This window comes from Hordeum vulgare, chromosome 4H (genome assembly GCF_904849725.1).
Source record: "Hordeum vulgare subsp. vulgare chromosome 4H, MorexV3_pseudomolecules_assembly, whole genome shotgun sequence".
NCBI lineage: Eukaryota > Viridiplantae > Streptophyta > Magnoliopsida > Poales > Poaceae > Hordeum > Hordeum vulgare.
Genome location: NC_058521.1, coordinates 224,070,863 through 224,215,041, shown reverse-complemented (window position 1 = coordinate 224,215,041; position 144,179 = coordinate 224,070,863).

Below are 144,179 nucleotides of genomic sequence, written 5' to 3'. Positions count from 1 at the left end.
GATATCGTGACTAATAAACGGAAGATACCAGATCTTGAGATCTCCACCATGCTTGCCAATTACACTTTCAAAGGTGGAACTCCTAAGAAACTTGGTGATCCCGGAGTGCCCACTATACCTTCCTCTATTAAAGGAAACTACGTAAGAACTGCCTTATGTGACCTTGGAGCCAGTGTTAGTGTTATGCCGCTCTCTCTTTATCGTAGACTTGAGTTGGATAAGTTGACACCGAGTGAAATTTCTCGGCAAATGGCCGACAAATCAACTGCTTTCCCTATCGGCGTTTGCGAGGATGTGCCTGTTGTGGTTGCTAATACCACTATCTTAACAGACTTTGTTATCTTGGATATTCCCAAGGACGATGCCATGGCTATCATCCTCGGAAGACCCTTTTTAAACACTGCAGGGGCTGTTATAGATTGCAACAAAGCCAATGTCACTTTCCATGTCAACGGTAACGAGCACACAGTGCACTTTCCGAAGAAACGATACCCAGTACATTGCATCAATGCTATCGAAAAGACTTCATTGATTCTCATTGGGAGCTTTGAATGCCCTATTCCTCGTGTCAAGATGAAGTATGATTTTCTTGTTGAGGAGATCCATATCCCCATTGAGGTGACTTAGTGGCTATTCAAAAATTCTCCGTTCTCTCTTGCGATTCGAGAAGGTTTTGTCATAAGGACTTGATCAACCCCATTGACGAATTTCTTTCGATGACCATGAAACGGATGAATCAGAGAGTCACATACCTCTGTTTTGAGTTTTCCTTTTCTGTTACTTAGAAGAAAAATGATAGAGTTAGTTAGCTTTTCCGGTTTTCTGTTTTAGCGTCCTGGAGAAAAATACCTCGAAAACAAAAGTTCTCCGATGGTCCTGAAAATTTAGTATGATTTTTCTGGAATTTTTGAAAATTTCTGAGCGTGAGAGCTGGTCAGGGGGCCAGACCAGTGGGCCACAAGCCCCCCCACCGCCACCTACCCCCTGGTGGCAGGGTGCAAGCTTGTGGAGCCCACAGGCATTCACTCCACTCATTCCAGCTCCCAACCTCTTCTTCCACCTCCAGAAAAAAATTGTTTCGCAGCTCAAACCCGTGTTCTTGTTCATTTGGCTGTGATTTTCGATCTCCTTGCTCAAAGCACCATTCTCCGAACTGTTTTGGGGAAATTACTCCTTGGTAAGTGAGTCCTCCATTGGTCCAATTAGTTTTTGCTCCAGTGCTTTATCCTTCGCGAATTCTTGCTGCCTTGGTGACCCTGTTCTTGAGCTATAAAAGTTGATTTTAGCTGGTCCCAAGTAGTTTTAGCGCGTGATATGGTCTCTAGGCACTAGTAGGAGTAGTTGCTACAAGTTGGGTTGATCCTTGTTCACTTTTCTTTCGAAGGCTCTAAAAATTTCAGAATTTTTCAGAGCTAGAAAAAGGAAAAGATGAGGAGGTTCTTGAGAGGCTCTTCAAGCCGTAACCACAAGGAGGATGAGAAGAACGACCCCAAGTACATAATCCCTCGAGTCACAGAAGTTTGAGCGTGCGAGTGGCCAAGTGATGAATTTTTGCGCGCCGCCAGACTTTACGAAGACTTCTATTACTTGGTGGAGAACGCAGGTCTTACTGCGTTCGTTGAAGATAAGTGCCCACAATATCTCCTCCTCACCAATATTTTCGTTCAAAGTTTCAACTTTTATCCGAGGAAGAATCCTCCCATGGTTGAGTTCATGATTTATGATATCCCCCAGTGCATGACGCTGCAGGACTTTTGCAATGAATGCAAATTACCTTATGTTGGGGATATCCGTGACCCTCGTCCACAGGACTTGGAGGATTTCATTAGTTCTATTGCTGTTGGAGAGGAGAGAGGAGTGTCTCGCGCTAGAATTGCTAGCATACATTTTCCTGTGCTTCGGTACTTCTCACTATTTGTGGGAAAATGTTTGATTGGCCGTGGGGAGGCTGGATCACTTAGTTCTCCAGACCTTGCGGTTCTGCGCGAAGGCCTTTATAACGATAAGACTTATAGCTTGGGCGCTATAGTAGCTCAACGGTTCAACCTGAACCGTTCTAAGGGTGTTGTCTATGGAGATATCTATGCTACCCGTCTTGCCAGCCACTTTGAGATACCCATTAGACTGGGAGAGGAAGGAGAGATGCTCCTCTCTGAGAGATATCTGGATTATGATAGCATGGTTCGCCATGATTTTCTGGATAGAGATGCTAGTAGACGGATGATTTATAACCTGGTGTTTAGTCAGGGTACTCGAGAGACTATTACTTTGCCTGCTCCTTCTTTGTTTGATCTTCATGCAGGTAGGTACACTATTATGCCCGCGGACATCTACGCATATTGGGGCTTGGCCCAACCACAGGCGCCCGTGCCCGAGCCGCTATTCGAGTACCAGACGCCAGTTTATCAGTGGGAGCCAGAGGAGCTCACAAAGCAGTGGCATACATAGTCTGCTCCGGAGTATCCTGGAGCTGGTTATTTCCCACCTTGGGAGTAGACCAAGCTAGGCCAAAAGCCTAAGCTTGGGGGAGTACGTGTTCTCACCGACTTTACATTCATGCTTATGCTTTCATTTTGTTAGCCGGTGTTTACACTTTGCCACTGTATTATCCATGCTAGTTTGTTTTTGTTTTCTTGTTTTCTTGTTTTATGTCCTTTTGAGAAAACCCAAAAATATTTTTCTTTCTTCTTTTGCTTGTTGGGAGCTTTCCCGTGTAAATAGTTTTATTTTTCTTTGTGTCAAGGTAGAAGATATTGGTTACAATGCTTAGTGGTTCTTACATGCTTACCTGTTTAGCTTTCAAAGAGCCATATTATCTTGTCTTCTCCTTTGTGTTTGCCTGCAAATTCAGCTTAGTCCAATGCGCTTATTATCGTTTTCATCGTTCGATCGTGCAAATGAAAGGCAACAATGATGATATATGATGAAGTGACTGAGATTGAAAAGCTGGTATGAACTTTATCTATTTTGTTTTTGTAAATATGACTAGCTTGTCAACCCACATTTAGCTTTGTTGTGAGAGAACCATGTTTGCAATGACAACTTAGAGATCATAGTTTCTGATGCCATGCTTATTTAGCTGAGATCTTATAATGGTTTGTCTTGATTGCCAACATAGATTTTGAGATGACTATGATGTAGTATGATAGGATGGTATTCTCCTTTGAATGTTTCAAGTGGCTTGACTTGGCGCATGTTCATGCATGTAGTTGAAACAAAATCAACATATCCTCTATGATGTTCGTGTTCATGGTGATTTATATCCTGTTCATGCTTGCATTCAATGTTAGTCAAACTCATTGCATCTTGATGACTGTTGTCGCTCTCTAGTTGGTCGCTTCCTAGTCTTTTGCTAGCCTTCACTTGTACTAAGCGGAATACTTCTTGTGCATGCACTTCCGTAAACCCAAAAGTTTTTCCATGAGAGTCCACCATACCTACCTATTTGCGGTATCCACCTGCCGTTCCAAGTAAATTTGCATGTGCCATTCTCTAAACCTTCAAGAAATAAATCTGTTTTGCATGCCTGAACCGCTCATGTGGTGACAGAGTGCTATTGGTATCTTCCATGCTAGGAGTGTTATCCTCGACATGTTTTTATTCACAGTCCTTCACGAGAAAGGGGCCGGTATTTGGGATGCCCAGTTCCATGCTTAAATCGAAAACATAACTGTAAAACAAGACTCCCCTCGGATTGATGTTAGTATGGACGGTACCCGAGGATTCGGCTAGCCGTGGAGTGTGATTGATTGGTGGTGGGGGATTTAAAACTTTACTTTTCTGTTTGGGAACGTCCTATAGCATGAGTAGCATGGAAGATATTGAGAACTCTTGGTCATTGCGTTGACAATGAAAGCATGCCACCCAAAATTATTATCTCTGTTTTCAAAGCTTGAGCTCTGGCACCTATGCAAATCAATGCTTCCCTCTGCGAAGGGCATGTCTATTTATTTTCCTATCGAGTCATCCTCCTCTTATATAAGCACCAATTAGAGAGCACCTCTGTCATTTTTATGCTTCGCTTTTGATTGATATTGAGTATGACTATGACTGGATCTTCGTTGCTATGAATTACAATGTTTAGTCAGCCCTTGATCTTTGAAAGTGCTCTGCATTTATGTTTTGCGGTCTCAGAAAGAGCTAGCGAGATACCACCTATTCATATTGCTTCATGCTTGTTTTGATTGAAGTTTTGGTATTTGAAACTCATTATTTTTTGCTCGTTAGCTAATTATGCCATTGATATTAGTTTACTGTGAGACCTTTGTGTCATTTGCTTATGTGGTTAACCTGTGATCTTGCTGAAATTCTGGTTATGAGTTAGACATAGTTGCAACAACAAGATCAAACAGAGTTTGTCAAAGTTTTTCTTTTTCTCTCAGTTTGTCAACTGAGTTGCTTGACGACAAGCAAGTTTTCAAGCATGGGGGAGTTGATACGTCTCCAACGTATCTACTTTTCCAAACTCTTTTGCCCTTGTTTTGGACTATAATTTGCATGATTTGAATGGAACTAACCTGGACTGACGCTGTTTTCAGCAGAATTGCCTTGGTATTTTTGTGCAGAAATCAAAGTTCTCCAAACGTCCTGAAAATTTACGGGGAGCAGTTTTGGAAAATATCAAAAATACCTGCGCCAGAATCCACCTGAGGGGGTGGGCCAGTGGGCCACAAGCCCGTGCTCCGCCACCACCCCCTGGTGGCGATGGGCAGGCTTGTGGGGCCCACATGCACCTGCCGCCCCCAATTCCAGCTCTATAAGTTGTCTTTCGTCCGAGATAAAATAAAAAGAGAAGTTTTCTTCCCGTTTTCGATACGGAGGCGCCGCCACCACCTGTTCTTCATCTGGAGGGCAGATCTGGAGTCCGTCTTGGGCTCCGGAGAGGGGAAATCGTCGCCATCGTCATCATCAACCTTCTTCCTTCTCCAATTCCATGAAGCTCTTCGTCGTTCGTGAGTAATCTATTCGTTGGCTCGCTGGACGGTGATGAGTAGGATGAGATCTATCATGTAATCGAGTTAGTTTTGATGGGGATTGATCCCTAGTATCCACTATGTTCTGAGATTTGATGTTGCTACTACTTTGCCATGCTTAATGCTTGTCACTAGGGCCCAAGTGCCATGATTTTAGATCTGAAATTATTATGTTGTCACCAATATATGTGTGTTCTAGATCTGATCTTGCAAGTTGTAGTTACCTACTATGTGTTATGATCCGGCAACCCCGGAGTGACAATAACCGGAACCACTCCCGATGATGACCATAGTTTGAGGAGTTCATGTGTTCACCAAGTGCTAATGCGTTGGTCCGGTTCTTTATTAAAAGGAGAACCTTAATATCCCATAGTTTCCTTTTGGAACCGGCTGCCACGGGAGGGATGGACAATAGATGTCATGCAAGTTCTTTTCCCTAAGCACGTATGACGACACACGGAATGCATGCCTACATCACATTGACGAACGGGAGCTAGCAACATATCTCTCTGTGTTATAGCTGTTGCATGATGAATATCATCCAAACAAATCACTGACCCAATGCCTACGAGTTTGTCCTACTGTTACTACTGCCGCTACTTGTCTTGCTGTGTTGCTACTACTGTTGCTACTGTCGTTACTTGTCTTGCTCTGCTGCTACTACTGTTGCTACTGCCGTTACTTGTCTTGCTCTGCTGCTACTGTTGCTACTACTGTCGCTTGCTATTGTTGCTACTTGCTACTGCTGTCACTACTGCTGTTCCTTGCCACTGCTATTGCTCGTTACACTGCCGATACCCGCTACTTCGCTGTTACTACTTCGCTGTCACTATTGTGCTTGCAGATACTAATCTTTCAGGTGTGGTTGAATCTGACACATTCAGCTGCTAATACTTGGGAGTATACTCTCACCTCCTAAGGCTTACGTACAAATTTGGGTCGAATACTCTACCCTCGAAAACTGCTGCGAACCCACGCGCTGGTGGGCCATCAACAACATTCTTCCAGTTTCATTGCCGGGGAGTGCTAGCAGCATTCTTCTGGTGCCGTTGCAGGAGAAGGTTAGTTGTTATAAGCATTCGTCTAGCTAACACTAGAGATTGCAGGATCAACACTTTTCTGGAGCCACTGCCAGGGAAGCACAACTGACGTCAGTAAGTTGAGAAGGAACGTTTTTGTGACCTTTACTGCCTTTGTGAGCTTGCTCTTGATCTTGAACTTGGTCTTGATCATGAGCTTGGTTTTGATCTTGAGCATGCTCCTGATCTTGAGCTTGCTTGGAGGTGTGAGCTTGATCAAGGACATCACTTAGTGAAGCACCATCATGTAGTTGATCTTCTCCTTGATCTTGATCACAAGGTTGAGGGCCTTCACTTTGTTCTTTGGAAGCGTGTGGGTCTTGCATCGGTGATGGTTCCACTTGAGTGGAACATTGTCCTTCTCCTTCTGCCACAAGGGGTTCCTCAACCGGTAGGAAGTTCCCCACACCCATTCTTCTTATGGCTTGGGGAGGAATTTCACCACCGACATCACAAATACCACTTTGCTCCACTTGGGAGCCATTATTCTCATCAAAGTCCATGTTACACATTTCCTCAATGAGTCCATTGGACTTTTTGAGGACACGGTAAGCACGATAGTTTGTAGCATAACCAACAAATATGCCCTCTTGAGTTCTAGGTTCAAATTTTGACAAATGGGCACCTTTATTAAGAATGAAACACTTACAAGCGAACACCCAGAAGTACTTGAGGTTGGGCTTGTTACCGATAAGAATTTGACAAGGAGTCTTGTTCAAGCATTTGCGGAGGTAGAGCCGATTAGATGCATGACATGTGGTGTTGATGGCTTTGGCCCAAAAGTTATAGAAAGATTTAAACTCCCCCATCTTGGTTCTTGTCGCGTCCATCAACGTCCGGTTCTTCCTTTCCACTACACCATTTTGTTGAGGGGTATATGGTGCGGAGTATTGATGCTTGGTTCCCTCATCACTCAAAAATTCATTTAGGTGTAATTCTTGAACTTGGTGCCTTTGTCACTTATAATCATCAATATCTTTGCCTCATGTTGACGTTGAACTTCATTGGAAAAGTTGATGACGGTTTTTTGGGTCTCACTCTTCCTCTTGAAGAAGTACACCCAAGTATATCTTGAGTAATCATCCACTATTACCAAGAAATACTTTCTTCTCCCAAGACTATCGAAACATGGAGGATGTCGTGGTTTTGTCACGACAGATGTTCTAGTGAAAGGACTTAGTTGTGTGGCCATCGTCGATGCATGGCGACTCGAAGAGGTAACTGCGAACGGGAGACGATTTTACCCAGGTTCGCCTCCTCCAATGGAGGTAAAAGCCTATGTCCTTCTTTGGTGACTATATTGATGGAGATCTCGATTACAAGGATGCGGAATAGCTAACCTAGCTCTAACGAGTTTCTTGCTTTATGGTTCTGGATTGAGGGATCCCCTTTATATATAGGTGGATGCAGCGAGTTTACAACAAAGTCTGGGTCAATAAACACATGTGACCTATTACAATTCAACTTTATCTTGTTTCCCAAGTTTGGGAAAGCTTATGGAGTCTTCCACCTCATGGGCCTTGAGTCGCCATCTTTAGGTACTGAGCCACGGTGACTCACTTGGTAAGTCTTCCTATTGTCTTTTAGGCATTTCTACGACTTCATTGAGCATATGCTTCTTGAGTTGCATGTAGTCTAACCCGGCCGAAACGGCGGGTTATACCGTGGGGTCACATCCCCAACATTAGGACCTAGGTTGATTTGAACTTGTTCATGTCAAGCTTCCTTGGTCAAGTTATTACAAGCCGACACTCTTTCGCCCTTTTTCCCATGAAATAGAACTTGAATCCAGGTTAAAACTATGCCGGGCTATTTCTTCTTCTTTGAGACTTAGCATCTTTCCAGCCTATACTCGTACAACGTCATCATGCTGACCGCTCTTGTCCAAGTCATCATAGCGAATCTTTTCAAAAAACAACACTAAATTTGGTCTAGCACGAAAATCTAGGCGTAAACCAGCCACTAATTTCATGTGACAGTTCCATTTTGATTTCCCCCTTTCCTTATTAATAGGCGGGGTGAACCCGTGCACCATCTTCTCCTTTCTTCTTGTTCTCCATGTTTTCCCCATTGCTGCGCACACCAGAACTCCGAGGACGACGACCGGACCTTTCCAACCATGCCGCTTGTGTACTGTATCTTCCCCATCTTTGTCGGGGTGTACAGTGTCGCCACCTTTCTCCTTCAACAGAACCGGGTACACATTATTCCTTATGAGGTCCTATAGATTCGTCAGTAGGTTCTATAGATGTTTATACTGTGTTCATTAAGCCACCAAAGAAATGCTCCATAGATCCACAAGTTTCTCACCCTTTGTGCATACATAAGTTTGCTACGGCCCCGCCTGGCACCTTCAACGCCTAGATTTAATATGCGACTTTTTTGGAAAATTTTGTGGAAATGTCTTGAACTTCGGTCCTGCCGTGAGTGTTGAATGCGTATTTTCATTTTCCCTGCTTTATTTAGATCCATCGCAAGAGGTTTCACTTGCAACCTGTTTGTGGATATTTTCTACGAAGTCTTTTGTAGAAGTGTAACATGCCTTTAAAAACTCCTTGCTTGTTATTGCCGGCTTAAACACCTCGCTGCCAAATTTGTTGGCTTAAGACACCGTTCTGCAGTAGATAGGTTTATGCACCTCGTGAATAATGACCGTAGTCAGTGGCTTGTTTATCCTTCTATTTATTTTCTTTTTTCTCTTTATTTTATCCTCATAGCTGTTGCATATCACCTAATGGCTCCCAAGAACTCCAACGCTTGTAACTAGGCTAGGTCCCAAGAGTCCAAACTTACTTTGGAAAACCCTCTGAGTCAAGGATTTCTACCGGCTTGAAAGGAGATATGCTAGCGAGCTCCTCAGGATGAGCCCTACCCACAACCTCGTCAAGGAGAGGTTGTTCTTTTCACTGATCATCTATACAGAGGTTTTCGACCACCCTGCTCAAAATTCTTAGGGACCTTCTACACTTCTTCAACCTCAGGCCTCAGGATATTGGTCCCAATTCTATGACCAACATATGTAAATTTCAAGTTTTGCGCGAAGTATATCTCCATGTTGAGTCGCTATTGACTTTATTCAGGGAGTTCTTCTATGCCAACTGCCAGACTGAAGTTAGGAACGGTCCTTCTTGTGAACTTGGTAGAATCTCCTTCCATAAAAGGAAAAATAGTCTATTCCCTGAGTCAAAATTGGCGAGTCAACCGAAGGGATGGTATAAAACCTAGTTCTATAACGAAAATACTGCCCGTGCAGATGAAAATCCATTGCCAGGTTACAGATTAGAGAGGATCAGCAAAAACGTAGAACTCCCAGGCTGGCCAACAGATGAAGAGAGGGACACAATGGCCCCGGTTCAAACAAAATTGCGAGCCTTGGTTGATCATGGCCTAACTGGGATATACCTAATTTGTTGCTAGCTAAAGTGGCGCGTCCAACCTGTCAGCGTGAGTGCCGGCTTGATGTGCGACTACTCGGGCGACTCATCTGATGCCCAACGCTTCTCCCAACAAGATTTATCTAACGGTTCTCTTAATGAAGATACGAAGAAGTTTTTCTCTGACTCAAAGGAGAGGTGCAGCGTTACTAGTTTAGGTCCATTCTATCTGCTAAATCCTCCACCACCGGTACTAAACTCTTCTTAAGATACACTGTATTCCTTTGTTGATGTTAATTTGACCTGCCATCCTTATCATGTTTTTTGTTTACAGGAGGATTCTAACTTTTATAAAGTCACACCTCAGATACCTGTTTCTTCCACGAGCCAAGGAAACGATCCTGCTCTGGATGACCTGACTGCTGGCTCATCACTAGGAGAACTATCAGAGGTAGAACTTGGCTCACTTGGCCGTTTGTTTGTTGAACATGCTGGCACGCCTTCTTCCTAGGGCGACTCTAAAACTAGCCAAGCTGGCGATGTTGAGGTAATTCCAATATCTTCTAGTTCCTTTGTTGCAAGAAGGACAAGGCAAGCCGTCCGGAAGGTTAAAATGTGCAACCAAGACGCTCATTTAGTTCCAATTTTTCTTTTGAAGAAAACACAACTCGTTGGTCAGTCAAAACGCAAGACCCGAAGTGACCATGGCGAGTTAGACCCTGGCTTGCCTCATTCACCGCCGGATCCTAAGCGACGTGTTGAGGACCATACGATCTTTGTCTTAAGGCTAATTTCTTTAAGCAATCTTTTAATGCTTCAAATTCATTTACGAGGAATCTCCTCCATCTTCGGGCGCCTCATCCGCAATGCTACTCCCCAATTTTAATATTAATCGTGGGTAAGTTCTTGATCATGACTTGATTGTATATGTTTGCCTTCCTTGGCATAATATTTGATTTCTGGTCTGTGTAGGGCTAAAGTTGCTTTGTCTAGTCGTGCTGTCGGGTCATGTGCTGAAAACCAAGACTCTTTGAACGCCCAATTGGAAAAAGCAGCTGCCGAGGCCGACCTTTCTAGAAGGAACATTCTAGATGCTACAATCGAAACAATGACAGTCGTTGAGACGCCTAAATCAAATGAAACAGTTTTACTAGACACGTGAGTAGAGATTACACACATTTTAGTTGATCCTCCTAGTCATCCACCAAGTCCGGCTCGTCACTCAAATCCGGAGACTCATGTGAATGATCCTATTCCATCAGCTGATGAGGACGCTCCGGATCTTATTTTTGTAAAGCAACAACTTCAAGCTCCTGTTGCTCCCACTTCTCTTTTAAGGTTGTGGACAAGGAAGGAAAAACACAATTGGAGCAATCGAATGTGTCTCTGTTTAGTGTTGAAGAAATCCGTCAACAATACTTGACCCGGCTGTGTGAAAGCCGGGAAATTGAAGCCAATATGATTTGCGCTCTCAAGGAAAAATATGAGTTAAACACTCTTGCTTACCTACTTTATCTTTATATAATGTCCCTAGCCCCCAAGGGTCGGTTTTTTATGAACATGATAAGCCAACTCTTTTCAAACTAGTCTCAATGTGAACTTGCGTCTGTATCCCCCAAGGACAGAGTTGTTATGACGATAATGACTTGGTACTTCTCTTAGAATGAAGATTTTTTGATGAAGATTAGGAGTGTAGCCCCCAAGGACCGGCTCATTCTGTGCAATGAGGCGAGTCTTCCTCTTTTTTTGTCATATCCTTTTTTGAAAAGAACTACTATGCATTAGCCCCGAAGTGCCGAGTCTATTGTGTGCAATATGCTGGGGACTTCAAAACTATTTCCTTATCATTCGCAATAAGCCATTATTTTAATGCATGTCATAATCACCGTTTCTGACAACTTTGTGCATTTGTGAGAGGTATGTAGGAGATGGTGAATCCATGGCTGCAGACCCGCAGAAACGTCTGAAGGAAGAGATGAAGCTAAGGACTAAGGCCAAATCGACGACGACTTATTTTCAAAATTCCGCTTGTGAGGCATAGGACCATCTTGAGCAAGCCATGAAAAAATTTAAAATAAAAAAAACCGCCCTCTTGAACCGTGCTGAAAAGGCCGAGGGGAGACTTGGTCATTTGAAAGAAAATTATTCCATTTTGATAAAGCACCTTAATGAGATGCTAACTACCATCTTTGGTAAGATCTTGCCACTTTTATTCCTTTGAGCTTCTCAGATTGATATGAAGAAAAAGGGGCGACTCAAAGTTTTCTATTTGTCTTGTGTGTAGGCCAAACAAATCAATCCCTGGTGCAGTTGCCTATTATAAAACTAAATGCAATATTCACTTATGTGGAAGAACTATTTACCTGGTCTGTTTATTCCATTATGGGTGTCAAGAACTTAAAATATCCACCCAGACCCTCAAGGATATGCTAACGAAACTCTCCACCATGCCACAATGGGTCTCTCAGATGCGGAAGTTGGCACCTCATGGTCAGGCTAATTTGGCTCTTGCTCGTGCGAAATCATATTTACCTGAACTAGATTTGGCGGCTCTAAAGGATGGTTTTCCAGAATACAAGTTGGATGGCTCAGAATTCACTCGTGAAGATTTTGCTCGTGTGATGAAGGAGACCCGACTAGTGGCATCTCTTCTTGGAGAGCAAGTTGACACATACCAATATTACGCTGCGTATACTGTTGGTAATGAACGCATCCCAATGCCCAAAGATGAGTCCTCCCAGCTAGCCCCACCTTGTTACAAGAGAAAAACTGCACGAAAGGTTTATGCTTCTTCCTTGACTCAAGGGACTTCAAATGTTGAGTCACTAAGCTCAATCCAATGGCTTCACAAAGGCCAGCAGGACATTGATGATGATGAGCCGGAAGAAACGAACGCTGAATCAGCCGACGACAAAGATTGAATATGGGTCCACAGTAACCCGCCCAACAAAGAACTAGTCCCCAAGCATATTTTAGTTCAAAGACTTTGAATATTTAACAACCCTTGATGTGAGTTTGTAATAGGGGTAGTAGAAATTCTAAGATGTTTTGCCGTGCCGTTGTACATGTTGGTTCGTAGTTTAGGTTGCTATCGTAAAGTATGGTATGATATTCTATCATCCTGATCCTATTACCAAAATTCTTGTCTTTGCTTGGCTCCGAATATTTGGGAAAATTTTGAAATAAGTGAGAACATGTTGTCAAAAATACTCACTGTAGAGTCCATTGAATTCTTCACAATGTCGTCTGTGAAGCCATATGGTTTAAACTGGTCATGATATGATCAGAGTTTTATAACCTGATCATTCATGATGAGCCGACAAATGATGCTGGTATCTGCAAGATTAAGACATATTGCCTTGTAGAGACTCAGGTATAAGTAATAGGCCGACTCAATGAGACAAGGTAAAAGAAAGTAAGACTTTAAGTCGGCAAACAAACTCAGTTTGCGAGGCCTGCCTTTTGAAATGAAATTCCTCACAATATTGTTGTATAAAATGTGCAATTTTGAACTGGTCATGGCATGACTAGAGTTGTCATAACCCAGTCGTTTATGATGACCCAACTAAAAACAGTACTTCTCCCAGAAAAATTTGTTGGGGAATGTTGCATGGGAAACAAAAAAATTCCTACGCACACGAAGACCTATCATGGTGATGACCATCTACGAGAGGGAGATTGGATCTACATACCCTTGTAGATCGCTAAGCGGGAAGCGTTAAGAAACGTAGTTGATGTAGTGGAACGTCTTCGCGATCCAAATTGCTGCCGTCCCACGATCCATCCCGATCTAGCGCCGAACGTACGTCAGCTCCGCATTCAACACGATCTCCACCTTCTTTATCCAGCAAGAGAGACGAAGAGATAGCTGAATTATCCGGTAGCACAATGGCGTGGCGGTGATGATGGTGGAGCTACTCCGGCAGGGCTCCGCCGTGCCGTACCGAACTAGCTACGGGGTGTCATGAAGTAGTGGAGGGAGAGAGAGCTGCACAAAGGCTTGGGGTGCAAAAAGCCTCTCAAACCTCCACTATATGTAGGAGGAACAAGAGGGAGGGTGGCTTGCCTCCTTCTCTAAGTAGGAGGAGTCGACCGAGCCAAGAGGGAGGAGTCCTCCTCCAATTCGGTTTGGTGGAGGACACCTTCCCATCTTGTCCACCTCCTTCCTTCTCCTTTTTTTTTTCTTTTCCTTCTTATTTTTTGCTTTGGCCGAAATATGCTTATTGGGTTGGCCTCACCAGACCACTAAGGGATGGTGCACCATCCATGGGCCTATGAGTTCCTCTCCCGGGTGGGTGGCCCCTCCTCGTAAAACCGCGGAACCCATTCGTCACTCATGGTACTTTACCGGTAATGCCCGAAATCTTTCCGGAAGCCAAATGCAACAATCCTATATATCAATCTTCGTTTCCGGACCATTCCGGAGACCCTCGTGACGTCCGGGATCTCATCTGCGACTCCGAACAACATTCGGTTTCCAAAATCAATAATTCAACTATACCGAAAACGTCGCCGAACCTTATGTGTGCAGACCCACCGGGTTCGAGAACTATGTAGACATGACCGAGACACTTCTCCGGTCAATATCCAATAGAGTGACCTGGACGTCCATATTGGATCCTACATATACTACGAAGATCTTATCGGTTGAACCTCTATGTCAAGGATTCACACAATCCCGTATATCATTCCCTCTGTCCTTCGGTATGTTACTTGCCCGAGATTTGATCGTCAGTATCGACATACCTATTTCAATCTCATTACCGGCAAGTGTGTTTACTCGTTCTGTAATACAAGATCCCGTGGCTAACTCTTTAGTCACATTTCTTGCAAGGCTTGTTTGTGATGTTGTATTACCGAGTGGGCCCCAAGATACCTCTCCGTCACACGGAGTGACAAATCCCAGTCTTGATCCATGCTAACTCAATGGACACCTACGTTTGATACACACAAGGTATTCCTCTGGTGTCAGTGAGTTACATGAGCTCATGGTCATAGGAATGTATACTTGACATGTAGAAAACAATAGCAACAAAATGACATGATCATATGCTACGTTTATAGTTTGGGTCTTGTCCATCACATCATTCTCCTAATGATGTGATCCCGTCATCAAGTGACAACACTTGTCCATGGCTAGGAAACCTTAACCAACTTTGATCAACGAGCTAGTCAACTAGAGGCTCACTAGGGACATTGTTTTGTCTATACATCCACACATGTATTTATGTTTCCATTCAATACAATTATAGCATGGATAATAAACGATTATCTTGAAAGAGGAAATATAATAGTAACTATTTTATTATTGCCTCTAGGGCATATTTCCTACAGTCTCCCACTTGCACCAGAGTCAATGATCTAGCTTCACATCCATATGTGATTTACAATGTAATGAATCTAACACCCATACAGTTCTGGTGTTGATCATGCTTTGCTCGTGGAAGAGGCTTAGCTAGCGGATCTGCAACATTCAGATCCGTGTGCACTTTGCAAATATTTATGTCCTCTTGTTTTATGTAATCGCGGATGGCATTGAAGCGTCGCTTTATGTGTGTGGTCCTCTTGTGAAACCATGGTTCCTTGGCTAGAGCAATGGCCTGAGTGTTTTAACAGAAGATATTGATTGGGTCCAGTGCACTTGGCACTATTCCAAGATTTGACATGAACTGCTTTATCTATACACCCTCCTTACCCGCCTCCGAGGCAGCTATGTACTCCGCTTTGCATGTAGAATCAGCTACGACGTTTTGCTTGGAACTGCACCAGCTTACCGCACCCTCATTAAGAATAAATACGTATCCGGTTTGAGACTTAGAGTCATCTGGATTAGTGTCAAAGCTTGCATTGACGTAACCCTTTATGACGAGCTCTTCGTCACCTCCATAAACAAGAAACATTTCCTTAGTCCTTTTCAGGTACTTCAGAATATTCTTGACCGCCACCCAGTGCTCCACTCCTGGATCACTCTGAAACCTGCCAGCCATATTTATGGCTAGGCTTGTTGGAAATATGCCCTAGAGGCAATAATAAATTGGTTATTATTATATTTCCTTGTTCGTGATAATTATCTATTGTTCATGCTTTAATTGTATTAACCAGAAACCGTAATACATGTGTGAATACATAGACCACAACATGTCCCTAGTGAGCCTCTAGTTGGCTAGCTCATAGATGGTCACGATTTCCTGATCATGGACAATGGATGTCACTAATAACGGGATCACATCATGAGGTGAATGATGTGATGGACAAGACGCAATCCTAAGCATAGCACAAGACCGTGTAGTTCGTCTGCTAGAGCTTCCCTAATGTCAAGTATCATTTCCTTAGGCCATGAGATTGTGCAACTCCCGGATACCGTAGGAGTGATTTGGGTGTATCAAACGTCACAACGTAACTGGGTGATTATAAAGGTGCACTACAAGTATCTCCAAAAGTGTCTCTTGGGTTGTTATGAATCGAGAGTGGGATTTGTCGCTCTATGTGACGGAGAGGTATCTCTGGGCCCATTCGGTAATGCATCATCATAATGAGCTCAATGTGACTAAGGAGTTAGCCACGGGATGATGTGTTACAAAACGAGTAAAGAGACTTGCCGGTAACGAGATTGAACAAGGTATAGGGATACCGACGATCGAATCTCGGGCAAGTATCATACCGGTAGACAAAGGGAATTGCATACGGGATTGAGAATCATCGACATCGTGGTTCATCTGATGAGATCATCATGGAACATGTGGGAGCCAACATGGATATCCATACCCCACTGTTGGTTATTAGCCGGAGAGGTGTCTCGGTCATGTCTGCATGTTTCCCGGACCCGTAGGGTCTACACACTTAAGGTTCGGCGACGATAGAGTTGTTATGGGAATCGTATATGTGGTCACCGAAAGTTTTTCGGAGTCCCGAATGAGATCCCGGATGTCACGAGGAGTTCAAGAATGGTCTGGCGGTAAAGATTTATATATGGGAAGTCCTATTTTGGCCACCGGAAAATGTTCGAGATTTTTCGGTATTGTACGGGGAAGGTTCTAGAAGGTTACAGAGAGGGGCCCACCTGCATGGGTGACCCACATGAACGTGGGTAGTGGGAGAAAGGCCCCACACCACTGGTCAAGGCGCATCAAGATCCCCCCTTAGAAGGAATAAGATCATATCCCGAAGGGATAAGATCAAGATCCCTAAAAAGGGGGATAACAATCGGTGGGGAAGGGAAAGATGGGATTTCTTCCCTCCCACCTTAGCCAACGCCCCAATGGACTTGGAGGGCAAGAAACCACCCCCTCCACCGCTATATATAGTGGGGAGGTGCATGGGAGCTGAACCTGAGCCCCTGGCGCAGCCCTCCCCCTCCTACACCTCCTCCTCCTCCGTGGTGCTTGGCGAAGCCCTGCCAGAGAACTACATAGCTCAACCGCCACCACGCCATCGTGCTGTCGGATTTCTCCCTCAAATTCTCCTCCATCCTTGCTGGATCAAGAAGGAGGAGACGTCCCCGGGCTGTAAGTGTGTTGAATGCGGAGACACCGTACGTTCGGTGTTTGGATCGGGTCTAGTGCGATTTGAATCACCAAGAGTACGACTCCGTCGACCGCATTCATAGTAACGCTTCCGCATTGCGATCTTCAACGGTATGAAGATGCTCTATCGTTTGCTCGTTATTGGTGTCTCCTAGATAGATCCTTGTATGATGTAGGATTTTTTTGTTTTGAAATTACTACTGTTGGTGCACTAAAGTCTGGGGTCCCTAGTGCCCCAGACTTGTGCACGGGCGCAAAGAACCCCTCACGGCAGAGCATGGCGGGTCCCAGACAAGATGCACCCCCGAGATTACAAATGCCCACGCAAGCTTGCCTTGTCGGGAAGAGAACCAAGGCCACACCAATTTAGTGGCCATGATGAACTCACCAAGTACAAGACCTCGACAAGCCTCCCTTGCCGGGACGACAACCGAAGCCCCCGACAAGCTCCCTTGCCGAGACGAGGACCTGAGGCCCCGGCAAGCCTCCCCTTGCCGGGATGACATGGCCATGCATTGGAGGGCGACCGCCCTCGCTACAGTGCCGCCGCCCCCAAGTTCCAGCGCATTCCGCATGCGCCAGCGCAGTGCCGAGGTGTCGAAACACCTGGACACGTGTCTTCACAAGCACATTGCTGTCAAGGACAAGACGTGCATTTAATGCACTTGACAGTGGTAGATGGATAAGCACATCCCTAGGTTCACTGTAACTTCTCGTAAACCTACCACCGAGCACTGTAGGTGACCCCTTTGCCTATAAAAGGAGGCCCTTACCTCATTCACAAGGGGTTAGACTCTTTGGACATTGGCTAGAAGACGGCTATCATCAGTCACTGTAACGAACAACAAAACGCTTAATACGACCAGACAAGCAGGACGTAGGGTTTTACGCGTAAGTGGCCCGAACCTGGGTAAAAAGGCTTGACGGGCGTTGATAATTAGCTCTGCTCTCGACGTTGTCTTTCCCCGCCCTACGATCACAAGGGTTTCATGTTGATTCCCATAGGTGTCGACCTAGCATCGCCGACAACTACGTTCCCCAACAAGGTTGACATCCGGTCTTGTGCACAACATTGCATACATGATAGACCCTATGGTTGAAGCATAGGGGACGACACTCATCTTTTCTCTATCTTCTGCAGTTACTGGACATTGAGTCTTACTCAACTTCATACATTTTAACACAGGCAAGACCCCCTTCTTGGATTGTTCCATTTTGAACTTCTTCAAAACTTTATCAAGGTATGTGCTTTGTGAAAGTTCTATCAGCCGCCTTGACCTATCTCTATAGATCTTTATGCCCAATATGTAAGCATCTTCTCCTAGGTCCATTGAAAAACTTTTATTCAAGTAATCCTTTACGCTTTCCAAAAAATCTACATTGTTTCCAATCAGCAATATGTCATCCACATATAATATTAGAAACGCTATAGAGCTCCCACTCACTTTCTTGTAAATACAAGCTTCTCCAAAAACTTGTATAAACCCAAACGCCTTGATCACCTCATCAAAGCGCTCATTCCAACTCTGAGATGCTTGCACCAGTCCATAAATGGATTGCTAGAGCTTGCACACTTTGTAAGCATTCCCTGGATCGACAAAACCTTCGGGTTGCATCATATACAACTCTTCCTTAAGAAAACCGTTAAGGAACGCCGTTATTTAGCAAAGGATTTTTCACAAGTTCCAGGAGTTGACTATGATCATCACAAGTTCCAGGAGTTGACTATGATGACTCAGGAGCAGTACGTGCTCTTGTCGGCCTGCGAGGTCCATAGCAACTTGATCTGCAGCTTCATAATCACCATCATTAGCGTCCTCTTCAACTGGTGTTCTCTCAACAGGAATTTCTTTCTGCCCCGCGCCACCATCTTGTTGAAGTAGACGTTCCACAACCTCATCAAGTTCTATCTTCCTCCCACTCAATTCTTTCGAGAGAAACTCTTTCTCAAGAAAAGCTCCATTCTTAGCGACAAACACTTTCCCTCGGATCTGAGATAGAAGGTATACCCAACTGTCTCTTTTGGGTAACCTATGAAGATGCACTTTTCCACTTTGGGTTCTAGCTTTTTAGGCTGAAGCTTTTTGACATAAGCATCACATCCCCAAACTTTAAGAAACGACAACTTTGGCTTCTTGCCATACCACAACTCATATGGTGTCGTCTCAACAGATTTTGATGGTGCTCTATTTAAAGTGAATGCAACTGTCTCCAATGCATAGCCCCAAAATGATAACGACAAATCGGTAAGAGACATCATAGAACACACCATATGTAATAAAGTACGATTACGATGTTCGGGCACACCATTGTGTTGTGGTGTGCCATGTGGTGTCAACTATGAAATAATTCCACATTGTCTTAAGTGAGCACCAAACTCGTAACTCATATATTCACCTCCTCGATCAGATCGTAGGAACTTGATCTTCTTGTTACAATGATTTTCAACTTCACTCTGAAATTGCTTGAACTTTTCAAACGTTTCAGACTTGTGCTTCATTAAGTAGATATAACCATACCTACTCAAATCGTCGGTGAAGGTGAGAAAATAATGATATTCGCCCCGTGCCTCTATGCTCATCGGTCCACACACATGAGTATGTATGATCTCCAACAAGTCACTTGCACGCTCCATTGTCCCAGAGAACGGGGTCTTAGTCATCTTGCCCATGAGACATGGTTCGCATGTGTCAAGTGATTAAAAATCAAGTGACTCCAAAAGTCCATCAGCATGGAGTTTCTTCATGCTCTTTACACTGATATGACCTAAGCGGCAGTGCCACAAGAAAGTGACGCTATCATTATTAACTCTACATCTTTTGCTCTCAATGTTATGGACATGAGTGTCATCACAATCGAGATTCAATAAGAAAAAAAACCTCACATTGGGTGCATGAACATAAAAGATATTACTCATATAAATAGAACAACCATTATTCTGTGACTTAAATGAGTAACTGTCTCGCAATAAACAAGATCCAGATATAATGTTCATGCTCAACGGAGGCACTAAATAACAGTTATTTAAGTTCATCACTAATCCCGATGGTAACTGAAGTGAGAGCGTGCCGACGGCGATCGCAGCAACCTTGGAACCATTTCCCACGCGCATCATCACTTCATCCTTCGCCAACCTTTGTTTATTCTGCAGTTCCTGTTTCGAGTTGCAAATGTGAGCAACAGAACTATTATCAAATACCCAGGCACTACAACGAGAGCTGGTGAGATACACATCAATAACATGTATATCAAATATACCTTCTTTGGCGTTGGCCGCCTTCTTATCGGCCAGATACTTGGGGCAGTTTCGCTTCGAGTGACGAGTTCCCTCGCAATAATAACACTTAGTTTCCGGCTTAGGTCCAGCCTTCGGTTTCTTGGTTGGAGGGGCAACAAATTTGCGACTCTTCTTGGAGTTACCCTTCTTTCCTTTTCCGTTTTTCTTGAAACTGGTGGTATTATTGACCATCAACACTTGATGCTCTTTCTGGATTTCTGACACTGCTACTTTCAGCATCGCAAACAGCTCGGCGAGTGACTTATTCATCCCTTGCATGTTATAGTTCAACATGAAGCTCTTATAGTTAGGTGACAATGATTGAATAACTCTATCACTGATAGCGTCTTGCGGGAGTTCAATCCCCAGCTCAGCTAGATGGTGAGAGTACCGAGACATTCTGAGTATGTATTCATTGATAGACCCGTTCTCCTCCATTTTGCAAGCATAGAACTTATCGGAGGTATCATAACTCTAGATACGGGCATTCTTCTTGAAGATAAACTTCAACTCCTGGAACATATCATATGATCCATGACGTTCAAAACGTATTTGAAGTCTCGGTTCTAAGCCATACAAAATTGCACATTGAACCAATGAGTAGCCATCCTTACGGGACTGCCAAGCGTTCAAAACATCTTGGGTCGCCGTAGCAGGTGGTGCATCACCTAGCACAGCATCAAGGACATATTTCTTTTGGCCAGCCATGAGGATAAGCCTCAGATTACGAGCCTAGTTAACAAAGTTGCTTCCAATATCTTTCGGCTTAGCTTTCTCTAGGAACGTATTAAAATTCAGGGTTGCTACTGCGTGATCCATTGATCTACAACATAAAATTTTGCAAAGATTACTTAGACTATGTTCAAGACAATTGAGTTTAGATAATCATATTACTAATAAACTACCACACAAATAGAGATCCCTCTAGTCATTCGAGTGTCAAATGATTCAAATTCACTAACTCAAGTCCGATCATCACGTGAGTTGAGGTTAGTTTCAGTGGCGAACATCTCCATGTTGATCATATCAACTATATGATTCATGCTCGACCTTTCGGTCTCTTGTGTTTTGAGGTCATGTCTGTACATGCTAGGCTCGTCAAGTTTAACCCGAGTGTTCCACGTGTGCAACTGTTTTGCACCCGTTGTATGTGAATGCTGAGTCTATCACACCCGATCGTCACGTGGTGTCTCGAAACGATGAACTGTCACAATGGTGCACTGTCGGGAGAACAAAATTTTATCTTGAAATTTAAGTGAGGGATTACCTTATAATGCTACCGTCGTCCTAAGCAAAATAAGGCGCATAAAAGGATTAACATCACATGCAAATGAAAAGTGACATGATATGGCCATGAACTTGTGCTTCTTGATCTCCATCGCCAAAGCACCGGCATGATCTCCATTGTCACCGGTGCCACACCATGATCTCCATCATTGTGCTGCCATCGAGGTTGTCACTCTATCTATGATGTTACTACTAAAGCTACTTCCTAGCGATATAGCAAGACGATCTGCAAGCGCAAAATAAATTTAAAGACAACCCTATTGCTCCTGTCGGTTGCCGTAGCATCGACATGCAAGTCAATATTTTTCTATTACAACATGATCATCTCATACATCCAATATATCATATCATGTCATTGGCCATATCACATCACAAGCATACCCTGCAAAAACAAGTTAGACGTCCTCTAATTTGTTGTTGCATGTTTTACGTGGCTGCTATGGGTATCTAGTATGATCACATCTTAGTTACGCAAAGACACAACGGTGATATGCAAATTGCTATTTAACCTTCTACAAGGACTACCTCGGTCAAATCCCATTCAACTAAAGTTGAAGAAACAGATGATAACCCACATGTATAGGGGATCGCAACAGTTTTTGAGGGTAGAGTATTCAACCCAAATTTGTTGATTCGACACAAGGGGAAGCCAAAGAATATTCTCGAGTATTAGCAGTTGAGTTGTCAATTCAACCACACCTGAAAGACTTAGTATCTGCAGCAAGGTATGAGTAGCAAAGTAGTGTGCTAGCAACTGTAGCAATGGTAACAGTAGCAGCTGTGCCAGCAGTAGCGGTAATAGTAGCAGAAGTGACAACAGTGACATCAGTAACGACAAAGTAACATAGCAAGGACCAGTAGGAAAAGACTCGTAGGCATTGGATCGGTGATGGATAATTATGCTGGATGACATTCATCATGAAACAGTTATAACATGGGGAGATATGTAACTAGCTCCATTTCCTCAATGTAATATATGCATGCATTCGTATATAGTCATATGTGCTTATGAAAAGAACTTGCATGACATCTATTGTCCATCCCTCCCATGGCAGCGGGGTCCTAATGGAAACTACGGGATATTAAGGTTCTCCTTTTAATAGAGAACCGGAACAAAGCATTAGCACATAGTGAATACATGAACTCCTCATACTATGGTCATCTCACGGAGTGGTTCCGGCTATTGTCACTCCGGGGTTGCCGGGTCATAACACATAGTAGGTGACTACAACTTGCAAGATAGGATCAAGAACACACATATATTGATGAGAACATAATAGGTTCAGATCTGAAATCATGGCACTCGGGCCCTAGTGACAAGCATTAAGCATGGCAAAGTAATAGCAGCATCAATCTTAGAACATAGTGGATACTACGGATCAATCCCCATCTAAACTAACTCGATTACATGATAGATCTCATCCAACCCATCACCGTCTAGCAAGCCTATGATGAGATTGCTCACGAGCGGTGAAGAGCATCATGGAATTGGCGATGAAGGAAGGTTGGTGATGACGACGGCGACTATCCCCCCTCTTCGGAGCCCAGAACGGACTCTAGTTCTGCCCTCGAGAGGAAGAACAAGTGGTGGCGGCGCCTCCGTATCGTAAAACGCGATGAACTCTCCTCCTTGATTTTTTTCCGGACAAAAGGGACTAAATAGAGCTGGAGTTGAAGGAGGCGGAGCCCCGAGGTCCCCACAAGCTTGCTAGGCGCGACCAGGGGGGGCGCCTCCTCGGCTTGTGGGATCCTCTCTCCACGCCTCCGGTTGATTCTTGCGCCAGTATTTTTTATATATCCCACAAAAAATCCTTGTAAATTTCTAGGTCATTCCGAGAACTTTTATTTCTGCGCAAAAACAACACCATGGCAATTCTGCTGAAAATAGTGTTAGTCCGGGTTAGTTCCATTCAAATCATGCAAATTAGAGTCCAAAACAAGGGCAAAAGAGTTTGGAAAAGTAGATACGATGGAGACAACTCAACTCCCCAAGCTTAAAGCCTTGCTTGTCCTCAAGCAATCCAGTTGACAAACTGAAAGAGACAAAAGAAAAACTTTTATGAACTCTGTTTGATCTTGTTGTTGCAATTATGTCTAACTCATATTCTGATTTTCAGCAAGATGATAAGCTAACCACATAAGCAATGGCATTTAGGTCTCAAGAGGAACTCATATCAATGGCATAATCAACTAGCGACCAATAATAATAAGTTTCACACGTCAACACTTCAATCAAAACAATCATGAAGCAATATGAACAGATGGTATCTTGCTAGCTCTTTCTGAGACCGCAAAGCATAAATGGAGAGCACCTTCAAAGACCAAGGGCTCACTGAACATTGTAATTCATGGCAAAGAAGATCCAGTCACAGTCATACTCAATATAAATTAATAGCAAAGCATAAAAATGACGGTGGTGCTCTCTAATTGGTGCTTTTATAAGAAGAGGATGACTCAACAGAAACATAAATAGATAGGCCCTTCGCAGAGGGAAGCATTGATTTGCAGAGGTGCCAGAGCTCAAGCTTTGAAGACAGAGATAAATAATTTTGGGTGGCATGCTTTCATTGTCAATGCAATGACCAAGAGTTTTCACCATCTTCCATGCTACACATACTATAGGCGGTTCCCAAACAGAAAAGTAAAGTTTTGACTCCCCCACCACCGATCAATCACACTCCACGACTAGCCGAATACTTGGGTGCCGTCCATACCAACATCGATCCAGGGGGAGTTTTGTTTGCAATTATCTTTTCAATTTGAGCATGGAACTGGGCATTCCAATTACCGGCCCCTTTCTCGTGAGTGATAGTGAATAACCACATATCGAGGATAATACGCCTAGCATGGAAGATACTGATCGCCCCTTGTCACCACATGAGCAGTTTGGGCATGCAAAACATATTATTACTTGAAGGTTTAGAGAGTGGTACATGCAAATTTACTTGGAAGGGAACGTAGATACCGCATATATGTAGGTATGGTGGACTCATATGGAACAACTTTGGGTTTATGGAAGTGGATGCACCAGCAGTATTCCCGCTTAGTACAAGTGAAAGCTAGCAAAAGACTGGGAAGCGACCAACTAGAGAGCGACAACAGTCATAAATATGCATTGAAATTAACCAACATTGAGTGCAAGCATGAATAGGGCATAAATCACCATGAAGATGAATATCATAGATGCTATGTTGATTTTGTTTCAACTACATGCGTGAACATGTGCCAAATCAAGCCACTTGAATCTTTCAAAGGAGGATACCATCCTATTATACTACATCATAATCATCTTGAAATTCATGTTGGCATCCAAGACAAACCATTATAAGCTCCTAGCTAATTAAGCATGGCATCAAAAACTATGATCTCTAAGTTGTCATTGCAAACATGTTTCTCTCATAATAAAGCTGAATTAGAAATGATGAGCTAGTCATATTTACAAAAACAAAATAGATCGAGTTCACACCAGCTTTTCCAGGCTCAGTCACTTCATCATATATCGTCATTATTGCCTTTCACTTGCACGACCGAATTATGTGAACAATAATAAGAGTGCTCGTGCGTTGGACTAAGCTGGAATCTGCAAGCAAACACAAAGGAGAAGACAAAGTAATATGGCTCTTTGACAGATAAACAGATATGCATGCGCGGGCCACTAAACATTGTAACCATGGTCTTCTACCTTGACCCAAAGAAAAAGAAAACTATTTACACGAGAAAGCTCCCAACAAGCAAAAGAAGAACAGGAAATATTTTTGGGTTTTCTCAATCTAAACAAACACACGAGAAGAAAGCGAGAAAAAGAAATAAACTAGCATGGATGATACGGTGGCAAAGTGTGAACACCGACTAAGAAAGTGAAAGCATGAGCAAGAATATAAAGTCGGTGAGAAACACGTACTCCCCCAAGCTTAGGCTTTTGGCCTAAGTTGGTCTACTCCCAAGGAGGGAAATAACCGTCTCCGGGGTACTCTGGAGTGTACTGAGGGTGCCACTGCTGTGTGAGCTCCTCTGGTTCCCACTGATAAACTGGCGTGTGGTACTCGTCTGGTAGCTCGGGCACGGGCGCCTGTGGTGGCGCTACGCCCCAATATGCGTAGATGTCCGAGGGCATAATAATGTACCTGCCTAAATGAAGATTGAACAAAGAAGGAGCAGGCAAAGTAATAGTCTGATGAGTACCCTGACTAAATACCAGGTTGTAAATCATCCTCTTATTTATATCTTTATCAAGAAAGTCATGGCGAACCATGCTATCATAATCTAGATATCTCTCAGGAAGAAGAATGTCTTCTTCCTCATGTAGTCTAATAGGTATCTCAAAATGTCTAGCAAGACGGGTAGCATAGATACCTCCATAAACAACGCCTTTAGAAACGGTTCGTGTTCAACCGTTGAACCACTATAGCGCCCAAGCTATAAGTTTCATCATTATAAAGGGCTTCGCGCAAAACCGCAAGATCTGGGGAGCTAAGGGCCCCAGCTTTCCCACGACAAATCAAACATTTTCCCATGAATAATGAGAAGTAACGAAGCACATGAAAATGTATGCTAGCAGCTCTAGCGCAAGACACTCCTCTCTCCTCTCCTACAACAATAGTATCAATGAAAGCCTCCAAGTCCCGTGGACGAGGCTCATGAATATCCCCAACATAAGGTAATTTGCAAACATTGCAAAAATCCTGAAGTGACATGCGCTGGGGGATATCATATAGCTTGAACTCAACCATAGGGGGACTCTTCCTTGGATAGAAGTTAAAGCTTTGCACGAAAATATTAGTGAGGAGGAGGTATTGTGGACACTTATTTTCAACAAATGCGGTAAGGCCTGTGTTCTCCACCAAGTAATAAAAATCCTCATAAAGACCGGCGACACGTAAGAGCACATCGCTTGGACACTCGCACGCTCGAACTTCTGCAACTCGGGGGACCGGATACTTGGGTTTCTTCTTCTCATTTTCATCATCCTTGGGGTCATAGCAACTACTCCTACAAGTGCCTAGAGGCCATATCATGCATCAAAACTACTTGGGACCAGCTAAAATTAGCATGCAAAGCTCAAGAACAGGGTCACCAAAGCAGCAATAATACGCAACGAATAAAGCACTAGAGCAAAAACTAATTGGACCAATGGAGGAGTCACATACCAAGGAACAATTCCCCCAAAACAGTTTGGTGAATGGGGCTTTGCACAAGGAGATCGAAAATCGCAGCAAGAAGAGCAAGAACACGGGTTTGAGGTGTAGAATGATTTTTTCTGGAGGTAGGAGAAGGAGATGGGAGCTGGAATAAGTGGAAGGGGGACACGTGGGCCCCACAAGCCTGGTAGGCGCGGCGAGGGGGGTGCCCACGCCTCCTGGGCTTGTGGCCCACTCGTGCATCCCCCTGACTAGCTCTCCGTCTTAGAATTTTTGAAAAATTCCAGAAAAAATCATACTTGATTTTCAGGGCATTTGAAGAACTTTTATTTTCGGGACACTTTTCTACGGGACGCAAAAAGCAGAAAACAGGAAAAACTAAAGCTAAATCTATCATTTTTCTTCTAAGCAACCGAAGCTAAAGGTTTGGAACACAGGGTTGTGACTCCTAGATTCATCCATCTCATGGTCATCAAAAGAAATCTGTCAATGAGGTTGATCATGTCTCCTTGACAAATTTTTTGGAATCGCATAAAAAATGGAGAATTTTCGAATAGTCACTAGGTTACCTCAATGGGGATGTGCATATCCCCAACAAGCAAATCATACTTCATCTTAACGGTAGGTATAGGGCATTCGAAGCTCCCAATAAGAATCGATGAATTTTTTTCAATAGCATTGATGCAATGTACTCGATATTGTTTCTTCGGAAAGTGCACCGTATGCTCATTACCATTGACATGGAAAGTGACATTGCCTTTGTTGCAATCAATAACAGCCCCTGCAGTGTTTAAAAAGGGTCTTCCAAGGATGACCGCCATGGCATCATCCTCGGGAATATCCAAAATAACAAAGTCTGTTAAGATAGTAACGTTAGCAACCACAACAGGCACATCCTCGCAAATGCCGATAGGGAAAGCAGTTGATTTGTCGGCCATTTGCAGAGAGATTTCAGTGGGTGTCAACTTGTCCAATTCAAGTCTACGATAAAGAGAGATAGGCATAACACTAACACCGGCTCCAAGGTCGCATAAAGCAGTTCTAACGTAGTTTCCTTTAATGGAGCAAGGTATAGTGGGCACTCCGGGATCACCTAGTTTCTTAGGAGTTCCACCCTTGAAGGTATAATTGGCAAGCAAGGTGGAAATCTCAACCTCAGGTATCCTCCTCTTATTAGTCACAATATCCTTCATGTACTTAGCATAAGGAGAAATTTTGAGCATATCTATCAAACGCATTTGCAGAAAGACAGGTCTAATCATTTCAACAAAGCGCTCAAAATCCTCATCATCCTTTTTCTTGGATGGTTTGGGAGGAAAGGGCATGGGTTTCTGAACCCATGGTTCCCTTTCTTTACCATGCTTCCTAGCAATGAAATCGTTCTTACCATATCTCCTATTCTTAGGTTGTGGGTTATCAAGATCAACTGGTTCAATCTCCACATCCTTATCATTGCTAGGTTGAGCATCATCATGAACACCACTATCGATATTATCACTAGGCTCATGTTCATCACCAGATTGTGTTTCGGCATCAGAAACAGAGATATATTTTGGATTCTCACGTGTAACAACAGCAGGTTTGCTAGCATGCAAGTTCGTATCATCTTTCTTTTTCTTCCTATTACTAGGATGACTAGGTGTCTTAGTGCTAACTCCTTGAGAGTCTTGTTCAATTCTCTTAGGATGGCCCTCAGGATACAAAGGTTCCTGAGTCAGTCTACCACCTCTAGTGACGACTCTAACATAATTGTCATTCAACTCATTGAGCAAGTCATTTTGAGCCTTAAGTACTTGTTCTACGTGAGTAGTAACCATAGAGGCATGTTTACTCAAGAGCTTAAGATCATTGACATTTCTATCCACACAAGCACTTAAATGACTAAGCATGCGAGCATTCTGTTCCAATTGTCTGCTAATATAATCATTGAAACTCTGTTGTTTGGCAACAAAGTTATCAAATTCATCTAGGCATAAACTAGCAGGTTTATCAAAAGGAATATCACTCTCATTGAATCTACGAAGAGAATTTACCTCTACTACCTGTGTCGGGTTATCAAGACCATGGATCTCTTCGATAGGTGGTAGATTTTTGACATCTCCAGATTTAATGCCTTTCTCTTTCATAGATTTCTTAGCTTCTTGCATATCTTCAGGACTGAGGAATAGAATACCTCTTTTCTTTGGAGTTTGCTTCGGAGGTGGTTCGGGAATAGTCCTAGCATTCTCATTGCACAAGATATTATTCAATAGAATCTCAGCTTGTTCCACAGCTCGTTCCCTGAAAACACAACCGGCACAACTATCTAGGTGGTCCCTAGAAGCGTCGGTTAGTCCATTATAGAAGATATCAAGTATTTCATTCTTCTCAAGAGGGTGATCAGGCAAAGCATTCAACAGCTGGACAAGCCTCCCCCAAGCTTGTGGGAGACTCTCTTCTTCAACTTGCACAAAGTTATATATTTCCTGCAAGGCAGCTAGTTTCTTATTGGCAGGAAAATATTTCTCAAAGAAGTAGTAGATCATATCCTGGGGACTACACACACAACCAGGAGCAAGAGAAGTGAACCAAGTCTTAGCATCATCCTTTAGCGAGAAAGGAAACAACTTAAGGTTATAGTAGTGGCAGATCTTTTCCTCACTCGTGAATAGGGTGGCTATATCGTGCAACTTAGTAAGATGTGCTACAACTGTTTCAGACTCATAACCACGAAAAGAATCAGATTCGACCAAAGTGATTAACTCAGGGTCGACAGAGAATTCATAATCCTTATCGGTCACAAAGATAGGCGAAGTAGCAAACTTTGGGTCGTATTTCATCCTAGCGTTCAAAGATTTTTCTTTCCACTTGCGCAGTAATTTCTCAAGATCATAGCTATCCTTACAAGCAAGAAAGTCCTCATCTATCTCTCCCTCCATAACATAACCCTCGGGTATATCAGGCAATTCATATCTAGGAGAGCTAGTTCTAACAGGTGAAATAGCAGGTTCTTCTTCAATAATCTTAGCAGTTTCAGAAGTATCATCACATTCAGCAGCAACTCTACCAATTTGTGCATCAAGGAATGCACCTAGTGGCAAAGCAGTATCAAGCAAAGCATCATCACAAGCATCATGGATAGCAGAAGTAGCATCATCAAGCACATGCGACACATCAAAATTTCTAGCAGGAGGTGGTGTCGCAAACTTACTCATAACTGAAGGTGAATCATGTGCAGAGCTAGATGGCAGTTCCTTACCTATCCTCGTAGTTGAGGGCAAGACTTTAGTTTTTGGATCTCTCGGATTCCTCATAGTGATCAACGGACGTAAATCCCAAGTGACTCAAATAATAGAGCTATGCCTCCCCGGCAACGGCGCCAGAAAATAGTCTTGATAACCCACATGTATAGGGGATCGCAACAGTTTTTGAGGGTAGAGTATTCAACCCAAATTAGTTGATTCGACACAAAGGGAAGCCAAAGAATATTCTCGAGTATTAGCAGTTGAGTTGTCAATTCAACCAAACCTGAAAGACTTAGTATCTGCAGCAACGTATCAGTAGCAAAGTAGTGTGATAGCAACAGTAGCAATGGTAACAGAAGCAGCAGTGACAACAGTAGCGGTAACAGTAGCAGAAGTGACAACAGTAGCAGCAAAGTAACGTAGCAATGACCAGTAGGAAAATACTCGTAGGCATTGGATCGGTGATGGATAATTATGCCGGATGACATTCATCACGCAACAGTTATAACATGGGGAGATATGTAACTAGCTCCAGTTCATCAATGTAATGTAGGCATGCATTCCGTATATAGTCATACGTGCTTATGAAAAGAACTTGCATGACATCTATTGTCCATCCCTCCCGTGGCAGCGGGGTCCTAATGGAAACTACTGGATATTAAGGTTCTCCTTTTAATAGGGAACCGGAACAAAGCATCAGCACATAGTGAATACATGAACTCCTCATACTATGGTCATCTCCGGGAGTGGTTCCGGCTATTGTCACTCCGGGGTTGCCGGGTCATAACACATAGTAGGTGACTACAACTTGCAAGATAGGATCAAGAACACACATATATTGACGAGAACATAATAGGTTCAGATCTGAAATCATGGCACTCGGGCCCTAGTGACAAGCATTAAGCATGGCAAAGTAGTAGCAACATCAATCTCAGAACATAGTGGATACTAGGGATCAATCCCCATCAAAACTACCTTGATTACATGATAGATCTCATCCAACCCATCACCGTTCAGCAAGCCTACGATGAGATTACTCACGAGCGGTGAAGAGCATCTTGGAATTGGCGATGAAGGAAGGTTTGTGATGACGACGACGACGACCTCCCCTCTCCGGAGCCCAAAACGGACTCCAGATCTTCCCTCCAGAGGAAGAACAGGTGGTGACGGCGCCTCCGTATCGTAAAACGTGATGAACTCTCCTCCTTGATTTTTTTCCAAGCGAAAGGGACTAAATAGAGCTGGAGTTGGAGGCGGCGGAGCCTCGAGGGCCCCACAAGCCTGCTAGGCGCGGCCAGGGGGGGCTCCTGGGCTTCTGGGCTCCTTGCTCCATGCCTCCGGTTGATTCTTGCGCCAACATTGTTTATATATTCCACAAAAAATCCTCGTAAATTTCCAGGTCATTTGGAGAACTTTTATTTCTGCGCAAAAACAACACCATGGCAATTCTGTTGAAAACAATTTAGTCCGGGTTAGTTCCATTCAAATCATGCAAATTAGAGTCCAAAACAAGGGCAAAAGAGTTTGGAAAAGTAGATACGATGGAGACGTATCAACAGACACCCGTCAATCATAATTATGCAACAAGTTGCATGTGAGTCGATGAAACCTGTCTCTCGTAAGCGTATGAGTAAAGTTGGTTTGGACCGCTTCAATCCAACAATGCCGCTGAATCAAGAAATGACTAAGGAGGGCAGCAAATTGAACATCAACACCCACAAACTCTTTTGTGTTCTACTCGAGATAACATCTACGCATGAACCTAGCTCATGATGCCACTGTTGGGGAACGTTGCATGGGAAACAAAAATTTCCTAAGCACACGAAGACCTATCATGGTACATACCCTTGTAGATCGCTAAGCGGGAAGCGTTAAGAAATGCGGTTGCGGTAGTGGAACGTCTTCGCGATCCAAATCACCGCCGTCCCACGATCCGTCCTGATCTAGCGCTGAACGGACGACAACTCCGCATTTAGCACACGTACAGCTCGATGACGATCTCCGCCTTCTTGATCCAACAAGAGAGATGAAGAGGTAGCTGAATTCCGTGGCAGCAAGACGGCGTGGCGGTAATGATGGTGGAGCTACTCCGGTAGGGCTTCGCTGTGTCGTACTGAACTAGCTACGGGGTGTCACGAAGTAGTGGACGGAGAGAGGATTGCACAAAGGTTGGGGTGCAAATAGCCTCTCAAACCTACACTATATATAGGAGGAACAAGAGGGAGGGTGGCTTGCCTCCTATTCCAAGTAGGAGGAGTCGATCGAGCCAAGAGGGAGGATTCCTCCTCCAATTCGGTTTGGTGGACGACTCCCTCCCTTCTTGTCCACCTCCTTCCTTCTCTTTTTTTCTTTTCCTTCTTATTTTTGCTTTGGCAAAATAGTCTTATTGGGCTGGACTCACCAGCCAACTAAGGGCTGGTGCGCCACCGATGGGTTTATTAGGTCCTCTCTCGGGTGGGTGGCCCCTCCCGGTAAAACCCCGGAACCCTTTCGTCACTCCCGGTACTTTACCGCTAATGCCCGAAATCTTTCCGGAAGCCAAATGAAACAATCCTATATATCAATCTTCGTTTCCAGACCATTCGTGAGACCCTCGTGACGTCCGGGATCTCATCCGGGACTCCGAACAACATTCGGTTACCAACAACAATAATTCAACTATACCGAAAATGTCACCGAACCTTAAGCGTGCAGACCCTACGGGTTCGAGAACTATGTAGACATGACCGAGACACTTCTCCGGTCAATATCCAATAGCGGGACCTGGACATCCATATTGGATCCTACATATTCTACAAAGATCTTATCGATTGAACCTCTATGTCAAGGATTCACACAATCCCGTATATCATTCGCTTTGTCCTTCGGTATGTTACTTGCCCGAGATTTGATCGTCGGTATCGACATACCTATTTCAATCTCGTTACGGGCAAGTCTCTTTACTCATTCTGTAATACAAGCTCCCGTGGCTAACTCTTTAGTCACGTTGCTTGCAAGGCTTGTTTGTGATGTTGTATTACCGAGTGGGCCCCGAGACACCTCTCCGTCACACGGAGTGACAAATCCCAGTGTTGATCCATGCTAACTCAACGGACACCTTGTGAGATACCTGTAGAGCACCTTTATAGTCACCCAGTAATGTTGTGACGTTTGATACACACAAGGTATTCCTCTGGTGTCGGTGAGTTACATGGGCTCATGGTCATAGGAATGTATACTTGACATGGAGAAAACAATAGCAACAGAATGACACGATCATATGCTATGTTTATAGTTTGGGTCTTGTCCATCGCATCATTCTCCTAATGATGTGATCCCGTCATCAAGTGACAACACTTATCCATGGCTAGGAAACCTTAACCATATTTGATCAACGAGGTAGTCAACTAGAGGCTCACTAGGGACATTGTTTTGTCTATACATCCACACATGTATTTATGTTTCCATTCAATACAATTATAACATGGATAATAAATGATTATCTTGAAACAGGAAATATAATAATAACTATTTTATTATTGCCTCTAGGGCATATTTCCAAGAAAATTAGGATGTGATATCACACAGGAAAATAATAAAGTATTATGCATTGGCCAGCTCAATGAGATACGGTACAATGAGACCGGCTTTTTAGGCTCAAGTCCTACTTCAATGAAGTGGGTATGGTTACCCATGGTTTATTCTAGCTTTCAGTATGCTGGCTCTCATGTGACCTATTACAATGTCTTAACCTCGCCACATCAGGGTCCAGAATGGATTGATTAGTCAAGAGTACATGGGGTCACCTGATCGGAGTCTCATCAAGCATACATGCAGGTTTAACCATTTTGTGGTGTCTTTGCCAAATCAAGAGAGTGAGAAAGCTAAACTCGATGAGTTGGAAGCCCCCAAGTGACCTATGATCATGGAAAAGCTCGACATATGATTGCAGAAGACAATGCTATTACTGCCAAAAAATCTGGGGTCCAGATAAGCAGGTTTGATTCCATTGATCATAATTGGATACTCTAACGATTTTGTTTGAGCTAGAAGCCCCCAAGTAACGTGTTTTTCAAATAATGAAGGCTCATGCTCAATGCATGGGATAAAAATCGAGCTTTATTAGATTCAAAACTTTATAGAAGGATGTACATAAAATTTTTTTTGGGGGGGGTACATACAGAGATAATGAGCCGGTGGCTCTAATATGATAGGGCCGCAAAGTGGCAAGGTTGACTTACTAATTGTTGGTTTTATTGGGGGGACCATTGTCAGCTGGGTAAACTTTGTCTCTAAGGAGCTTTAACTTTTCGGCAGTGCAGGCCGACGCAGCATAATAGTACCGCCCCTGGTCAGCGGTAGTACCGCTCCAGGAGCTTAGTACCGCCTGCCTAGCGGTTGTTCGTGGACGGACCTTTTTGCGAAGACTTTCTTGGCGGTGGTAGTGCCGCTGCACTACCAGGGGCCCAGCGGTAGTACCGCTGGAGTGCCAGCGGTAGTACCGCTGCAGCTCGGACAGAAAGTGGGGGTAACGGTCTGATTCCTTCCCCCACTATATAAACGGGGTCTTCTTCCCCCTTGGTCTTATCCATCCGTTGAGCTCTTGTTCTACCTCCATTGTTGACATTCTTAGATCTTGATTACTCTCTATCCCTCCAATGATTCTTGCTTGTTCTTGAGGGAAAATAGAGAGGAGATCTAGATCCACATCTCCACCAATCACTTTCTCCTCTATGTGAGGGGAACCCCTTGGATCATGATCTTGGAGTTCTTTGTGAGCTCCTTGTTCTTCCTCTCATATTTCTCCATAGCTTTTGTTGTTGTGGAGGGATTTGAGTGTGAGGGACTTGACCACTTCGTGTGTTCTTGCCATTGCATTAGTTGCATCGGTTTGAGTTCTCCACGGTGATATGTGGAAGTGAGAAGTTGGGAAGCTTACTACCTTTGGTACTTAGTACCATTGATATTGTTCTTCGTGGATGCTTTGGCGTCCTAGAAGCTTGGTGGTGTCTCGGAGCTCAATCATTGTGGTGTGAAGCTCCGGGAAGCGTCGGGGTCTCCAATTAGGTTGTGGAGATTGCCCCGAGCAATTTGTACGGGTACCGGTAACCGCCCCCAAGGGTTGCCACGTGTACGGGTTCGGTGACCGCCCCCAAGGGTTGCCATTTGTACGGGTTCGGTGACCGCCCTCAAGGGTCCCTTAGTGGAATCACGGCATCTTGCATTGTGCGAGGGCGTGAGGAGATTACGGTGGCCTTAGTGGCATCTTGGGGAGCATTGTGCCTCCACACCGCTCTAACGGAGATTAGCATCCGCAAGGGTGTGAACTTCGGGATACATCATCGTCTCCCCGTGCCTCGGTTATCTCTTACCCGAACCCTTTACTTATGCACTTTACTTTGTGATAGACATATTGTTTATTGTAATATATCTTGCTATCACTTAGTTGTTTATCTTTCTTAGCATAAGTTGTTGGTGCACATAGGTGAGCCTAGTTGTTTGTAGGTTTTGTGCTTGACATATTAAACGTTAGTTTTATTCCGCATTTGTTCTAGCCTAAACCTTAACTATTTTAAAGCGCCTATTCACCCCCCCTCTAGGCGACATCCACGTCCTTTCTTGCCAGACTCTTGGTAGATTAGTTGTGTCCTTTTGAAGCATCGACTTTTGTATGAGAGTCCCATGCGCAGATGGACCTTGCTAGGATCAGTGCACTCCGACTTCGTTTTGAGCCTGTTCAACGACTTGATCGGCCAAAGAGTGCCCTCATCTCATTTCGAACTCGTTCAACATTTCGGACGGCTACATAGTACCTTATTTCGCCTCGATCCGCGCTCAATGATTTACATGGTTGCACTGAGTGCGACAAGGAGTCTTGCTGGTGACGACCTCCTCTGTTGAGTTTTCTGAGGATGTGCTCCTCAAAGTACTCGCGGCAGGATAAGTCAAGCCAACAAGCATCCGAAAAGCGCAAAGGAACAATCATACAAAACGAGAGTCAAATAAAGGATGCATCTATTCATTCATTTGTCTGGATACATCTGATTTGACTTACGAAGCGTTGTTGTCCTAACCTAAAGACTTTGTCTTTTGATGAGGATCGACCTACGCCGAGGAATTGGAGTTCATGAAGACAAGACGCAGGAAGGCCCGCGGTACATCCATGCTGGCTCCTCCGGGACCAACACTGTACCGACGAGAGAGGGTTCGGCCTCGTCAAGTCACGGGAGGGGGCGACGGATCCAGTTGAGATCCCCCTCCAAGGAGGGGGAGGGGCATGACTAGGTTGCGCCAGTGCAGGAAGCACTTAGTCCGAGCCTGGGGAATCGTACTCCGATTTTATTCCTCCGGGCTTGAGACTAGGCTCAACACCGTCACCACTGCCGCCCTCCCCGTCGCTGCCGCTCGAAGCGGAGCGTTCAACGCCGCTCGAGCCTTCTTCGCCGCAGCCGAGACGCACACTGGAGCGCCCGTAGAACTTGATGAAGAGCGTACGGGCCTCCATCAGCTTAAAGCGGAGGACGTAGCTGTCCTCGAGTGCATGAGCACGGGCGAAGGCCTTCCATCCGTGCCCAAGTAGCATGGAATGGGGCTTCGAATACTCCACGTGCACCTGCATGGCACCGTGAGAGCATCCGTACGCTCGCAGCCAGAAGACGGGAGGCCGCTCGACCTCCATCACTATGGCGAAGCCACGAGGGAGATGCAGGTGACCCCGAAGGGGGCCACGAAGCTCTGCGATGAACTGGAATGGCGTCGCCTCCGAGTGGCCACCCGAAGAAGAAGGCACGAGGAGGGAGATCGAGGTAGGGATCTGCCGCCCTCGACTACGTCCCCAGCGTCCTCGGCCCCTCGAGCCTCTCCCGCCACGGTCGACGGGGCTGCCGCTGGATGCGGCCCTTGAAGCTGTGGCATGATCGGAGCGGGATCCCCTTGCCGCCCCGGTGCCAACGGAGGCCGGCCCCGTCCCCTAACCATGGTTCGGGGCGGGTTCCACCGGCAAGGATGAAAGAAGCAAGAGAATACAAGGCGGTAGGCACGGAAGGCTTTGAGAGTGAGATGGGTGGGCAAAACCTCTGTGCAAACACCCTAATTTATAGGGCAAAGCTCGGAGGCCACCCTCCTCGCTCCAGAAGCCACTGCCCCTCTCGCCCAATCGACCTCAAGTCAAGAGCGGAACATGGAACCACCCTGATGCGCCAATGCATGTAGGGGCGGGTCCATGCACGCCCGCGACTTTTGAGGCCATGATCGCCACTTGCCCGACTACCGTTGCGCATGTCCTACGCGTGGCAGAGGCGTTTCCACAGAATAAAGAGGCCATCACGCGCACGCCACACACCCTCCCACTTTGTGCGTTCAGTGTGCGACGTGGGGAAAGAAAGCCTGTAACGGCTCGATTTCGATAAGCCCGGCGCCTGCGAGTCCACGCACCACTTTGGGTCTGGCCCAACAGCGCCTCGCATGCGTGTGTGGCCCAGGCCCGGGGATTCCTGTCGGTGCACTAAAGACTGGGGTCTCCAGTGCCCCCTACTAGTGCGCGAACACCGGCAGCCCCTCTGCAGCGGCAAGGCGCATCGCTGGAGCTTAGGGCGGAAGCAAGACTCAGAAGCTCCCCAAGTACAGATTGCAAGCCCTCGGCAAGCACTCGCTTGGTGGGAATGAAGAAGAGACCCCGGCAGGAGCTCCCTGCCGGGGAGATAGACAATGCCAAGGCGAGACCCTCCTGCCAAGGAAGGAGGATTGAGCCCCGGCAAGCCATCCTTGCCGGGAAGATTGACAAGGCTTCGTCAGGCCATCACCTCCCTGCCGAGAGGAACAATAAGAGCCCCCGACAAGGTAACCCTGCCGGCAAGGAAGAGAAGGCTTGAGGAGAGCCGCGGGCCGAGGGCGCCTTCGCGTCCTGTGAGCGCCTCCACTGACGAACACGCCACCACCGATGCATGGACCACTCGTCCGCCCACACGCCAGCGCAACACCCCGAAGTTGCCACGTGTGGGTACGTGTCCAACCCACCTGATGAGGTCAAGGAAGTCTCTGGAAGCATTTAATGCACCAGAGTAACACTCTGGCTGTCGGTCGGCGCTGTTCCACTCGTGAACCCATCATTCACCCGTCGAGCCACTGTGGTGACCACTTCTCCTATAAAAGGAGGCCCGGGGCTCAGTATAAAGGAATTTTGGCTTTTTGACCAATCGAAAGGCTGTAAGAGGGACTCGGTCTACAGTAATCTAAACCGAATAACTAAACACATGCAAGAGTAGGGTTTTATGCCCCACGCGGCCCGAACCTGGGTAAAAAAGACCTTGTTGGGCCCTGACTGTTGGTTCTTCTCTAACCGCGACCTCTCTCCCCACCAAACCAGCAAAGGGGGACCTTTGAGGCCCCCATAGGTGTCGATCCTTTCACCGACACATCAAGCATAACATCCCCAAGCTTGTGGCTTTGCATATCATTAGCATCACAAATATTCAGAGAATTCATACTAACAATATTGCTATCATGCTCATCACTTAAAGATTTATCGCCAAACATTTAATAACTTCTTCTAACACTTGAGCACAATTTCCCCTTCCATCATTTTCATGAAAGATATTCAAAAGATGAAGCATATGAGGCAACCTCAATTCCATTTTTTGTAGTTTTCTATCATAAAACCAAACTGGTGAAAACATGAAACAAATAGATTTTATTGCAAGATCTAAAGATATACTTTCAAGCACTCACCTCCGTGACAACGGCGTCAGAAAAGAGCTTGATGTCTACTACACAACCTTCTTCTTGTAGACTCGTGTTGGGCCTCCAAGCGTAGAGTTTTATAGGACAGTAGCAAATTTCCCTCAAATGGATGACCTAAGGTTTATCAATCCGTGGGAGGCGTAGGATGAAGATGGTCTCTCTCAAGCAACCCTGCAATCAAATAACAAAGAGTCTCTTGTGTCCCCAAGACACCCAATACAATTGTAAATTGTAGAGGTGCACTAGTTCGACGAAGAGATGGTGATACAAGTGTAATATGGATGGTAGATATAGGTTTTTGTAATTTGAAAATATAAAAACAACAAGGTAACAAATAGTAGACAACGAGCAAAACATTGTATAAATGCTTGGAAACAAGGCCTAGGGTCCATACTTTCACTAGTGCAAGTTCGCTCAACAATACCAACATAGTTGAATCATATATAGATCCCTCACGTGCGACAAAGAGTTCACTCCAAAGTCACAAATAGCAAAGAACAAATGAAGAAAATATTGTAGGGTATGAAACCACCTCAAAGTTATCTTTTCTGATGAATCTTATGAGCTATCCCTATAAGTGTCACGAACAGCCCTAGAGTTCGTACTAAAATAACACCTTAAGATACACATCAACCAAAACCCTAATGTCACCTAGATACTCCAATGTCACCACAAGTACCCATGGGCTTGATTATACGATATGCATCACACAATTTCAGATTCATCATGTTCAATCCAACACAAAGAATTTCAAAGAGTGCCCCAAAGTTTCTACCGGAGAGTCAAGACGAAAACATGTGCCAACCCCCATTCATAAATTCCCAAGGTCACGGAACCCGCAAGTTGATCACCAAAACATACATCAAATGGATCAATATAACACCCCATTGTCACCACGGATATCCCATCACAAGACATACATCAAGTGTTCTCAAATCCTTAAATACTCAATCCGATAAGAAAACTTCAAATGGAAAACTCAATTCATCACAAGAAGATAGAGAGGGGAAAACTCCATATGATTCATCTATATTAATAAAGCTCGCGATACATCAAGATCGTGCCATCTCAAGAACACGAGAGAGAGAGAGATCAAAGACATAGGTACCGGTTCATACCCTCAGCCCCGAGGGTGAACTACCCCTCCTCATCATGGAGACCACCGGGATGATGAAGATGGCCTCCGGTGATGGTTTCCCCGTCTCACAGAGTGCCCAAACGGGCTCCCGTTTGTTTTTTCATGGCTCTAGAGGCTTGCGGCGGCAAACTCCTGATCTAGGTTTCTTTCTGGAGGTTTCTTGATTTATAGAAATTTTAGGCGTCGGTCTCATGTCAAGGTGGTGCCTGATGGGACCGCAAGACAAGGGGCGCTTCCTAGGGGGGGGGGCGCCCCCTGGCTTGTGGCCAGGTGGTGGACCCCCTCCGGTTGGTTCTTTCGCCAGTATTTTTTATATTTTCCAAAAATATTCTTCGTAAATTTTCATCTCATTCCGAGAAGTTTTATTTCTGCACAAAAACAACACCACGGTAGTTCTATTGAAAACATCGTCAGTACGGGTTAGTTCTAATAAAATCATACGAAAATCGTATAAAATTATTGTAAGCATGGCATGAATACTTCATAAATTGTAGATACGTTGGAGACGTATCAGGGGAGGACTTGGCTTTGTCTTTGTGAATAAGTTTGCCACCATTGTCTTCTCTCTTCTCATAAGGACAATATGCCAGAAAGTGACTCACATTGCCATAGTTGTTGCCAGTCCTCATGTGTTGCTTGCCTTTGGACCCACTTGAGTTGTTCTTGGAGAAATTGGGCTTTGAGTTTTTCTTGTTGCCCCAAAACAGCTTTGACACAAGAGCCATGTGCTTGTGATAAACATACTTGGTGTCTTCGGGGCAAATGTCCTCTTATTCTTCTTCATCTTCCTCCAAAACAGGCTTGGCCTTCAAAGCAAGGTTGGGCGAGTCTTTTCTTGACCGTTGGACACGATCTAGAGCATTGTCAGCAGTCTTGTTCAATATGTTCATGGCAATGAACTCATCCAACACATCAGTTGAGGACATGGAGTGAAAGTCCAGCCTTTGACGGATGACACATGACATGGACTTGTTGAAAGGCATGATAGCCTTGAGAAACTTACGCTTGATCCAATTGTTATCCACATCCTTGCTTCCATGATCTTGAAGAGCAACGACAAGCGTTATCACTCTTCGATAGAGCTCACGAGGTCCTCATCCCTTGTACATGGAAATGATGTGCTCCCAACAATCTTTGACACATGTGAAGGGACGCAAATGAGCAAGATCTTCAATAGGAATGACTGCTTGAAGGATGAACCAGGCGGAGTGATTGAGCTGATTGTGGACCTCTTCTCTTGCAGCGAGGTTTCTTGGATCATGTGGGTAGTAGCCTTTCTCAATGATTCTCCAAAGTTGTGTTGAGCTGTGATTCAAATGATCCTTGATATGAAAAAACCAGTTAGCAAAATCATTCTTTAGGAGGACCGAGATTAATAATATGCGGTGCGTGAATCGGTCCTCCATAGACCACGGGAGGAGTAACTGAGGCAAAGTTATTTGCCCCACTCGTTCCTTGAGGCAATTTATTTATATCACTACTAGCATTTTTATTTTTGGAGTTGGTCCACAAATCCGATGCTGTGGGATTAACCACATGCAACGGATGGGCAGACAACTTGAAGCCATCAAGGAAATCTTTGAGTATATTTTTGACCTTGATAGGCACTCATGATCTAAAGGTGGACATAGCCTCATTTAGATCCTCTCGGGTGATCGAGTTCGCAACCACTGCCTCGAGCAACTCCACAGCCCGCACCTCATTGTGAGCCATACTCTTTGGGTGGTGAAACCCTTAATAAATAGATGAGGCTTTGATACCAATTGAAAGGATCGATATGGTTGACTAGAGGGGGGAGGTGAATAGGCAACCAACATTTTTAAGTTCTTCTTTAACAAATTGAGTTTAGCAACAAATAGGTTGTCTAGATATGCAACTAAGTGAGCAACATGTATGATGCTAGCAATAATAATAACAAGTAACTAATACAAGTAAAGGTAAGAAGTAACCATAAGTGGAACCGATGAAGACAAGGATGTGTTTCCGAAGTTCCTTCCCTTTGAGGGAAAGCACGTCTCCGTTGGAGCGGTGTGGGGGCACAATGCTCCCCAAGATGCCACTAAGGCCACCGTATTCTCCTCATGCTCTGACACAATGCGAGGTGGCGTGATTCCACTAGTGGTGCCCTTGAAGGCGGTGATTGAACCTTTACAAACAAGGTTGGGGCAATCTCCATAACTGAATTGGTGGCTCCCAACGAAACCACGAAGGTTCACCACAATGGAATATGGCTTCGAGGTGACCTCAACCGTAATAAGATTCACGAGGGATCGGTATGGGGAATCAAATTTATCTTGGTGGAAGTGTAGATCAAGGCCCTCTCAAGAAAACCCTAGAGTATCAACAAGTTATGTTGGCTAGGGAGAGCGATCGAGCTAAAATGGAGGTTGGAGCAATAATGGAGCTTAGGGGTGGGAAAGGTGGCCTTCTTCTGGAAGAAGAACCCCCTTATATAGTAGGGGAATGAAGCCAACCGTTATCCGCTCAATCAACTCGCATCAGAGCGGTACTACCGCTCCAGGGAGTGGTACTACCGATGATAAGAGGTAGTACCGCTCCAGTGAGGAGCGGTACTACCGCTAGGGGAGAGGGAGGTAGCCACAGAGGGAGGTAGAGGCTGGTAGTACAACCGAAGCGGTACAACCAGTGCCAGGAGCGGTACTACCTCCCATAAGAGGTAGTACCGCCTCCTATATCCGCTCAGGATATGCTGCGGACCTAGCCCAGAAGTAGCAAGGTGTTCTAGCGCGGTAGTAACAAGCGGTACTACCACTTGCTGGGCGATACCACCGCCTTAGATTACCGCTCCAGAACCCGCTCAGTCCGACATAAAAAGTGTCAAGACCCACGGGCAACAACACTAGCCAGCGGAACTAGCTTGACCACATCCCCCGTGGAGCGGTACTACTGCCAACCAGGACAGTACTACCGTTGATAAGAGTTAGTACCACGCAACAGAGCAGTACTACCGCTTGGACCTTTTTAGGCAGGATAGGGCATGGTAGGATGCTCTATTGAGGCGGGAAAGAGGGTGTGAAGGAATGTGTACATGATGATTCCACCCAAACCTTTCTGAAGCGGCCCCCTGATGACGGGAAAATGGCGAGGCGTGAAAACACGCGTCCATGTCATTGATACAGAGTGAGTAAAATATAGCACATACAACATGCAAAATAATTATCAAACATTGCAGGTACATATTTCCAGAATTCCTATATTTACATAAAAATTCTGCTAATTACATCTCCGAAGAGAAAACCCCTGATTAAGAATTCCAACATATCTATTACATGATATTGCAACACGTTCCTATTACAATATGCTACAAGAAAAATCCTCCTCGCGGTCGACATTGAACTCTGGCCTGGGCACATGAAATTTATGTGCGTAAATTATCTTCGACGCCGTTATGTTTGATGGTTTGCCATATATTTATTTATCATGCAATTATTTTGTTTGTGCTCAAGTTCATTTATGTTATGATTTAAAATGAAGGTTGATTTGGTCCAAGCTTGATTTGGCCCCCTGTTTTCAGGCATAGGAACATTTTTAATATTTAACGCTCATATCATGGAATTCATTTCAGAGAACCCCTGTTTGGAGCATAATTGCTGCTCTATTTGGTTCATGGTTTATGCCATGGAATTCATTTTGAAGAACCCATGACATGCCATAATTATGTATTGGTTATATGGATGTTGTATGCCATGGAATTCATATGAGAGAACCCATGTCATAGCGTTATTTTATTATTTTATGGCGCATGCCACGAAATTCATATGGAAGAATCCATGCCATAAGATATTTTATATATTTTTGTTAACTTGTGACTTATACCGTGGAATTCGTATGAAGGAACCCATGACATAAGATACTATGTATTTTCTTTATTTTATAACTTATGTCATGGAATTCATATAAGAAGAACCCATGACATAGCATAATTGGTATTTCCTTTGGTTTTATGACTTATGCCATGGAATGCATATGAGAAGAACCCATGACATAGCGTAATTGTGTATTTTCTTTGGCTCATGGCTTAGTCATTTTATGGCTCGTGTTATGGAATTCGTGAGAAAGAACCCATGCAAGAAATGTACTTTCATGTCATGGAATTCAAATGTAAGTAACCCATGCATAGAGCATTTTACTAATTTTTCCACACATGGCATGTCCACGTGAAGAAAAAATTACGTCATTGATCCAAACCACAAGGCCGAACCTAAGGGCGTGATTTGATGAGTTATATGTTCCTTGATCCGAACCAAAAGGCCGAACCTAAGGACCTAATTTGATGAATTTTATGTTCCTTGATCTGAACCAAATGACTAAACCTAAGGACATGATTTGGTGAATCTTATGTTCCTTTATCCGAACCAAATGGCCGAATCTAAGGACATGTTTTGGTGAATTTTATGTTCCTTGATCTGAACCAAACGACCGAACCCAAGGACATGATTTGGTGAATTTTATGTTCCTTGATCCGAACCAAACGACCGAACCAAAGGACATGATTTGGTGGATTTTACGTTGCTTGATCCGAACCAAACGGCCGAACCTAAGGACATGATTTGGTGGATTTTATGTTCCTTGATCCGAATCAAACAGCCGAACCTAAGGACATGATTTTGTGGATTTTATGTTCCTTGATCCGAACCAAACGGCCGAACCTAAGGACATGATTTGGTGAATTTTATGTTCCTTGATCTGAACCAAAAGACCGAACCTAAGATATGCTTTGATCTATGAGAAGAGATGACTCTTTGCATTTTATGAATTTTTCCACACATGGCATGTCCACGCGAAGAAAAAAGTACGTCCTTGATCCGAACCACGAGGCCGAACCTAAGGGCATGATTTGATGAGTTATATGTTCCTTGATCCGAACCAAAAGGCCGAACCTAAGGATATGATTTGGTGAATTTTATGTTCCTTGATCCGAACCAAACGGCCGAACCTAAGGATATGCTTTGATCTATGAGAAGAGATGACTCATTGATCCGAACCAAACGGTCGAAATTAAGGACAAGATTTCATGTGTGAGGAGAGAGAGCTGCTTGGTGCGAACCAAGCGGCCGAAACTAAGGGCGTGAGGGCAACATAGTATCTCACCTTCTCTTGAGTGTCCTTACGTATGTGTGGTGTGGTGCTGTAGATGAGCAGCCGCCGGCATGGAGCAGCTTGCGAACATGCAGATGATGGACACCTGACGATGTCGATGATGAGTGGCGCAGACGACGAGCAGCCGGCGATGTGTGTGGCCGATGAGGAGCGGCGTGACCAGCGACGATGAGGAGGAACGGCCAGCAGCTGCAACGGCGACGACGACGAGACGAACGACCGACGGCGCATACCGGACGAGCGTATGAGAAGTGCTTGAGTGATGAACTCTCGTCGGGGATGGATGAACTGCTTGCGGGTGGATGGATTTAATGTGAGATGGATCCGCGAGCCTCCCCTAGCGCAGGTGAGGCTTCAACTATTTATAGGGCAGAGAGGAGCGGAGCGCAGAGCCACACGCCCACGTCCTCGATCGTGGGAGGGTGGGAGGAGCGTGGCTGCTTTCCTTTGTTTATTATATTTCTTTAATTACCTACTAGCAAAAGGACCTGTGCGTTGCAACTGGAGAAAAACAATTATAATCTCCAATGGTGCTCATCATATTATGTCTTTAAAATTTTAGGACATTTCTTGAAATGCATGAACATTTTTTGAATTAGCAAACATTTTTTTCAGTTGCACTCAAAAAATAACACACAAACTTTTTTTCAAAATCATGAACTTTTAATGTTTTCACCAACATTGTTCTCAAAATTATGAACATTTTTCTGAATATGCGAATATTTTTACAAAAATCTTGAGCATTCAAAAATCCTGAGCATTTTTTGAATTCACAAACATTTGATATTTTCTTCAAACTTTTATTTCAAAATTCCCAGTTTTATAAATTGCAAAAGTTTTTCAAAGTTCTAAATTATTTAAACGAAAAAATGAAACAGAAAAATGAAAATAAAAAATGAGACTAAAAACAGAGGCACGAACCATTTTTAAGATTTTTACACGGACTTTTGTTTAAAATCGTTGACTTTTTTATTTTATGAACATTTTCTCAAAGTTTAAACATTTTTTATATGCAAACATTTTTCAAAACTCCTGAGTAGTTTTTGAATTCTCAAAAAAAAATGTTTTTTTGAATATTTTATTTCGAAATTCTCAGCTTCTTAAAATTAAGAAAAGTTGTTTGAAGTTCTAAATTATTTAAAGTAGAAAAACAAAATGGAACTTAAAAGAAAAATAAAAAAACTAAACTAAAAAAACAGGCGCCCACGCATGGGCCGGCCCAAACAGGTGTGCTGCATCTTTTTTCAACGCCCAGAGCGTAATATAGGAGGTGCTTACATGGGCCGGCCTAGTTCAAAGATTTTCCTGTTTGAAACGTTTTTTATGACTTATAGGTGGCATTGGTGGGTAATTTTAGTCAACTTTAAGGGTAATTTGAATGACGTATGGAAGAAGCAATATTTGCTTTATAGTAGGTAAGGTAAGACTAATCCCAGAATATTTTGACTGATCAACTGTTTGTGATGAGCCGACGTGGGCTTTAGCAAATTCTTTTTGCACCAGTCGCGTGTGCTTGGGATATGCATGCATGCAGCCTTGTACGTGACCCATAATGCATGTATGTGTTTAAAATGAGCTAACACCAGTCGCGTGCGCTTGGTATATACATGCATGCAACCTTGTACGTGACCCATAATGCATGTATGTGTTTAAAATGAGCTAACACTTAATTAGCTCTATTGATCCGCTAAACCGATTTCCTTTACGTGAGATGAGACAGAGACATGAGAAAACGTTTTTTTAGTGATAATTCTATGATGTCTAGCATATTTTTTATTTTTAATATGTTGTCATAGGAAAGATTTTTTCTCTTGTACATGCATCGTGTGACATCCCATTAAGTGTGCTGGAATAATGTTCAAATTTACTCCGCGATCCAATATTTAGTAGTATCAACGACGTCTAAGACTATTTGAATTTATGTCGACATTAGAATTTGCCGTCGGTGACAACATATGTGTATGCGAGTCATGTGTCCTCTATATTATAGAACAAAATTTGATGACTATTTATTTTGTCACATTTTATAATTTCTTGGCTCTTTCAAAGTATCCACATTATCATCATTTGGCAATATGTCATATGTAAATTTCATTGTCAACTCAATTTGAGCGATTGACTATATTACTATTCATTATAAAACGGACTATCCCCGTTTTGCATGTATCTTTTATGTATTTTATGCATTTTATTTTATTTTGGTCAAAATCAATGTCAACAGATGCCCCTCGAGGTCTGGAAGCCAATATGTTTTTTGATTCGGTTTCAGAACTCGAAAATATATGTATACATATTTCACCTGAGAGGTATGTCCCGAATATATGCATTAATGTGGGCAACACACTTATTTTATTTAAACATTCGACCAGATATTATCTAGCCATGCTTGCATTTTTTTTGAAAGTTTGTTAGTCCCTTCATTAAATAAGTACTCAACCTAGAAAATAGGATACAAGTCAGTGGCTTTCCGCTATATAGTTCCGGTCTAACAGAGGCGCATGTCCTTCTTCCCCCTTTTTTCCTGTCGTTTCACATGGGTACTTTATTCACCTATTCGCAAACTTCAGATATCAAGCTTCAACAGATTTGGCATTAAATCATCTTATTTATTTACAGTATCATTGTGTGTATGGCGTGAAGCCTTATTTATTTTATTCTATTTGACCTTTTACATATGTATGATATTTTTTTTGGTACCATAGTTTAAGCTCATGAGAATTTGGAGCCATTATCCTTTTCTTATTTTATGCGTGTCACAGTTTAGACTCGTAAACTATTGGAGTAGCATTTTATGTGTTCCACAGTATAAACTCGTGAGGTTATGGAGAGTGTTTTTGGATCATAGTTTAGACTCATAAACTGTTGGAGTAATATTTCTTTTGCATCACAGTTTATACTCGTAAGTTGTTGGAGTGATCTTCCTGTTGCATAAAGTTTATACTCGTAAGATTTTAGAGTATTTTTTTCATCACACTTTATACTCGTAAGTCGTTGGAGTATATTTTCTTTGAGTGCCCCAGTTTATACTCGTGAGGGTATGGAGTATATTTGCCTTTCTTTTCGCATCACAGTTTAGATTCGTAAGTTATTGGAGTATATATTTGTGTATGTGCACTAAATTTCTACTCATAAGGGTGCTGTGATCTTTAGTCACAGTTTAGACTCGTAAGTTTATTGGAGTATGTTTATTGAGTAACATTTTATGTGCCCTAGTATATACTCATGAGGGTACAAAGTATTTTTTTTATCACAGTTTATACTCTTAAGTCGTTGGAGTATTCTTTTTGTTTACATCAGAGTTTATACTCATAAGTGTATTGGAGTATAATTTCTTTGACTGCCCCAGTTTATACTCGTGAGGGTATGGAATATATTTGCTTTTTTTGCACCACATTTTAGACTTGTAAGTTATTGAATTATAATTTCTTTGAGTGCCCCAGTTTATACTTGTGAGGGTATGGAGTATATATATTTTTGGGAGCATCATAGTTTATACTCATAAGTTTATTGGAGTATCATTTTATGTGCCTCGGTTTCTATTCGTGAGGGTATGAAGTATTTTCTTTTGGATGCATCACAGTTTATGCTCGTAAGGGTATGGAGTATTTTCTTTTGTTTACATCATAGTTTATACTCATAAGTGTATTGGAGTATTTTCTTTTGTTTACATCACAGTTTATACTCATAAGTGTATTGGAGTAAAAAAAATTTAAGCATAGTAACGCTTAAGGAATTTCCCGTTTACAGGGTGGCGGACTGTACTCACCGTCAGGGGAAATTATTCTATATGCACCACTAGAGTAGACTTCCTTTATGACATAGGGACCTTCTCATTTTGGCTCAAACTTTCCTCCCATGCGTCTTGTAACATCCATGGGACGGATGACGGCGAGCACTAGGTCTCCTTGCTTCAATGACCTCCTTTTAACACGCTTGTCGAAAGTGCGGGACATTCTAGCCTGATACGCTTCCAAATTTTATAGCGCCCGAAGGCGTTTACCCTCAAGTAATTCAATCTCACCAAGGCGTAATTTTATGGCTTCTTCTTCAGAAAGTTTCTCCTGAATAGCGACTCTGAGCGAAGTAATTTGTACTTCTAATGGTAGAACCGCCTCTCCACCAAACACAAGGACGTAAGGTGTCATTCCAGTTGGTGTACGTCTCATGGTCCTGTAAGCCCACAAGGCCTCAAGGAGTTTCTCATGCCACTCATGCTTATTCCTTGACACAACGTTCTTTAACAATTTGCATAGGGTTTTGTTAAAAGCTTCTGCTTGTCCATTAGCTGCCGGATTATAAGCCGTAGAATAGTGATGACTTATCTTAAATTTTGAACATAACTTATCAACATGTTTATTTTTGAACGGGCCTCCGTTGTCAGATATGATACGCGAAGGAACTCCAAAGCGATATATAAGTTGTGTTCTTATAAAGTGTTCCACATATTCTCCCTTATCCTATTTTAATGGTATAAGCTCAGCCCATTTGGAGAAATAATCGGTGCCAGCCAGGATAAATTTGTGGCCCTTTGAAGATGGAGGATTAATAGGTCCCACTATATCCATTCCCCACATTTCAAATAGCCATACCATATTTGTGCGATGCAACGATTCATGAGGTTGATGTATGAAATTAACATGTATTTGGCACTCATGACACCTTTTTGCAAATTTCATGGCGTCGTCGAACATGGTAGGACAATAATAACCAAGATGTCGGAGTTCATAATATGACTTTGGGCCTGATTGATGTGCCCCACACACCCCAGCGTGCAGTTCATTTAAGGCTTCCAAAATTTCATTCCCCGCCAGACAACGAAGGAGGATGCCGTCGATAGAACGCCTATACAGGGTGTCATTTATACATGTGTAGTGGACTGACCTTTTTCAAACTATAGATATTTCTGCAGAGTCTAAAGGTAAATATCCGTGGAGCAAGTATTCCAGGAAGGGGCTTCGCCAATCTCCGACTTCAATCTCGTAGATGTCTATAGTCATTGCAAGTGATGTCGTCGTCTCTTCCTCTTCGGCGAGTATAGGTAGGATTCTGCATTCTTCGACACGAACGTCCATCATTTGATGTGAACTTAATGACATACTAGCAGTTAAACCTGCTAATGCATCGACCTTTTCATTTTGACTTCTTATAACATGCTGAATATTTAGATCAACAAACATGGACATGAGCGTTTTGGCTCGTTGGAAGTAAGGCATTAATTCCTCTTTCTTTACCCTGTAAATTCTCATTAATTGGTTGATCACTAACTGAGAGTCACCGTATACCGTGAGTGAATCTAACCCCATATTCAGAGCCAATTCCAGCCCAATTATCAAAGCCTCATATTCACTGAATTGTTTGAAACTGCTAAAGTTAGGGTAAAGGAGTACGGGATTATTCTTTCACTTGGTGTGACAAACACAACTCCTGCACCTACCCCGGATCGCCGACATGATCCATCAAAGTACATTTTCCATGAGGAACTAGCAACCGATGTAGCGAACACATCTTCACCAGGCAAGTCATCATCTATTGGGAAATCATCAGGTATTGGATGTGTGGCTAGGAAGTTAGCTAATGCTTGTCCCTTCATGGGCTTTTGTGACAAAAACATCGCCCACTTAGCTAATCTACCTGAAAGCACCATTTTGTTTAAGTTATATCTAAGAGGGTCTGCTCTTGACACAAGGTGTACAATGTGTTCTAGCATGTAATGACGTATTTTTTGTGCTGCAAACACTAATTCCAGACATATTTAGTCCATGTCCGGATAATTGCACTCAACCCCTACAAGGGTGCGTCTAAGATAATATACGTTTCTTTTCCGGACTCATTATTTTGTGCCAAAAGAACACCCAACGACATAGGCATGGCCGCTGTATATAGGATCAAAGGGCATTCCCTAACTGGTGCACCCAGAATAGGTGGATATATTAGATATTTTCAATATCCAAGAATGCATTTTGGCATGCTTGATCCCACTCAAATGGGACACCCTTTTTCATGAGACGTGAGAAAGGTTTGCATCTTCCTGATAAGTTCGAGATAAACCTCCTAATATGCTAGGTGACCTTGCAATTTTTTTAATTCGTGTAGGTTTGTGGGTGGTGGCATCTTTACAATCACTTTTATTTTATATGGGTCCACTTGGATGCCATTCTTTGTAACCATAAAACCGAGAAATTTCCCGGAAGAAACTCCAAATGCACATTTCATGGGATTCATTTTCAAGTTATGTTCCCTCAAACGCTCGAAAACCATTTCAAGATGTTTTATATGGTCTTACTCACATTTTGATTTTACCACTATGTCATCTACGTAACATTCAACCATAACATATAATAATACATCTAAAACTATAGTCATAACTAGTTGATATGTTGCCCCGGCGTTTTTTAGTCCAAATGACATGACTTTATAACAGAATATGCCTTTGGGCGTCCTAAAAGCCGTTAACTCTTCATCCTCTGGGCCATTTTTATTTGATTATATCCGGAATATCCATCCATAAAAGAAAATATTTCATGTCCCATGTAGCATCGACAAGTATTTCAGATATAGGTATTGGGAAATCATCTTTAGGGCATGCTTTATTTAAGTCCCTAAAATCTACACATATATGCGTGTTTGACCATTTTTATTTTTAATGGGTACAATACTAGAGACCCATGTGGGATATGTCACTTCTCTGATGAACCCTGTGGCTATGATTTTGTCGACCTTGGCTTCTATTTGTGGAAGTAATTCAGGCTGGTACTTTCTTTGGTCTTGTTTCACCGGTGCGGCATCATCTCGCACGACAAGGCCATGCACAACAATGTTTGGGTGATATTCTTTTTTATCATATTTTGTTTGAAGTGCACCTAAAGTAGCAACATTTATATTGCACACATGAATGCAAAATATATGTCATTTCTATTCAGATTTTAAAAAATGCACCTAGTGAAATAGGCATAACCATAACATAAAGAAGCAATGGTCGAGTACATATTTTTCTTTGATACAGACTCAACACCCTTCTCTTACGTACTTCATTTAGGAACGAACATTTCGACGTGCTCTAAGATAACCAGCTACATATTCCACTCAAGAACAAGCATTTCAATGGGTTCTAAGATAACCAGTTATGTTGGAGTGTCGCCTATAAACCTCGAAGCTTGCATAAGCATCTAGGCATGCATACTTGATCTCGTCATGCTCCAGGTTTGACTTCTCCCACTAACTGAGAATGATGCTTTTGTCCTTGTTAAGACTTATCTTTGCCACCTTCTTTACTAGCTTTTCCAATGAAACCAATTCACCTTCTTTTTGATTAGGAACCTTGATACCCAGTCCCTGCACATCAACAGATTTTCTAATACCCAAGTTATAGAACTTGAGTTTTTTGTGCCGTTGCCAATGGCGGCACCTGCAAATTCGATTGTGTCATTTTCAAGGAAGTTGCGGAGAAGTGGAGGAATAAAACTCCGACCATGGGCTTGGTATAGCTGGTAAATTAGGCAATGCTTGCCCACACAAAGTTGTAAGACTGCGACACGTTGCGGCTCTTGATTTGAGACTGCAACTTGTTACTCGATTGGAAGCTTCTTACGCTCTTTGCTGTTGACACATCTAGTGTATTCACAGTCAAGGCCCACAACACGCCACTTGGCATGATTAAGATACTTTTTCCAGATGAACCGTATGAAGGCAACAACTGTTGAAGGGTTGCAAGTCACCGTAGTATGGAGTCTTATACCACCCTTGCTGATATGAAAAAGGCAGTCTGGGTGATCGTTGTCCACACTCCTGGGAAACTGGACACGGACTTTGCCGACCCTAATATTGCGAAGCTTGACATGGTGAGCATTTCTTTGCCGATGTTGATGACATACTAACCCAAACAAAACTTTAAAGGAATCACATGCAATGGGTGGTGACGACACGGGGTATGACAATTCTGATTCTGGGTTCACATGACGTGTTCCATAGCTATGGGAATTGGGGTAAACTTCCTTGCATTCAAAGGGAGAACCGTCTCAGAGTATTCATCACTGGATTCATCCGACACCTTAAGAATAGGGTCTCGAACATCAACTTGAACTTTATTCCGAACCTTTGATGTCCTCCTATCCAGGAATGATGAGGAGGGCAATATAACCATGGCATTGCCCGCATTCATAGGTTGCTCATAGTGGAGTTGGTACATATTTCCAGAATTCTTATATTTACATAAAAATTCTGTTAATTACATCTCCGAAGATAAAACCCCTGATTAAGAATTCCAACATATCTATTACATGAGATTGCAACACATTCCTATTACAATATGCTACAAGAAAAATCCTCCTCGCGGTCTACGTTGAACTCCGGCCTGGGAACTTGAAGTTTATCTCGTAGATTATCTTCGACGCCGTTATGTTTGATAGTTTTCCATATATTTCTTTATCATGCAATTATTTTGTTTGTGATCAACCTCATTTATGTTATGATTTAAAATGAAGGTTGATTTGGTCCAAGCTTGATTTGGCCCCCTGTTTTCAGGCATAGGAACATTTTTAATATTTAACGCTCATATCATGGAATTCATTTCAGAGAACCCCTGCTTGGAGCATAATTGCCGCTCTATTTGGTTGATGGTTTATGCCATGGAATTCATTTTGAAGAACCCATGACATGCAATAATTGTGTATTTGTTATATGGTTGTTGTATGCCATGGAATTCGTATGAGAGAACCGATGTCATAGCATAATTTTAGTATTTTATGGCCCATGACACGAAATTCGTATGGAAGAATCCATGCAATAAGATATTATATATATTTTTTGTCAACTTGTGACTTATACCGTGGAATTCGTATGAAGGAACCCATGACATAAGATACTATGTATTTTCTTTATTTTATGACTTATGTCATGGAATTCATATGAGAAGAACCCATGACATAACATAATTTGTATTTTCTTTGGTTTTATGACTTATGCCATGGAATTCATATCAGAAGCACCCATGACATAGCTTAATTGTGTATTTTCTTTGGCTCATGGCTTAGTCATTTTATGGCTCGCGTCATGGAATTCATGAGAAAGAACCCATGCATGAAATGTACTTTCATATCATGGAATTCAAATGTAAGGAACCCATGCGTAGAGCATTTATGATTTTTTCCACACATGGCATGTCCACGTGAAGAAAAAAAAGTACGTCGTTGATCTGAACCACAAGGACGAACCTAAGGGCGTGATTTGATGAGCTATATGTTCCTTGATCTGAACCTAAAGGCCGAACCTAAGGACATGATTTGATGATTTTTTGTTCCTTGATCCGAACCAAACGACCGAACCTAACGACATGATTTGGTGAATTTTATGTTCCTTGATCCGAACCAAACGGCCGAATCGAAGGACATGATTTGGTGAATTTTATGTTCCATGATCCGAACCAAACGGCCGAACCTAAGGACATGATTTTTTGAATTTTATGTTCCTTGATCCGAACCAAACGGCCGAACCTAAGGACATGATTTGGTGGATTTTATGTTCCTTGATCAGAACCAAACGGCCGAACCTAAGGACATGATTTGGTGGATTTTATGTTCCATGATCCGAACCAAACGGCCGGACCTAAGGACATGATTTGGTGGATTTTATGTTCCTTGATCCGAACCAAACGGCCGAACCTAAGGACATGATTTGGTGAATTTTATGTTTCTTGATCCGAACCAAATGGCCGAACCTAAGGATATGCTTTGATCTATGAGAAGAGATGACTCCTTGCATTTTATGAATTTTTCCACACATGGCATGTCCACGCGAAGAAAAAAGTATGTCCTTGGTCCGAACCACGAGGCCGAACCTAAGGGCATGATTTGATGAGTTATATGTTCCTTGATCCGAACCAAAAGGCCGAACCTAAGGACATAATTTGGTGAATTTTATGTTTCTTGATCCGAACCAAACGACCGAACCTAAGGATGTGCTTTGATCTATGAGAAGAGATGACTCCTTGATACGAACTAAGGACAATATTTCATCTGTGAGAAGAGAGAGCTCCTTGATGCGAACCAAGTGGCCGAAACTAAGGGCATGAGGGCAACATAGTATCCTCACCTTCTCTTGAATGTCCTCACGTATGTGTGATGTGGTGCTGTAGATGAGCAGCCATCGGCGTGGAGCAGCTTGCGAACGATGGAGATGATGGACACCTGACGATGTCGATGATGAGTGGCACGAACGACGATTAGCCGACGACGTGTGTGGCTGACGAGGAGCGGCGTGACCAGAGACGACGAGGACGAACGGCCAGCGGCTGCAACGGCGACGGCGACGAGACGAACGACCGACGACGCATACGCGGACGAGCGTATGAGAAGTGCTTGAGTGATGAACTCTCGTCTGGGATGGATGAACTACTTGCCGGTGGATGGATTGAATGTGAGATGGATCCGCGAGCCGCCCTAGCGCAGGTGAGGCTTCAACTATTTATAGGGAAGAGAGGAGCGGAGCGCAGAGCCACATGCCCACGTCCTCGATTGTGGGAGGGTGGGAGGAGCATGGCTGCTTTCCTTTTTTTATTATATTTCTTTAATTACCCACTAATCCCAGAATATTTTGACTGATTAACTGTCTCTGATGAGCAGACGTGGGTGAGTTCTTGACTTGATCCTCGCGGGCAACGGCGCGAGAAATTCTTCTGCTATGGCAACAGACAACAGCGCCAGAAATTGACACGTTGACGGAGACTAGGCTTGCGTTGGTTTTTCCCTTGAAGAGGAAAGGGTGATGCAGCACAGGAGCAGTAAGTATTTCCCTCAGTTTGAGAACCAAGGTATCAATCCAGTAGGTGAATCTCGTCAAGTCCAGAGTACGTGCGCAAACACAAAAGAGCTTGCACCCAACGCTTTAAAGGGGTTGTCAATCCCTTCAAGATTGATTGCAAAGTGAGATCTGAAGGCGGGAACTGCAATGAAGTAAAAAGTGTAAGGCCGAAAATATGGTGTGGAGTAGACCCAGGGGCCATAATGTTCACTAGAGGCTTCTCTCAAAATAGGAAGTATTACGGTGGGTGAACAAATTACTGTCGAGCAATTGATAGAACCGCGCAAAGTCATGACGATATCTAAGGCAATGATCCTACATATAGGCATCACGTCCGAGACAAGTAGACCGATACTTTCTGCATCTACTACTATTACTCCAAACGTTGACCGCTATCCAGCATGCATCTAGTGTATCGAGTTCATGACGAACAGAGTAATGCCTTAAGCAAGATGACATGATGTAGAGGGATAATCTCAAACCAATGTTGAAAACCCCATCTTTTTATCCTTGATGGAAACAACACAATGCGTGCCTCGCTACCCCTTCTGTCACTTGGTGATGTCACCACACGGTATGAACCCAAAACCAAGCACTTCTCCCATTGCAAGAATCATAGATCTAGTTGGCCAAACAAAACCCACAACTCGAAGAGAATTACAAGGATATGAAATCATGCGTAAGAGAGATCCGAAGAAACTCAAATAAGATTCATAGATAATCTGATCATAAATCCACAATTCATCGGATCTCGACAAACACACCGCAAAAGATGATTACATCGGATAGATCTCCATGAAGATCATGGAGAACTTTGTATTGAAGATCCAGGAGAGAGAAGAAGCCATCTAGCTACTAGCTATGGACCCGTAGGTCTATGGTGAACTACTCACACATCATCGGAGAGGTCATGGTGTTGATGAAGAAGCCCTCCGTATATGAATCCCCCCTCCGGCAGGGCACCAGAACGTGCCACAGATGGGATCTTGCGGAGACAGAAGCTTGCGGCGGCGGAAAAGTACTTTCGATGATCTCCTGATTTTTTTTGGGATTTTAGGGAATATATAGGCGCAAATCCTAGGGCAGAGGTGGCCCAGGGAGCCCACAAGCCAGGGTGGCGCGACAACCCCCTGGCCGCGCCATGAGGGCTTGTGGGGTCCCTCCAGGCCCCCTGCCCTGATTCTTCGGCTTCCCGATCTTTTTTTGTTTCGGAAAAAAATCTTTTTGGCAGTTTCATTCCGTTTGGACTCCGTTCAAAATCCTCCTGTGAAAGGGGTCAAAAATATGGAAAAAATAGGAACTGGCACTTGGCACTGAGTTAATAAGTTAGTCCAAAAAAAAATATAAAAGGCATACAAAACATCCAAAGTTTGACAAGATAATAGCATGAAACCATAAAAAATTATAGATACGTTGGAGACGTATCAAGCATACCCAAGCTTAACTCCTGCTCGTCCTCGAGTAGGAAGTGATAAAGACTGAATTTTTGATGTGGAATGCTACCTAGCATAGTTGTCCTTTGCAACTTCTTTCACGTGACATGAATGTTCAGATCCGTAAGATTCAAAACAATAGTTTGCTATTAACATGAAAACAATAATACTTCAAGCAAACTAGCAAGGTAATCATGAACTTTCAAAATAACAAGGCCAAGGAAAGTTATCCCTACAAAATCATATAGTCTGGCTATGCTCCATCATCCTCACACAATTAATGTAAATCATGCACAATCCCGGTATTGGCCAAGTAATTGTTTTCGCACTCTTACTTTCTCAAACTTTTTATAACTATCACACAATACATGAGCGTGAGCCATGGATATAGCACTATAGGTGGAATAGAGTGTGGTGGTGGTTGTGAGACAAAAAGGAGGAGATGGTCACATTGACTTGGCTTATCAAAAGTCTATGGAGATGCCCATTAATAGATATCAATGTGAATGAGTAGGGATTGCCATACAAGGGATGCACTAGAGCTATAAGTATGTGAAAGCTCAAAAGGAGAACTAGTGGGTGTGCATCCAACTTGCTTGTTCACGAAGACCTAGGGCAATTTTGAGGAAGCCCATCATTGCAATATACAAGCCAAGTTATATAATGAAGATTCTCACTAGCATATGGTAGAGACAAAGCAAGAAGCTCTCAATCATGAAGAACATGGTGCTATTATGAAGCACAAGTGTGGAAAAAGATAGTAGCATTGTCCCTTCTCTCTTTTTCTCTTTTTTTTTTGTTTTTTTTGTTTTTTTTGGGCTCTTGGCCTCTTTTTTTTTATTTGGGCTCTTTGGCCTTTTTTTATTTCCTCACACGGGACAATGCTCTAATGATGATCATCACACTTCTATTTACTCACAACTCAAAGCTTAGAACGATGATGACTCTATAGGAAATGCCTCCGATAGTATACTGGGATGTGCAACGATCTAGCTTGGCGTATGACGTTGAAACATCTCGCTAGCTATCTTAAGATCATGCAATGGCAATATGAGAGTGAAGGCACAAGTCATGAGACGGAACGGTGGGAGTTGCATGGCAATATATCTCGGAATGGCTACGAAGATGCCATAGTAGGTAGGTATGGTGGCTGTTTTGAGGAAGGCATATGGTGGGTTTGTGTACCGACGAAAGTTGCGCGACACTAGAGATGCTAGCAAAGGTGGAAAGTGAAATTGCATCTATACCATGGAATCACATTAGTCATGAAGAACTCACATACTTGTTGCGAAAGTTTTTATTAGTAATGGAAACAAAGTGCTAAACGCATACTCCTAGGGGAAGGGTTGGTAGGTGTTAACCATCGCGTGATCCCGACCTCAACACAAAGGATGACAATCAATAGATCAATTATGCCCCGACTTCCTAACATAGCGGTTCACCATATGTGCATGCTACGGGAATCACTAACTTCAACACAAGTATTTCTAGATTCACAACACCCTACTAACATAACTCTTAATATTACGGAATCCACGTCTCAAAACTAATTGAGAGGAATCAAGACTTCTCTTTCTACTCAATGCACATGAAGATGGAGGCTTTTATATCCTCTTTGGGTACCTATCACCTTTGGGACTACTTTCATAGCATAAGCCAACTACCAATTCACGGACCGCGGTGCTCTAAAAGATACAAGTGAAGCACATAGAGCAAAATTATCTAGCTCAAAAGATATAAGTGAAGCACTATGAGCATTCTAGCAAAATCCGAAGCCCAAAACGGACTCCAGATCTGCCCTCCAGATGAAGAATGGGATGTGGCGGCGCCTCTGGATAAAAAACGCGATGAAATCTTCTCTCCTGGTTTTTTCTGGGAAGAAAGGGAATAAATAACGCTGGAATTAGGGGCGGCAGAGCCATGTGGGCCCGACAAGCTTGGTAGCCGCCGCCAGGGGGGGGGGGGGGGGAGGCCGCGGCTACAGGGCTTGTGGCCCACTGGCCCTTCCCCTCCGGTGGATCTTTGCGCAGGTATTTTTCATATTTTCCAGAAATATTCTCCGTCAATTTTCAGGACGTTCCGAGAACTTTTATTTCTGCACAAAAACAACACCATGGCAATTCTGCTGAAAATAGCGTCACTCCGGGTTAGTTCCATCAAATCATGCAAATTAGAGTCCAAAACAAGGGCAAAAGAGTTTGAAAAGTAGATAGGATGGAGACGTATCAACTCCCCAAGCTTAAAATCTTGCTTGTCCTCAAGCAACTCAGTTGACAAACTGAAAGAGAAAGAAAAAATTTGACAAACTCTGTTTGATCTTGTTGTTGCAACTATGTCTAACTCATAACCAGAATTTCAGCAAGATCACAAGTTAACCACATAAGCAAGTGACACAAAGGTCTCATGGTAAACTAATATCAATGGCATAATCAGCTAGCGAGCAAATAATAATGAGTTTCAGATACCAACAATTCAATCAAAACAAGCATGAAGCAATATGAATAGGTGGTATCTCGCTAGCTCTTTCTGAGACCGCAAAACATAAATGCAGAGCACTTTCAAAGATCAAGGGCTGACTAAACATTGTAATTCATAGCAACGAAGATCCAGTCATAGTCATACTCAATATCAATCAAAAGCAAAGCATAAAAATGACAGAGGTGCTCTCTAATTGGTGCTTATACAAGAGGAGGATGACTCAACAGGAAAATAAATAGACAGACCCTTCGCAGAGGGAAGCATTGATTTGCAGAGGTGCCAGAGCTCAAGCTTTGAAAACAGAGATAATAATTTTGGGTGGCATGCTTTCATTGTCAACGCAATGAACAAGAGTTCTCAATATCTTCCATGCTACTCATGATATAGGCGGTTCCCAAACATAAAAGTAAAATTTTAACTCCCCCACCACCAATCAATCACACTCCACGGCGAGCCGAATCCTCGGGTACCGTCCATACTAACATCAATCCGGGGGGAGTCTTGTTTTACAGTTATGTTTTCGATTTAAGCGTGGAACTGGGCATTCCAATTACCGACCCCTTTCTCGTGAATGACAGTGAATAAACACATGTCGAGGATAACATGCCTAACATGGAACATACCAATAGCCCCCTGTCACCACATGAGCGGTTCGGGCATGCAAAACAGATTATTTCTTGAAGGTTTAGAGAATGGCACATGCAAATTTACTTGGAACGGCAGGTAGATACCGCAAATAGGTAGGTACGGTGGACTCTCATGGAAAAACTTTTGGGTTTATGGAAGTGGATGCACAAGCAGTATTCCACTTAGTACAAGTGAAGGCTAGCAAAAGACTGGGAAGCGACCAACTAGAGAGCGACAACAGTCATCAAGATGCAATGAGTTTGACTAACATTGAGTGCAAGCATGAGCAGGATATAAATCACCACGAATACGAACATCATAGAGGCTATGCTGATTATGTTTCAACTACATGCATGAACATGCGCCAAGTCAAGCCACTTGAATCATTCGAAGGAGAATACCATCCTATCATACTACATCATAGTCATCTCAAAATCTATGTTGGCATTCAAGACAAACCATTACAAGCTCCTAGCTAAATAAGCATGGCATCAGAAACTATGATCTCTAAGTTGTCATTGCAAACATGGTTCTCTCACGACAAAGCTGAATCTGGGATGACAAGCCAGTCATATTTACCAAAAAAATAGACAGAGTTCATACCAGCTTTTCCAGTCTCAGTCACTTCATCATATATCATCATTATTGCCTTTCACTTGCACGATCAAACAATGTGAACAATAATAAGAGTGCTCGTGCATTGGACTAAAGCTGGAATCTGCAGGCAAACACAAAGGAGAAGACAAAGTAATATGGCTCTTTGAAAGCTAAACAGGTATGCATGCAAGAGCCACTAAACATTGTAACCAATATCTTCTATCTTGACCCAAAGAAAAAGAAAACTATTTACACGGGAAAGCTCCCAACAAGCAAAAGAAGAAAGGAAAATATTTTTGGGTTTTCTCAAAAGGACACAAAACAAGAAAACAAGAAAACAAAAATAAACTAGCATGGATAATACAGTGGCAAAGTGTAAACACCGGCTAACAAAGTGAAAGCATAAGCATGAATGTAAAGTTGGTGCAAACATGTACTCCCCCAAGCTTAGGCTTTTGGCCTAGCTTGGTCTACTCCCAAGGCGGGAAATAACCAGCTCCGCGATACTCCGGAGCGGATTGTGGATGCTACTGCTGTGTGAGCTCCTCTGGCTCCCACTGATAAACTGGTGTCTGGTACTCCACTGGCGGCTCGGGCACGGGCACCTGTGGTTGGGCTAAGCTCCAATATGCGTAGATGTCCGAGGGCATAATAGTGTCACTGCCTGCATGAAGATCGAACAAAGAAGGAGCAGGAAAAGTAATAGTCTCTCGAGTACCCTGACTAAATACCAGGTTATAAATCATCCGTCTACTAGCATCTGTATCCAGAAAATCATGGCGAACCATGCTGTCATAATCCAGATATTTTTCAGGAAGAAGCATTTCTTCTTCCTCGCGAAGTCTAATAGGTATCTCAAAGTGTCTAGCAAGACGAGTAGCATAGATACCTCCATAGACGACACCTTTGGAACGGTTTGTGTTCAACCGCTGAGCTACTATAGCGCCTAGGCTATAAGTCTTATCGTTGTAAAGGCCTTCGCACAAAACCGCAAGGTCTGGAGAGCTAAGTGATCCAGCCTCCCCACGACCAATCAAACATTTTCCCACAAATAATGAGAAGTACCGAAGCACATGAAAATGTATGCTAGCAATTCTAGCGCGAGACACTCCTCTCTCCTCTCCAACAGCAATAGTACCTATGAAATCCTCCAAGTCCCGTGGACGAGGATCATGAATATCCCCAACATAAGGTAATTTGCATTCATTGCAAAAATCCTGTAGTGTCATGCACTCCGGGATATCGTATAACATGAACTCAACCATAGGAGGATTCTTCCTCGGATAAAAGTTGAAGCTTTGGACGAAAATATTGGTGAGGAGGAGGTATTGTGGGCACTTATCTTCAACGAACGCGGTAAGACCTGCGTTCTCCACCAAGTAATAAAAGTCTTCATAAAGCCCAGCGGCGCGCAAAAATTCATCACTTGGCCACTCGCACGATCAAACTTCTATGACTCGAGGAACCACGTACTTGTGGTGGTTCTTCTCAACCTCCTTGGGGTTACGGCTTGAAGAGCCTCTCAAGAACCTCCTCATCTTTTTTCCTTTTCTAGCTCTAAAAAATTCTTAAATTTTTAGACACTTCGAAAGAAAAGTGAGTAAGGATTAACCCAACTCGTAGCAACTACTCCTACTAGTGCCTAGAGACCGTATCACGCACTAAAACTACTTGGGACCAGCTAAAATCAACATTACAAGCTCAAGAGCAGGGTCACCAAGGTAGCAAGAATACACAAAGGGTAAAGCACTAGAGTAGAAACTAATTGGACCAATGGAGGAGTCACTTACCAAGGAGTAATTTCCCCAAAACGGTTTGGAGAATGGTGCTTTGAGCAAGGAGATCGAAAATCTCAGCCAAATGAGCAAGAACACGGGTTTGACCTGCGAAACGATTTTTTTTGGAGGTAGAAGAAGAGGATGGGAGCTGGAATGAGTGGAGGGGCCCCTGTGGGCCCCACAAGCTTGGTAGCCACCGCTAGGGGGAGGCCGCGGCAGCAGGGCTTGTGGCCCACTGGTGTGGCCCCCAGGCCAGCTCTCAGTCCCAGTAATTTTCAAAAATTCCGGAAAAAATCATATTTGATTTTCAGGACCATCGGAGAACTTTCATTTTCGGTGTATTTTCTCCGGGACGCTAAAACAGAAAACAGGAAAAACTAAACTAAATCTATCATTTTTCTTCTAAGCAACACAAAGTGAAAGCTTAAAACAGAGGTATGTGACTCCTTGATTCATCCATTTCATGGTCATCGGAAGAAATCCGTCAATGGGGTTGATCAAATCCTCATGAAAAAACCTTTTCAAATCGCAAAAGGAAACGGAGAATTGTCGAATAGCCATTAAGTCACCTCAATGGGGATATGAATCTCCCCAACAAGCAAATCATACTTCATCTTGACACGAGGAATAGGGCATTCAAAGCTCCCAATAAGAATTGATGAAGTTTTTTCGATAGCATTGATGCAATGTACTTGATATCGTTTCTTCGGAAAGTGCACTGTATGCTCATTACCATTGACATGTAAAGTGACATTGCCTTTGTTGCAATCTATAACAGCCCCTGCAGTGTTTAAAAAGGGTCTTCCGAGGATGACAACCATGGCATCGTCCTCAGGAATATCCAACATAACAAAGTCTGTTAAGATAGTGGTGTTAGCAACCACAACAGGCACATCCTTGCAAATGCCGATAGGGAAAGCAGTTGATTTGTCGGCCATTTGCAGAGAAGTTTCAGTGGGTGTCAACTTATCCAGTTCAAGTCTACGATAAAGAGGGAGAGGCATAACACTAACACCGGCTCCAAGGTCACATAAGGCAGTTCTTACGTAGTTTCCTTTAATGGAGCAAGGTATAGTGGGCACTCCGGGATCACCAAGTTTCTTAGGAGTTCCACCTTTGGAAGTGTAATTGGTAAGCAAGGTGGAGATCTCAAGATCTGGTACCTTCCGTTTATTAGTCATGATATCTTTCATGTACTTGGCATATGGAGACATTTTGAGCATATCAATTAACCGCATCTGCAGAAAGACGGGTCTTATCATCTCAACAAAGCGCTCAAAATCTTCATCATCCTTTTTCTTGGATGGCTTAGGCAGAAAGGGCATAGGTCTTTGATCCCATGGCTCCCTTTCATTACCATGCTTCCTAGCAGTGAAGTCATTCTTATCGTATCTCTTAGGTTGTGGGTTATCAGGATTAACGGTAGGTTCAATCTCCATATCCTTATCATTGCTAGGTTGAGCATTATTATAAACATCGCTGTCCATACTGTCACCAGGTTCATGTTCATCACCAGATTGTGTTTCTGCATCAGACGCAGAAATATCATTTGGTTCTTCAGGTGTGACAGTATTTGGTGAACTGACATGTAGGTTTCTATCATCCTTCTTCTTATTCTTAGGATGACCGGGTGTATCAGCATTAATTCCTTGAGAATCTTGATCAATTCTCTTAGGATGGCCTTCAGGATACAAAGGTTCCTGAGTCATTTTGCCTCCTCTAGTAATGACTCTGACAGAGTTGTCATTTAATTCATTGAGCAAGTCATTCTGAGCTTGAAGTACTTGTTCTACTTGAGTAGTAATCATAGAGGCATGTTTACTCAGAAGCTTCAGATCATTGACATTTCTGTCTACACAAGCACATAAATGACTAAGCATACGAGTACTTTGTTCCAAATGTCTGCTAACATAATCATTGAAACTCTGTTGTTTGGCAACAAAGTTCTCAAATTCATCAAAGCATAGGCTAGCAGGTTTGTCAGAAGAAATATCACTCGCATCAAACCTACGCAGAGAATTCACTTCTACTACTTGTATCGGGTTATCGATACCATGGATCTCTTCGGTAGGTGGTAGATTTTTGACATCTTCAGATCTAATGCCTTTCTCTTGCATAGATTTCTTGGCTTCTTGCATATCTTCGGGACCGAGGAGTAGAATACCTCTTCTCTTAGGAGTTGTCTTAGGCGGTGGTTCGGGAATAGTCCAAGCATTATTGTTGATCAAGATGTTATTCAGTAGGATCTCAGCTTGTTCTACAGTTCGTTCCCTAAAAACACAACCGACACAACTGTCTAAGTGGTCTCTAGAAGCATAGGTGAGTCCGTTATAGAAGATATCAAGTATCTCGTTCTTCGTAAGAGGGCGACCAGACAAAGCATTTTGTAGCTGGATGAGCCTCCCCCAAGCTTGTGGGAGACTCTCTTCTTTGAGTTGAGCAAAGTTGTATATTTCCTGCAAGGCAGCTTGCTTCTTATGGGCAGGGAAATATTTCTCACAGAAGTAACAGACCATATCCTGGGGACTACTCACACATCCAGGAGAAAGAGAAGTGAACCAGGCTTTAGCATCATCCTTTAGAGAGAAAGGAAACAACTTAAGGATATGGTAGTAGCGGATTTTCTCCTCACTAGTGAAAAGGGTGGCTATATCGTGTAGTTTGGTAAGATGGGCTACGACCGTCTCAGACTCATAACCGTGGAAAGGATCAGATTCGACTAGAGAGATTATCTCAGGGTCGACAGAGAATTCATAATCCTCATCGGTGATAAAGATAGGTGAAGTGGCAAACTTCGGGTCGTATTTCATCCTAGCTTTCAGAGATTTTCCCTTCCACTTGGGAAGTAATTTCTCAGCGTCATAGGCATCCTTACACGCAAGAAAATCCTCAGCTATCTCTCCCTCCATAACATAACCCTCAGGTATATCAGGCAATTCATATCTAGGAGAGTTAGATCTAGCAGGAGCAAAAGCAGGTTCTATCTCAATAGTATCGACAATTTCAGAAGCATCACGAGCATTGGCAATAACTCTAGCAATATGAGCATCAAGGAATACCCCTAGTGGCATATCAGGCAAAGTAGTTTCTCTAGCAGTATCAAGCATAGCATCATCAGGCAAAATAGCATCTCTAGCATCATCAGGCAAAGCAGTATCAAGCATAGCATCATGGATAGCAGTATCACGCATAGTATCTCTAGCAGTATCAGGCATAGCATCTCTAGCAGTATCAGGCATAAAATCTCTAGCAATATCAGGCATAGCATCTCTAGCAGTATCAGGCATAGTAGCATCATAAGCATCATTAAGCACAGACGACATATCAAGATTTCTAGCACGAGGTGTGCTAGCAAACTTACTCATAACTGAAGGTGAATCAAGTGCAGAGCTAGATGGCAGTTCCTTACCTCCCCTCGTAGTTGAGGGCAAGACTTTGGTTTTTGGATCTTTCAGATTCTTCATAGTGATCAGCAAATATAAATCCCAAGTGACTCAGAGAATATAGCTATCCCTTCCCGGCAACGGCGCCAGAAAAATGCTGCTAGCACTCCCCGGCAACAGCGCCAGAAAATGCTCCTGACGTGCAACTATTCCTGACTTGATGCCTCCACGGCAATGGAGCCAGAAAAGAGCTGCTCCCAATTGCTCAAGAATTAGAAATTGTCTTGCAATATCCCACCAGCGCGTGGGATCGAGGCAGTTTTCGAGGGTAGAGTATTCAACCCAAATTTGTTGGTTCGTGCGACGGGAGGTGAAAGTATATTCTCAAGTATTAGCAGCTGAATGCGTTAGATTCAACCACACCTGAAAGATTAGTGTCTGCAAGCAAAGTGTCAACAGCAAAATAGTATGATAACAACGGTGCGAGAAACGATCTAGTGACTAGGCAGACTATTCCCATCTGTCTTATCAATGGCGCCATAAGTTGCCCGTGGACGGGAAATATTCTTTCCCGGCAATGGTGCGAGAAAAAGTATTATAGCAGGTAGCAGCAGTGCAACGAGTAACAGAAGTGGCAAGGAACAATAGTAGTGACAACAGTATCAAGTAGCAACAGCAGCAAGTAGCAGCAGTAGCAAGTAACAATAGCAGCAACAGTAGTAACAACAATAGCAGCAGAGCAAGTAACAGTGGCATCAAGTAACAGTAGCAGCAACAGTAGTAACAGCAGCAGAGCAAAACAAGTAACAACAGCAGTGGGACAAACTCGTAGGCAATGGCTCGGCGATTGATCGGATGACATTCGTCATGCAACAGTTATAACACGGAGAGATATGTGGCTAGCTCTCGTTCGTCAATGTGATGTAGGCATGCATTCCGTGTGTAGTCATACGTGCTTAGGGAAAAGAACTTGCATGACTTCCATTGTCCATCCCTCCCGTGGCAGCGGGGTCCAAATGGATACTACGAGATATTAAGGTTCTCCTTTTAATAAAGAACCGGAACAACGCATTAGCACTTGGTGAACACATGAACTCCTCAAACTATGGTCATCACCGGGGGTGGTTCCGATTATTGTCACTCCGGGGTTGCCGGATCATAACACATAGTAGGTAACTACAACTTGCAAGATCGGATCTAAAACACACATATATTGGTGACAACATAATAATTTCAGTTCTGAAATCATGGCACTCGGGCCCTAGTGACAAGCATTAAGCATGGCAAAGTAGTAGCAACATCAATCTCAGAACATAGTGGATACTAGGGATCAATCCCCGTCAAAACTAACTCGATTACATGATAGATCTCATCCTACTCATCACCGCCCAACGAGCCTACGAATAGATTACTCATGAACGATGAAGAGCTTCATGGAATTGGAGAGGGAAGAAGGTTGATGATGACGATGGCGACGATTTCCTTGATCCGGAGCCCAAAACGGACTCCAGATCTGCCCTCCAGATGAAGAACGGGATGTGGCGGCGCCTCTGGATAAAAAACGCGATGAAATCTTCTCTCCTGGTTTTTTCCGGGACGAAAGGGAATAAATAGCGCTGGAATTGGGGGCGACAGAGCCACATGGGCCCCACAAGCTTGGTAGCCGCCGCCAGGGGGGAGGCCGCGGCTACACGGCTTGTGGCCCACTCGCCCGTCCTCTCCGGTGGATCTTTGCGCATGTATTTTTCATATTTTCCAGAAATATTCTCCATAAATTTTCAGGACGTTCCGAGAACTTTTATTTCTGCACAAAAACAACACCATGGAAATTCTGCTGAAAACAACGCCAGTCCGGGTTAGTTCCATTCAAATCATGCAAATTAGATTCCAAAACAAGGGCAAAAGAGTTTGGAAAAGTAGATACGATGGAGACGTATCACTACCCCTTCTGTCACTGGGTGAGGTCACCGCACGCTATGAACCCAAAACCAAGCACTTCTCCCATTGCAAGAATCATAGATCTAGTTGGCCAAACAAAACCCACAACTCGAAGAGAATTACAAGGATATGAAATCATGCATAAGAGAGATCAGAAGAAACTCAAATAAGATTCACAGATAATCTGATCATAAATCCACAATTCATTGCATCTCGACAAACACACCGCAAAACAAGATTACATCGGATAGATCTCCATGAAGATCATGGAGAACTTTGTATTGAAGATCCAAGAGAGAGAAGAAGCCATCTAGCTACTAGCTATGCACCCGTAGGTCTATGGTGAACTACTCACGCATCATCGGAGAGGTCATGGTGTTGATGAAGAAGCCCTCCGTATTCGAATCCCCCCTCCGGCAGGGCACCAGAACGTGCCCCAGATGGGATCTTGCCGAGACAGAAGCTTGCGGCGGCGGAAAAGTACTTTCGATGATCTCCTGATTTTTTGGGATTTTAGGGAATATATAGGCGCAAATCCTAGGGCAGAGGTGGCCCAGGGAGCCCACAAGCCAGGGTGGCGTGGGCCCCCTAGCCGCGCCATGAGGGCTTGTGGGGTCCCTGCAGGTCCCCTGCCCTGATTTGCCGGCTTCCCGATCTTTTTCTATTTCGGAAAAAATCTTTTTGGTCGTTTCATGCCGTTTGGACTCCGTTCAAAATCCACCTCCGAAAGGGGTCAAAAACATGGAAAAAACAGGAACTGGCACTTGGCACCGAGTTAATAAGTTAGTCCCAAAAAATATATAAAAGGCATACAAAACATCCAAAGTTTGACAAGATAATAGCATGAAACCATCAAAAATTATAGATACGTTGGAGACGTATCAGGCACCGACTTCCAGGTTCCATTCTATGGGACTAACGACCCCAAAGAGTACCTCGAGTGGTAGCACGAGATGGACATCTAGCTCAAGCTACTTCAAGTCCCTTCCGAAGATCAAGTGAAGTGCGCTAGAAGAAACTTCTACGACCGCGCGTCGACATAGTGGCTTCACACACCTTCAAAGAGGTTTGAGATGAGTTGGTCCAAAATGAAGGAAGATATGCGACAAGAGTTTGTGCCTTCTACATACATGGAACATCTTGAACACCAATTGGAGAACACCATACAAGGATCAAAGCCCCTCAACGAGTACTTCACGGAGATGAAGAAAACCTTGTGACAAGCCGGAGTTGCCGACCCCACTTGGATGAAGTTTCACTTCATGATGGTACTGAACAACGATATCGCCAAGACTATATTCACCAACATCTACAAGTCTCTCAATGACCTATACTTTGATGCTCTCAAGGTGGACTAAGAACTCAAGGTCAAGGTTACTCGACCCCAAGAACACTTCATGATGACCAAGCTCCACCACTACGAGCATGAGGACGGTACCACCGAGATGTCCAAGCCCGATGAGCTCCAAGACGACGCTCCCAAGTCTAACTTCACTGCCATCCATATTTGTGGCATTGACTATGCTGAGTCTTCCATGACTCTTTTTGAAGACGGTGCGATGATGACCACGACAGCAGTTGCAGGTACAGGTAAAGCGATACTTTGACGTTGCGTGATGATTGTTCCACTAGGAGTTTCTTCTTCTTTTGCTTCATTGATCTAGGATGGGTTCCAAGCCGGTAGCCCAGGATAGCAAGGATGGACTTTGTTTTATTGTTTGATTTCGTCCGTAGTTGGACCCTGCTCTTTTGAATGGTGATTGAATGTATGTTTGTATTGAGATGATTGTGATTAGCTTGTGGCGAGTGTAAGCCAATTCCATATACTCATCTGTTCTTTACATGTACTTGTAATGATATCATTTCTTGCAAAATGACGAGATGCGCTTCTATCCCTATGGAGGCCCTCGTGCCAAAATAACGATAGGACCGCATCTTGGGTGTTACAAGTTGGTATCAGAGCAGTACCGACCTAGGAGCCCCCTTGATTCATCGAACTTGGCCGAGGCGAGTCTAGTGAAAAACTACTTTGAGTTTAGTTATATATTAGAGATTATGATTCTCTACACTCCTCTTCTATGCTCCGGTGAGGAATCTTGACGTAGGAATTTTTATTCTACCCTCTTCTGACGCAATTGTTTTAGGATCACGAGGGTATTTTGGAATCTATATGATGCCAATGTGATGTAGTTCTGACTTGGTGCGTCCTGTTATCGAGGATAGAGCTCCAAGGGGTTTTCGACACATCGTTATCGCTCAACTTGCTTAGTATCTCATGACACGGACTGAAACGCTTCAATAGTTTGCTTGGTGGCAAATAGTGCCATGACTTTTCCCGAGTACTCGTGGAGGTAGCACAGATGATCTACCAGGTGTTGTATCATTGTTGTTTTGAAGGTCTGAGGTAGATGAGTTTGCAGAGCTACTCGGATATGTGTTCACAGTTGCCGGAAAGGTCATGCAACTGATTACATTGAGTAGGTTCCCAGACCCTCAAGCTGCATAACCAAGAAAGATTTCGGAAATTCTCGGGTGGGAATTCAAGTAGTTAACTGGGATTATCTTCCAACAAATGCATGATGTGAGGTTGGGGTTCAACATATTGTGGTTTGTTTGTCCATGGTCTTTGTTACAAAGGATAGTCTTAGTATGTGGCATAAAAATTGCTTCATCAATCCTTGTAGTTAGCTATGCCTAGGGAGCTTATTCGAGCGTCATTTCAATATGACAATCCAATGTACGATCGAGCCCGTGCGATCCTTACCACGAAAATATCAAGAGAAAGCTCTGTTATGTATTTGTTCCTCACTTGTTTCGAAGGTCTCGTCCTTTGTTTTGTTATATTATGGTAATTCAAGTTGCTTCGACGTCAAGTGATGATTTCATATATTTTTTAAGTGGTGTTCTGATATTTCAATGAGAGTGCTAATCAATTGTTCTCATTCATTTGTCATGTTAATTGTTTTCCATCCGGAGTGCTTCTCTTCAAACAATTGAATCCTCCCCAACATTTGCAAGATCAATCTTGTTATTTCTGTTCGGAGTTCGTCTCATCTCTTCCATGTTGTCTTTGTTTTTCCCCACCCTCCCGCCCTTTTTCTTCAATGATTTAATTCGCATCCTAGTGCCTTTCTTTCGTTGTTGCTTCCGCTATCTTTTCTTCCATATTGTATCTGGTTGTTCATTGTGAAGATGCTTCAATTCTAACTTCATCATTTCTTCATTGTGTTTTCTTTTAGGATGGATTCAATTCAAGCTTTTGATGTTCATCATATCCTTTTCATTTTTTTAATGGTTTCCTGTGTTAGAAATTCTTATCCAAACCTCTCTTACTTATTTGTCCCTCTCTATTTTATCCGGAGTGCTGAAGATATCTTAGAAGATTCGTGTTTTTATTCTAAGCTTTCAATTATTTCGAGGTTCTCACCTCATAAAGCTTTTATGTGTACCGGTGCAATCTCCCCTTCTTAGAAATCCATTCAATGGTTCTTTCTTTTGAGTGGGTCCATAACCCACAGGCTTTGCCCAAGATATTACCTGGCTCTTCTAATCTTTTCCGGAGATCTTAACTTCTTTTAAAATGTACCACAAGAATGAATTTCATCAGTCATATTCTATGGGGACCCCGACTTAGAAGTCGAGAGTCGCCGTGCTCAGTGATCCCAGAGATCAATGCTCACCAACACAGATACTGAATAAAGAGTCTTACATCCGAGTACCGATTATTACAACACGTGACTGAAGGGTCAAGTTCACAAGACAAGGCCTAAGGCCAAATCACACGAGTACACTAATAGCGAAAAACAAAGGGGTAAGCGGGTGCCCATGCCATCAAGTCTACACCGACAGGTATTCTGACTCGGAAGCGTCCTAGTTCGCAGGGGTGTCGCCGAAGACGTACTCATCTCCAAACTCCGGTCCTTGCATGTATGGTCAATAACATAACTAGTGGCAAGCCAATGAGTACTTTGAATGTACTCGCAAACAACCCATGATATGATCAATGAAAGTGAAGGATAACAATATCATGCATTTCTAGTATAACTCATCAGGGTGGAATGATCATTGTTTATGCATCAATTTAAAGAATTACTCTTGAAGAACAGGTTACTGATATTAACATATCTGTTGAGGGCTGAACCATCCGGGTTCACCCTATATGCCAAGTCACCAAACTTGGTCATAGCATCACTATCACAGCAACACCTTTCTCATTACCACACACACATACTCACGCTACGCACACTTGGTTTATGCGGAAATATCAGGATTTAGTTTAAGCAGGATTACCCAACTGTCCTTGACCGTGGACACGGCTATTCGAATAGTTTACACTCTTCAGAGGTAGTATGCTGGACCCACGAGATTAGAGAAACTTCCGTGTCATCCACGACTCGCGACATATCACATACCCGAGGTAAGTACCCGATCAATGCCGTTCCCCTGACGACACTAGACAAAGAGGTCCACTCGATTGGTACCCAGCCCGCATGTTGTACATCTTACGAGCACCAACTCTGGACAGTACCAACCATGCGGGGACCAACGATGTGACTGGAACTCATAAAAATGGCATAGTCGTCCTACCCGGCACGACCCCATCATGAGAGTGACCACACATCACTCCCGCCACTAGTAATGTGGCTCTTTGCTAGCGCCGACCAGAGTAATTAACATAGCCCCGTCCCATAAGTGGTAACGTGGTCGTACTGGTAAGGTTGGGACGGTCGACACATCATAAATCTAATCCCATTTCCGAAACCTTACTCACACAAAATACCGGGTGCATCAGTTCACCAAAAGTGACCACCTAACTCATCATCACCCTCGGGCATTAGTGGCACCCAACGGGGTTTTCATAAACTCTTGCTTTATGACAACATCATGCTCATGAATAATACTAGTTCTATCTTTACTTGTCAACATGGTATTAGCATGACCCTAAGGGGTAGAGTCAAGCTCAATGCATGTGCTCCGGAGGAGCCTTCGGTATTATCATATCAATGATTACCGGCACTTATGATCATATGCAACGGGAATACTTGCTATTATAACATGCAACGTAACATATGCTCAGCCATGGTCAAAGGGCTGTTTGCCTTGGTCAGCTAAGTATCATGTGTCTTTGAGGTTTTCCGCTCTGATTCCCTCGTCACACGGATTTTCTATCGTCGATAAAACAATAAATAAGGAATAGCTCACACAGAAACAGTCCACAAAGTCATTTTAAAAATGTTCCCTATTTCTGATAAATCTAAGATATCATTTTAAAAATACTTGCATTAATTTTCCTTGAAGGAATATTTTTAAAAACAACCAAGCAGAAGCAAAACTATTCCATTTTAGCCCTTTTCAATATTGTAAAATAGTTTAGTTGCTGGAAAAATTCATCTAAGCATATCATTAAATTCTACACATTTTTAGAAGAATAACAGTGGAAGAATTATATTTTTACACTGGTTAAATGTTTTTATAAAAATCTTAGAAATCCATATTTAAAAATAAAATAAAAACATTACAGCTCCTGGCCTGGCTCGGCCCAGAGCTGGGCTGGCCCATGGCCAGCCGACGGCCTGCCCACGCGCGCGCGCCGTGCGGTTTGAACCTGACGCGCGGGGCCCTGCGGTTAGTTGCCAAGGCCAGCGCGGGGGAGGAGCCTGGGCCACCGACAGGTGGGGCACACCTGTCGGGGTCGTCTCCTACCTCCAGCCAGAGAGGAGGAGGAGGACGCCGACGTGGTTGCCGACGTGCTGAAGCTCCAATGAGCACGGGAATGGGTTCGCCTGACCGTCGCCTACCTGCTGGTGGTCAAAACAATGACGGGGAGGCAGGGATTCGCCGGCGACGAGGAGGCCGTGGTGGAGGGGTTTCGGGAAGTGGTCGAGGGGGTGGCTAGAGACACAGAAAAGCTCGGGCGAGTTAGGGGAAAGCTTCCTGGGGTCAAGGGGGTCAGTTTGGTGGGTCGAGGGGCGCGGGAGCCGTCGTGTAGCCGGAGATCGACCGGAGCTCCGAGGCAGAGGGGCCTCGATCGATCTCGAGCACCGGGGCTCTGCTGGTTTGTTGGGGTGGCTAGGGAGGTGCTAGTGGATGCGGCGAAGCTATCTGAGGGGAGCTGGAGCAAGGGGGAGGGCTATTTATAGGCCCGCGACGGTGAGCAGACTTGGGAGGGCGAGTGACTCATCGTGGCGCGCATGGGGGTGCAGAGAGACGTTGGGGTTGAAACCACGGTCTCAGGATGTGGTATTGGACTGCCCGAACCGTCTGTTGCAGAGAGAGAGAGAGAGAGAGGAGAGCCGTGCATTCGTGGCCGCGCAAGCTTGGCCGAATCTGGAGCGCGCGGGCACGCGTCGCGCGAGCTCTAGCGCGAGAGAGGAGGGGCCCTGAGGCTTTCCCGACGCAGAGGGGCTGTCAGGGAGGAGGTTGCACATCTTGGGGGAGGTGGGAACTGGCCGAGGTTGTCGCCCTCACCTCGGTGACTTCCTGTAGCGCGTCCAGAGCGCAGTTTTGGCATGCCACGGCATGCTGGTGCGCTCTAAGGCACTTTGGACGTGTCTAGCATGTCCTAGCACTTGCTGGGGGTGTGGCAAGCTGTTTGGTTTTAGTGGGAGCTTCGAGTGGTCAAAGGAGGCAAGAAATACTGGTGCTGTGAGTCATGAAGTGAGGTCTAAATTGGGGTTTTTGGCATTTCCACTTTGAACGAGTGAGAGGCCAGTTGACTGGGGTTAGATACAGGTGCTGGCTACTTAATCTAAGAGTTTGAAGCAAAGGAGTTTGGTTTAGCTGTGGCTAAGGTGGCTTTTTTCCTAACAGTCAGAACGTGTTCGACACTGGTCATAGGGGGTTGCACCCCACCACTGGTGCTGAGACTTAACAGGTTTGGTTTTGGTGATAAACCATGGAGTTCCACCAAATTTGAGCTCCATTGGAATAGTTTAGCTTTGTTAACTTGAAATCACTCCAATATGACCAGATCTGTTCCTTCCAAAGGGAGTGTGGGCAAACTAAGTCCCACAAATCCAATTTTTGGTGTAGAACCCTCATTTGAGGTATTAGGCGCTCCTGCAAAGTTTTAGCCTCATTGGACAAACTTTGCTATGTAGAGTTGCTCTAACTTGATTCTGGACAAACAAGGTTTTTGGGTTATTTGGAGTCCTTATCCACCTTTGATCAAGGTGAAACTTTATGTGGACACCAAACAAGTCTTAGGGACATCAATGGAATTTTCTAGGAATTTATTGAGAATATTTCCTTTGGAAATATCTCATAATGCCAAAATAGACAGAAATAGCTTTTATAGTTTTAATCAATAAATATAATATAAAATGGGGTTTAGAATCCTATGTATGGAAAATATATGTCCTTCTAATCACCTCTAAATTTAATCAGATTTTTCCAAAGCAGAAAAATATTTTTCCATGTTGGAATACCAATTGTGACCTTAGAAATGGACAGGTTATTTAATTAGGAAAATACTCACAAAAATAATTATTTTTGTGGTTTTGAAATATAAAGATAGGTAAAAATCAGATTACCAAATATGAGTAGTAGCACTGCTTGTTATCAAAGACATGCAGTGTAATCTCAAGGTGGTTTTACTTAGGTTATCAAAGGTTTTTGGAAATCAGTAAAATACCAAAAAAAAGGTACTTAGGGTTTTCAAACCTCACATGATTTAGCATACAAGCATACAATGTCAATCATGGCACTCACAACATTAGTTTTGAAATAGTTTTAACAAGCTCAGAATTTTACTATAAAGACAAGTGATAGCAAAATCAGGGTGTGACAGTCCTATCCCCCTTACAAGAATCTCGTCCCCGAGATTCCTAAGCTAGGTGCTAAAAAGGTTTGGAAACTCAGATCGGAGATAGTCTTCACGCTCCCATGTAGCTTCGGCTTCGGTGTGGTTGCTCCATTGAACCTTGAAATACTTGATGGTGCGGCTTCGAGTGCATCGCTCTACTTCATCCAGAATGCGGATTGGCCTCTCGCGATAGGTGAGATCAGACTGAAGGTCAATGGCCCGGTGATCAATGTCCTTATAAGGATTGGAACGACTTGGCGTATGGAGACACTTCCGAAGCTGTGACACGTGGAAAACGTTGTGCACAGCCGAAAGTCCCGGAGGTAATTCCAGCTGATAAGCGACCTCTCCACGCCTTGCCGTGATCTTGAATGGCCCAATGAACCTTGGAGCGAGTTTCCCCTTAATGTGGAAACGCTTGGTTCCCTTGAGAGGCGTGACACGGAGGTACACCAGATCTCCGGGAATGAACTCCACATTCCTACGGCGAGAGTCCGCATAGCTATTTTGTCGCGACTTGGCTGCCTTTAGATTTTCTTGGACTATTTGCACCTTCTCTTCTGCCCGGTGCAAAACTTCTGGTCCGAAAATCAGCTAGTCTCTGGTTTCTGACCAGTTGAGCGGGGTGCGGCATTTCCGTCCGTACAACACTTCGAAGGGGCCATCTGTAGACTAGACTGGTAATTGTTGTTGTATGAAAACTTAGCGAACGGCAGACAGTCTTCCCATTTGGCTCCATGCGCTAGGACACAAGCACGGAGCATATCTTCGAGTATCTGATTCACCCTTTCTGCCTGTCCTCCCGTCTGCGAGTGGAAGGCGGTGCTGAAAGAGAGCTTGGTACCGAGGCCTTCCTGGAGTTTCCTCCAAAACCTCGAGGTGAACTGCGTGCCTCGGTCAGATACAATATCCTTGGGAACTCCATGAAGGCTGACTATGCGCTCGATATAGAGACTAGCCAACTTGTTCCATAAGTGGTGTTGATAGGGATGAAATGGGCCACCTTGGTCGAATGGTCGACAATAACCCATATCGAGTTATGGCCCTTGCTAGACCTTGGTAGACCGGTAATGAAATCCATTCCTACCTTGTCACACTTCCATTCCGGCACCTGGAGAGGTTGTAGTAGTCCTGCGGGTCGCTAATGCTCAGCCTTAATTTGCTGACACACATCACACTTGGCCACATACGACGCGATTTCCCTCTTCATGTCGTGCCACCAGAATTTTTCTCAGAGATCTTGATACATCTTCGTACCACCGGGGTGAATGGAGTAGGGTGTATCATGAGCTTCCCGTAGGATGAGTTCCTTGAGTTCAGCCTTGTTGGGTACGCATAAACGTTTCCCAAACCACACCAGTCCTTGATCATCCTCCAAGAATCCTGGGGCCTTGCCTTCTAGAATCTTCTTCTTGATACTCTTGTGACCCTTCTGGGCCTTCTTGATGTCGTCTTCCAGCGTTGGTTTGACATTGAGATTATCTAGGAATCCTGGTTCCACCAGTTCCAGTCCGAAGTTCTCAAATTCTTCGTATAAGGCGGGCTGCCTTTCCACTACATTAGCCTTAGCGGGGTGATATTGAATGGTGAGGTCGTAGTCTTTGATTAACTCCAACCATCTCTATTGCCTCATATTCAATTCCCTTTGGGTGAAAATATACTTCAGACTCTTGTGGTCGGTGTATATTTCACATTGCTTCCCCAGAAGGTAATGTCGCCATGTCTTCAGGGCATGCACTACTGCTGCCAACTCGAGATCATGGGTGGCATAATTCTCCTCATGCGGGCACAGTTGCTTTGACAAGTATGCCACGACCCTGCCATGTTGCATTAGAACCCCACCTAGCCCGGTCCCGGAGGCATCACAGTATATCACAAACTCCTTGCTGATGTCTGGAGTGGCCAATACCGGGGCGGTGGTTAGCCTCTACTTCAACTCTTGGAAGCTTGCCTCGCATTCTGGCATCCATTCAAACTTCTTGCCTTTCTTCAAGAGCTGAGTCATAGGTCGCGCGATGCGAGAGAATCCTTCTACGAACTTGCGGTAGTACAGTGCGAGTCCGAGAAAGCTCCTGACTTCCTTCACGTCGATTGGCGATTCCCAGTTGGTTACCGTGGTAATCTTAGAGGGATCAACTGCCAATCCACTTGCTGTCATGGTATGACCTAGGAATCCAACTTCATTCAGCCAAAACTGGCATTTGCTGAACTTGGCATACAGTTGGTGCTCTCGAAGCTTTTCCAATACTAACCTCAAGTGTTGCTCATGCTCTTCTTTAGACTTGGAAAAGATTAATATGTCGTCAATGAATACAACGACAAACTTGTCCAAATATTCCATGAAGACCTTATTCATGAGGTACATGAAGTAAGCTGGGGCATTTGTCAAACCGAAGGACATGATAGTGCATTCGTACAGACCGTACCGGGTCACGAATGCCGTCTTCGAAATGTCTTCGGGTCAAATCTTTAGTTGGTAACATCCAGATCGGAGGTCGATCTTGGAGGATACCTTTGCTCCATTAAGCTGGTCAAACAAGTCTTCAATCTTGGGGAGTGGATACTTATTCTTGACCGTGACCTCATTGAGTGAACGGTAATCGACGCAAAGTCAGATTGTCCCATCCTTCTTGGACACGAAGAGAACAGGCGATCCCCAAGGTGACGCACTTGGACGAATAAACCCTTTCCTAAGTTGCTCATCGAGTTGCTTCTTCAACTCCGCTAGCTCTTCGGATCCCATCCTGTAAGGCTTCTTATAGATAGACCTTGATCCGGGCATGAGTTCGATGATGAACTCGATGTCTCGGTCAGGAGGCATCCCTGGTAGCTCATCAGTAAAGACATCCGGGTACTCATAGACTATTGGCACTCGGTCGAGTCCTTCCTCTGATAGGCTGTTAACACATGGCACTCGAGTGGGTACTGGCTCAGAGACATACTTGACTTTGACCCCTTGGTTACTTGTCGTGGTAATGGCCCTGTTAGCACAGTCCAAGATACTCTGATGCTTGGCCAACCAGTCCATACCGAGGATTACTTCTAGGCCTTGCGACTTAAGCACAATGAGATCCGCTGAGAAGGTCGTCCCATTGATAACTATCCCAACCTTCCTACACCCTAGGTTGGTTCTCAAAACGGCTCCCGCAGTTTGAATTGCCATATGCCCATGAAGCAAGGTAGGTTCTAGTCCACACTTTTCCGCAAACTTTTGCGTAACAAAGGAATGCAAAGCACCACAATGAAACAGTACTGTTGCTGGGGTAGAGTTGACGAGGAACGTACCCAGAATGCAGTCCGGGTCTTCCTGTGCCTCTTCCGCGGAAATATGATTAATCCGCCCCTTGCTGTGATACTGCTGATTGCAGGGAACCTGGTTCCTGCCTGGTGCTCCTTGGCCTGGATTTGGCGCATTGGGGCGCGGAACATCGGGTTTCTTATTGGGGCACTGCCTGGAATAGTGCCCTGGTTGTCCACACCCGAAATAGGTAACTTGCGCTGGAAGATTGGTCTTGCTCCCACCGTTGTTTGGCGGAGTGCTTGCTGGCTTGACGATGACTTGCTGAGGTTGGTAATTCTGGCGAAATGTTGGGTGCTTGTACTGCTGCTGCTGATAGATGGGTCTTGCTGGGGCTGACTGCCATGGTCGTGGTTTCGAGTTGATCGGTCCTCGACTACTTATTAGCTTGCGCTTACGGGTGTCGTCCATTGCACGACACTTGTATTCCAACATAAGAGCCTTATTAACCAGGTCACTGAAGGTCCGACATTCACAAACAACAAGTTGATATTGGAGTGACTGCTGCAGTCCTTCCATAAAGCGCTCCACTTTGGCAATCTCATTGCTGACATCTTCAGGTGCATACCTTGATAGAAGGTTGAACTTCTGCAAATACTCCTTGACTGATCCACTGCCTTTCCTTAAGGCTCGAAATTCCCGCTTCTTAATGGTCATCATTCCCGGAGGAATGTGAGCGGCGCAGACTCCATCCTTGAATACGACCCAAGTGATGACTTGCCCGGCTCGCATGATTTGAAATCCATCCCACCAGGCTCTGGCTGTGCCTCCGAGGGAGTGGGTTGCATAGAGAACTTTCTCATTGTCATCAATGCAATCGAACAACGCGAGAAGGTCTTCGATAGTGCGGATCCAGTCATCAGCATCCAAGGGCTCAGTCGTCTCCGTGAATATGGGCGGTGTAGTCCTCATAAAATCAGAGAGAGTTGAGCGACCGTTGCCATTCCCGTTCTGCGGCGGGTGGTTCACCAAAGTTTGAGCCAGCTGCCGGATAGCGGCATTGTTGGCTTGGCGCTCCTCCCGAAGAGCTTGAAGGAACTGAGCCATGGTCAAGCTTTCAGAGGGAGGCGGCGGCGGAGGAACATCGTCTTGTTGCACATGGTGTTCTCCTGCTTGAGCTTCCCCTCCGGTTCCCTGCTACTGTCCTGAAGAGGCAGAGCCGGGGTTGCCGAAAGTGGTGTTGCGAGTTGCATTCACCATCCTGTCAGGGGAGTAGACAGGTCAAATTCTGCTGAACCGGTTGCACTCAAAAGGGATGACATTCTAGTAAAGAGGGGGTCTGGTGTGTGCTAGTTTGCAAGTTTTTATGACAAAGGTTTTTGAAAGAACTACTGCATTAATTTAAAAGCAAGCGATGCAGTCGCTCACACGCTGCTGAAGGAAGAATGCGACTTGCATCCAACAGGTTCACACAACATCCGGGTTATAAAATCCTGATACAAGAACTCCTACGTTCGGTACATCCTACGCTGCTATGCGATCGTCTGCGCAGTCTCATAAGCCGGCTCTGTGAGATATTCGTCTTCGTCTTCATCTCTGTCTTCATCTTCATTAGTGCTTCCCTTCCTCGAAGGGGTAGGTGAAGGAATTAGACCATCTCGACGTCTCTTGGTTGGTGAGGTAGCGAAAAGCTCGGTGTACTCTTTTGCGGTTAAGCGTCGACTCTGAAGAGGAACAGCCTGAAGCGGGGGTATTCCTCCTCGGAAAGCAAAGCCAGGTGATATCACAGGTGCTCCTTCTTTCTTCACCTTGTTGTTCTTCATCTTCTCCATACGAAGTAGGTCCTTAACTTGGTGCAGCTCTTGGCGAATCCTAGTTGACTCCTTGATCAAAAGATGCATCAAGGTGTCTAAGGAGAGGCTGAAGTAGGTCTGAAACCTTAATGGCATCCCATCCTCAGACGAGGGGTTGAGTGTCCAGCTTCCGTCCATCTTATCCTTAACAAAAGGTAAGTGACGAGTAGCGGGTTCGATCACCATCTCAGGAAGGATGTCGCGGAGTCGCACGAGTGCCTCTCGTGCTGCAGTCTCCACGGCCAACATCAGATCCTCCATTTGTGGCCCTTCAAAGAACCAACTAGTTGGGGAGTCATTAGCCTTCACTATCACGTCCACGTCATACTCCTTTGTGTCGGCGTTGACCCAGTGTTCGTGGTAGAGAAAGACGGGCGTGCGACTTACTTGACACTTCTCGAGGCTATCACTCAAAAGCAGAGGAAAGCCCGTTTCCAGAAGCGTCTCGGGTACGGCGGCCATCTACAAGGTGTAGAGGAGAGCGTTAGAAATATATAGTGGGTGCAATTCTCGGGTCAATCTATGTGCACTAATTGTCCGGCTATCGCCCATGCTACCTAAGGCTTCCTATAGTCAGGATGGCTCTGATACCAGCTCTGTGGGGACCCCGACTTACTAGTCGAGAACCGCCGTGCTCAGTGATCCCAGAGATCAATGCTCACCGAACACAGATACTGAATAAAGAATCTTACATCCGAGTACCGATTATAACAACTCGTGACCGAAGGGTCAAGTTCACAAGACAATGCCTAAGGCCAAATCACACGAGTACACTAATAGCGGAAAACAAAGGGGCTAAGCGGGTGCCCATGCCATCAAGCCTACACCGACAGGCATTCTGACCCGGAAGCGTCCTAGTTCGCAGGGGTGTCGCTGAAGACGTACTCATCTCCAAACTCTAGTCCATCCATATCTGGTCAATAACATAACCAGTGGCAAGCCAATCAGTACTTTGAATGTACTCGCAAATAGCCCATGATATGAACAATGAAAGTGAAGGATAACAATATCAGGCATTTCTAGTATAACTCATCAGGGTGGAATGACCATTGTTTATGCATCAATTTAAAGAATTATTCTTGAAGAACAGGTTACAGATATCAACATATCTGTTGAGGGCTGAACCATCCGGGTTCACCCTATATGCCAAGTCACTAAACTTGGTCATAACATCGCTATCACAACAACACCTTTCTCATTACCACACACACATACTCACGCTACGCACAGTTGGTTTATGCGGAAATATCAGGACGTAGTTTAAGCAGGATTACCCAACTGTCCTTGACCGTGGACACGACGATTCAAATAGTTTACACTCTGCAGGGGTAGTACGCTGGACCCACGAGATCCGGGAAACTTCCGTGTCATCCACGACTCGCGGTATATCACTTACCCGAGGTAAGTACCCGATGAATGCCTTTCCCCTGACGACACTAGACAAAGAGGTCCACTCGATTGGTACCCAGCCCACATGTTGTACGTCTTACGAGCACCAACTCTGGACAGTACCAACCATGCGGGGACCAACAGTGTGACTGGAACTCATAAAAATGGCATAGTCATCCTACCTGGCACGACCCCATCACGAGAGTGACCACTCATCACTCCCGCCACTAGTAATGTGGCTCTTTGCTAGCACCGACCAGAGTAATTAACATAGCCCCATCCCATAAGGGGTAACGTGGTCGTACTGGTAAGGTTGGGACGGTCGACACATCATAAATCTAATCCCATTTCCTAAACCTTACTCACACCAAATACTGGGTGCATCACTTCACCAAAAGTGACCACCTAACTCATCATCACCCTCGGGCATTAGTGGCACCCGACGGGGTTTTCATAAACTCTTGCTTTATGACAACATCATGCTCATGAATAATACTACTTCTATCTTTACTTGTCGACATGGTATTAGCATGACCCTAACGGGTAGAGTCAAGCTCAATGCATGTGCTCCGGAGGAGCCTTCGGTAAAATCATATCAATGATTACGGGCACTTATGATCATATGCAACGGGAATACTTGCTATTATAACATGCAAAGTAACATATGCACAGTCATGGTCAAAGGGCTGCTTGCCTTGGTCAGCTAAGTATCCCGGGTCTTCGAGGTCTTCCGCTCCGATTCCCTCGTCACACAGATTTTCTATCGTCGGTAAAACAATAAATAAGGAATAGCTCACACAGAAACAGTCCACAAAGTCATTTTAAAAATGTTCCCTATTTCTGATAAATCTAAGATATCATTTTAAAAATACTTGCCTTAATTTTCCTTGAAGGAATATTTTTAAAAACAACCAAGGAGAAGCAAAACTATTCCATTTTAGCCCTTTTTAATATTGTAAAATAGATTAGTTCCTGGAAAAATTCATCTGAGCATATCATTAAATTCTGCACATTTTTAGAAGAATAACAGTGGAAGAATTATATTTTTACACTGGTTAAATGTTTTTATAAAAATCTTAGAAATCCAGATTTACAAATAAAAGAAAAACAGGCCAGCTCCTGGCCTGGCCCATGGCCAGCCGACGGCCTGCCGAGGCGCGCACGCCATCAGGTTTGAACCTGATGCGCGGGGCCCTATGGTTAGTGGCCGAGGCCAGTGCCGGGGAGGAGGCTGGGAATGGGTTCGCATGACCGTCGCCTACCTGCTGGTGGTCGAAACAACGACGGGGAGGCAGGGGTTCGCCGGCGACGAGGAGGCCATGGTGGAGGGGTTTCGGGAAGTGGTAGAGGGGGTGGTTAGAGACACAGAAAAGCTCGGGCGAGTTAGGCGAAATCTTCCTGGGGTCAAGGGGGTCAGTTTGGTGGGTCGAGGGGCGTAGGAGCCGTCGTGTAGTCGGAGATCGACCGGAGCTCCGAGGCGGAGGGGCCTCGATCGATCTCGAGCACCGGGACTCTGCTGGTTTGCTGGGGTGGCTAGGGAGGTGCTAGTGGATGCGGGGAAGCTATATGAGGGGTGCTTGAGAGAGGGGGGGGGCTATTTATAGGCCCGCGACGGTGAGAGAGAGAGAGAGAGAGAGGAGAGTCGTGCATTCGTGGCCGCGCAAGCTTGGCCGAATCTGGAGCGCATGGGCACGCGTCGCGCGAGCTCTAGCGCGAGAGGGGAGGGGCCTTGAGGCTTTCCCGACGCAGAGGGGCTGTCAGGGAGGAGGTTGGACATCTCGGGGGAGGCTGGAACTGGTCGAGGGCGTCGCCCCCACCTTGGTGACTTCCTGTAGTGCGTCCAGAGCGCAGTTTTGGCATGCCACGGCATGCTGGTGCGCTCTGAGGCACTTTGGACGTGTCTAGCATGTCCTGGCACTAGCTGGGGGTGTGGCTAGCCGTTTGGTTTTAGTGGGAGCTTCGGCTGGTCAAAGGAGGCAAGAAATACTGGTGCTGTCAGTCATGAGCTGAGGTCTAAATTGGGGTTTTTGGCATTTCCACTTTGAACGAGTGAGAGGCCAGTTGACTGGGGTTAGATACATGTGCTGGCTGCTTAATCTAAGAGTTGGAAGCAAAGGAGTTTGGTTTAGCTGTGGCTAAGGTGGTTTTACCTAACTGTCAGAAGGTGTTCGACAGTGGTCACAGGGGGTTGCACCCCACCACTGGTGATGGGGTCATAGTCCTAGGGTAGGGTCATAGGCCTGTCCTACGGGTCCTACCCAAGGACTACCCCACGCAAGGGACAGGACCTTAAGTATGCCCGACTGTATTAAGGTGCCCCCATCATCCAGTCGGTAACAGGCCCAGAATTATCCAGTCGGAGACTAAGACTCGGAGTACACCGGACCTACTGACTGGATACACTCGGTTCGTCGTAACCTCCCTGGAGGGAAATTGCTGTACGTTTCCGGGTGCATTAACTAGCATTTATAGCATACGTTACGTGTAACGCATGCATTCAATCGCCACTACTCCACCCTTGAATCAGAACCGTTGTGGAGGGCAGCGCACTCTATATAAGCCGCCCTCCCCCACTGGTAAAAGGGTTAGCAAAACATTGTACTCCATATTACACTCGGTAACCAGCTCCAAGAGCACTGAGACGTAGGGCTATTACCTCCACCGTAGAGGGGCCTGAACTCATACAACCTCGCCGTAGCTAGGACTCTGCCCATCTCATTCGTACCCTACACATCTACTGTCAGGCTTATACCCACGACAGTTGGCGCCCACCGTGGGGCAGGCGTCTAAGCGACTTCCGGCGAGTTTGCGACTACTTCCTTTCGTCATGTCGTCCGGTGGAGTTTCGAGCATGGGTCACCAGATCCTCTTCGGTGCTCTCTCCTTCGTCGTCGACGATTCGGCGTGGCTTCGGGAGGCACCCCTTGACGTCAAGGCGCTTCCCCGTCGCGGGGCCACGCATTTTCGTGCCGGTGCTCGCGGTGTTCTTCTTCTCCAACAATCGGCTCCGTTGCCGGCTTGCACCTTCGTCACGCGCCGCAGCAGGCGATCTCGCAGTCCGCGTCTACAACGTTGGGTGCAGCATGCCCGAGCGCGCCAGTTCGCCTCCTCTCAGGTGGCAGTCCTGGAGTCTGTTGTTGTCGCCCCACACTCCCAGTGCTCGGACTCGGTTCCGACTGAGCTTCCTACCGAGTACGTGGGTCGTGGGCCTGCAGCAGAAGTACATATGGCCAACTCCCACGAAGATCCTCGTCAAGCCGACCGAGGTGAAGTTGGCGAAGCATCCGGTGCACGTCGTCCGCCTCGTCGTTCTGCTAGCCGACACACTCAGCGGAGCAACGTGGAGGTGTTCCGCACACCTCTCCTCAACCTGGCCGCAGCTGCCCAGATTGCCGATTCCCTCCAGCCGACTGATTTAGAGGCACGAAGGGGAATCGAACAAATCCGAGCCCTGTTGCGCACGGCGCAGCAGCAGAATTCTGCAGTCTCCCAGTCACACAATCGGATCCACAATAGTTCCGTCCATGCAAACACGCATAGATCGGTTCACAGCCCTGGATCTCATCAGGATCGCCGTCGCTCACGCACCCCTCCGCGGGGTGGGCCCTATGGGTTCCGGCATCATGATGATCGGCGTTCAGTCGGCGACACCTACGACCCAAGACCCGACACAAAGGGACGAATCGCCCAGCGAAGAGTTGACAGAGGTCGAGCCCACCGCGATGGCCGCGATATGGACCGTTCGAGTGGAAGCAGGGCCATCGTATCTGGCCCTGAGTGTTTTAGTCGAGCCATCCGCTCGGCTGATATCCCGCCCAACTTCCGATTGGCTGCGGGAATCGGTAAATTCTCAGGAGAGTCCAAGCCCGAAACATGGCTAGACGACTACCGAGTGGCGGTCCAGATCGGAGGAGGAGACGACCATGTTGCTATGAAGCACGTCCCTCTGATGCTGGACGGCTCGGCCCGAGCTTGGCTGAACCAGTTGGCCCCCTCAAGCATTTACAGTTGGGCAGATATAGCCCGAGTGTTCATCAGAACCTTCGAAGGAACGTGCAAGCGCCCTGCAGGTCTTGTGGAGCTTCAGCACTGTGTCCAGAAGCCGAATGAACCCTTGCGTGACTTCATCCAGCGATGGACGACTCTTTACCACACGGTGGAGAACGTCACCGAGCATCAAGCAGTCTGCGCCTTCAAGGCAGGCGTGCGGTACAGGGAGCTGTACTTGAAGTTTGGTCGAACCGGCGACATCTCCATGAGCAAGATGATGGAGATAGCAACTCGCTACGCAAATGGCGAAGAAGAGGACCGCATCCGGAGCGGTAAACACAAGACAGTCGGCGATACCGACGGAGGTAACACTCGGAAGCAGAAGCCGAAGGTTCCTCCCACGCCGCAAGCAGAAGCTGCAGCTGTAACCAGCGCCAAATTCAAGGGCAAAGGGAAAGCGCAGTTCACCCCCAAGAAAAAGACTTTCAACAATCCCATACTGGACCAGCCTTGTCCAATCCATACGAAGATGGATGAGGAAGGTAACCCCATATACGCAAAGCACACCACTCGGCAGTGCCGCCTCCTGATCCAGGGTTTTAGCGAAGGGCAGCCGAGTGAGAAGTGTCCTGAATAGGATGAGGAGGACAAGGAGGATCCGTTCCCCCAAGTCCATGCAACCCTTATGATCTTCGCTGACGTCGAAAGCAAGAGTCGACTGAAGCTAGTAAACAGAGAAGTCAATATGGCCGTTCCGACTGCCCCTAAGTTTCTCAAATGGTCTCAGACTGCGATTACCTTCGATCAGTCGGATCATCCAACACATGTCCCCACCCCAGGAAGGCAGGCTCTGGTTGTCGACCCGGTGGTGGAAGGGGTCCGACTGCGCAAAGTCGTAATGGACGGCGGCAGCGGGTTGAATATTATGTACGCTGACACTCTCAAGGGGATGGGCATTCCGATGTCCAGACTCAGCGAGAGCAATATGCAGTTCCACGGAGTCGTCCCAGGGCGGAAGGCCAAATCACTCGGTCAGATCGCATTGGAGGTCATCTTCGGCTCCGACAAGAACTTTCGCAAGGAGAAGCTCATATTCGAGGTGGTGGACTTCCAAAGCGCTTACCATGCAATTCTGGGCCGCCCGGCATATGTGAGTTTCATGGCACGACCGTGCTATGTGTACTTGAAGTTGAAAATGCCCGGTCAAAAAGGCGTTATCACCATCACCGGCAACCGCCAGCGAGCCGAGGAATGTCTGCAGGAGGGGTCGAGGATCGCCGACCATCAGATGGCTGTACTCGAGCTCGAAGAGTACAAGAAGACAGTCGACCCCGCTGATTTAATGCGCTCTAAGAAGCCAGCTTCTGAGTCCGCGTTCCATTCGGCAGGGGAGACTAAGAAGGTTAGCATCCACCCGACGGACGAGTCTGCCGCCCCGACGAACATCTCCACCACCCTGGATCCCAAATAGGAAGCCGAGCTCACCCAATTCCTCCGTGAGAACTGGGACATCTTCGCATGGAAGCCATCTGTCATGCCGGGTGTACCTAGGGAGTTGGCTGAGCACCGACTGCATGTGGATCCCGCTGCTCGGCCCGTCCGAGAGCGCCTGCGCCGGTCCGCCGCGCACAAAAGGAAGGCAATCGGAGAAGAGGTGGCTAAACTGCTAGCTGCCAGATTCATTCGCGAGGTTCATCACTCCGAGTGGCTTGCCAATGTAGTCATGGTGCCCAAGAAGGACAAGTCACTCCGAATGTGCATTGACTTCAAGCACCTCAATAAGGTCTGCCCGAAAGACCATTTTCCGCTCCCCCGCATAGATCAAATTGTCGATTCGACTGCGGGGTGCGAGCATTTATCATTTCTTGATGCCTACTCGGGTTATCATCAGATCCGTCTGTATGGTCCCGATGAGTTGAAAACAGCTTTCATCACCCCGTTTGGGTGCTTCTGCTACATCACCATGCCTTTCGATCTGAAGAATGCAGGAGCTCCCTTTATGCGCATGATCCAAAAATGCCTCCTCGACCAGATCGGTCGCAATGTGGAGACATACATGGATGATATCGTAGTCAAGTCCCGCAAAGGTTCCAACCTGCTGACTGACTTGGCAGAAACATTCGCCAACCTTCGTAGGTACGATATCAAGCTAAATCCTGCCAAGTGTTCATTCGGTGTTCCCAGCGGAAAGTTACTCGGTTTCTTTGTTTCCGAACGAGGGATCGATGTTAACCCCGAAAAGATCGGGACCATCGTCCGAATGGAGAGGCCGGTCAGAATACACGATGTTCAACGACTCACAGGTTGCTTAGCAGCTTTGAGCAGGTTCATCAGTCGACTCGGCGAGAAAGCACTTCCTCTGTACCGACTCATGAAGAAATCAGATACCTTCGAGTGGACAGACGAAGCCCAAGTCGCGTTCGACAACCTCAAAGTCCTACTTTCCACCCAGCCGGTTCTTACTGCTCCGCTCAGTAAAGAGCCCCTTCTTCTGTATATCGCGGCTACAAATCAAGTCGTCAGTACTGTTCTTACAGTCGAGCGAGAAGAAGAAGGCAAAGCAAATAAAGTTCAGCGGCCAGTGTACTATGTCTCCGAGGTCCTGACCCCTTCCAAGCAGAGGTATCCCCATTATCAAAAGCTTATCTATGGGATCTATTTGACTGCGAAGAAGGTTGACCATTTTTTCGAAGACCACTCGGTATCTGTCGTTTCTGATTCTCCTTTGTCGGAAATTCTCCACAATCGAGACGCGTCAGGCCGAGTGGCGAAGTGGGCGATGGAGATGTTGTACTGCGACATCAAGTTCGAGTCCAAGAAAGCTATTAAGTCTCAAGCCCTGGCTGACTTTATAGCAGAATGGGTAGAACAACAACAACCGACCCACATCTACTCGGCTCATTGGACAATGTTCTTCGATGGGTCTAAGATGTTGAATGGATCCAGCGCTGGTGTGGTGATCGTATCACCAAAGGGTGACAAGCTCAAGTATGTGCTTCAGATACACTTTGATTCCTCTAACAATGAGGCAGAGTATGAAGCTCTTCTCTACGGATTGCGCATGACCATCTCACTCGGCGTCCGTCGCCTGATGGTCTACGGCGATTCAGACTTGGTGGTCAACCAAGTGATGAAAGAGTGGGACGTAAGGAACCCCACTATGACAACCTACTGCAATGCAGTCAGGAAGCTGGAGAAGAAGTTTGAAGGTCTAGAACTTCATCATGTTCCAAGGCTGAAGAACCAAGCGGCGGACGAATTGGCTAAGCTCGGATCCACTCGGAGACCCGTCCCGAGTGATGTCTGCCTCGAGCACCTCCATCTTCCTTCAGTCAAAGAAGATCCCTTCACGGAAGAGCCAGTGCAACCCAAGAGCGCAACAGACCCGACTAAAGTCGATGTGCCTGCTATGGTTGATCTGCTCACAGAGATTCTGGTAATTATCCCCGAGTGGACTGTGCCGATTATGGCATATATCCTAAGGCAAGAGCTTCCAGAAGACGAAGTCCAAGCCCGACAAATAGTCCGCAGGTCGAAGGCGTTTACCGTCATTGATGGTCAATTGTATAAGGAGAGTGTTTCAGGCGTTCTCCAACGTTGCATTTCCCCAGAGGAAGGGCAGTTGATCCTAGAGGATATCCACTCGCGAACCTGCGGCCATCATGCTTCTTCAAGAGCAATCGTCGCCAAGGCGTTCAGGGCTGGATTCTTCTGGTTGCAGGCTAACGAAATGGCCAAAGCTATGGTCGATCGATGCGAAGGCTGTCAGTTCTACTCCAACAAGTCCCACAAGCCAACATCTGCACTAAAGACAATCCTACTTGTGTGGCCATTTGCAGTTTGGGGATTAGACACAGTCGGACCATTCAAGACAGGCCAAGGAGGCTACACACATCTGTTGGTGGCAGTCGACAAGTTTACAAAGTGGATAGAAGCCAAGCCTATCAAGAAACTCGACGCCTCCACAGCCGTGAAGTTTGTCAGAGACATCATCTCCAGATTCGGAGTGCCTCACAGCATAATCACGGACAATGGGACAAACTTCGACTCAGACAGATTCAAAGGTTTCTGCGCGAGTCAAGGTATCCGAGTGGATTTTGCTTCCGTAGCACATCCGCAATCCAATGGACAAGCTGAGCGTGCAAATGGACTTATCCTTCAAGGTTTGAATCCTTGACTCTTGCGAGAGATAGGACATGCTGCTGGTGCGTGGGTAACCGAGTTACCTTCAGTACTTTGGGGTCTCCGCACCACTCCGAACAGATCAACGGGGCGATCACCGTTCTTCCTCGTCTATGGAGGAGAAGTGGTCTTTCCGAGTGACCTGCTTCATAATGCCCCGCGAGTCGAACTCTTCTCCGAAGCCAAAGCAGAACAAGAAAGGCAAGACGAAGTCGATCTTCTAGAGGAGGAGCGCGAAATGGCACTTTCTCGCTCAGTAATTTATCAGCAAGATCTGCGACGTTTTCATGCACGACATGTCAGAAGCCGCACGTTCCAGGCTGGCGATTTGGTGCTCCCAGTGGATCAGCAGAGACCACACAAGTTGGCTCCGGCCTGGGAAGGTCCTTTCATCATTTCAAAGGTGCCGAACAACAGAGCATACAGACTCTACAACATTCAGAAGGAGACCGACGAACCCCGCGCGTGGAACGGAGACCTCCTCAAACGTTTTTATACATGATCGCCGACTGAAGCAGTGTAACGAACAAGTTTTGGAGAAATAATATACATCAGATTCAGTTTCTTTTGCATATTCAGAGTTCTTCCGTGGTTGCAGACTATGGTCACAAAAACAAAAAAAAAACTTAGCTGCGATCCTGCATCGCCTAAGTATTAACTTCCTCCGAGTGTGCACTTTGCGTCACACTCGGGGACTTAGCTGCGATCCCACATCGCCTAAGTACTAACTTCCTCCGAGTGTGCACTTTGCGTCACACTCGGGGACTTAGCTGCGATCTCGCATCGCCTAAGTATTAACTTCCTCCGAGTGTGCACTTTGCGTCACACTCGGGGACTTAGCTGCGATCCCGCATCGCCTAAGTATTAACTTCCTCCGAGTGTGCACTTTGAGTCACACTCGGGGACTTAGCTGTGATCCCGCATCGCCTAAGTATTAACTTCCTCCGAGTGTGCACTTTGCGTCACACTCGAGGACTTAGCTGCGATACCGCATCGCCTAAGTATTAACTTCCTCCGAGTGTGCACTTTGCGTCACACTCGGGGACTTAGCTGCGATCCCGCATCGCTAAGTATTAACTTCCTCCGAGTGTGCACTTTGCGTCACACTCGAGGACTTAGCTGCGATCCCGCATCGTCTAAGTATTAACTTCCTCCGAGTGTGCACTTTGCGTCACACTGGGGGCTTAGCTGCGATCCCGCATCGCCTAGTATTAACTTCCTTCGAGTGTGCACTTTGCGTCACACTCGGGGACTTAGCTGCGATCCCACATCGCCTAAGTACTAACAATCTCCGAGTGTGCACTTTGCGTCACACTCGGGGACTTAGCTGCGATCCCGCATCGCCTAAGTATTAACTTCCTCCGAGTGTGCACTTTGCGTCACACTCGAGGACTTAGCTGCGATCCCGCATCGCCTAAGTATTAACTTCCTCCGAGTGTGCACTTTGCGTCACACTCCGGGACTTAGCTGCGATCCCGCATCGCCTAAGTATTAACTTCCTCCGAGTGTGCACTTTGTGTCACACTCGGGGACTTAGCTGCGATCCCGCCTTGCCTAAGTACTAACTTCCTCCGAGTGTGCACTTTGCGTCACACTCGGGGACTTAGCTGCGATCCCGCATCGCCTAAGTATTAACTTCCTCCGAGTGTGCACTTTGCGTCACACTCGGGGACTTAGCTGCGATCCCGCATCGCCTAAGTATTAACTTCCTCTGAGTGTGCACTTTGCGTCACGCTCGGGGACTTAGCTGCGATACCGCATCGCCTAAGTATTAACTTCCTCCGAGTGTGCACTTTGCGTCACACTCGGGGACTTAGCTGCGATCCCGCATCGCCTAAGTATTAACTTCCTCCGAGTGTGCACTTTGCGTCACACTCGGGGACTTAGTTGCGATCCCGCATCGCCTAAGTATTAACTTCCTCCGAGTGTGCACTTTGCGTCACACTCGGGGACTTAGCTGCGATCCCGCATCGCCTAAGTATTTAATTTCTCCGAGTGTGCACTTTGCGACACACTCGGAGACTTAGCAGCGATCACGCATCGCCTAAGTATTACCTTCCTCCGAGTGTGCACTTTGCGTCACACTCGGAGACTTAGCTGCGACCCTGCGTCGCATAAGTATTAACTACCTCCGAGTGTGCACTTTGCGTCACACTCGGGGACTTAGCTGCGATCACGTATCACCTAAGTCCTAATATTTTACGAGTACACATTTAGTGTTCAACTCCAAACAGCATTCAAGCAAAAGAATAAGTGTTTTCGTTGTCACTCCAACAGTCTAGACACGATAACAGACTCGGTGCGGATCAAGCTTACCCGCACCGATCCAAAAGTATGACTGCCAACAGAAGTGGCCACAATATAGTACAGGTAATCACTCGGCATACCGAGGATAAAGTTCGATCATGCGTCAGCTGGGCCAGCGTCAGGACTAGAGGACTCCACAACAGTGTCCAAGTCAATTCCATCAGCAATGCGGGTGGCAGTCTCGAGGAACGTCTCCATGAAGTCTTCGAATTGAAGTTTCCTCGTGTTGGCGACTTTCAACGCTTTCAGCTTATCTTCCCGCACCTCCTTGCAATGGACTCGGACCAACGACAGCGCAACATCAGCACCGCACCGCGCTGCCGATTTCTTCCACGATTGCACTTGGTTCGGCACCTCCTCCAGTCGGCTCGTTAGGGTCTCCATCTCCTCCCACGACTCGTCTTCCGGCCAAAGTTCCTTGTTAATTCGGCCGACGACTTCTCTCAGTCGACCGATGAAAGGACCTACTTTGCTAGCGCGGATTTGGGCTCGAAGCAGATCCCGATTGGCGTCCTCACCGAGTGGAACTTTGTCCTTAACAGACTGTTCCACAGCCGCCGTTTCCGCTTCAGGGTCTCCGCAAAAGTCTGCCACCAACAAGCAAGCAGACAATGAAAACCGACTGTCGGACACACGATAAAGCCACTCAACAAAGCATAAGACTTACCAGCCACACAAGTCATCGTTTGCTCAGCCCAGTCGGTGACATACTTCTCTTGAGCTATGCACCTTCTGTTCAGGGCGCCCATCTGATTATGCAGATCGGTCCTCTGTTTTCTCATCATCTGCGTCTCCGCCGTCAATACCCTGTTTGCCTCCCGAGCTTCTTCCAAGGACTTTTCTTGCGCCTCCAGAGCGTCCCTCATACCAGCCATGGCAAGCATTGCAGCTTCCAGTTCACCAGCATATTGATTCCTCTCCGTTCTGAGGGCTTCATAAGAAGTTCCCATTTCACAAGTTTTCTACAAAACGAAACAAAGGGTTATCAGCATCTTTCTCAAGACACACTACGTTCTTCAGACCCCTGCCGACGCAAGCAGTCGACAGCGGTCTCGGGGACTACACCCAGTGGGTTCACTAAGAGTGACCCCACTGGCATGCACCTCAAGCAGGTCTGCCCTATTGAGGTGCATGTTTTCACCTACGCCTCCGAGGCTAAAGCTACTCCACCTGTGTGCAGTTTACTCTAGGGAACTCTTCCGCAAGAGTGCTCCGACTGCAGTAAGTACTTGCATTCAGAAATCTTGTCTACGGACACGACAAAAATAAAGACCTAATGTATAAAGACAACTGTTGGTGCAAGCACTCGACAGAAGTCTCAGGGACTACACCCACTGGGTTCACTCAGAGTGAACCCATTGCAAACAACAGGCTACGACAACACCCACTGGGTTACAGAAGAAAAGTAAGTACTTACTAGGGTACTTACTCGGATGTCATCGCGCAGCTCCAAGCTCCGCTGATATAAAGCAGCAGCGGAGTCATAAACCCTCTTGGCCTCTCCGGCCATCAGCTCCGCCCGAACCATGGTCCTCTTGACCGCCCCCACCTGCTCCTCCAGGACACACCGAATGTTGAATTCGGCGTGCGATGAACCGGGAATCGGGGGGAGATCCGGGTTCATCCCAAGGTTCGCCCCCGTAGGTTCCTCACCCGTCAGCGCCGGTTCAGTCGGCGGAGGCGTTTCGTTTGGTAGAGCGTCGGTGGCGGGGGCGGCGGCAGGAGAAGCAGCCTCAGGGACAGGCTCTTCGACGGGCTCCGCGGTCGGGTCAACTCTCCCCCCTGACAAGCCGAATAACACGGTGCTTCAGAAGAAGAAAGAGATGTCGCAGTCTGCAGGAATAAAGTACCCGACTCTCCCACAACGTACCTGGCTGCGACGAAATGACATCGTCCGCGTCCATGGGGTCGTCCCCTTGGCGAGCCGGCGAGGTCACAGAAGTGGCAACCCTGTTGAGTGAAGACCATTCCACTTGTAAAACAAGAGTTCACTCGATCAACAAAAAGGACCGAAAACTAGATTCGCTTACGTGGAAGTAACGGGGATGGCCATCCTCATCCGCGGCAGGGCCTTCCGAGGTTTGGACCCGCTCGATTTGGGCGCCTTGGAGGACTGGCCCGCAAGTTCAGTGGCTGCGTCCCTGGCTCTTTTGATACCTCGAACACTCGGTGCAACCGGGGAAGCAGGCGGGGCACTCAGCGACGCAGGGGGAACTGAAGAGACAACGAACTCTTGCCGGCGCTTATTCCAATGCTTTGGCCGTGGAGGCAGCGAGTCCGGCTCTTCATCTTTTTCCTCCTCCTCGCTGTTTTCCTCCTCAGACTCTTCGCTGTCGAAGATGTATTCTTCGCTCTCCACGCTTCCCTCCTGGCTGCCTTCTTCATCTTCCTCCTCCAGTTTCCCGCTCGAGACGAGGGAGAACCAGTTGGTCCACGCCTACAGTTGGAAACGTCAAGCATCACGCGGAGATATAAATGAGTTGTTGAAATTAAAGCAGTTCAACGCACTCGGATAATGCTACTCACCTGATTCGGTGGAGGATTGTCCGCACCATAAGGCGCCACTCGGCGGGCTCCCTTGGGATTCTCACAGGGACCCGTGATTTGGAGCACCTTAGAGGTCACTTTCTCCTCGAGAATGCCCTCCACGTTAGTCCGAGTGGAGTCTTCAGGTCCTGTGTAGTGCCACATGGCGTGGTGGCGGGCTTGCAGAGGCTGGACTCGCCGACCGATGAAGACTTCCAGCAAGTCCATCCCAGTGACCCCCCTCCTGACAACATCCGCGAGCGCCTCAACCAATGGCTGGATGTCTTTCTCCTCCGCTTTCGAGAGAGCGAGTTGCTTGGGAGGAGCAGGGCGGTCTAGACTGAATGGAGGCAACCCAGTCGACGCGTTCGGACATGCTATGTCCTGGCAGTAAAACCACGTCGACTGCCAGTTCCTAACCGACTCACTCAACTGCAGAGCAGGGTAAATACTCCGATTCTTCTTCTGAAACCCTAAACCCCCACAAAGCTGGAGGAGATGCATCTTGTCATCCGATTGACTAAGACGTTTTATGGTTTGGGAGCGGACGGAAAAAATGTGTTTGAATAAACCCCAATGAGGGGGGCAACCGATAAAGCATTCGCACAGAACAATGAAGGCAGAAAGATGGGCAATGGCATTCGGAGGGAAGTGATGGAGTTGTGCACCAAAATGATTCATGATACCCTTGAAGAAAGGGTGGGGAGGCAGAGAGAAACCTCGATGAACGTGGCTGAGGAGCAAGACACGCTCTCCCTCCCGTGGCGCCGGCTCAACCTCGTCGTCCGCCGGCAACCTCCAAGATTTATGCACGAGCTGGCCGTGCTCTACAAGCTCCAGCAGGTCCCCCTCCGTCACGGTGGAGGGGAGAAAGTCTCCCTGTATCCATCCCGCTGGCAATGGCCGCTGCCGCCGCTGGGCAGCTGCCGCCTTGCCCTTCTTCTTCCTGGCCCCCATCTTGCTGGTCTGGCCCTTGGTCATGGCGGCGATGGCGAGCTTTCGAGAAGTATGGGAAGGGAAAGGTGTATGAGTGCAAGAGGTGGCGAGGAAGACGGAGCAAGCAAGAGCAGAGGATTCGGCGAGCGTAACAGAAGGGTCTCGTCGGCCGGAGTTAAATAGAACACCGACTGGGTCGCTGGCGAGCAGGCCCGAAATCTTATCCGCCCAACCAGCCGCGGCGATATCGGCGGAAGAGTTAAAGGCGCGAGGATCGAGGAGTCAGGCGCTACTTGAGCGCGCTGACGTCGCCCCCGCTAAGCGCGCGGAACCCGAAATTTGAGATCCCGGAAAATCCGCCGCTGTTAGTTGACCGGTCGTGTCAAAAGATGTCGCGAAGGCACTCGGTTCCCGACAGTCCGTTTTGCAGAGCACATTCACTCGGATCATCGGCCAAGAGAGATATAATGGATAGAGGCAAGCAACGCCTAAGCCGAACCTAATCCAGTCGGATCTGAACATCGAGCACTGCTTTGACGTTTCAACCCCAATCCATTCGGGGACTAATGATGGGGTCATAGTCCTAGGGTAGGGTCATAGGCCTGTCCTACGGGTCCTACCCAAGGACTACCCCACGCAAGGGACATGACCTAAAGTATGCCCGACTGTATTAAGGTGCCCCCATCATCCAGTCGGTAACAGGCCCAGAATTATCCAGTCGGAGACTAAGACTCGGAGGACACCGGACCTACCGACTGGATACACTCGGTTCGTCGTAACCTCCCTGAGGGAAATTGCCGTACGTTTCCGGGTGCATTAACTAGCATTTATAGCATACGTTACCTGTAACGCATGCATTCAATCGCCACTACTCCACCCTTGAATCAGAACCGTTGTGGAGGGCAGCACACTCTATATAAGCCGCCCTCCCCCACTGGTAAAAGGGTTAGCAAAACATTGTACTCCATATTACACTCGGTAACCAGCTCCAAGAGCACTGAGACGTAGGGCTATTACCTCCACCGTAGAGGGGCCTGAACTCATACAACCTCGCCGTAGCTAGGACTCTGCCCATCTCATTCGTACCCTAGACATCTACTGTCAGCCTTATACCCACGACAACTGGTGCTGAGACTTAACAAGTTTGGTTTTGGTGATAAACCATGGAGTTCCACCAAATTTGAGCTCCATTGGACAAGTTTAGCTTTGTAAACTTGAAATCACTCCAATATGACCAGATATGTTTCTTCCAAAGGGAGTGTGGGTAAACTAAGTTCCACAAATCCAATTTTTGGTGTAGAACCCTCATTTGAGGTATTAGGTACTCCTCCAAAGTTTTAGCCTCATTGGACAAACTTTACTATGTAGAGTTGCTCTAACTTGATTCTGGACAAACATGGTTTTTGGGTTATTTGGGGTCCTTATCCACCTTTGATCAAGGTGAAACTTTATCTAGACACCAAACAACGCTTAGGGACATCACTGGAATTTTCTAGGAATTTATTGAGAATATTTCCTTTGCAAATATCTCAAAATGCCAAAACAGACACAAATAGCTTTAATAGTTTTGATCAATAAATATAATATAAAATGGGGTTTAAAATCCTATGTATGGAAAATATATGTCCTTCTGATCACCTCTAAATTTAATCAGATTTTTCCAAAGCGGAAAAGTATTTTTCCATGTTGGAATACCAATTCTGACCTTAGAAATGGACATGTTATTTAATTACAAAATGCTCACAAAAATAATTTTTTTTTGTGGTTTTGAAATATAAAGATAGGTAAAAATCATATTACCATATATGAGTAGTAGCACTGCTTGTTATCAAAGACATGCAGTGTAATCTCAAGGTGGTTTTACTTAGGTTATCAAAGGTTTTTGGAAATCAGTAAAATACCAAAAAAAAAAGAATTTAGGGTTTTAAAACCTCACATGATCAAGCATACAAGCATACAATGTGAATCATGGCACTCACAACATTAGTTTTGAAAAAGTTTAAACAAGCTCAGAATTTTACAATAAAGACAAGTGATAGCAAAATCAGGGTGTGACATATTCCATCTCCAAGATCGATCTGAATTATTTCCATCGTTGGCTCAACCTTCTTATTTTTCATTGTTCCAGAGTGTTTCACTAATTCATGGTGGTGTTTCTTGTCATCATTCTTAGTGTGGAGACCGAAGAAGTGTTTCTCTTAAACCTTTGCTCATTCTCTTTAAGATTCATGTTTCACCTTGTTCCTATCCTTTCAAATTGTTTCCGATCATGAGAAATTATTTTCATATCTATCCGTTACATTCAGAGTTTCTTTCATTTCTCGATCCTAGGAAGGCCATGATTTTAGAAGATTTCTTCGTTCTCAACTTTCAACTTTCATTCTCAAATTCTTCTCAATTGTTATCTCTTTGTTCGTATCTCAATTATTCTCGTGCTTTGTTGAAGTTCCATGCTAGGCAAATCATGGTCTCTTTGTTCTCATGTATCTCCATTCATTCTTGGTATCCTCATTCATTTGTGAATTCTTACCGATGTTTCGTTGAGGACTTCTTCACGTTTTTGGAATCTCTCTTAAATCTTTCAAAAAGAATAAGGGGTATGCTCAATCCATTGCTTGTCATCAATTTAACTTGATGAAGGATGAGCATAACTTAATTCTTGTTATTCTTTCATCCAGGTGATTTCAATTCTTTCCCGGAGTTGTTCATGATATCATATCTAGATTCTAAATTGTTTGTCTTTTGTTTTCTGTAGTTCCAAGTCTCCTCAAGTATCTCTTCGTGAAGTTACATCTAAATCTTGGCAAGGTTAATCTTATTGGTTGCAACCTTCATTTCATTTTATCATTCTTTTGTATATGGAGGTTCTTTAGGGTTGTCCTTCAAGGATTTAATTCATTGTCAATATGTTCTTCAAGATTCTTGTTGGAGAACCTCAAGTATTCCTTCTCTTGCATTCCAAAGTGCAATTCTTCCTGCATTATCATTTGACATGGTGTTATAGCATTCTTGATTCATGAGGAGTATCGAAGATAATTTGTCAAGAATGAGATATTTAAACCCATCATTTTGCTTGTTCGAGTTATTTTGGGTTTAGATTTCACCTAGAACTTTTCCTAGGATTGTTGATATTATGGTGATTATTGTTGATCCAAGTTCTCAATGTATCCTATTGGTGAAAGGCATTTTTATATCCCATTGCTTCCAAACAGTCATTGGCCAGTTGTCACATCATAATTTTGAAATTATTTCCATAAGCCCACAACAAGATTCTTCTTTTGTTGTCGATGTTCCAAAAACTCCGTTCAATTCTTCTTGTTAGGATGCTCTTCAATTCAATTGTAATAGAAGTAGTCATTTTATTATCCTTTCTTTTGGTTCTAGTGATCTTGCTTATATTCTCTTGTTCCGGAGTTATTGTGGTGTTGTTCTCTTCGACCCTTCATCACGGGTTGTCCAGATTGTGTTCTCTCCTTGCGTGTACCTTTAACCAGAGTGTTGTGTCCTCTTGCGAAGTTCTACCATCTTATCAAGTTTTGTCTCCCTTTCCTATTGATGTGATGCCCCAATTTATTTTGAATTCTTGCTTGTTCCTCATGTCATTATTAATCTCTTTGCAACCTTCAAGAATGGTTTGTTTCACTCCTTTGTCAAAGAAGCAACTAAGTTTTACCTCTTTTGTCCCTCCACCTCTTCCCCTTCTCATTCAAGATCTTGGGGCAAGATCTCTTGTTATTGGGGGAGAGTTGTAACAGCTCGGAACCGACGCTCGAGAAGCTTCCGCTTTTATGCCACTCTCGCCACATGGTTTATTTCGTTGTCGCATTCAGCATCGCATCAAGCGCATCATCCAAATTGCATTGGCACTCTGTTCTCGTCAATTTTCAACAACTTGCATCCCTTGTTAGTCGTCGGTTCTCTCTGTTTTCTCGTCAACCGTTTCGGTCCAACCACACATGCACACGCCTGCGACATCATTAAAATATTGTTTTTAAAAGTGTGTATAAAAATTTCTCGGATTAGGTTGAAAGTTGGCGCGCGGTGTGGTTTTAGTGTAGCTAGGCTGCCTGCCAAATTTCATCGCAATTGGAATCCGTTTGGTACCCCAACCATTAAATGTATAGCGATACTATAGCTGGTCAATTGTCGGACATTTTTTGGTCTTTCAATTCTTGTCGGGCTGCTCATTTTTCCCTCTCATCCCATCCCAACACCTGTTGGAAATATACCCTAGAGGCAATGGTAAAATAGTTATTATTATATTTTCTGTTTCAAGATAATCGTTTATTATCCATGCTATAATTGTATTGAATGAAAGCATAGGTACATGTGTGGATATATAGACAAAACAATATCGCTAGTAAGCCTCTAGTTGCTAGCCAGCTGATCAAGGATGGTTGAGGTTTTGTGACCATACGCAAACGTTGTCACTTGATAACTAGATCACATCATTAGGCGAATGATGTGATGACAAGACCCAAATTATAAACGTAGCATGTGATCGTGTCATTTTGTTGCTATTGTTTTCTGCGTGTCAAGTATTCATTCCTATGACCATGAGATCATGTAAATAACTGACACCGGAGCAACGCCTTGTGTGTGAAAAACGTCACAACGTTACTGGGTGACTATAAAGGTGCTCTATAGGTATCTCCGAAGGTGTCCGTTGAGTTAGCATGGATCAAGACTGGGATTTGTCACTCCGTGTGATGGAGAGGTATCTCGGGGCCCACTCGGTAATACAACATCACATATAAGCCTTGCAAGCAATGTGACTGAAGTGTTAGTCATGGGATCTTGTATTACGGAATGAGTAAAGAGACTTGCCGGTAATGAGATTCAAATAGGTATAGGGATACCGACGATCAAATCTCGGGAAAGTAACATACCGAAGGACAAAGGGAATGGTATACAGGATTATATGAATCCTTGGCACAGAGGTTGAACCGATAAGATCTTCGTAGAATATTTAGGATCTAGATGGACATCCAGGCCCCGTTATTGGATATTGACCGGGCAGTGTCTCGGGTCATGTCTACATAGTTCTCAAACCCGCAGGGTCTGCACACTTAAGGTTCGGTGACGTTTCAGTATAGTTGAGTTATAGGTATTGGTGAGTGAAGGTTGTTCGGAGTCTCGGATGAGATCACAGATGTCACGAGGGTTTCCAGAATGGTCCAGAAACGCAGATTGATATATAGGATGGTTTCATTTGGTATCCGAAAATATTTCGGGCATTACCGACAGTGTACTCGGAGTGACGAATGGTTCCTGGTTTTCACCGGGAGGGGCCCACCCATCCGAGAGTGAGCCCAATAGTCCAAGGGTGGATCACCATCCCTTAGTGGGCTGGTGAGGCCAGCCCAAGTGGGCTATGGCTCTAGGAAAAGAAAACCAAAAAAAAGTGGGAGGTGGGAAGGAAGAGGAGGACCCCTCCTTCCCCAAACCGAATTGGAGTTGGAGTACTCCTCCTCCTTTCGGCCGGCGCCCTTGGGGCTCTCTTGAGCACCAAGGCTAGACCCTCCAGTCCTCCTATATATACTAGAGGTTTTAGAGTTTTTGAGACGCAACTTTTGCCATGTGCAACTCAAACCTCTACTTCGTAGTTCTTCCTCTAGATCAGTTTTCTGCGGAGCTTGGGCGGAGCCATGCAGGAATAGATAATCACCATCGCCGGCGCGCCGTCACGCTGCCGGAGAAATCATCTACTTCCCCGTCTCTCTTGCTGGTCAAGAAGGCGAAGATCATCATCTAGCTGTACATGTGCTGAACGCGGCGGTGCCGTCCGTTCGGCGCTAGATCGGAACGGATCATGGTACGACGGTGATTTGAATCACGAAGCTATACCACTCCATCAACCGCGTTTCTTAACGCTTCCCGCTTAGCGATCTATAAGCGTATGTGGATCCAATCTCGCTCTCGTAGATGAACATCACCATGATAGGTCTTCGTGTGCGTAAGAAATTTTTTGTTTCCCATGCAACGTTGCCCAACACCACCACCTACATAGCCCAGCTAGCACTTCCCCCATTCTACACCATCCGATCGAGATCCGACGATCGAAAAAACGGAGTAAAACTCCCTAACCCTAGCCTCTTTCTATAAATAGACCCTCCCTACCTAAAATGGATATCCCCTCATCTTCCTCATCAAATTTTGTGCCCAACCACCTCCTCGCCGCCACTTGGCACCTCTGTGCCGCCAGCTCCAGCCACCTGCAGCCTGCCATGTTGCCGAGCACCTCCCTCCAGCCGTCAGCCCGTCCAGGCCCGAATGGAGCCCGCGAAGCCCATCCACCACCCTTGCTCTAGATCGGAAGAGGAGCTCCCGATCCAGAGCCTCTAGAGCTCTCCGTGCCCCACACTAAGGTCAGCGCCACCTCGCCGGTGTCCCTCCTACGGCGTCGTGCGCAACCTCCTATCCTCGCCGTGCTGACCAACTCTGGCGACCCCCAGGCCAGACCTCGTGCCGCCCCTCATCTCCTTCTTCTCTCCCCTACCGAAAGCCCCGTCAGCGATATCCTACCATGGCTGATGCCTCGTCGCCGGAGAACAACGGGATTTGCCAAATTCGATCGCCTCCACCGCTCGTGTCCATTTCCGGCCTCCATTGCCCGCCGACGAGCCACCCTACCGTTGACCTGCGCCGCCGGAACTGCCCCCGCTCGCATGCACAAGGGAGACAATGCAGCCAGCACTCGCCTCGCTCCAGTCGCGTGGGCCAGCTGCAGCCACGCCAGCCCAGCCCAGCAGCCTCCATGCACAGACCCAGCTCACGAAGCCGTGCCACGGCCTAGCCAGTCTGAACCTCCGAGCCAGCCAAGTTCCCGCCTCTCCATGGGCTTGGCCCACTCTGTTGAGCGCCCGACCTCCCAAAACCTCGCCCCGTGTGCTACAAAGCTATTGTGCACACAACTGCCATCGGGCCAGATCTCAGATTCGGCCCGGTTTTGTTTTTTCTGGTCGTGCGAATTTCTCCATTATCCAGCAAATTACAGAAAATGTCAGTTGTCTCCATTGATCATAAATAATTAACCGTGCATTGGAATTAAATATGTCATATATGCAAAATGTTTAGAATTTCATGTAGTTCCACAACATCCAACTTTCATGCATGTTTAAAATGTTTAAACCTGCAGTTTGCATTAACTTGCATAAACTCCCTATCAAATCGGTTTAGTTCATAACTAATTAACTGTAGCTCCAATTAAAATGTTACACATATGTAACTTGATTAGAAAAATGTGTGTAATAACCTGGTTGAATTTATTTTGTTGTTTAACAAATCTAAAATTATGTTCTAGGCAGAACAATACCAAAATTTTAATGGCATATGGGGACTTTCCGGAATTGTTATTCGTTGTTCCGGCCTCATTTGAACTTGCCTAGAATTTCATGTAGCTCCATAATGTGTTGTTGCATCCATACTTTAGCATGCTTGTGGCTGTCATTTGCATACATTTTGCATTCATGCCACATCATCTTGTGCTAATCATATCTTTTAGACAGTAGCTCTCTTTCAAATGATCTATATGTGAATCGACTAGAATGACGTGTAGAATCACATGGTGTGATTTATTTTCCTGTTTTTATAAATATAAAATATGATTAGTTAAGATCTAGACAAATTTTGAAATGAACAAATGGGGTCCCTTCGGAAATCCTCTAAGCTGTTTCTGACCTCATTTAAAATGCATAGATAGGAAGTCCATTTATGCTTCACCTCTTGCCATGATTAACAACATTTAACTTGCGCTGTTAACAAACAAGAGGAACTAAATGATTTGAACATAGAGTGTCGTCAATATGCAACTCATTGCATATTGAGCTTCACTTAATGTGTATAAGTTGGTTGTCGTGCTTGTCATGTCATGCATAATTAAACCAGAGATGAATCATATGTGCTTGTGCATAATGTCTTGCATATGTTGTGGTGTTTATCTTGCGTTGATTGTTTGTTCCCGGATTGTTCTTCTCGATAGAGTTCCAAAACCGGTTCGGAGTGTGAGGATTCACTCGACTACGTTGGTTCGTCTACTTCATGGATTCGTTCTTGTTCTAATCGGGATCTCACACAAGATGATCATTTCCTTAGATACCACTATGTCGGTGAAAGGATCGACACCTATGGGCCCCTCAACGGTCCCCTTTTGCTGGTTTGGTGTGGAGAGGGGTCGCGGCAAGAGCAGAAACAACAGTCCGGGCCCGACAAGATCGTTTTTACCCAGATTCGGGCCGCGGTGTACGTAAAACCCTACTCCTGCATGTTTTTAGTTATTTGTTTTAGTTTACTGTAGTTCTGTCCCTCTTACAACCTTTTCATTGGTCAAAAAGCCAAAATTCCTTTCTACTGAGCCTCGTGCCTCCTTTTATAGGCGAAGGGGTCACCACAGTGGCTCATCGGGTGAATGGTGGGTTCACGAGTGGAACAGTGCCGACCACCCACCATTGTGTTACTGCATTGCATTAAATGCTTTGACAGACTTCCTGTCCTTGTCAGGGGGATTTGTACACGTACACACACGTGGCAACTTCGGGGTGTTGCGCTGGCATGTGGGCGGACGCATGGTCCATGCATCGGCGGTGGCGTGTTCGTCGGTGGAGGCGTTCACAGGACGCGAAGGCGCCCTGGGCCCGCGCCTCTCTTCGGGCCTTCTTTTCTTCCCCGGCAGGGTTACCTTGCCCAGGGCTCTTCTTGTACCTCTCGGCAGGAAGGTGATGGCCTGCCAAGGCCTTGTCAATCTTCCCGGCAAGGATGGGTTGTCGGGGCTCAGTCCTTCTTCCTTGGCGGGAGGGTCTCGCCTTGGCAGTGTCTATCTTCTCGGTGGGGAGCTCCTGCCGGGGTCTCTTCCTTAATACCAACAAGCGAGCGCTTGCCGGGGGCCTGCACTCTGCACTTGGTGGGCTTCCGAAGGCTTGCTTCCATCCTATGCTCCAGCGACGCGCCTTGCCACTGTGGAGGGGGCTGTCGGTGTCCACACACTAGTCCGGGGCACTAGAGACCCCGGACTTTAGTGCACCGACAGGAGCCCCCGGGCCTGGGCCACACACGCATGCGAGGCGTTGTTGGGCCAGGCCCAAAGCGGTGCGCGGACTCACAGACGCCGGGCTTATCGGAATCGAGCTGTTGCAGGCTTTCTTTCCCCATGTCGCGCATCGAACTCACGAAGTGGGAGAGTGCGCGACGTGCACGTGATGGCCCTTTTATTCCCTGAATATGCTTCTGCCACACGTAGGGCATGCACAGCGGCGGTCGGGCAAGTGGCGATTGTGGCCTCAAAAGCCGCGGGCGTGGATGGGCCGGCCCGTGCATGCATTGGCGCATTAGGGCGGTTCCATGTTCCCCTCGTGACTTGAGGTGGATTGGGCGAGAGGGGCGGCGGCTTCTGGAGCGAGGAGGGCGGCCTCTGAGCTTTGCCCTATAAATTAGGGTGTTTGCGCAGAGGTTTTACCCATCCATCTCACTATTGAAGCCTTCAGCGCGTGTCGCCTTGTCTCTCTTGCTTCTTTTCAACTTTGCCGGTGGAACCCGTTCCTAACCATGGTTAGGGGATGGGGCTAGCCTCCGTTCGCCGCCAGGGCGGCAAGGAGATCCCGCTCGAATCATGCCACCGCTTCTGCTACTCCAGCGTAGTGAGAGAGGCTCGAGGGGCCGAGGACGTGGTCGAGGGAGGCAGAGTGCTACTCCAGCGTCTGCGCCTCCCCCTAGGCTCGTCGGGCACTCGGACGGGACGTCGCTGGAGTTCGTCGTGGAGCTGCACGGTGCTCCACGGGGTCATCTGCATCTCCCTCGCCCTTTCCCTAGGGCGATGCGGCCGCCAAGCCCCTGGTCTTGTGGTTGCGAGCGCTCGGCTGCTCCCATGGCGCCATGTAGGCGCGCGTGGAGTATCCGATGCACCACTCCATGCTGCTTGGGCGGGGCTGGAAAGCCTTCGCCCACGCCCATAGCCTGGAGGATGGGCATATCCTCCGCTTTAAGCTAGCGGAGGCTAATATGCTATCCATCAAGTTTTACGGGCGCACATGTGTGCGTCTATACTGCTGCGAAGAGGGCTCGAGCGGCCCGAGTGTCCCTCCTAGAGCGATAGCAATGAGGGGGACAACAGCGATAGTGGCGCTCTTGGCAGGTCGGGATCCCGGGGGGTCATGTCGGAGTACGACTACCCGAGCGCCGACTTTCTACTGGCCCTGCCACCAGGGCCCGCTCATGCCCTTCCACCGCCTAGCGGGGGCACCTTGCCAGAGCCCGCATCGATGCCTCGTCTTCGAGGTGGTGCGACCATTGGCTCCATCCCCTTCATCTCCTCCGGTCGCCCTGTCCTCCGGCGCTGCTCTCCACTGCGCAATGCTGGTCCAAGAGGGGCTAGCCTGGGTTGCGCCGGGGGTTGGCCCGCTTTTTGTCTTTTTGAACATCACTCCTTCGCATAGGTTGTCCCTAGTCAAAAGACAGACTCTTTAGGTTAGGACAACAACGCTTTGTAAGTGGAATCAGATGTATCCAGACAAATGAATGAATAGATGCATCCTTTATTTGACTCTCGTTTTGTATGATTGTTCCTTTGCGCTTTCCGGATGCTTATTGGCTTGACTTATCGTGCCACGAGTACTTAGAGGACCGGATCCTCAGAAAACTCAACAGAGGAGGTCGTCACCAGCAAGACTCCTTGCCGCACTCACTGCAACCATGTAAATTGTCGAGCGCGGCTCGAGGAGAAATAGGGTGCTACGTAGCCGTCCAAAATGTTGAACGAGTTCTAAACGAGATGAGGGCGCTCTGTGGCCGCTCAAGTTGTTAAACAGGCTCGAAACGAAGTAGGAGTGCACTGATCCTAGCAAGGTCCATCTGCACGCGAGATTTCCATACAAAAGGCGATGCTTCAAAAGGATACAACTAGTCTACCAAGAGTGTGGCAAGAGGTTTGCCTTTGTACTTATCTTGCGCATCGCGACATTCGTAACCGCAGTGTCTGAAGGTGCTACCGGGGAGGAATATCTTCCCCCGGCAAGCTGACGTTGCCCCCAGCGGCCCCTTTGCCAACGAGGTTCTCGCCTGGTGGATTTTGTCCACACTAAAGGAAAGAGGCGCACCGGGGTGCAACACTTTCTCATCTCTTTTGCAAGAGGTTTGTTGGCGGAGCCCCGAGCGCATCTTTCTGGCGTCAGTGTCCTCCAAGGAGAAATGCGAGCCGGAGGGCGCGTAAAGGGGCAGTTCGGGGCCTCAGACGCATCCTCGACGACCATGTAGCACTCCGGAGATGTGCGATGGCCAGAGTAAGCGTTGGAGGCCTGGCCGAAGCCCCCTGTCACGCCATCGACAGCAACGGGGGCATTCCAAGGAGGTGTGTTGCTCATGCGATGCAGAGCTCGGGGCTTTCGCTCCTTCCACCCGCGCTCGCATAGCACCTATGGAGGCGCTATGTGCTCTCGCATGCGGGCAGAGCAACCACTGCCTCCACCCGCTCTGGGAGGATGCTGCAGCGATCTGAGATCCATGGAGCCGTCGAACGACTCGTCGGATCGGGACAGCGCTGACGCAGGTCCGCTTCCGGCGATCCCCCTACCTGGCATGCCAAACATTTCGGTGAAAGGATCGACACCTATGGGGGCATCAACGGTCCCCTTTTGCTGGTTTGGCGGGGAGAGGGGTCGCGGCAAGAGCAGAACCAACAGTCAGGGCCCGGGAAGATCGTTTTTACCCAGGTTCAGGCACGTTGTGCGTAAAACCCTACTCATGCATGTGTTTAGTTATTTGTGGTAGTTTTCTGTAGATTTGTCCCTCTTACAGCCCTTCGATTGGTCAAAAAGCCAAAAGTCCTTTCTACTGAGCCTCGGGCCTCCTTTTATAGGCGAAGGGGTCGCCAAAGTGGCTCAGCGGGTGAACGGTGGGTTCATGAGTGGACCAGTACCGACCGCCCGCTACAGTGTTACTGCGGTGCATTAAATGCTTCGACAGACTTCTTGTCCTCGTCAGGGGGAGTTGGACACGTACCCGCACGTGGTAACTTCGGGGTGTTGCGGTGGCATGTGGGCGGACGCGTGGTCCATGCATCGGCGGTGGTGTGTTCGTTGATGGAGGCGTTCACAGGACGCGAAGGCACCCTGGGCCCGCGCCTCTCTTCGGGCCTTCTTTTATTCCCTATCAGGGTTACCTTGTCGGGGGCTCTTCTTGTTCCTGTCGACAGGGAGGTGATGGCCTGCCGAGGCCTTGTCAATCTTCCTAGCAAGGATGGCTTGCCGGGGCTCAGTCCTTCTTCCTTGGCGGGAGGGTCTCGCCTTGGCAGTGTCTATCTTCCCGGCGGGGAGCTCCTTCCGGGGTCTCTTCTTCGTTCCCAACAAGTGGCCGCTTGCCGGGGGCTTGGAGTCTGCACTTGGTGGGCTTCCGAGCCTTTCTTCCGCCTTAAGATCCAGCGACGCGCCTTGCCGTTGTGGAGGGGGCTGCCGGTGTCCGCGCACTAGTCTGGGGCACTAGAGACCCCGGTCTTTAGTGCACCGACACACTACTACCATTGCTCTGCTAGTTGTCTTGCTTCTATCGTTATCTGTCGTTACCTACCACTAAAATGTCAGCTTCCCAACATTGCCCTAAAAAGCCTGGAACCCCCTCCACATCCCAGCAAACCTTTGTTTGGCTATGTTACCATTTGCTCAGCCCTTCTTATAGCATTGCCATCCTTGATCTTTTTCTTGATACGTTCGATGCTCTCATGTCCCTTCTGAGGTTCTTTGATATCGTCCAACAATGTAGGATTCGCTTCAAGGTTGGCCAGAAATCCTGGTGTGACTAGCTCCAACCCAAAGCTCTCAAGTTCCTCACACAAGGAGGGTATCCTTTCCTTGATCATAGCATTCAAGGAACAAGCCTTTCTTCTCAAGGCATCTACTACCACATTGGCCTTTCCGGGGTGGTATTGAAGACCGAGGTCATAATCTTTGATCAACTCTAACCATCTTCGCTGCCTCATGTTCAATTCCGTCTGAGTGAAAATATACTTCAAACTCTCGTGGTCTATGTATATATCACATCGCTTCCCCAGAAGGTAATGTTGCCATGTCTTCAAGGCATGAATCAGTGCTGCCAACTCAAGGTCGTGAGTGGCGTAGTTCTCTTTGTGAGGATGTAGGTCTCTAGACATGTATACCAAGACTCTACCTTCTTGCATCAGGATACCACCAATCCCGGTCCTCGATGCATCACAATATATCACAAAATCCTTGTGGATGTCAGGGGTGGCCATAACTGGGGCCGTTGTCAACCTCTTAGATCTTGGAAACTTTCCTCGCACTTCGGTGTCCATTTGAACTTCTTGTCTTTCTTCAAGAGTTGAGTCATAGGTCCGGAGAAGCATGAGAATCCTTCAAAAAACTTGTGGTAGTATACCGCAAGTCCGAGGAAGCTTCTGACTTCCTTTCCGTTGGTCGGCAATTGCAACTTTGTCACGGCTTCAATCTTGGCAGGGTCAACTGAAAATCCATTTGTTGTCAACACATGGCACAAAAACACAACTTCATGCATCCAGAATTCACAATTGCTGAACTTGCCATTAAGTTGGTGCTCTCGAAGATTTTCTAGCACCGTCCTCAAGTGTTGCTCATGTTCTTCTTCACACTTGGAGAAGGCGAGTATGTCGTCGATCGAGACAATGACAGACTTGTCTAGATACTCCATGAAGACTTTGTTCATGAGGTACATGAAGTAGGTTGGGGCATTGGTTAACCCAAATGACATGACTGTGTATTGATACAGGCCATATATGGTCAGAAACTCCATCATTGGGACATCCTTGGGTCTGATCTTCAACTGGTAATACCCAGACCTGAGATCGATCTTGGAGAACACCTTGGCACCATTCAGCTGATTGAACAAGTCTTCAATCTTGCGAAGCGGATATTTGTTATTTGTTGCGACTTCATTGAGAGAACAGTAATCAATAGAAAACCTGATTGTTCCATCCTTCTTTAACACAAATAGAATAGGTGATCCTCAAGGAGAGGCGCTAGGACGAATGAATCCTTTTCTGAGCTGCTCAGCGAGTTGTTTCTTCAGTTCATCCAACTCTTTGGATCCCATTCTATAGGTCATCTTATAGATAGGTCCTGCTCCGGGAATTAGCTCAATAATGAACTAAATGTCACGATCAGGTGGTATTCAGGGCAGCTCGTCAAGAAAGATATCTAGGTATTCACATACCACTACCACTTGATCCATCTCAATTCCCGAAAGGAAATTAACCCAAGGGGCTTGATTGGAGGTAGGGTTGGGAACGTACTTGACTTTGACTCCTTGGCTATTGGTCATCGTAACAGTCCTCTTGGCACAGTCCAACAAGTGTTGGCGCTTGGTTAAACAATCCATGCCAAGGATCACGTCCAAGGCTTGCGACTTTAGGGCGATTAGATCTGCTAAAAATTCTACCCTGTTGATGTTGATCCCAACTCCTCTACACCCTATCTTGTTCCTCATTACTGCACCTGGTGTTTGTAACATCATGTGACTACTCAAAGGAGTAGGATCCATGCCACTCTCTAGCGCAAAATTTTGGGTAACAAAAGAATGTGAAGCACCACAATCAAACAGAACTGTTGCTGGGGTTGAGTTGACAAGGAACATAGTGAGTATGACATTCGGGTCCTCCCGGGCTTCCTTTCTGGAGACGTGATTCACACGCCTTTTCCATTGTTGGACAGATTGCGGGGAGCTTGGTTCATGGGTGGCGCTCCACGGCCTTATCCCTGGTTTGGCGCATTGGGGCGCGGTGCATCTGGCTTCTTGTTGGGGCACTGCCTCAAGATGTGTCCAGGCTGACCTCACCCAAAGCTTTTGACCTCCCCAAAGTTGTTGGTCTTGCCGCCATTGTTTTTGTTGGGAGGGTTGTATGCCTGGCTGGGGTTGTCATACTGCTGAGGCTGGTAGCTCGAACGAGGTGCACGAGTCTTGGATTACTGAGACTAAGAGTTTGGCTTCACTGGGGATGATTGCCAGGGGCGAGTCTTCTCGTTGCTGGAAGCACCAATGTTGATCATCTTGTATTTCCATGTGTCCTCCAAGACACGACTCTTACTTTCAAGCATGAGGGCCTTGTTCACCAGCTCGAAGAAGGATTGGCATTCATATACAACAAGTTGATACCGAAGTGATTTCTGAAGCCCTTCCATGAAGCGTACTATCTTGGCTGCCTCAGTGCTGACATCATTAGGTGCATACCTTGATAAGAGGTTGAACTTCTGCTGGTACTCATTGACAGAGCCACTTCCTTTCTTTAGCACTCGAAACTCCCGCTTCTTGATGGCCATAATGATAGAAGGATATGGGCATTACGAAATCCTTGCTTAAAATCATCCTAGGTGATTGCACGCTCGCCTTGTATGACCTTGAATCCATCCCACCAAGCTCTGGCGGTACCTCCGAGGTAGTGAGAGGCATAGAAAACCTTCTCACAGCCCTCATTGTAGTTGACCAATGCAAGGAGGTCTTCGATGGTGCAGATCTAGTCATCATCATCCAAATGTTCATCTGTCTCGGTGAAGGTCGGAGGCGAAGACCTCATCAAATCTGACAGAGTGGAACGACCATTGCCATTCCAGCCCTAGTGTCGGTTGTTCATGAGAACTTGATCCATCTACTGGATAGCGGCAGTGTTGGCTTGGCGTTCCTCCCAAAGATCTTGGAGAAACTGAGCCACAGTCATGTCCTCCGGTGGAGGCGGTGGCGTGGGAATATGGCCTTGTGTCTGCTCCTGGTAACCTCCAGCTTGAGGAGATCCACCGACTTTTGGCTACTGGCTAGAGTTGTCGGCGCCGGGGTTGCCAAAAGTACTGGTGCGGGTAGCAGTCACCATCCTGTTTGGAGTAGCCAAGTCAAATAACCGGAATAGACGAAAGGAATAACAACAATTGGGAAACGCGCCTAATGGGGGTTGGTACTATGGAAGTGTGTCAAACAAAGGGTCGAAAGACTCATCACATAACTTTAAGATAAGATAGGCGATGTAGTCTCTTACATGTCGCCTACAAAAAAGTGCAACTTGCATCAAAACACAAACAGAAAAAGAAACAACAAGCACACATGCTTTCATATGAACCATTACATAGACTCTACTTTGCATCAGGGATACATAGCTTGTCCTGCCCTAGTGGTTCTCGGACTCAAGTAGTGGAGTGCTCAGTCTCGTACTCGAACTCCTGTGGGTCTTCCTCTTGGTCATGATCTATATGAGCATCGTTTCCCATCGAGGGAGTCAGGGAACGAGGAGGTCCATCCTGATGATGCTTCATCGGTGGAGCAGTGAAGAGCTCATGATACTCCTTCGCACTCATGCGATGATGTCGTGTGGGTGCATCTCTAGCTAGGGGTTCTCGTCCTTTGTAAGCGATATCGGGTTTCCCCTCGGGGTCTCCCTCCTTTTTGATCTTCCCTGGCACCGTCTTAGCTTGATGGAGGAGCTCACGGGTGTGGTGAAGTTCCTCGCGGAGCTTCACAGACTCCTCGATCAGGTTGTAAGCCAGACTATCACTGGAGAGGCTATAGTAGGTCTGGAATGTGAGTGGTGTTCTTTTCTCCGGGTATGGGGTCAACGTCAAACTTCCGCCAACATCATCTTTCCCGAAAGGAAACTGGCGAGTAGCCGGTTCGTCGGCCATCTCGGGAAGTATGTCTTGAAGGTGGATGAGCGCTTTCGATGCCACTATCTCGACTTCTAACACCAGAGTATCCATCTGTGGTCCTTCAAAGAACCAACTTGTCAGGGAGTCATTTCCTTCACGGCCACATCAACGTGGTGCTCCTTCATGGTGGCATTGACCCAATGCTCGTGGTAGAGGAAAACGGGTGATTGGCGGATCTGGCACTTCTCCAGGCTGTCCTCAAGCAGTAGGGAAAAGCGACATGATAGGAGATTTTCGGGTATGACAGCCATCTATAAGGTTTAAGGAGAGGGTGTGAGTAAAGAGTTTTGAAAATGTAGTGGAAGAGGCAAGAAATGCAAAAACTCCTAAGTATAGATTCTAGGTATATATTTTGAAAAGGGGGTTCGTCCTATCTGACGTCCACGCTAGCTAAGGCTTCCTACAGTCGGATGGCATTGATACTAGCTCTATGGGGACCCCGACTTCTAAGTCATGATCACTAAATGCATGTATTTAGTGGAGATCAATGCACACTAAACACACACAAGCTAAACAACAACAGTCTAACATCCATACATACCGTGTGATACAAATAAGGACCATTAAGGCTAGCTCTTACATAGATAGGACCTCGAATATCGACACACCTAACATAACTAACAACGAAAATCTTGAATGAGAGCGTGAACCCATGCCATCATCCTTAACCTACAGGCATTCTGACTGGTAAGCGTCCTAGTTCGCATGTTCGTCACCGATGAACTCTTCTCCAAATCCCTGCTATTCCATGACTGTCCAATTAAATAACCAGTGGAAATCCAGTGAGTATCTTGAATGTACTCGCAAGCAACCCATGATGTGGAACAAGGCAATGATGAAACATGATATAACACTAGTAGGAAATTTTGTGGAAAGCAGGTTTTCCCTGATGCAATAACATGATCAACTTCTCGTGTGGGCATGCATCATAAGGTAAGTGATAGCCATGTGGGCAGGTTACAGATATCGACATCAACTAAGAGCTGAGCAACCCATGTTCACCCATCATGCCAAGTCATCCGGCTTAGCCTAGGTACCATATTACTAACATACCACTTTTTTCACACACTCACACTATTTCGTAAACATGGACGTAGCCCAAGAGTGGTCACCCAACTGTCCATGACCATGGACACGGCTATTCGAATAGTTTTACACTCTACAGAGGTTGCACACTTTACCCACAAGACACGGGAAACTTCTGTGTCAAGACATGACTCGCGGTGTTCCTCACACCCGAGGTAAGTACCCGAACATCACCTTTCCCATGACGATACTAGCAAAGAGTCCACGTGTTGGTGACAACTCCTTGTGATGTATATCACATGTATCATCCACAAGGGAATGCAACGGTGTTCCTGGTGCCTGTGAAAACAACCCATGGTCATCGTTTTCTTGGCACGACCCGGTCTCGAGAAATACCATATCACTCCGCCACTAGTAATGTGGGCTCTCTACTAGCACCAACCATAGTAATTAGCAAAGCCCGATCCCGTTAGGGGTATTGTGGTGGTGCATGTAAGGTTGGAGTAACGGTCGCAACTTGAACCAATCCTACTTTGAAAACCACACACACTCACTAGCCTCGGTATACCACTTCTTTCTCAAGTGGCTACCTAGCTCACACCAGCTCCCTCGGGCATTACTCACACCGGACGGGGTTTTCATAAAACCTTTGAAATCACCTTCATTTGCCATCACCATGCATGTACTCAATCCCATGCATAACACTACTAGCAACCTAAATACACCCACCCACACAACCCTCATAGGTAGGTAGGGTCATGCCGAAGTGCAAGTGTCAGTGAGGAACTATCGGAAACACCCCACCGAGGTCATTACCGATTCAACATGATCTTATGCATCGGAATAAAATGCCAAATATGGCATGCATTAAAGTATTCTCTTAGACATTGTGATGGGGCTGCTTACCATGCTCAACAAATTCTCCGGGGTCTTCACAGTCTTCTGGTCCAAGTGCCTCATCAGGAACGGAATCAATCATCGTAATATCAACGGACAAAAATAAGCACTCAAGCAAAACAGAGAAAATAATCTACTCAGAAAAATGTCACACCATTTTTGTAAAATACTAGGATGAGTATAGGTACTGTAAAAATTATTGGGTTTTATTTTTGGACTGTAAAAAGTTGCAGAAACTATTTCAACAAAGTGTTAAAATGCCCTAAACATGGTTTTAAAATAAAACAGTGCATGCAACCTATTGTAAAAATTACACAAGTGGCACCCTAAAATACTACACAGTATTACAAGATTTTTGGTGGAGGAATAACTGAGTTTGCACAAATATTTAAACTTCGGAATTTTTGAAAGGTCCTGGAAAAGAAATTAAAAGAAGGCCACTATTCCCCATGGGCCAAACCGGATAGCCAGAGCTGTCCGAGAAGGAAATCAGCCCGCGAAGGCACTTTTCGCCTTCAACCGACACGACGCACGCGCGACTAGTGCATTCAAACCTTACTGCTCGGCCCTAGTGGTGATCGAAAGAGGGAGGGGGAGAGGAGGATGAGAGGCGGGCCCCTGGTGGAGTCATCTTCAACCTCTCGACAAAAGAGAGGGCGAGCTGACCAACATCAAGATGGGGCACGACTAGGATCGGCGATGACGGGAATGAGACTAGCGTCGTCCCGGTGTTTGATAGATGGTGGAGGAAGGAGCTAAGGTGTAGGGATTCGCGGGCGGCAAGGTCCCAAGGCGGAGGTGCTTCGAGAGGGTGGTCGCCGGAGCCAAATCCTACAGAAAAATAACGGCGATGAGGGAAAGAAACATCAGGAAGCTGCCGCGGTTCCTATGGGGAAGAAAGGAGGGCCGGAGCGGCCTTGTACGCGTGGATTGCCGGAATCCCGATGTGGTGGATCGAAGCTCGATTTCGACCTTAGGAGCATTTGGCGAGGAGTGGATGGTTTAGGAGTTCGATTAAAAGCAGCAAGATGTCGAAGGGAGGGAAAGGGTGGCCCAGGGTGGCATTTTATAGTCGATGCACGGTTCGCTGAGAGCTCGTGCACTGGCTAGACTGTGGCCACGACCACAATATGAGAAGGACTTGGGGATGCATGTGTAGTCTTCGTGCATGAGGTCTGGGGTTGGAAAGAGTGCGAGGAGGAGAAGGGGCTGGCTCCTAGCATGCAACATGGTAAGCCCTTGCTAGGTGGCCGAGGGCACGCGTCAAGGGGGAGGAGAGGGAGAGAGAGAAGTGGCCCAACGTGACGCAAGGTCTCAGTCGTTGAGGTCATCTCGGGAGACAGCCGGAGGGGTGATACGTCTATTTTGCATCATGCTTTCATGTTGATATTTATCGCTTTATGGACGGTTATTATACTTTGTGGAACCATACTTATGTCTTTTCTCTCTAATTTTGCAAGGTTTATTTGAAGAGGGAGAATACCGGCAACTGGAATTCTGGACTTGAAAAGGAGCAAGTCTGAGTCCTCTATTCTGCGCAACTCCAAATGCTCTGAAAATCAACGTGGAATTTTTTGGGAATATATAAAAAATATTGGGCGAAAGAAGTGTCACAGGGGAGCTGCCAGGGGCCCACAAGCCTGGTTGCCGCGGCCTACCCCCTGGCGGCGGCAATAGGGCTTGTGGGCACCCTGGTGGCCCACTGGCCCCCCTCTTTTGCTATATGAAGGGTTTCATCGGAGAAAAAATCAAGGTGGAGCTTTTTCGTGGATTCGCCGCCGCCACGAGGCGGAACTTGAGCATAACCAATCTAGAGCTCCGGGAGGACGATCCTGCCTGGGAAACTTCCCTCCCGGAAATCGTCGCCTTCGTCATCACCAACACTCCTCTCGTCGGAGGGGAGTCATCTCCATCAACATCTTCATAAGCACTATCTCCTATCCAAACCCTATTTCATCTCTTGTAACCAATATCCGTCTCGCGACTCCGCTTGGTACTTGTAAGGTTGCTAGTAGTGTTGATTACTCTTTGTAGTTGATGCTAGTTGGATTACTTGGTGGTAGAATTTATGTTCAGATCCTTGATGCTACTCATTACACCTCTGATCATGATTATGATTATGCTTTGTGAGTAGTTACTTTTGTTCCTGAGGACATGGGATAAGTTATGCTAATAATAGTCATGTGAGTTTGGTATACGTTCGATATTTTGATATGTTGTATGTTGTTTTTCCTCTAGTGGTGTTATGTGAATGTCGACTACATAACACTTCACCATATTTGGGCCTAGAGGAAGGCATTGGGGAGTAGTAAGTAGATGATGGGTTGCTAGAGTGACCGAAGCTTAAACCCCAGTCTATGCGTTGCTTCGTAAGGGGCTGATTTGGATCCACTAGTTTAATGCTATGGTTAGACGTTGTCTTAATTCTTCTTTCATAGTTGTGGATGCTTGCGAGAGGGGTTAATTATAAGTGGGATTCTTGTCCAAGTAAGGGCAGTACCCAAGCGCCGGTCCACCCCCATATCAAACTATCAAAGTAACGAACGCGAATCATATGAACATGATGAAACTAGCATGACAGAAATTCCCGTGTGTCCTCGGGAGCGTTTTTCCTCTTATAAGACTTTGCTCAGGCTTGTCCCTTGCTACAAAAGGGATTGGGCCACTTTTATGCACCGTTGCTACTACTTTTAACTTGTTACTGTTCGCTTGCTACCTTACGACACTATCACTTGTTACCGCGACTTTCAGTGCATGCAGTTATTACGTTGCTGAAAACCGTTTATCAGAGCCTTTTTCTCCTCGTTGGGTTCGACACTCTTACTTATCGAAAGGACTACGATTGATCCCCTATACTTGTGGGTCATCAAGACTCTTTTCTGGCGCCGTTTTCGGGGAGGGAAGCGCCTTTGGTAAGTGGAATTTGGTAAGGAAACATCTATATACTGTGCTGAAATTTATTGTCACTTGTCACTATGGAAACTGTTCCTTTGAGGAATTTGTTCGGGGTATCTTCACCACGAACGGAAGCACGAGGAGTTGTTCCTGAACCTCAGGTACCTAGTGAAAATATCTTTTATGAAATTCCTTCGGGTATGCTTGAGAAACTGCTGGCTAATCCTTTTACACGAGATGGATCTTCACATCGAGACTTGCATCTAATCTATGTAGATGAAGTTAGTGGTTTATTTAAGCTTGCAGGTTTGCCCAAGGATGAGGTAAAGAAGAAAGTCTTTCCTTTATCTTTGAAGGATAAGGCGTTGACATGGTATATGCTATGTGATGATACTGGATCATGGGACTACAATCGGTTGAAATTGGAATTTCATCAAAAGTTTTATCCTATGCATTTAGTACATCGTGATCGGGATTATACTTATAACTTTTGGCCTCGTGACAGGGAAAGCATAGCTCAAGCTTGGGGGAGGCCTAAATCAATGCTATATATGCCCCAATCATGAGCTCTCGAGAGAAATTATCACTCAAAACTTTTATGCTCGGCTTTCTCATGAAAATCGTACCATGCTTGACACTTCTTGTACCGGTTCTTTTATGAACAAGGATATTGACCACTAGTGGAATTTATTGGAAAGAATCAAACATAACTCTGAAGATTGGGAGCTTGAAGAAGGTAAGGAGTCAGGTATGAATTTCCAATTTGATTGCGTTAAATCTTTTGTTGAAACAAACACTTCTAGAGATTTTAGCGCTAAGTATGGACTTGACTCTGAGATAGTAGCTTCTCTATGTGAATCTTTTGCTGCTCATGTTGATCTTCCCAAAGAGAAGTGGTTTAAGTATCATCCTCCTGTAGAAGTCAACATAGTTAAACCCAATCTAGTTGAAGAGAAAGTCATTGCCTTTAGTGATCCTGTTGTTCCTTGTGCCTACGCTGAGAAACCACCTTACCCTGCTAGGAAAAAGGATTATTCTAAATCTCCAACTGTGATACGTAGGGGTTACATTAGACCACTTGCACCCCCTGAGGAAATTAGAGTTGAACCTAGTGTTGCTATTATCAAAGATCTCTTAGCCGAAGACATAGACGGGCATGTTATCAAATTCTGTGAGGACTCCGCTATAATTGCTAAACCTCACGCGAAAGACAAATACGGACCTGTAGTTGGCCTGCCCGTTGTTTCTGTCAAGATAGGAGATCACTGTTATCATGGTTTATGTGATATGGGTGCTAGTGCTAGTGCAATACCCCGGTCCCTATATGATGAAATCAAATATGAGATTGCACCTGCTGAGTTAGAACCCATTGATGTCACTATTACGCTAGCTAATAGAGACACTATATATATCTCTTCAGTACATGTACTTGTAACGATATCCATTCTTGCGACACGACGAGATGCGCTTCTATCCCTGACGAGGCCTTCGTGCCAAATTGAGGATAGGGTCGCATCTTGGGCGTGAGAGGGTGATCCTGTCTTCGAGCTAAAACAGTTACCAGATACTCTTAAGTATACCTACCTTGATTAGAAGGAGATATATCCTGTTATTATTAGTGCTCACCTCTCGAATCACGAAGAGAATAAGTTATTAAAACTTTGAGGAAGCAACGTGCTGCTATTGCATATACTCTTGATGATCTTAAGGGTATTAGTCCCACTCTATGTCAGCACAAGATTTAAACCAATCCTGATTCTAAGCCAGTTGCTGATCATCAACGGAGATTAAATCCGAGGATGAAAGAGGTCGTGAGAACAGAAATATTAAAGCTTCTGGAAGCAGGAATCTTTTATCCTGTTGCTCATAGTGATTTGGTAAGTCTAATACATTGTGTACCTAAGAAGGGAGGTATCACCATCGTTCCTAATGATAAGAATGAACTAATCCCACAGATGATTATTACTGGCTATAGGATGGTGATAGACTTCTGGAAACGGAACAAGGCAACCAGGAAAGACCATTATCCTTTGCCGTTTATCGACCAGATGTTAGAAAGGCTATCTAAACACACACACTTCTGCTTTCTAGACGGTTATTCAGGCTTCTCGCAAATACCTATTGCACAATCTGATCAGGAGAAAACCACTTTCACCTGCCCCTTCGGTACCTTTGCTTATAGACGTATGCCTTTTGGCTTGTGCAATGTACCTGCCACCTTTCAAAGATGTATGATGGCTATATTCTCTGACTTTTGTGAAAAGATTGTTGAGGTTTTCATGGATGATTTCTCCGTTTACGGTTCTTCCTTTGACGATTGCCTCAGCAACCATGATCGAGTCTTACAAAGATGCAAAGATACCAACCTCGTCTTGAACAGGGAGAAGTGCCACTTCATGGTTAACGAAGGCATCGTCTTAGGACACAAAATCTTTGAGAAAGGCATTGAAGTTGATAAGGCTAAGGTAGATGCAATTGAGAAGATGCCTTGCCCCACAGATATCAGAGGTATACTAAATTTCCTAGGTCATTCTGGTTTCTATAGAAGGTTCATTAAAGACTTATCTAAGATTTCTAGGCCTCTTACCAACTTCTTGCAGAAGGACGTTCCTTTTGTTTTCGATAAGGATTGTGAGGAAGCTTTCGAAATACTTAAGAAGGCCTTGATAACCGCACCTATTGTTCAACCACCTGATTGGAACTTGCCCTTTGAAATCATGTGCGATGCTAGTGATTATACTGTTGGTGCTATTCTAGGACAAAGAGTTGACAAGAAGTTGAATGTCATTCACTACGCTAGTAAAACTCTAGACAGTGCCCAAAGAAACTATGCCACTACGGAGAAGGAGTTTTTAGCAGTCGTGTTTGCATGTGAAAAGTTCAGAGCTTATATAGTTGACTCCAAAGTCACTATTCACTCTGATCATGCTGCTATTAAGTACCTTATGGAGAAGAAGGACGCTAAGCCTAGGCTAATCAGATGGGTTCTCCTGCTACAGGAATTTGATTTGCACGTTGTTGACCGAAAGGGTGCTGATAACCCTGTAGCAGATAACTTGTCTAGGCTAGAGAATGTCCTTGATGACCCACGACCTATTGATGACAGCTTTCCTGATGAGCAACTGAATGTCATCCACACTTCACATAGTGCACCGTGGTATGCTGATTACGCAAACTATATCGTAGCCAAATACATACAACCCAGTTTCACCTACCAGCAAAAGAAGAAATTCTTCTTTCATTTGAGACACTACTTTTGGGATGATCCTCACCTTTATAAGGAAGGAGTAGATGGTGTTATTAGACGTTGTGTGCCTGAACATGAACAGGGACAAATCCTGCAGAAGTGTCATTCCGAAGCCTACGGAGGACACCATGCTGGAGACAGAACTGCTCATAAGGTATTGCAATCAGGTTTCTATTGCCCCACTCTCTTCAAGGATGCCCGTAAGTTTGTCTTGTCTTGTGACGAATGCCAAAGAATAGGGAATCTCAGTAAGAGTTAGGAAATGCCTATGAACTATTCACTTGTCATTAAACCATTTGATGTCTGGGGCTTTGATTATATGGGACCTTTCCCGAGTTCCAATGGGTATACTCACATCTTAGTTGCCGTGGATTACGTCACTAAGTGGGTAGAAGCTATCCCCACTAGAAATGCTGATCACCACACCTCTATTAAGATGCTTTAAGAAGTCATTTTCCCAAGATTTGGAGTCCCTAGATATCTGATGACTGATGGTGGTTCACACCTTCATTCATGGTGTTTTCCGCAAGATGCTCGCTAAGTATGATGTCAACCATAGAGTTGCATCTCCTTATCGTCCTCAATCTAGTGGTCAAGTGGAGTTGAGTAATAGGGAGATCAAATTGAAATTACAAAAGACCGTCAATAGATCTCGAAAAAATTGGTCTAGCAAACTTGACGATGCACTATGGGCTTATAGGACTACTTATAAGAATCCCATGGGCATGTCGCCGTATAAAATGGTTTACGGTAAGCCTTGTCATTTACCTCTTGAGCTGGAACACAAAGCTTATTGGGCAATCAAAGAGCTCAACTTCGATTTCAAACTTGCCGGTGAGAAGCGGTTGTTTGATATCAGCTCATTAGATGAATGGAGGGCCCAGGCATATGAGAATGTCAAGTTGTTCAAGGAAAAGGTTAAGAGATGGCACGATAAAGGAATACAAAAAGAGAGTTAAATGTAGGTGATTATGTCCTGCTATACAATTCTCGTTTAAGATTCTTCGCAGGCAAGCTTCTCTCAAAATGGGAAGGTCCCTACGTTGTCGAGGAAGTATATCGTTCCGGTGCCATCAAAATCAATAACACGGAAGGTAATTTTCCTAGAGTGGTAAATGGGCAAAGAATCAAGCATTACATCTCTAGTACTCCCATAAATGTTGAAACCAATATCATCAGTATGATAACTCCAGAGGAGTACATAAGGGATGTTTATAAGCCTGTTTCAGACCCTGAAAACGAAGAGGTATGTGTTTCGATAAGTAATTGGACTCTGAAACTTTTCCAATAGGAATTTTTCTCCGTTTTGGAATTTATGGAAAATTAGAAAAATAAAAAGCAGTCCGGAGAGCGCACGAGGCGGCCACAAGCTTGGTTACCGCCCCCCGGGCCGCGGCAACAGGGCTTGTGGGCACCTCGTGTGCCTCCCGGACTCCTTTTCTTGCGGAGCACTCCTTTTGGTCCAGAAATAATCATTATATATACGCCCGAGGGTTTTGATCTCCGTATCGCGCAGTTTTCCTTTGTTTTCGTTTCGAGCCTGTTGTCTGCCGCAGATTTAGAGCAAAGATATCTCAGGAATTTGTTGGGGAGAATAATCCCTCAAGTTCATGAAGTAGTAGATGCTGATCTGAATAGAGTAGAAGTCATGGAAGCCAGGGACAAAGCTAAGGAGGAAACCCAAGCTAGGGAGGAAGTTCAACCTATATTCAACATCGAAGACCCTTCCTCCACGTGCTGCCTCCAACCCTTCCTCCATGTGTTGTCTCCATCCTTGATTGAACTGTTGAGGTTTTGTGAAACAACTCGTGCTCGCAATATTTCCCTTTCTTGTGAAGTTGTTTTGCTGGAAAACCATGTCGCAGATCTCAAAGGTATAAATCAAAGATTGATAGCTCTCTTGGAATCAAAGATGGAGGATCAAACTCATGTTGCAACTTCACCACCAGCACCACCAAAGGAAGACAACTAAGCACTGGTATGGGAAACTCCCTTGGATTATGCCAAGCTTGGGGGAGTTTCCCTGGTATCGTATCACCTTTATATCTTTTGCTTTTACCTTTGTTTTAGTTCTTTCCTTTTCAGTTTTTTTATTTCTTCTCTTAGTGGAATAAGTCTTTAGTGTTTAGTTTGAGTCTTTTGCCTTGTGTCTCCCCCGATGTATTCGAGCTTGCGAGCTATATAATAAAGAGTATCTTAGTAAAGGGCTTTGTTTTGTGCCGTGATCAAAAGTATGAAACGAACGATAGCGTGAAAGATCATGAGATGATCTTATGGAAAGTGATAGCTTCACATATAACAAGTATGATGATTGAAACTTGTTGAGAGTAGACCAACATAGACCTCAGTCATGGTTGCAATTAATAAGAAGTAATAAGTAAAGAGAGGTTCACATATCAATATATAATCTTAGACACCTTCTATAATTGTGAGCACTCACCAAACTATTACATGCTTAGAAGTAGATGTTGGACAAGGAAGACAACATAATGAATCGTGTTTGCTTGGTTCCAAACAATGCTATATGATTAGAGATCCCTTAGCATGTGACGATTGCTTCCACCTCATATTAGCCAAAACTCTTGCAGCAAGTAGAGATACTACTTGTGGATCCATAAACATTCAACCCAGTTTTGCCTTGAGTGTCCACCATACTTACCTATGTATTGAATAAGATCCCTCAAGTAAGTTGTCATCGATGCAAGCAATAAAAATTTCTCTCTAATATGTATGATCTATTAGTGTGTGGAAAATAAGCTTTGTACGAACCTGTGATGAGGAAGACATAAAAGTGACAGACTGCATAATAAAGTTCTTTATCACAGGAGGCAATATAAAGTGACGTTCCTCCGCACTAAGAGGACATGCATCCAAACCTCAAAAGCGCATGACAACCTCTGCTTCCCTCTGCGAAGGGCCTATCTTGTACCTTTAATTTTTGCCTTTGTAAGAGTCATGGTGATCTTCACCAATTCCTTATTTAGACTTTTTCTTGGTGAACGTCATATGCTTGGGAATGATGTATATTCATATATCAACTTGGAGCTGAGTACTTATGCTTTATTATTGTTGACTTTACCCTTGAGGTAAATGGTTGGGAGGCAAAATTATAAGCCCCTATCTTTCTCTATGTCCAACTGAAACTTTGATATCATGAGTACCACGTGAGTTGTAACAATTGTGGAAAACAAAAGAGATGACTGAGTATGTGGATTTGCCTTACAAGCTCTTATTTGACTCTTTCTGATAATATGATAAATTGCAATTGCTTCAATGACTATTGACTGTTGTTGGCTACTTCTCGATAAGGTTTTTGTTTCATAATTTGCTTTGTGAAGGAATTGTTAGTTTCCCATAAGAATCTCTATGATGTATTGTTGTTCTATGTGTGATCATGATGCCCTCATGTCCTTAGTACTTGGTGGAACCATACTTATGCCTTTTCTCTCTTATTTTGCAAGGTTTATTTGAAGAGGGAGAATACCGGCAACTGGAATTCTGGACTAGAAAAGGAGCAAGTCTGGGTCCTCTATTCTGTGCAACTCCAAATGCCCTGAAAATCAACGTGGATTTTTTTGGGAATATATAAAAAATACTGGGCGAAAGAAGTGTCAAAGGGGAGCTGCCAGGGGCCCACAAGCCTGGTTGCCGCGGCCTACCCCCCTGGCCGCGGCAATAGGGCTTGTGGGCACCCTGGTGGCCCACTGGCCCCCTCTTTTGCTATATGAAGGGTTTCGTCCGAGAAAAAATCAAGGTGGAGCTTTTTCGTGGATTCACCGCCGCCACGAGGTGGAACTTGAGCAGAACCAATCTAGAGCTCCGACAGGACGATCCTGCCGGGGAAACTTCCCTCCCGGAGGGGGAAATCGTCGCCTTCGTCATCACCAACACTCCTCTCATCGGAGGGGAGTCATCTCCATCAACATCTTCATCAGCACCATCTCCTCTCCAATCCCTAGTTCATCTCTTGTAACCAATCTCCGTCTCGCCACTCCGATTGGTACTTGTAAGGTTGCTAGTAGTGTTGATTACTCTTTGTAGTTGATGCTAGTTGGATTACTTGGTGGTAGAGTTTATGTTCAGATCCTTGATGCTACTCATTACACCTCTGATCATGATTATGATTATGCTTTGTGAGTAGTTACTTTTGTTCCTGAGGACATGGGATAAGTCATGCTAATAATAGTCATGTGAGTTTGGTATTCGTTCGGTATTTTGATATGCTGCATGTTGTTTTTCCTCTAGTGGTGTTATGTGAATGTCAACTACATAACAATTCACCATATTTGGTCCTAGAGGAAGGCATTGGGGAGTAGTAAGTAGATGATGGGTTGCTAGAGTGACAGAAGCTTAAACCCAAGTCTATGCGTTACTTCGTAAGGGGCTGATTTGGATCCACTAGTTTAATGCTATGATTAGATGTTGTCTTAATTCTTCTTTCGTAGTTGCTGATGCTTGCGAGAGGGGTTAACCATAAGTGGGATGCTTGTCCAAGTAAGGGCAGTACCCAAGCGCCGGTCCACCCACATATCAAACTATCAAAGTAACGAACGCGAATCATATGAACATGATGAAACTAGCATGACAGAAATCCCCCTGTGTCCTCGGGAGCGTTTTTTCACGTATAAGACTTTGCTCAGGCTTGTCCCTTGCTACAAAAGGGATTGAGACACTTTGCTGCACCGTTGCTACTAGTTGTCACTTGTTACTTTTCGCTTGCTACGTTTCACCTTACGACACCATCACTTGTTACCGCTACTTTCAGTGCTTCCAGTTATTATCTTACTGAAAACCGTTTATCAGAGCCTTTTTCTCCTCATTGGGTTCGACACTCTTACTTATCGAAAGGACTACGATTGATACCCTATACTTGTGGGTCATCAAGGGGCATGAGCTGGTCCATGCTGGCCTCCCTCGGTGCAGGTGCACACTGTAGCGCGTCTAGAGTGCAGTTGTGGCATGCCACGTCATGCTGGCATGCTATGGCATGCTCCACCTTGTCCACTAGTGCTTGGGGTAGTGGGGATGCTCCTTTGATGCCCTGGAGCTGAGTAGAGAGGCTATGGTCAAAGGGAGAGTGGAAAAAAGAATCTGCCAGGGTTAATCTGAGAGTTAATTGCGGTCTTTACCCACCCCTAACGTTGAACTAGAGATGGATCTCTTTGTTGCACATGAAGGGCAACACTGCGAGCTTGTGGTTAAAATTTGGAGTGAAGGAAATGGTAGGAGGGGTGAAAGCAACAGTTTTACCAAATCACCAAAAGGTGTTTGATGCTAGTTTGAGCAAGATAAACCTAACCACTTGAAGTGAGATTTAATAGGATTATTTGATGGGCAAAATCAGTAGGATTCACCAAGTTTGAGCTCATTTGAGCAAATTTGACAATATAAACATAAAAAACCCTAGAAATGGACAAAATCAGATTTCTGTGGACCTAGGGTATCAAATCAACTCCCATAAAAGCAGAAGTTTGCGTGGCATCCATATTTGGGGGGTGGATCACTCCTGTAAAGTTTGGGATCAATTGTATAAACTTGGCAATGTGAAGTTGCTCAAATTTGGTTCTGGACAAAAAGGGTTTTGGGATTATTGGGTGGATCAAATAAACTCCCACAAACTTTGTAGTATCACCACATTTATCATGCGTGACTTGCTAGAATTTTCCTGGAATTTATTGAGAATATTTCCTATGGAAATATTTCAAAAGCTTTAATTAGGCAGAAAGGGTTTTGAGGGGTTATGTCCAATATTTTGCACATGGCCATGTGTTGAAACTCTTATTTATGGAAAATATATGTCCCTAAATTTTCTCAAATATTTTTGAAGCAAGAAAATAATTTTTTCCTATGGAATACCATTTCCGGCCTAAGAAAAAGGTATTCAAATAAAATAGGAAAGTAACTTTTAAAATAATTATTTTACGGTTTCAGATGTCTTTTGAATAATAGGATTCAAATAAAATCTTTGGGGTAAAACATCTCCCCTATATTGGGGACTTGCAGTGCAATTCCCAAATCAGGGGTTTTGACAAACTAAAAATAAATAATTTCCTTTTATTAAAATCATAATTTACAAAAATGGTTTCCTGGTTCTATTCACATGACATGATCATTGGGCATGAGCTTGGGGTCATGGAGGTGGGTTTTTGAGAGGAGTACAACTTATAACGATTGAAAACTCAATTAGTCACACAAGCAAGTTGCAACAAAATCAACCATCACAAACATGCAGAAAGTTTTAATTCGCTCCATTTTTTATAGAAACAACATATGGCATAAATGGTACTCCCTCTATAAACTAATATAAGAGCATTTAGATAACTAATAAACTAATATAAGAGTGTTTAGATAACTAAAATAGTGATCTAAATGCTCTTATATTAGTTTACACAGGGAGTACAAACAGAGGGTGTGACATGTAGGTAGGTGTTGAAGACCAATTTTTGATCATTATTAGTTCCTGTCTGTTATGCGTAGTTCATCCCCCTTTTACTCTTGTAATCATAAGTTAGGCACTAAAATAAATGCTTAGTGCTTGATGCAGCCTCACCACTTAACCATACCTCGCCCATTAAGCTTTCCTAGTCTTGATACCTTTGGAAATGAGATTGCTGAGTCCCTTTGGCTCACAAAATACTACAACAATAATTGCAGGTACAGGTAAAGTGATACTTTGACATGAGCGTGATGATTCTTAAAATTGGAGTTTCTTCTTCTTCTTCTTCATCGATCTAGGATGGGTTCCAGGCCTGCAATCTGGGGTAGCAAGTTTGGACGTCGTTTTATTGTTAGATTTTGTCCGTAGTCGGATCCTTTTCATCTGAATGGTGATTGAATGTATGTTTGTATTGAGATGATCATGATTAGCTTGTGGCGAGTGTAAGCCAAGGCCATATACTCATCTCTTCTTTACATGTAATTGTAACAATACCTATTCTTGCACAATGGCGAGATGAGCTTCTATCCCTATCGAGGCCCTCGTGCCAAAATAAGGATAGGATCGCATCTTGGGCGTTGCACCCTAGTTCATCTGGTGTATTCAATCTTTCTCTCAAAACCATAGATTGGTACCTATGGGTTTCTAGTTGTGTTAATTACATCTTGTAGTTGATGCTAGTTGGATTACTTGGTGGAAAACATACTGTTCAAATCCTTAATAATGTTTGTTACACCTCTGATGTTGAACATGTTGATGAGATGTGAGTAGTTACGATTGTTCCTCGACACATGGGAGAAGTCTGGTTATATGTAATCACATAAAGTTGGCATTCGTTTGATATTTTGATGATATGTATGTTGTTACTTCCTTTAGTGGTGTCATGTGAATGTCAACTGCTTGACACTTCACCATGCTAAGGGCCTAAAGGAAGGCATTGTGGAGTAACAAGTAGATGATGGGTTGCAAGAGTGCCAGATGCTTAAACCGCAATTTAGTTATTGCTTCATAAGTAGGGATGACAATGGGTCGGGTTTGGGGCGGATGGAACTGGTCCAAATCCAACGCATGAACCATCTTCCTACCCTTTGCCCATCCACCAAAGCATCCATCGGCACAAACGGTGTCCATGCTCAAACCTATTGGATACCCAGATACCCATGGGCCTCCATGGGCATAGAAAAGTTAGCATGAAGCCTTCCCAAAGATCAAATTAACTCGTTGTCATTCATAACTAAGATTAGGTTTAAGAATTAGGTTAGTGAGGTTATGGGGGATTAGGGAACATGGGTCGGGCTTGGACCTTCTACGATCGCGAGTGAATTAGGCTTGGACATTTGCTTAGTCTAGTGTCACCGCCATATGGACCCATGTGTCATACGGGTATCCTTTGAATATCCGTGGAGCAAAAAGTATAACCGTGCCCAATCCAGATCTTCGCGGGTATATAGGTCCATGAATTGATGGACACAAATGCGCTCCATACCCTTGCCCAACTGGGTCGGGTATCTGCGGGTATCCGGATCATGGATAATATTGCCATACCTATTCATAAGGGGTTGATTTGCATCCACATGTTTCATCCTATGGTTAGATTTATCTAGACTCTTCTTTCGTAGTTGCGGATGCTTGTGAGAGGGGTTAATCATAAGTAGGTTGTTAGTTCAAGTAAGAACAACACCTTAGCGACGGTCCACCGTCATATCAAATCATCAAAGTAGCAAACACGAAGCAACTCAATATGATGAACATTACTAGACATATATTCCCATGTGTCCTTGGGAACACTCGCTTTATATAAGAGTACTTTTAGGCGTGCACTTTTCTCTAAAAAGGATTGGGCTACCTTGCTGCACCTTTGCTACTATTTTTACTTGTCACTCGTTATGAATTACCTTGTTATAAAACTATCTATCATTGTTACTTACAAAACTTGTAGAGAATACCTTGTTGAAAACAGCTTATCATTTCCTTCCGCTCCTCGTTGGGTTCAACACTCTTACTTATTGAAAGGACCATGATTGATCCCCTATACTTGCGGGTCATCAATACCCCACCATCAATTTAATAAGAGCAGGACATAGGGTTTTACCTCTATCAATAGGGTGTGAACCAGGGTAAACACTATCTCCCTTGTCTCCTGCTGCCCATCGATTCAAAATCCACAATTCAGTCCCCGTACTGAAGATCTGCCGGTTTTGACACCGACATAAGTGCTTTCATTGAGATTTCCACTACGGGATCCCTAAAGGATTGATGGCCTGTTTAGTCATCACCAATGCTATCGGTACCGGGGACAATTTCGTCCCTGGACAGATCTCCGCCTTCGGCAGTGTCGTCCTGCATGCTAATCCGGCTTGTCGGTTAGGCCCGATCAAAAACCTGGCCCCTAGTCAGGAGATCAGGTTCAGGAACTTAGAGTTCGTCGTTAAATCCCGGGGGAATCTTGTCCCGTCAAAGCCTTCGTCCTCCGATGCCCTAACATACGGAGGGGTGGATCTCGCCCTCGAGGCGACTACCGCCCTAGTTCTGGTCCTAAGGCCCGAACCAAACGACATATGTGGTTCATCTTCAGATGAGCTTTACTCTGGTGTGACTTCGAGTATCCTGATGACAGAGGTGCCACGGGTTGACCCCATGAACTCCGTAAAAATGGACGCCGCTGATGTTATGAAGTTACACGAGCTGCTCGGTCGAATTCAGGCCATGGGATTGTCCCGCGATCAACCGTCAATCTACGATGAGATCAGGATCAAACTCAACGACATGGAAATCCATGTCGCACCTATCACGCACTTGATTGCCATCATTGAGAAACCAATGGAAGATTCACCTTCTCAACCATCAGAGCTTAAAACCATATATATTCTAGTATCCGATAATCTGGTTTCCCCCGCTAGTTCGCCATGTGAGATATGCCTCGAACTTAATCCAGGGTGTGAGCAGTCATACTTGGCTAGTTGGTCGAGCTTTAATCCTAGCACAGCGGACTCTGTGATGGTGTTAGATGCAATCACCAAAACCAAGGATTTGTGTCCTGTTGGAACACTAAGTTTTCCCCACACACCTCCCAATTTAAAAGTTGTCTGAACAACTCAGAAAAGCCGAGCATATGGTACCTACATTGTGTCAGGCAAGAGCCAGGAGAGACAATCCACTACTTCTGGGCTAGTTTCATCCTGATAATAAACCAGATACCGGACCGCAGTGGCTCGGAAATTACAGAAATATTCCAGCATATCTTCCATGATGAGGGAATCCTAAATGCCCTCGCCCACCGCCACATACAAAGCTGCACCGATCTATCTACATTGATGCACAAATACTGCGCAATGGAAAGTACCTGACAGTGTCAACAAATGCAAGTGGAATAAATGTACATAGAGCAGCCCAGAGGAGTGTGGAGGAAGCGCATGCCCCAACAATGGTCAACTCATCGCTTGCCCACTTGGAAGAATAACTAGCCTTTCGATGTATCCCAAACTCTGCTTGACAATTTACTAGACAGCCCATACCCTATACACTCTACGTTACCCAACATCGGCTCGACTCACAACCTTCAAGCCTGTTGGGTCATTAGGCAGATAGCCAAAAACGGTGAGGCTATCCTCGAGATCCGATCCTATCTTTCTAGCATTTGGTCTATGAATGGTAAAGGAAAATGATCTTTTCTAGTAGCTTTGTTTGTTTTCTAAAATCAATTACAATTCTATAGCTAGTCACAATTCTTTTTGGAATGAGTTCATTTTTATCATTAGGGACAACAGTAATACCTCCTTTCTTAGGAACACAATGAACGGGACTTACCCCTCTACTATCATGTATGGGATAAATTATACGTGCTGCGAGAAGCTTGAATATTTCATTTCTTACCACTTCTTTCATTTGGGGATCCAGTCTCCGTTGATGATCAACAAAGGGTTTAGCATCTGGTTCCATAGTAATCTTCTGTTGAAACAGCGTGGGACTAATGCCCTTAAGATCATCAAGAGTATGCCCAATAGCAGCTCGGTGCTTCCTTCAAGTTTTACCAATCCTTCTTCTTCATGATGTGTAAGGTTAGCACAGATAATAACATGATATATCTTCTTTTCATCAAGATAAGCATATTTCATAGTGTCACGTAATTGCTTTAACTCAAACACAGGATCACCCTTGGGTGGAGGTGGACCTCCTAGAGTTTCAATATGCAAGTTGTGTTTAAGGATAGGATTTTGTTCATTTCTTTCACTTATATGCATATCATTTTCATGGTCTAGCAAATATTGTTCTAATGGATCAGTGGGAGGAATAAATAGAAGCAAGACCAATTACTTCATCTTTACTAGGCAATTATTTATCATGGGGTTGCTTACTGAACTTGGAGAAATAAAACTCATGAGACATACCACCAAAATTAACACTAACAGTTTCCCTTTTGCAATCAATTTGAGCATTGACAGTGTTCAATAAGGCTCTACCAAATATTATGGGACAAAAATCATCTTCTTGTGAGCCAAGTAGTAGAAAATCGGTAGAGTAATTTTCTTTTCCACACAATACTTCAACATCTAGGTCTTCTATTTCAGCGGGTGCTATCTCATGCATAATTCTTGATATAGGGTTAGAGGAATAGGACTAACACTAGCACCCCTATCGCATAAACCATGATAAGAATGATCTCCTATTTTTACTGAGAAGACATGCATGCCTACAACGGGTCTATTTTATCTTTAGTATTATGTTTGGAAATTCTAACAACTTCATCACAGAAATAAATAACATCCCCATCAATATTATCGACAAAGAGATAATTAACCATAGCCTTAGTAGGTTGTACCTTGATTTGCTTAGAGAGTTTAGTAGTTCTAACATAACTTTTGATAACCACGGTTGAAGCTTTAGCATGTTCCTTTATCCTAACAAGGAAAGGTGCTTTTCAGTATAAGCAGTAGGCACAACCGAGTCAACATTGTAAATGATAGTTTCATCCTGAAATTTAATTGGTTCTTCAAATTTTTCTTTAATAGGTGGATGCTATTTAAACCATTTCTCGTTTGGCGGATCAACATGAGCAGCAAAGATTTCATAAAATGAGGCTACTATCTGAGAGTCAAGTCCATATTTAGTGTAAAAATCATTGAAAGCATCACAATTCATAAAATATTTAGCACAATCAAACTTAAGTTTTATACCTAACTCTTTACCTTCGTCAAGTTCCCAATCTTTAGAGTTGCTTTTAATTCTTCCCAAAAGATCACACCTAAATTCAATAGTCTTCTTCATAAAAGAACGAGAACAAGAAGTATCGAACATGGTTTGATCATTACGAGAAAGCCGAGAATGAAAATTGTGAATAATAATTTCGCTTGGGAGCCCATGATTGGGGCATGAATATAACATTGACTTCATCCTACCCCAAGCTAGAGCCATACGTTCTCCTTCACGAGGCAAAAAATTATCGATAAAATTCCGATCACGATGAACAAGATGCATATCATAGAATTTTTGGTGAAACTCCAATTGCAATCGATCCTAGTTCCAAGATCCTGTATCATCACATAGCCTATAACATGTCAATGATTTCCCCCCAAAGATAAAGGGAAAACCTTCTTCTTGACTTCAAATCTGGATAAACCTACAGGCTTAAATAATCTACAAACTTCATCCACATAGATTAGGTGCATATTGGGATGTTTTGTTCCATCTCCTCCATAAGATTAGCTAGCAGTTTCTCTATGATACCCGAAGGAATTTCAAAAAAAACATTTTCAGTAGGTTCAACAGGTTGCGGGACAACTCTTGGTGTTTTCAGTAGAGGTGAAGATACCCCGAACATACCCCTCAAAGGATTACTTTCTATAGTGACAAGTAAGAGTAAATTTCAGCACATAATATAAATTTTCCCTTACCAAATTCCGCTTACCAAAGGCACTTCACTCCCCGGAAACGGCACCATAAAAGAGTCTTGATGACCCACAAGTATAGGGGATCAATCTTAGTCCTTTCAATAAGTAAGAGTGTCGAACCCAACGAGGAGCAGAAGGAAATGACAAGCGGTTTTCAACAAGGTAATTTCTGCAAGCACTAAAATAGCAGTAACAAGTTGTTTGATACAAAGATAATTGTAACAAGTAACGAGTACAAATAATAACAATAAGTGCAGGAAGGTATCCCAATCCTTTTGTGGAAAAGGTGTAATGCCCAAGATGCGATCCTATCCTTATTTTGGCACCAAGGCCTCGATAGGGATATAAACGCATCTCGTCATTTCGCAAGAATGGATATCGTTACAAGTACATGTATAGAATATATGAGTACCGGGGACAACACCTATGGGAACCTCCACGGATCGCTTGATCGCTCGACGGGGAGAGGGGTGGCGCCAAGCGTAGAGCTAGCGATCAGCACCGGTAACGTTTTTACTCAGATTCGGGCCGCTTAGTGCGTAAAACCCTACTCCTGCATTGTTTGTTTTATTAGGTGTTTGCTGTAGGATTATGTGCTACATTTATTACCTGCTGGCCAATGCCCAAAGTATACAACACCTTAGAACTGAGCCTTAGGCCTCCTTTTATAGGCAAAGGGGTCACCAACAGTGCTCAACAGAGGGTTCACGATCTGTACAATGAACATGATTCACCGCTATCTATCTACCGCGGTGTCAGGGGCAGTAAATGCCTCTCTAGTATCCTGACCCGCATCAGGATGGTATCGACACATACCCAGGTGTTTTGACACCTTGGCGTTGTGCTAGTGCATGAGGGATGCCCTGGCACTATGGTAGTCGGTGGCACTATGGCAGGAGGGGACACCTGGCGGCGAATGGGGCTTGCCGGGCTGGTGCCCTCGCCAGTGGCCTAGTCTACCTTCCTTGCAAGGAAATCTTGTCGGGGCCTTGTCTATCATCCCAGCAAGGAGGACTTGCTGGGGCCTTGAATGCTTTTCCCAGCAAGGAAGGCTTGCTGGGGCGTCGGACGTCTTCCCGGCAAGAAGAGCTTGTCGGGGACTTGGATGTCTTCTCGGCAGGAGGGGCTTGCCGGGGCCTTGCAGCTTGGGCTTATTCCTCACACACTTGGAGGGGTGTGGCCTCGGCGAATTTGGAGGTTAGTCTTCCTGCCAGCCTTTGTCATGCCTTGCCATCAAAGGGGTTGCCGGTGCCTATGCACAAGTCTGGGGCACAGGAGACCCCAGTCTTCAGTGCACCGACAGGAGCCCCCGAGCCTGGGTCATACACGCGTGCGAGGCATTGTTGGGCCATTACCAAAGTGGTACACGGGCCTCCGTGACAGGGTATCTTGCGGTTTGGAGCCGTTGGTAGTGGTCTTTCCCCACGTCACGCATTGAACGCACGAAGTGGGGAGGCATGCGCATAGTTGACGAGATGGCCTCGCGCGTTCAGAGTCGTTGGTTGGGTACGCAAGGGTCGGCTCGCGCCTGCATAAGAGGGAGAAACGCAGGTGCACGAGCCCATTGCCCCCACCTCCCTTCAATCTCGAAGCTGCCACCGTCGTCTTCCGTCAGCTAGAGTTTCCATCCCCCTCCCCCCTCACCTTCAAAGTTGTGCTTCAGGCAGCAGTAGCTTCCGCCGTCACTATGGCGCCGAAGGGAGCCAAAGGCAAGAAGGGGAAGGCTATCGTCACGGAGAAGGAGCTGGCGAAGATGCGGAAGGAGTTCGCCTACTTCTCCCCGAGGCCCGATGCTCTCACTATGAAGCGGCGCTACCAGTTCATGTGGGCAGCTCGGACAACGGCGCATCCGTCCACCCGCATGACCCCGGGATAGGTCGGCGGTGGCCCAGACAAGTATCCTTTCTACACCGACTATTTCTATTGCGGGCTCTGCCCTCCCTTCTCTGAATTCTTATTTAATGTCATGCCCACCTACGGCTTCCATTTTCTGGACTTTAAGCCGAATGCGGTGACATGCATGTCCATATTCGCGCATCTCTGCGAGAACTTCGTCGGGATCACTCCCAACACGACCCTCTTCCGACATTACTTCACTCCACGCATCCACGAAGAGGATGCCCTTTCGGGCTCCATTACCTGTATACCAAGGCCCAGATGTAAGGAGATATACCCGGATGGGGCCCTTCATGAGAAGTGGGAAGAATGGCGGGGGAAATGATGCTGGATCCGTGAGGAGGGGTATCTGCCCTTCTGCGAGCCCAGGACTGCCAAGATCGATTCCCGCGACAAGCATTTGAGTGATTTTGCCCCAGACGATAAGAATATGACCATTGCCATCAGCAGGATCCTGCGTCTCAGGGTCGCAGGGTTGACGATGGAGATGGTGGGCACTGACCTGGTCCACAGGCGCATCGCCCCCCACCAGAATAGGGGAGGAAGGCCAGCCTCGGCCTTTGTGAATGCCGCAGATATCTTGCGGCTGCAGACGGGTTTGAACAATGACTTAATGATGATGAAGCATGCATTCGCTTTCCAGAAGTTGTTCAAATCCAATTCGAGGGCCCGGGCGCCACTGGCCATCATACCCTTGTGCAACAATTCGGCCCTAAGCGCACTCTCGGCAATGATGCCAGAGTGCAATGCTCATGCTGTGGTCACAACCTGGATCGAGCCCAAGAAGGAGGATGTTTTATCTTTCTTTGACCACCTGTGTGAAAAGCCCATCAGGGAGGAAACCGACCTCATTCGCGACACCACCCCCGAAGAGGTGGTGTACATCGCCAGCTGGGCCGAGGAACGAGCCCTTGCTGAAGCAGCCGGAAGTGTTGGTTTTTACGACGAGGAAGCATCCGAGGAAGGGATGGTGCTGGCGGGAGAGCTTGTCGGGGAGCCCAGTAGCTCAGCTGTCGGGGGAAATTCAGAGGAACGGGCACCCGACAAGGAGGAGGAGGAGGAGGAGGAAGAGGAAGAGCCTCTAGCTCGTTGGAAGTCTAAGCGATTGCTTCGACACGCCGATCCAATCTCCCCGCCCGACAAGCTTCGTCCGCCGCGGCCGACAAGCGTCCCAGGGCCGCATCCCGTTTGGCGGACGCCGAAGCGAATGTGGACTTCCATCTTTTGGCCTTTAGCTCGAGGGATGAGGAAGAGTACGTGCCTGACCCTTTACCTCCTTCAAACCCCTTGCTTCATACTCTTGCTCATCCGGTGCCGGCTCTTCTCCACAGGGACACGGAAACGCCGGCCCAGAGGATGGTTAAAAGGGCCAAGGTATCGGCAAGTGACGAGCCCCCGGCAAGTGCCTCAGAGTTGCCACCGGCGGCTTCGGACACTCCAGTGCCCAACCCCCGTCAAAGCCCCCGGCGTGAGTCGCCGAGGCCCGCGACGCCTGAAGACGAGCCCCTGGCAACCGATGTCGCCGGAAAGGGGACAACTACTCCTTGTCATCTTGACGAGGGTGAGTGTCCCGGCAAAGAACATCTGCGAGCTTTTATTTTGGTTCCTTGAGTATTCATCTTGTTCTCATCATTTTCTTCCTTATCTTGTGCTTCAGATCCTTCTCCTGCGAAGGAGATGAACGTAGACTCCGTCATCGAGGAGACCACCCGTGACGCGGCTACTGAGGCCGACAAGGTCACTGTGAGCGAGGCTGCCAAGGAGGCGTGGGAACGGGACACTCAGGAACCGATGGAGGAGTTCATCGAGGGACCCGATGCACGTGCCGACAATTCCTCTGCTGCCGGGGTTGATGAGGCTGTATTGGATCAGGAGCCCCCTCTTGCCGGCGTGGACATTGGCGGTGCTCAACCTTCCGTGTGTGAGCCCTCTCTAGCCAGCGAGTACCCTCGTGTCGGCGAGGGTTTGTTCATCAACCCATCGGGGGTGGATCGCACAGGGACGATCATGAAGGGGGAGAGCCTCGACACCGAAATCTCCGTCGGTGCTGGACTCGAGATCATGGGTGAATCAGAGGTCAGCACTGGGCAACTCAGCAAAGAGAAGCTCTTCCCGTCCATGAAGGACAATTTCAGCCAGCTCCAAGCTCTCTTCCGGGCCCGGAGGGAGAAACTAGACTCCCGGGCGGTGGTCGTCAAGGCAGCGAAGGAAGCCTTCGAGAAGCGCTTCGAGGAAACGCACATTCATTTTGCTGAGGCTCACCGGGCGGTGGTCGTCGAGGCAGCGAAGGATGAGCACGAAAAGCTTAGGGCCGAGCAGGACGCGCTCCTTCTGAAGTCGTATGATGTCCAGAAGGAGGAAGAAGAGGCCTGACGCCGTATCTCCAATGAGGACGCCCGTCTCAACGCGCTTCGGATCAACCTCTACTCCCATGAAGGGGAACTCGCCACTCGTGAGGAGGCGCTCAGTGAAAATCTTCGCGCCAAGGACGAGGAAGTCGAGACGCTCATGGCGCAGCATACCCAAGAGCTGATGGATTAGCAGAAGGGTGCCCTCGCCGCCCAGCCCTTGGAGCACGCCGCCAAGCTACAGGAGGTCGCCGACAAGGCCGCTGCCGCCGAGGCTTCCATGGGCGAGCTCGCCGGCAAGGTGAAGAAGCTGGAATTGAATCTTGAAGGCCTCGACAAGGAGATCTCAACCCTCACAGCTGAGAGAGAGAAAACTCTCTCCAACTTGACGGAGATCCAAGCTGACGTTTCTGATAAGAGTGCTCAACTTTGCTCCGTCAACGCCTCCCTTGATGCCCTGCAGGATAAACTGGCTCCCCTGGAGCAGGCTCTCGAAGAGAGAAAGGCCCGCGAAGGGGTCTTGACCTAGAAGCTTCTCGACGCGACAAAGCAACTCGAGACCGCCTCCACCGCCCATGAGGATTATACACACAACATGGAGTTGTGGACAGAGCACCTTGTCAATGCCGCAGAGGGGATTGCTGCGCAGCTATATTCTATGGATCTTCATAGCTTCGGCTACTCTTTGGGCACATAGGTGTCTCCAAGCGCCAAGATGACTCTGTTCTTCCAGGTCGTGGTCAACACCCTAAAGCTGCTTCAAGCTAGCGAGGAAGCGCGCCTGGCGAACGAGTCCCGGAGGCTGTGCCGGGGTGCCCTCCTCAAGGTCCTCACCAAATTGGTGCACGATCTCACCCTGGAGCGTTTGCCGAAGGAGGCGGACCTCAAGGAGCTCGAGAAGCTGGTCATGCCCATCGTTGATAAGGTGGACCGGATCAAAAGGGTGCAAGGCCCGTGCCGAGATTAATTCCTCGTGCTTTCCTGTTGCTGCAACCTCCAACTAAGAGTTGTTGTATCTTGATTATAATAGTCAGTATTGTAATATATTTGATATTCTTGATAAGTATCACCCCCTCTTTTGGTCGCCCTTTTTGTATGGCTCGTCCTTGTGTTTTGCTAGGGATTTTTCGGCCCAGCTGGCCTTCCCGCGAGTGTCTCGAGGAGTGGCTCTTGCCGGAGTCATCACTGCCGGCAAGACGTCTTACTTTCCTCTAGGCCTTTCCATAGGTTGTCGAGCATGCTCTTTCTCAAACAGAAGGGGCCTATGGGATATGCCTCTTAAGTTACCGAGCGCGCTCCAAGACAATGTTTAGGAGGCATGTGACTTAGTTTCCCCGCGGACACATTTTCCATACAAAAGAACTGAAGACATGTGAAGGGGAATGATGTATCTACTTGATAACTTACTCATAGTCTTTGCAACTTATCTTTAGGCTACGGTACTTCTTGCTGTCTTTGAGAGGATCGTACTTGTCCTTGATGTTGCTATGGGCGTCCACACTATCTTCCCCCCGGCAAACTTGTGCGCGGGGTTGTATCTGTCTTTTGAGAAAAAAGAAAGAAGAGAAGATAGATGTTGGGACCTGGTCTATCAGTTCAAGCGTTTCACAAAATCTTAGACTTTGCATGCATATGATCAAACATGGGAGTCTAAATGATGTTGCAGAACACTATGCTTTATTCAACTGCGTGCAAGGTCTTTGCCTGGCTTTGTACAAAGTATTACATGCAACTTCGGCAAGACTTGTACAAAAGGTGGTCGCCGGTAGACCCGGCAACCTCTCCCTATGGGTAGAACTTTTGAAGATGTTCAATGTTCCAGGAATTGTTCACCGGTGTGACATCTTCGGTCTCCAGGCGGACATCACAGGGTCTGGTGACTCATACTACCCGATATGGGCCTTCCCACTTCGGCGTCAACTTGTTTGAATTCTTGGCCGACTGAACGTGCCAAAGAACAAGGTCTCCTTCCTCAAGACTTGTGGCTCGTACCTTGCGGCTATGATAGTGAAGCAAGGCTTGCTGATGGCGAGTAGCTCGCACAACTGCCTGAATCCGGTTCTCCTCAAGGAGTGCTACGTTGTCTTGACGCAATTTCTCTTGCTCAAGCTTATCATAAGCGACCACCCAAGGTGATCCATAAGTGAGTTCCGTGGGAAGAACTACCTCTGCCCCGTATACCAGGGAGAAGGGTGCCTAGCCGGTGGCGTGATTTGGCGTTGTTCTGATCAACCAAAGAACCGCCGACAGTTCATCGATCGAGTGCTTTCCATGTCTTCGCAATTTGTCAAAAGTTCTTGTCTTGAGCCCCCGCAGTACTTCAGCATTTGCTCTTTCAGCTTGACCGTTGTTTCTTGGATGGGCAATAGAAACAAAGAATATTTTGCTGCCGAGGTCTTGAGCGTACTGCATGAAGGCGCGGCTCGTGAGCTGGGTGCCATTGTGCGTGACGATTCTGTTCGGGATACCAAATCAGCAGACTACCCCTTTAAAGAACTTGACGGCTGACTGCATTGTCACCATTCTAACTGGTTCCACCTCTGGCCCCTTTGTGAACTTGTCAATTGTGACATACAAGTACGCAAAGCTCCCGACATCATGGGGGAAAGGACCGAAGATATCGAGCCCTCAGACCGAAAATGGCTCGGAGAGAGGGATCGTCTGGAGAGCTTGGGCTGGCTGATGAAGCTTTCTTGAATGGAACTGGCATGCTTCACACTTGGTTACTAGTGCAGTTACATTCTGGAGGGCTGTGGGCTAGAAGAAACCTTGTCAGAATGCTTTGCCGACAAGGGCTCTTGACCCTATGTGGGAGCGACATATTCCCTCATGTATCTCGGCCAATAGCTCCAGTCCTCCTTCCTCGGGGATTGATGTCTACTACACAACCTTCATCTTGTAGACATTGTTGGGCCTCCAAGTGTAGAGGTTTGTAGGAGAGTAGCATCCCTCAAGTGAGTGACCTAAGGTTTATCAATCCACGGGAGGCGTAGGATGAAGATGGTCTCTCTCAAGCAACCCTGCAACCAAATAACAAAGAGTCTCTTGTGTCCCCAACACACCCAATACAATGGTAAGTTGTATAGGTGCGCTAGTTCGGCGAAGAGATGGTGATACAAGTGCAATATGGATGGTAGATATAGGTTTTTGTAATATGAAATTACAAAAACAGCAAGGTAACTAGTAACAAAAGTGAGCACGAACGGTATTGCAATGCGTGGAAACAAGGCCTAGGGTTCATACTTTCACTAGTGAAGTTCTCTGAACAAAGATAACATAATTGGATCATATAACTAGCCCTCAACATGAAACAAAGAGTCACTCCAGAGTCACTAATAGCGGAGAACAAACGAAGAAATTATTGTCGGGTACGAAACCACCACAAATTTATTCTTTCTGATCGATCTATCATAGAGTTCGTACTAGAATAACACCTTAAGATACATATCAACCAAGGCCCTAATGCCACCTAGATACTCCATTGTCACCTCAAGTATCCGCGCGCATGATTATACGATATGCATCACGCAATCTCAGAATCATCTATTCAACCAACACATAGAACTTCAAAGAGTGCCTCAAAGTTTCTACCGGAGAGTCAAAACGTGTGCCAACCCCTATGCATAGGTTCCCAATGTCACGAACCCGCAAGTTGATCACCAAAACATACATCGAGTACTCACATGAATTCACGTGTGCCAACCCATATGCATAGGTTCCCAATTGTCACAAACCCGCAAGTTGATCACAGCAGATAGACACGTGCAAGACATACATCAAGTGTTCCCAAAGACTCAATCCGATAATATAACTTCAAAGGGGAAACTCAATTCATTACAAGAAGGGAGAGGGGGAAGAACATCATAAGATCCAACTATAGTAGCAAAGCCCACGGTACATCTAGATCAAGGCATCTCAAGAACACGAGAGAGAGAGATCAAACACATAGCTACTGGTACATACCCTCAGCCCCGAGGGAAAACTACTCCCTCTTCGTCATGGAGATCGCCGGGATGATGAAGATGGCCACCGGAGATGGATTCCCCCTCCGGCAGGGTGCTGGAATGGGCTCCAGATTGGTTTTTGGTGGCTATAGAGGCTTGCGGCGGCGGAACTCCCGATCTAGGTTTATTTCTGGGGGTTTCTGAATTTATAGGAATTTATGGCGGTGGAATTGCGTTAGTTGTGACCGCGAGGGGGTCACAAGCCTGCACGGTGCGACCTGGGGGGTAGGTCGCGCCCCATGGGCTTGTGACTCCCTCGTGGCTCTTCTAGCCTTCTTCCAAAGCTTCGCGGGTCTCTTTTGGTACAAAAAAATCATCGTATAGTTTCATTCCATTTCGACTCCGCCTGAAAAAGGGTCAAAAACACGGAAAAAACAGAAACTGGCACTTGGCACTGAGTTAATACGTTAGTCCCAAAAAAGATATAAAATAGAATATTGATGCATATAAAACATCCAAAGTTGACAAGATAATAGCATGGAACCATAAAAAATTATAGATACGTTGGAGACGTATTTGGGATGCATTTCAATTTCACACCATTCAGTCGCCTCGAGTAAAGGGCATCATCCACGAACTGGTACATACTGGACCGATGGGCTACTCTTTCTACTTCTTCCTGCTCTTCGGGCAGGTCCCCAGTTTGGAGGTATCAGTCTATGTGCTATGCCCAGGCCGGAGCGTGAGGCTCGACGACAAGGACTAAAGGCATATCCTCTGCCGGTGGGATATCCCCCCCGACATGCTTGGCATCTCCTCTGACAAGATCCTTGCCTGGACTCCTCGGCAGGCCTGCCGGAAAATACTGGCCAAAGTTCAGCTTCCTTCTCTTCCCTGGCTTTGTTGATGGTGTTAAGGAGGATTGAGTCAGTCGTAGCACAAAAGTCCCTGGTTGCACATGTAACTTAAGAGCTGCACGCTTCGACAGGTCGTCGGCGACGGTGTTTTCGACATGGGGGATGTGCTCCATCTGTAGACCGTCAAAGCTCTCTTCCAACTTCCTCAATTCCTCCACGTAAGCTTCCATTAGTGGTGCAGCTTCCTCGAGGCCATGAGTCTTGCCGGACAACTAGCTGCGAGTCACCTCTGACGATGAGCTTCCTGATCCCTAGATCTGCCGTGATCCTGAGGCCGACAAGTAGCCCTTCGTACTCAGCAGTGTTGTTGGTTGACTTCTCCCAAGGAAAGTACATCTGGATTATGTACTTGAGGTGTTGTCAAGTAGGTTTAACTAGCAGCACGCCGGCTCCAGCACCTTGCAGTGAGAACGCTCCATCAAAATACATGATCCATTCTTGGTTAGAATCCTTGCTCGGGAGGGTTGATTCTGGTATTTCTTCGTCTGGCGTCGGGGTCCGTTCGGCAATGAATTCCGCCAAGGCCCTGCTCTGGATGGTCGATGTGCTTTCAAGCTTGAGGCCGAAACTAGGTAACCCCAACGCCCACTCCACGATCCTGCCAGTTGCATCGGGGTTTCGCAAAACCCTTTGTAGTGGAAAGTGAGTTACGACGGTGATCTCGTGCGCTTGGATGTAGTGGTGCAGCTTCCTCGAGGCAATGAGGAAGCTGAAAAGCAACTTCGGCACTCCAGAGTATCTCGTTCTGCCCCCCTGCAAGAGGGAGCTCACGAAATATACTGGGTGCTGCACCAACTTCTTCTTCTGCACCGGACTGCCTATTGGCGGGGGTTTCTCTTGATATCTCCCAGACTCTGTCGGGGGTACTTGGTTGCCGGTGTGTGCTTCCTCACACGATGGCGTCGCCTTTGCCGGTGTATCTTCGTTGTCTTCCCTCTATGCCACCAGGGCAGCGCTGACCACTTGGTTGGTTGCCGCTATGTACAAGAGCAGTGGCTCTTGTGGTCTAGGTGCTACCAGGATCGACGCAGAGGAAAGGTATTTCTTCAGGTCTTGTAGAGCCGCTTCCGCCTCGGTGGTCCATTCCATTTCCCTGCTTTCTACAAGATTTTTAAGAATGACAGGGCTCGTTCAGCAGACTTGGAAATGAACCTGCTCACGGCAGCTACATAGCCGGCTAGGCGTCGCACATCCTTGACGCGCTTCGGTGTCTCGATTTGCTCGATGGCCTTGATCTCGTTGGGCTTAGCTTCGATCGCGTTGGGACACGAAAAATCCAATAAGTTTTCCACATGGGACACCGAAGACGCACTTGTGTTGAGTTTGAGGTTGATCTTGTGCAGGTTGGCAAATGTCTCTTCTAGATCTTGCACAAGTGTTGATTTGTCCTTGGTCTTGACCACTATGTCATCCATGCATGCTTCCAGGTTCCTGTGGAGCTGGGGCTCAAAACCATTTTGGATCACTCTTGCAAAGGTGGAACCGACATTCTTCAATCTGAAGGGCATTCACACAAAGCAGTACATGCCACAGGTGGTGATGAATCCGGTTTTCTCTTCATCCTCCTCAGCCATAAAGATTTGGTGGTACCCTGAGTAGGCGTCGAGGAAGGAAAGACAGTCGTAGCCAGTAGTGGAGTCGACAATCTGATCGATGCGCGGCAAGGGAAAGGGTCTTTCGGGCAAGCTTTATTGACATCGGTAAAGTCGATACACAGCTGCCACTTCCCATTTGCCTTGCACATTACAACCGGATTGGCCAACCATGTCGGATGGATGACTCCCCTAACTAGACCCGCTACTTCTAACTTCCTGATCTCCTTGGCAATGAATTCTTTCCATTCCAGGGCTTGCTTCCTCACCTTCTGCTTGAACGACCGCGCGTGGGGGCAAACGGCGAGATGGTGCTCAATCACCTTC